Below are 108,334 nucleotides of genomic sequence, written 5' to 3' on the forward strand. Positions count from 1 at the left end.
AGCTTATCTTATCTTATCTACTCCGGTAGTTCTGCAAGTCCAGCTACTTTATTTTAACATGAAACTTCACAGCGTACGAGAAAATGTTTATTTAAGGTGTCACTGCTGTTAATGGGAAGGGTTGAATGTGAATATCCCTTTCATGCACGAATTATGAGAACCATAATCAAATTTTTTTCCTGAGTGTTTTTATTCTTCTTCAGGCATGAAAAAAACAATGCAATTGAAAATTTTCTTTTGAAAAATAAATTAAAAAAAAAAAAAACAACATAAAAATAATTTTTAAAAAAATACATAAAAAAATAATAATGACAAAAAAAAATTCTTATGGACCTATTTTTCATGAAGTTGCAAAAATGTCCATTCAGCTGGACACCACACGTTTAATTTTTGACGTACAGAAACATGTATTTACTGATAAATTGTGTGAAAACTATGGGGAGGGCTTTGTGATTCTGGGGGTTTATGCTCAGAAGAGATCTACATAATGTTACCAATTCATGTCAGAAAAGATATGTGGTGTCTTAAAACTTTAATAAAGATATGTGTGAAAAAACAAAACAAAACAACGAAAACAACAAAATCCATGAATATAGAAGAGAAAAGCTGTAGAATAGCTGTCCACTGTAGTGACCAGTATGTATGAACGGGATGTATTAAAATTACATAGTTGGAACTCTGAAACAGTCTTTAATGATGGGTAATGAAGTGGCTGTGTGCGTATTGATTGTTTCATCAGGCCTTCACCACCGTTGCCATCTTCAGTTCCTTGAAATTTCATTCAGTTTTAATACTATTCGGCACCACTTCCCCATCTGAGGCTTCTATTGCAATAAATCGACTCAAGGTAAACTCATTTTTAAGCATGCATGGCAGCATTTATCTGTTCAAAATGCAACACTGTTCATCACTTTTGCTAGAGGCGATGAAAGAATTCAATTTTAGTCCTTCAATGTCAGAATCATTTGTTCTGACTTAGCTTTCAGGTACAGTTATCGCAACTTTAATGTCAACATTTAGTTTCTTTATCACCAATATGGACTTCACTTGGACAACAATACATTAATTTTCAGGTTTTTCCCCCTCTTTTTCAGACATTATTGATGATCCAGAACTCAGAGCCCTACTTGATACAGACAAAACACAAAGACTGGGCCATAGTCATGGAGAATGCTACATTCTCCTGGGCCAAACCAAACACCTGAGAGGAACCCTCACCCAGCACATCCAACGGGGTGATGGTATACGGAGAGAACATGGAATCCAAGAAAAGGGAGGCTGACACCTTACCAGTTTTGAGAAACATCTCCTCCACATTAGGTAAGGTAGGGTTTTATTCCTGATCAGGCTTTCTGAGATTAAATGATGAGGTACGCTGACAATCTCTGTTTTCTGAAGGGGAACCTCCTTGGTGTTTGTGGAAATATGGGAAGTGGAATCAGTGATTTCCAGCATTTTCATTTTTTGCCACCTCTTTAAGCTCTTGATGATACTGCATTTAATAAGTAAGGGTTAATGTACAGCAATGACATAACTGACTTTAGAGCATAGGCTGAAAAGTCACTACTACTACTCCGATAAATTATATTAAACTTAACATTGTTATTTCTTAACTAGTCGTGTGTATCTGCAATGTTAACCCTATAACGCCAAATGTATCATATTTGATACATGAGTTTTGATCAGTGTGATGTTCTTTTTCTTGAAAAACCTGTTGTAGACAATTAGATACATGCAATACACAAATAATCCACCAGGGGGGAGGAATTCATTCACCAGAGGCCTTTCCAGTGACTACAAGACTGCCATTAATGGGGAAGGAGGCAGAACTTTGCCAGTTTTGAAAAGGAATTACCAATTTGTTAGACATGTTTGTGTTATATTATGTTTTTGTTTGTTCAAAAATAATAATATTTGAGCATTGAGACCTGATGTTTTAAATATGATACAAAATTGAAACTCATACATGGAGACTGATATTTGAAAAAAAAAAAAAAAAAAAAAGAGTTTGGGGTTGTTCAGAAGGACCAATAAAGACTCCAGTTTCAAAGAACTGGAATTTTCTGTCAATGATTTGAGGGTTCAGGCTTTATAGGGTTAATAATAATGTAGCAGCTTTCATTGTGGTAATTTTTTTTTCTCCATACTGCAGGGCCTGGATTCTCCATGGCACTGTATGAGAAAATATCCTGATGGGTCAACCTTTTGACCAAGCCAAGTAAATGGACCTTTTAACCCACAGAAATGAATGAAATCACAAGTCATGTAAATGAACTAGTCAACTAAATAAGGTGCTCATAGGAGTAACCAAAGGGAAATATGTGTATGCAGAAACAAGACTGAGCAGGTCTTCTTGACATTGTATCATGTGTCAAATGTTTAATTGGGAATTTAATTGAGTTCCTCTTGTCTTTGATTTTGCATCTGGTAAGGTAGTTAAACACGAGTTGACATTATCTGTTGTCAGTATTGTCATTTAACAGCTACTCAAACCTGCTAAAGGTGAAAAGAAGTGAGACTGCTGACCTGTGTACAGTATTGTGTTATGTACTCTATAGCTGAGCTGTAACTGACATTGATCGAAATACCTTGAATTGTTTCTTCACAGATATGACAGACTTCTGGATGTCTGTAGCCTCAGAGGTGACCTAGACATCTTTGCATTTTGTGATCAAACAGAGGTAAATGAATACTCCAAACTGACTCAGTTAACATTTATTTGGTGACAAATTCCTTTGAATATGTATGTATTTGAGTGCAGATAATGGCCCTGAAAAGTAGGCTCAATTTGAGTTTGTTAAAAATGAAAATTCATATGTATACTGTTAAAGTATACTTGCATTCAAATTTACCATTTTCATGCATCTGTGGCACATCTCTATAACTAGGTCTGTCATAATTTACTTGGATACAAAGTTGATTAAAAGACTTGTGTGGTTCAAGATCAAATTGCGATCTCACTAACCACATTTTTGGTAATAACTGCTTGTAACTGAGAGAAATGCATGGATGGATTATGATGCAAAAACAGAGGATTCATCTGAAATGTACATGGTCAACAACAACAAAACCCTCAAAATTAACACATCAAGAGTCCTTGCAATCAAAGTCCAAGTTTTCATCTTAAACTGATGCACAATTAATTTCATGCTGCATCAGTCGAGTTTACACACACTCAAACTTTCATCCAGACATTGTTTTTCAAACTGCTGTAATTTTTTCATCAGTGAGAGCTCTGACTTGTAAATTGCACTCAAGTCAAATTGTACCATATTATAAGTCACATAGCCTACCTTCAACTGATCAGTAGTAATATTCAGGTGGATGATGAGGATGATGAACACAGAACAGAGTAACTGAGGACAGCTTTACTACTTCAGGCAGTTTCTCACAATGAAATCTGTGACTGTGCTCTCTTCACAATGTCTTTTCAGTCTAGTCTAATAAATTAGTAAAGTGGGAGAGTGGAGTGTGCCAGACCCTGTGGTGAGTGGACTTTGTACTCTGTTGGCAGATAGGAGAGCGGGGGCTGAATTTGTCAGGGGGGCAGAAGCAGAGGATCAGCCTGGCCAGAGCTGTCTACTCAAATAAAGACATCTTCCTTCTTGATGATCCGCTATCTGCTGTTGACGCCCATGTGGGGAAACAAATCTTTGAAGAATACATCAAGAAAGAGCTCAAGGGCAAATCTGTCAAACTGGTTACACACCAGCTGCAGGTAGGGAAGTTACAGAATGCACACAATACTAAAACCTTTAACAATCAATTAAAACAATGCATTTTTCATTGTTTCTGGGTAACTTTTAACAGACACTGTGTAATGGCTCAAAGTAGCTGATATGCAATCAGTAAATACAGTAAATTAACCCTTTCACCCCTGACATGTCTGTGGTGAGCGTTCTGAATGTATGCTTTATTTTAATTATTCATAAAAATTCAATTGTTTGCTCAATAAGAAAAATTTCAAAATGTGTTGATCGAATAGATCTTGTTCTTTCCATATCCTTCTGACACTCAGAAATAAAAGTTTTGGCTTTTTTTACATTAAATAATTCCCTTGATTAGAAGTGGCATGATGCCACCGATTTTCAAATACATTATTATCATTATTTATTTATTTAAGAAAGGAAAAACAATATATGATGCATTTTAGATACAATGTCTTGAATTGTTTTTCTTAGTTTAACTAATTTATTATTATTATTTTTTTTAATGTTCTTTGCAGTGGACATCTTTTTTTTAAGTAAAGCTGTGAGACTCTTGTTCCCTATAGAGGACAAAAATGCATTGTTGAGTCTCAGGAGAGTATACATCTGAACATGCTCAGTATGCCCCCTGCCTGCCTGTGTAATTGAGGGCAAAACACAGAGGAATGATTAAGACCAGTCTGCTATAAAAAAATAGATGTTTGTTGTTTTTTTTTTTTTTTTTTGCACCATTTTCCTTTATGTTTTTAGGCCTGAGCCGTGTATGGGGGGGGGGGGGGGGGGGGGGGGGGGGCGGCTATTGAATCCGCAGTTGGGGTTGGGTGAGGACCAAAATGCCAGTGACGCAGGAATACTTGTCACCGTTTTTTGTGCAAGGAGGTCACAAAGTTTGCAAAGTTTTTTTTTTTTTTTTAATTTACCTTTACTGAAATTGCTTCAGTTCAGACATACAAACACTGATTTGGCTCTCGCTCTATATTTAACTCTCCAAAGGCCAGTTCATTACTTCAAAATCAAATTTTCTTTGTGTAGCTGTAACACCAATGACATCATTTTGAGTGACTGATATTTATTTGATATTATTAATAATAATTTCTATTTCTTTACCATATCAATGCTGTATTCAGGGTATGCAATGCTATGTAAATGTCAATGTGTTTTAATTCATGAAATAAAAGTCTTTTTAAATGAAAACTATAGGCTTCACTTCCTTGTATGATGAAAGTGACAAGATAATTCCTTGAACTTGGTATTTTAAATAAATTGCCATTTTTTTATACGTACAGTATATACATATATATATATATATATATATATATATATATATATATATATATATATATATATATTTTTTTTTTTTTATTTTTTTTTTTTCTATGTATCATTGCAAAGACAGTCTTAATTTATAAAACATATATAATTAATGTGATTATTAGGTCAACTTTAAAGATTAAAGATTTTGCTGTCTGCTAAAGTGACAGCACTTGCACCGTTTTAGTACAATGACCCACATGTCGTTTCCTACGGTCGTTGTGTCACCGTGTGTCGGATTATTTAGTCTGGGTGGTTGGAGTATCCGGGTCAGTCACTGGTCTTCTCCTCAGATCACCAGCTGTAGATGACCGGGCCGGTGTTCAGGTGCATCTGGAAACCAACGCCTTTTTCCTCAATCTCCTTCTGCCGGAGCCTTTCCTCTTTGCCGGTATGTGGCTTGACCACTTGGGCTTCAACAGTTCAACTCTTCAACACTTCAACAAACCGCCGGCGGATCTACTCCTAGAAATCCAGCCTTTTAACTACTTATTTCTTGCCTTTCAACGCTTACTCACTTGAACCTAACCTCTTAACCGTGTCTTTTTAACTTGACGCCATCAATCCAAACCTTCATCAGGACAGGTTAGTATTGTCAGTGGATCCTTACCTCTGGTTGTCACCCATCGCTTCCCGCGCTCTGCCCGGTATCTCGCTGTTTCCACCATGGCGTCATCCTCATCAGCCGGAGATAGTCCTCTTGTCGAAGCCAACAAAACCCTGGTAAAGGCTTACCAAACTATCGCGGATCTCAAAGAGGAAATACTGCGCCTCTCCGCAGAACTCGAGGAGAAAAATGCCCAGCTCTGTGGTTTCTCCAGCCGCCTTCCCACACTGTCCAGTCTGTTTCTGAAAAGCGCAGAGAAGCCCAAAGCCTCCTGTGATGATACGGTGTTATGGGATCCTTCCTCTGCCTGTTCTCGCCCCCCGTGTTCTACACCCTGGTCTGAAGTGGTGATTCGTGGCCGCAAAAAGAACACCAGCAAAGACTCACCACCGCCGACCATCAGCACATCAAACCGCTTCGGCGTCCTGTCCGTGGAGGACGCTCCGGCTCCTCCCCCCGCGGCTGGTGTGCCCCCCATCCCACCTGGCTCTGTCCCGGAACCGGCTCCTGCTGACTCCGTGGCTGCCACCGAGCTGATTACCGGCGACGGTCCTAAAGCCGGTCCTCCTGTGAAGCCGTCGAACAAGGGTCCCCGCTCCTCGGTCCGCTCCTCTGCCCGGCGCCGCCTCCTCCGAGAGGCCGTCCGCCGTCACTCCGACGGTCCACCCGTGGAATGTCCACCTAGAGAGACCAGGAACCCTTCACCTTCAACACTGTCTCCTCGACCACTTTTCCCTCCGACCACCGCTATCCTCGGGGACTCCATCATCCGTCACGTCCGTTTCTTTAACGCCATAACCAGGTGTTTTCCTGGTTCCACCGTCACCTCCATCCTCCATGAACTCCCTCAGCTGCTGCTCTCACTGCCGTCCACCGTTACCCGGATCATAGTTCACGTGGGCTTCAATGACACTTCTCTTCAACAGTCCGAAGTGACGAAGGTTCATTTTAAAAACCTCTTTGATAAACTGAAAAGATCCGGGAAGGCTGTTTTCATTTCCGGGCCCCTCCCCTCCTTTGCCCGTGGTGTGGGCCGTTTCAGCCGACTCCTCAGCCTGAACACCTGGCTCCAGTCCGCCTCTGCTCTGAACGGCTTCAGTTTTATTGATAACTTTAATCTGTTCTGGAACCGCTCCTCCTTCTACAAGTCCGATGGCGTCCACCCCTCTACACTAGGCAGCAGCGTCCTGGCTCAAAACATTCAACACGCTGTCCTGACTAAAACCACTCCCACACCTATGTGACTACGCTCCCCGTCTTCTGCTGCAGTCACCTGCTCCCCCTGCTGGTCACATCAAACATCACCACGTTCAGAGTCTCCTGTACAGTCTGTAGTCAGACTGAATACCACCCCAACTGATCTCTCCTCCTCTCCCAGCCCCTCACTAATGACAGTTACACCCCTCACTCACACCAGCTCACCTTTGAGGAACAATCTCTCTACTGGTCACCATCCTATTCCTGTTATTTTCGGTTCACGTATGGGGTTTCACACTGCTAAAAGGCATCGTAATATCACCAATCTCCGCCCATTAATATACACCGCAGTCATTGGTGCGTCCTTCTCTATAGGGTTATGGAATTGCCAATCTGCAGTGAACAAAGCAGATTTTATTGCTGCCTATGCCAACCATCACACACTGGACATCCTGGCTCTCACTGAAACCTGGATTACGCCTGAAAACAATGCAACCCCAGCCGCACTTTCTATCAGCCACACATTCTCTCATACCTCTCGTCCATCTGGACGAGGAGGTGGTGTGGGTCTGTTAATTTCCAACAAATGGAAACACAATCAACTCCTACCTTCAGTCAAATACAACTCCTTTGAATACCATGCCATCCTAGTGACAGCACCAGTCAAACTTTACATAATTGTCATTTATCGTCCACCAGGGCAACTGGGTGATTTTCCTGATGAGCTTGACACTCTGCTTTCCTCCATCCCAGAGCATGACTGCCCCATGCTAGTCCTCGGTGACATGAACATCCACTTAGACAATCCCAGCTTCTCAGATTTCATGTCACTAATACTCTCTTTTGAGCTACAGCGGGTTTGCAGTCCTCCAACCCACAAAGCTGGTAAAGAGCTCGATCTCATTTTCACCCGAAACTGCATCACAGATGCCCTCACAGTCACACCTTTACACCTGTCTGACCACTATTTCATTCAGTTCAGTGTGTCTCTCCCTGAAAAACACTCTGCTCCCTCCCCCATGGTCTCTTTCCGCCGCAACCTCCGCAATTTGTCCCCCACCCACTTCTCCACTGTCGTAGCCTCCGCTCTCCCTCCCCCCAGCACTTTTTCCTCCTTAGAGGTTAACGATGCCACTGAGTCTCTGTGCTCTACACTTAGCTCCTGTCTGGATAATCTGTGCCCTCTATCTACTAGACCCGCTCGATCCTCCCAGTCCCACCCATGGCTCAGTGATAACCTCCGGTCGCTGCGTACCAACCTCAGAGCCGCAGAGAGAAAATGGCACAAAACAAAAAGCTCTTCTGACCTGATCACATTCCAGTCACTATTGGTATCCTTCTCATCCAGTGTCACTGCTGCGAAGAAGGCTTACTATAATAACAAAATTCATTCTGCCACCGACACCAAGAAACTATTCTCAACCTTTAAAACACTACTCAACCCTCCACCTCCACCGCCCACTACTAATCTGACAGCAGACAATTTTGCTTCATTTTTCACAAATAAAGTGTCTACTATCAGCAGTCAGTTCACTGATCCACCCATAGACTGCACGCCTCCTTCTTCAACATCATCATCATCACACACTGCTTCCTCTCCCCTGACTATGGCTACTACTAACTCAACTGATAAAAGCCCAACTGCGTCATTCCCCTCATTTACTCCCCTCACAGAGAACGAGGTGTCTAAACTCCTTTCCTCTAGCCGTCCTACAACATGCTTGTTGGACCCTATTCCATCCAACCTCTTACAGTCTGTTGCCCCTACTATCACAGCACCAATCACACATGTGATTAATGCTTCACTGACTTCAGGAACATTTCCTACAGTATTTAAACAAGCGCAGGTGACACCACTACTCAAAAAACCTTCCCTCACCCCCACTCAAGTGGAGAATTATCGACCAGTCTCACTCCTCCCATACCTTTCTAAGATCATCGAAAGGGCTGTTTTCAAACAGGTCACAGAATTCCTCTCCCAAAATAACCTCCTGGACATCAACCAATCTGGCTTCAAAATCGGCCACTCCACTGAAACGGCTCTGTTGTCTGTGACAGAAGCCTTGAAAGAGGCTAGAGCAGCAGCCAAGTCTTCAGTACTCATTCTACTGGACTTATCAGCAGCATTTGACACTGTCAATCATGATATCCTGTTATCCATACTCTGGAACATGGGCATCACAGGCCACGCACACTCCTGGTTTCAATCTTACCTTACTGGTCGGTCCTTCAGTGTGTCCTGGCTAGGGCACACATCAGCAGTTCACCGCCTCACCACGGGGGTCCCCCAAGGCTCTGTGTTGGGCCCCCTCCTTTTTGCCATATACACCACCTCACTCGGTCAGATCATCCACTCACACGGCTTCTCATATCATTGCTATGCTGATGATACCCAGCTCTATCTGTCATTCCCACCTGATGACTCCACAGTCTCAGTGCGGATCTCAGATTGTCTCTCTGACATATCTGCATGGATGAAAGCCCATCACCTTCAGCTGAACCTGTCCAAAACTGAACTGCTGGTCTTCCCAGCTAAGCCAACCATACAGCTGGACATCTCCATCACTATTGACTCCATACCTCTGGCTCCTACCAGTGTAGTACGTAACTTGGGAGTCATGATTGATAATCAGTTGACCTTCACGGATCACGTTGCCTCTGTCACCCGATCATGCCGTTTCACTCTGTTCAACCTAAGAAAGATCAGGCCATACCTAACCGAACAGGCCACCCAGCTCCTGGTGCAGACTATGGTTATCTCCCGTCTTGACTACTGCAATGCTCTTCTAACGGGCCTCCCAGCTCGTGTTGTCAAACCACTACAGATGGTCCAGAATGCAGCAGCGCGTCTGGTCTTCAATCAGCCTAAAAGGGCACATGTCACCCCCTTACTCATTGAGTTACACTGGCTACCCATAGCTGCCCGCATCAAATTCAAATCTTTAATCCTAGCCTACAAAATTCTCCGTGGGTCTGCTCCTGTCTACTTAGGTGCACTAATAAAAGCTTATGTCGCCCCACGACCACTCCGCTCGTCTGGGGAACGTAGTCTGGTGGTCCCCAGACCTTGTACAAGACAATCCAGGCTCTTTTCATGGGTCGTTCCACGTTGGTGGAACGCTCTACCAAGTGCTACAAGAACAGAGTCATCCCTGCCTATCTTCAAGAAGCTCCTGAAGACCCAGCTCTTCGAGAGCACCTCCTGTCCTAGCACTTTCAAACATTCCATTTTAAATATTCTAATAAGGTTTTTCCCAGGACAACCACAGATTCTTTCACGATTATCTCTGGACCTGCTGCGGTGGTCCGGCCTCTTCCCTGCCCTCATCATCACCACTCACTTATCCTCAACCGCCTCCATGTGTCTCCCCCTACTCCCCCCTTCTCCCCCTCTCCCCCAGTCCCTATCTCTATCGCTCTCTCTTTTTCCCCTTCTCTACTCTCTCTCTTTAACCCCAACTGGTCAAGGCAGACGGCCATCCTCCAGGAGTCTGGGTCTGCTCGAGGTTTCTGCCTGTTAAAGGGAAGTTTTTCCTCGCCACTGTCACCAGTCACAAGTGTTTGCTCCTGGAGGATTCTGTTGGGTTTCTGTAAATTGGCTTAGAGTCTGGTTTTGACCAACTCTATATATAAAATGTCAAGAGATAACTTTCTTGTGATCTGGCGCTATATAAATAAAATTTGATTGATTGAGTGATTTAATTGGTTTTCCCCTGTAAGTCGCTTTGGAAAAAAGCGTCTGCCAAATGCGTAAACATAAACATGTGGCTCCTGTAATCCTGCTCAAAGAACACGGCTCTTCCTCTGTACTTTGTGTGTTTTTATTCCAGGCAGATCCAAGCAGAAGCTCTTTGGTCTTAAACTGACCTGTTTGTCTGTCTGTTAGCAAGATAACTCAAAAAGTTATGGACAGATTTTCAGGAAATATTCATACTGGCACAAGGAAGAAATGATTACATTTTGGTGGTGATGGGGGGGGGGGGGCTGATCTGCACTGAGATCTGTGCACTCCGAGTGCTTTTTTACTTTTTCCTATTTTTATTGACCAAAAACGTTGTGTCCTCAGTAAAATGGAATTATCTGTTTGGTTAAAAAAGGCTTAAAATGTTCCATAATAATTTAGTCATAATTCATCTGCCATAATTCATGTTAAAAAATAAATACACATGATAAAATATCCAAGATAAAATATGGTTATTATACAGTCAGTTATGGTTTATATGTATCTTATTTGAAGGTATAGAGGGAATGCTCACACGTCACTTCCCCCCTGGGCCACGCCCCTCTAAGTCAGACAGAGTGGCAAAAACAAACCGGCTCAACATGGTGGAGTATAGCAGTAACTACAGTGAGACCAGGAAAAATGTGGAATATAACATGAAATTAAAGACAATTGGACTCGACATGGATCCATACAAGCTACCAAACAGCAAGTGGTCTACGAACATTGATATGTGGCCGGAAATCACGTATCCTGACATTTATATGAACCTGATTTCAACGCCGGGAAAATACCCAACGCAAAGGCTGAAAGCATCCAAAAGCCAAAGAGTTGTTGACATCCTCGTCATCGTCAACATACTATTGTTTTTGAGGTTTTATGTCAGTGAAGACGTATTTTCTTGGTGGCCAAGGTAAAGGCCCAGCAGTAGTGCTCACAGTTCACTACTGATTTACTGGAGTTGAACCCTTAGTATTGACCCAAGTGAGTGTCTGATCTACTGGTACTTCTGATATTTAGGTATAGTTAACATCAAATACTTGATACAACACAGCTACAACAGCTTTGTGCTAGAGTACCCCCTTATTTGGAAAACTAGGTTAGCCTCAGTTTAAGCTAGTTTACAAATCATGTGTAGTACAAGGTTCAGAATCACACAATTGAAGACAAAAACGTTTCAGTTATCAAATATAGAACTAAATGACAGATGCTAACAGTAAGAGCTTTACTAAGAAGTAACGTTAGCCAAAACGATATGTAATTTAAGGTATGATTTTACACAAGAATACTGCATAAATTAATGTTACCTGACATGAAATGGCAACCACAAATCCAGGTTTCATTGCCTTGATTCCAGTTATTTCTACGAATTGCAGCGATCCATCTGCTTCTTCTGTCTTTGGCTTTAGGTAGCTGCTAAAACGATAGCTCCGAGTGCTTTTTAAACCTATTTATGCAATCAATGGCACAACAGCTCTTCCCCATTTTTTAGATGGTTCTAAAGTTTCGCAGTATTCAAGCCAAAGCCGCTACTCATCTCCCTCTATCTGCCACTCAGTGGACAGAACCGCGGTGACTTCCGCTAGCGGTGACGTCACGTACATACCCTCTATCGTTAGTAGGTGAAATGCATCTTGGGTAACACAAGCTCATTTGGTAAAAACCTGTTTCCAGTAAGTGTGTACACTCATGTCCAATCTGTTCCTGTGTTGTACATCTTACAGTAGTGGCTGTGAGTTTAATGTGTGTTTAGAGGCTAATTCAATCATATTTGTTTACTCTTGTAAGTTTAATAAGCTCCTTAACACATGCTTTTCTGCTAATGTGTATTGCTAGCTTGTTAGCCTATGGAATTCGCTAGCTTAAGTGTGTAATGTAGCCATGTATTAGCACTGTGTATTAGCATGTTAATAACACTACTGATTGGTGTTAACGACGCTAATTTGCATATGAAATTGTAACTACCGAGCCTCTGAACGTCCAAATGGGTAATATCTGATGACCATGACAAGATGAAGAACTGTAGTTAACACCAATTGTTGACAGCAGGTATTAAACAATTTACATCAGCAGATGCTTTTGGCTGGTGATGGATGTTTGGGTCTTTGTGGGTTAGTAACATTCGCTTCAGAGCATCAAACTGTCAAAAACAAGATGTTTGATTCCACTGGAAACGTAAATCTATCAATAAACTAAGTGGTTTAGAAACTGTCAAACATTTTACAACAGTAGGTATTTCTGCCTCTGGGTGTTGCTCAAGGTTTTTTTTTTTAAGTCATTCAGACTATTTTTTTAAGTTATGAGAGACACTGGTCGTTTATACTAATTATATTTTCAGTCATTCTAGGGTGAATTCTTGGATTAATTCTAAATAATAATTTGTGTGTTAGTGGTTACATAAATCCTTTGTGTGCAGGAGTCGATGGACACCTTGAATGCTCCTGCAATGGAGCTCCAGAACATCCACTGTCTGGGGGAGGAGATCCTGGCATCGTGTCACCCCGACTCCATCATCACCCTGAAGTCCTGGATCAGTGTCACCAAGACCCGCTACGAGGAGGTGATTGATATTGTCCCTGTGTCGTAAACTACAACTCAGTCAATTATTTATATTATTATACTGATGTAACTGAGTCGTTTCCATCTCCTCCCTGGTCCTGGTCCTGGTCCAGGTCCAGACATTGGCCCAGCTGCAGGGCCAGAAGATCCAGTCCAGCTTGGCAGCTCTGGAGGCTGAGAAGGAGGAGGTCCAGAGGCTCCTGGACTGGATCGGATCAGCAGAGGAGGCTCTGAACCTGACAGGACAAGAACCTCTGCCCGACAACACCGAGCAGAACCAGGAATTCATCGACCAGCACCAAGTAGGACCCTGGTTTAATTACACATTATAACCACATCGTTTTTTTTTATTTAATTCCACATTATAGCCACATATATAATTTTAATAACACAGTGATTTTTGCATATTTCTTTATGTGTGTTTCTTTTAATTATTATATTGATAATATGTTGCCTAGTATTTACTGTTCTTTTCCTCCTACTTTTTATTATGCCTGAATGGAGCAACTGTAACATACAGTTTCCCCCTGGGACTAATAAAGTATTTTGATTCTGATTCAGATTGATTCACCTTCTCAGGATCTTTTTTTTTTATAGATATCAAATAGAAAATATGAATAAAGTTAAGGTTTAGGTCATTTTTCTGTATTCAGCTTAAAGTCTTACTAACAATGGAATCATTTGCAGAAGAACTTGAACACTTATTAGATGGTCTTACTAAGGCTATGATCTATGCAGGGGTGTCAAACATAAGGTCCACAGGCCAAAACTGGCCTTTGAAAGGGTCCAATCAGAGGGAATAGTGAAATGCAAATACAATTACATTTAAGATATTAAATATCAAGGATGTTCAAATGATTTTAGATCAGGAATCACATACAGACCAATATGATCTAAAGTGGTTTGGATCAGTAAAATAACAGAATAATCACCTATAAATGATGACACCTCCAAATTATTTTCTTTTTTCTAACCAAGTCCAACCTGAAATTTATTAGAAAAAATTAGTGCAGTTTTATCTCAGGATGATCTTTGTCTTCACTAAAACCTGAACACTTACAGAACATCTCATCTCTGCAGGTTTTCACCGAGGAGTTGAATAAAAAGTTCCCAGTGGTTGTGCAAGGTACGAAATCCTGCAAACACAAGAGCATTTCAAAGCAGCAAGTGTCTCCGAGCAAAAGACCTGTCACAAGTAAGAGGTGAATCCTGTAAAACACCTTCACCTTCACTACTCATGAGTCACAGATCTGTGGAACAGGCGCAATTTTATTACATGCAATACACAGATAATCCACCAGGGGGAGGAATTTGTTCACCAGAGGCCTTTCCAGTGTCACTACAAAATTGTCATTAATGAGGAAGGAGGCAGAACTGTGCCAATTTTGAAAAGGAATTACCAATTTGTTGGACATGTTTGTGTTATATTATGTTTTTGTTCGTTCAGAAATAATAATATTTGAGCATTGAGACCCGATGTATCAAATATGATACAAAATTGAAAGTCATACATTGAAATTGATATTTGAAAAAAATGTTTTGGGTTGTTCAGAAGGACCATTAAAGGCTCCAGTTTCAAAGAACTGGGATTTTCTGTCAATGAGTTAAGGGTTCAGGCTTTACAGGGTTAAAGCCACGTGTTGTGTCTGACAGGCAGCAGAGCTTGATGCCCCAGATGTGTTTCGACAAAGACCAGGCGCTCTGTTTTCCTCTCTCCTTGCTGCAGCAAACACTGTGAATGCCTGAAGGTGTTCATTTACTTAAACATGTCATAACCTGCATGTATATGAGTGTGTCAGTTGCTGTTCAACAGCATAAAGGGTCGAAACATTTAGTTTGTCTCCTTCAATGTAAATAGTTGGTTTTAGCTCACCAGTCGATAGGCCAAAGGCAATTTCTTCAAACATCTTCACCCACAAAACTACATGTCAGATTAATTTCAAATTTTTTATGTAGCTTCCTTGGGATAATGTCTACAAAGGTTTTCACAGTTTTGAGAAATTTTGATTTTTGAATTTTTAAAATATTATAAATTAGCTTTTGTCTTAAATTTGCCGTATTTTGATGGCTTATAAAATAGATATGGTTAGAGATATCAGTATAGTTACTATTGAGCACTGACAGGATGTCATATATGGACTGTCATTTAATTAGTTGAGCTATCCTTCAGTGAAAGTACCACCCACTTCTGTTGGGAGATTGATCTCCTGCATCAAGACCACAGGACTGTAAAACAGCGGCAGAACCTGACCATCTCGCAAATTCAACTTATTATGGATTCTTGATTGAACAGGCCAATGAGCTTCAGGGAAATTGGTCCTTTTTGTTGTTACACTGATTTGAAAAGTTGTGTGTAAATCAGCCATATTCTTTTATACACTTTTCTGAGTAATTATGATATGTGATTTACTGAAAATTTAATGTACTGAAAAAGCTTTTTAGTATCTTCTATGTTCCTCTTGGACTTTATTGTCCAAATAAAAAATAATGGTTAGACAAAGAATTGTTTTCTCTACACTCAGTCCTGTTGCACCAGAAACGGACTGACCCACTATGCAGAGTCATGCAAGGCAATTTTATTTGCATAGCACAATTCAGACACAGAGTAATTCAAAGTGCTTTAGGTAATTTATAAATACATAGACAAGAATAAATATTAGGAACAGTAAAGTATAGGATTTTAAATACAATGCAGTCGTGGGTATTCCTATAATAAGTTAAGGGATTGGTATTCTGGTACCACAGTGTATTATGACAAATATCTTATTGTCCTGACCAGGCCTTATTTCACCTGGAAAGAGTTATAATTTAACAACATATCCCGTATAACAAAATCAACAGTACTCTATTGTTTTTGTAATTTTTGTTTTTTTTGTTTGTTTGTTTGTTTTTGTGAGTGTGGTTTTTTATGTGTTTTTGTTTTAGTTGCTGTTTTTTCTTGTTTGTTTTTTTTAACATTTGATTTTCATATTTTTAAGATATATTTTCTTATAATTCTATCCTGATGTATCACTGGGAAATGTTTAATGGGTGAAAAGAAAAAAATAAATTAAAAAAAAGTGAGTTACCAAAAAAAAAAAAAAGTACAATATTAAAAAGCAAAAAGAAAGGTTTTCTTTTTGTAGTGTCCATGGCCCAGCCTGTCATTTTCATGTTGTCTATCTAGTTGCTCTAGCTCTAGGTTCTGCAGGCGCTCCATCTCCCACAATTACCTGGAGTGTGTCTATAAATCCTGGGAGGCTTTTGCACTCTCTCCCTGCTCATTTGGGCTATGTGGCCACATTGCCCGGTCCTATTTTTACTTTGTTCTCCCCATTTGTTTCTCACCTGGCCAGGTATGATGATTAGCTTTGGTTCTCCTCCTCTTGCACACGTTCCATATATAGAGCTCAACTCATGCAACACTTTTTATTCACACTGATGATACAGATGGATCACTCACACCTTTTGTTGATTTGCAGCGTTATTTCAGATTTTGATAATTTAAAATAAAACATGCTTACTCGTTTTTGGTGTGCTTGGTCCTCTTTTGTTATGGTCTTGAGCCAGGCCATGACAGTAGAGAAAGCATCTCTACATTTCTCTACTACTAGTCTGCTTCAATAAGGCTGAGTTCCAGCTGGCCTCCTCCATAATGGATGTTTAGCTGTGAGTTTGGGGACTGATTTGGAGGCAAAACTGCTCTTCGGTTGTGCCATTAATTTCCGTGTTGTAAGCCAAGTGGGAGGGGTCGAACATATAGATCATGACATATCCACATCAGATCTTTTTTCCATGGTGAATTCATGCTCTCCATCTCCACTGATTTGTGTGGGAGCATGATGACATTGTTCTCCACAAAACGAGGAGGGACATTTACCTCTGAACAGGCCAACCTTTGATCTGGATTGACTTGCATAACAAAGATAAATGCTCACGCTGTCAAGTTTGCTGGCAGGCTGCAGTGAGGTGTCCTTGTTGTCCACACAGAGGTATTGATCTGATTTTATTTCACTACTGTAAATTCACTCTTTAATTTGGATGTTTGTTGTAGTAGTTTGTAGGTCATTTTATTTCTGACTAATTTTTTCTAAGTTGAGTGTATGGAGCTGTTTCTGTTGTTTTGCAACTAATTTGTTTTGCAAGACAATTGGATTATTAATATGCAATTGTCTTTAAATGTCTCCTTCGTAGCTGTATTTTTGTTGTACAGTGATTTGAAGTCCTTGACTAACATTTCTTCTGTCTAAATATTCATGATTTTGACATGATGTGATTTATGATAAAATATAAGATGTATGCAGGTGGAATTGGAGTTAAAATATTCAGTTTCTAGAAAGAACAAAACTCAATTTATCAGCTTTAATTAATTTGTTTTTTCTCTGTGCTAAACTGAGTATGTCCTATATGAATGCTATGCTTCTGGGTTTATTTACATGTCCACGTGAGCATGTCAAGTGATAGAGCATGATTCTGCTAAAGAATGTCAGGACGCAAGACAAGAGTTATGTCACTGTCAGTATCCAAGTCATTACTGGTTATCCTGTCTGTTTTATGATGTCAGGTTAATTCAACTCTTTAACTTAAACACAACTCTCAAACCTTTTACCCTTGCACTTATGGTTAGTAACATGCAAGTGCTTCAACTATGTTTCTATTAGTTTGCATAAAACACTCTTAATTATTCTTTTGGCTCATGTTAAAATGTAACACAAAACTCACAAGAAGGTCCTCATGACGCATTATTTTGATTTTACTGAAAGACACTTGGACCCAACTCCTATGTTTATAAAAGACAAGCTGGAAGGAGGATCCTGTCCTTTACTTACACATGTATTTTTAGATGTTCGTGGGGCACTAAATGCTAAGTGCCTTTCAGACTATGCTTATATAAACACTCACTTCAATAATACTTCTGGATGAACAGTTTATATTTCTGCCTAAAAATTTTACTGGCTGGTGAAACTGTGGCTCTGAAAGCTGCTGCCGTTGTTGCAGGACAGAATGAAGAACAAGCATTCTTTGGAGAGAAACGGTGGTTCGGCAGTCTCTTTTGTAAGTACAGAACAAACAATGACTTCCACCCAAACACTGACCTCTCCACATGCTGCATTTCCCACCCAAGATCTTTTCCTCCCCTATTGTTTCTCTTGTGTCCTGTGTTTTGTAGCGAATGTTTCCTTTTAAGAGCCTGTAGCTGGCAGATGAACAAAAACAGTTCCATGAAAATTTCAAATTAAATGCCCATTTTGTTTGCTGCTGGAACTTGTGTGTAACGTGTCTTGTGTTGCTTCTAGACGGAGGATGGAGTCCGGTGGAAGGCTGAATCGGCTGAAGGTGCCGACACGGACCACAATGAAAAAGCACAAACTTCCAGATTCGCAAAATACCACCAGAGTATTCAGACCCTCAAACCCTTCCGCTGGTCCTCATCACAGTCAGTGTATTTAATGATATACTTTGATTATCTGTGTTAACGCACTACAGCATCATGTCACATGATGTATTTACAGTAAATTCAGTACTTGGCTTGCACCGTTGACTGTCCCAGTTTTTTTTATTCCTAGGCCCCATCCTTTGGACAATGCAGGTTTCTTTTCCTTTACAACCTTTGCCTGGATGACTCCAATGATGTGGGCCATTTTCAGGAATAAGCTGGACATAAGTAAAGTTAACCTGTCTACTTTTGATACATCAGAGACCAGTGGAGATAGGTTGGAGTCTTTTCCTCCACATTTTTAGATTATTCAGCAACAACAAATTGACTGGCACTGACCCTCTCTGTGGACGGTGTGTGTTTTGTAGGCTCAATAGACTCTGGCAAGAAGAAGTAGCAAAGGTGGGAATGGAGAAGGCCTCTTTAATCCGAGCGGTCCTACGCTTTCAAAGAACCAGGCTCATTCTGTCTGTTATTGTTGGTGTTGCTGCCATGGTGGCTGTATTTCTGGGGCCGGTGAGCATCCACCTATGTGTTTTATTTAAAGTTTTGATTCCTGTCACAGGTATTCACCTACTTAAGGTCTACATGTCACACTTTAATATTAGACCGCATTGGGTGAAAACTAGATGTGATGATGCAAATGTATGGTGACAGGTATGCACATTAAGGAGAGACTTGTGCATAATACATGTGCAAATTTCTATACAGATAACACCTATGGCACTGCCCTGGAACATCCTTCCTCTGAGATGCTTCCAGAGTTGTGTGTTTTTCCTTAGGGAGTTTTTCCACACTCCAACCAAGGGTTTTACTGTCTGTTCACTGTACAGATTGTAAAACCCACTGACGCACATATGAGATTTATGATAGTACACTCGACTTTACAACGAAACAGAAACCAGCAAACACAAAACAGCAAGCAGTTGATTCTTAAACTCCTTAACTCTACATCAGACTACAGAGTAAAGTAAAAATGAACAAAATAGAATTCATTAATCACTAAAGTGCTGTTCCTGTGTTGTTTTTGGAAAGAAAATGAGGAAATATATTGGAAGTATTTATGGATTATATGACAAAAACTGTAATGTTTGTGATGCATGCTTTCAAATTTACCTTCTGCCAATTGAAGTCCTAATGGGTATAGTAGTGTCACTTTAGATTTTTACTTAATGTAATAGAGTAGCAAAAGACTGTAATTATCAAGCTACCTAATATTGATCTATTGCTGCTCAGTTCTTACTCTTTGCTCTTTTTTTGTCAATTGCCAGGCTGTTTTGGTTTATCAGATCCTGAACTATGTTGATGACCCAAAGAAATCCACTGTGTCTTATGGGATCGGCCTGTCCTTCGGTTTGTTTTTTACTGAGTTCTGCAAAGCCTTCTTGATATCACTGCTGTGGGCATTGAACCTGCGCACAGCAGGCAGACTGAAAGGTGCCTTCTCATCACTGGCTTTCCAGAAAATCACCTCCCTGCGTGTGTACAGTGGCATTTCTATGGGAGAGGTATGCCGTAAACTGATAATTTATGACATTCTGACCACTGACAAGAGAAATGGTATTAATATTGATTATTTCATTACAATGGTACCTTTCAATCGGTTGGATATATCAGTCAGCAAGTGAACATTGAGCCCTCAAAGCTGATGTGTTGGAAGCAGCAAAATGAGCAACACAAAGAGCTGAGTGACTTTGACAAGGACCATATTGTAATGGTGATGACTGGGTCAGAACATCTCCACAACAGCAGGTCTTGTTGGGTGTTTCTGGTCTGCAGTGGTTAGTACCGACCAAAAAATGCACCAAGGAAGGACCTCCCAATATCAGGCCAATGGTGCATCTGTAGGAGGTGTTGAACAAATAAATGTGGTCCATGAAGGCCCCACCTCTCCATTTCCAGGATTTCAGGCATCTACTGCTAACGTCTTGGTCCAAATACCACAGTACACCTTCAGAAGTCTGGTGGAGTCTAGGCCTCAGGTCAGAGCTGTTTTATAAAATGGGGACTTGCACAATGTTAGACAGGTGGTAATAATGTTCTGCTCTCATAGATGCTTTGTTGATTGAGATCCAATTGCTCTTTGGATACTTTTGGTAGGTTCTAACCACTTTACATTTGGAATGAACAAGATCTGGAGATGCTCTCATTTGACCATCACAATTTCTCCCTTGTCGAAGTAGCTCAGATCCATACTCTTGCTCATTTTGCTGTTTTCAACACATCCACTTTGAGGGCCAAATGTTCAGTTGCTGTCTAATATATCCTACCCACTGACAAGTCCCACTGGAATGAGATAATCTGAATTAATTCCTTTTTGCCTGTCAGTGGTCAGCATGTTGTGGCTTGATTGATGTGTTTCATGCTCTTTATTTGTAGATTAGTTGCACTATGTTTTTATCTTAACACTGATTTGAATCCAGTTTTAAAATGGTTGGTTTTCTGCATGACTCAAGAAATGCATTATGCTTGTGGCATACTAGATTTAGTAGTAACACTCCTTCTCTTTTCTTCAGATGATTAACGTTGTGACCAGTGATGGCCATAGGATCTTTGAGGCAGTACTGTTTGGGAGTTTCACACTGGCTTCCCCAGTACTCTTTATTGTGTGTGTCATATATTCTTGCTACGTCTTGGGCTATACTGCATTGACTGGAGTCGGCACCTACCTCATTTTTATCCCCATACAGGTCTGTACATAAGAGGCTACACCTATTGCCACTTGTCTTAGGGTTATGGAAATCAGGGGTCAAGAGTGGTACTGAGAGTTCCAAGCGTACCTAGTATGTCTTAAACAAGAAAAACATCATATTGACAAATATAACAAATGTGATTTGGATTTTTTTCCCCTTCTTTTTGGGTTTTGTTCAGATTCTCTTGGCTAAGCTCATAAATATATTCAAGTTGAAAGCCATAATGTTGACTGACAGCCGTGTTCGCACAGTGAACGAGATTCTCAGCAGCATCAAACTTATCAAGATGTATGCCTGGGAGGAATCTTTTGAGAAGAAGATTGCAGGTATGGCATTTAACAGCTGTGTGTTGGTTTTATCCTTCATATCTAACCAGTTTTTCTTGAAGATACCTGTTTTTCCCATACGCTGGTGGAAAATTAAACACTCCCTGGGCAAAAAGTGTCCTGCAGTGATTAATATGGTTATCTCTCTCTCTCTCTCTCTCTCTCTCTCTCTCTCTCTCTCTCTCTCTCTCTCTCTCTCATATCTATGGATGGAAATAAATTTTGTAACAATGCATAAACTTTTGAAAATTATGCCAACGCTAAGCTAAAGGTGGTCCAACAAAATATTAGCATGTGTGGGATTTTTGCAGTGTAGGTTAAAAATAAAAACCTGTTTAAAATACCTCATGCATCTTTCTTATAGACTTAAGGAAGAAAGAAAAGAAGCAACTGCAAAAGGTCAGTTATGTCCAGAATGGAAACATCAGCATCACCAGTATCATCCCTACCATAGCCACTGTTTTCACCTTCTTGGTGCACACGTTGTTGGGCTTAGAGCTCAACACGCCTGACGTAAGTACCAATACCAACAATACAATGTCTCTAATAACTTAAGCTCACTTACTTAAATACATGCATGTCTCAGAATTTTCAATGTCACATATTCCCTTCTGTTAGTGCAGCTCTTTTTATTTCTGTGATGTGAAATTTCAAAATGCTAGAGTAGATTTTGTTTTCAGCTTCATTTTATCACGGTTTCAGATGATTAAATGCAAGTCTATTGAAATGGCATTGTTGGAATAGTTAAGCTGTCTTTCGGCACGATTATTCAAGATGCTGAATGTCCATTGATTGTTTCATCACCAGGCCTTCACTACCATCGCTGTCTTCAATTCCATGAGGTTCTGTCTGGCTTTAATGCCCCTGTGTGTTAAGGCCTTAGCTGAAGCTGCTGTTGCAATACAACGACTGAAGGTAAACTCTGTTTTAGGAATTATGCCAACATTTGCCATCATAAACGGTAATATTCTTATGTTATGTAGGGGTGTAGAAAAGCTAATTTAATTGAGGTCTTGCCCTTCAATCTTATAATCCACTGTCGTGCTGATGGTGCAGCTTTCAAGGACAGTTGGTATAAGTTTAATACCAACATTTACCTTCTCTCTCACTCCCATGGATGTCATTTGCATAAAATAATAACAGATGAATGGGGTTATTTAAATGTATAGTTTTAAAAATTTGTTACAAGCTTTAAAATGTCTTTTCCTTAGTTAATGATAGGAGAGGAATTGGATTTTCAGCATCTGAGGTGGAGAAATGAATTCAAAGATTTCAGGAATGTGTGTATTTCAATACATAATGTGTGAAAACAGAGGGACCCAGAAGCAAACACAAAAGTGTACAGTTCACAAGAAAAGGTTTTTTGGAGAAAATTACTGAACAAAGAGAAGGCAACAGCTGGCAGTCTTAGTGTTGGTATGAGGTGGCTCATAGTAGAGGGAGGAGATGAACTGGAGAGAAACAGGCTGGTGAGAGCAAAGCCAAGACTGAGCTGAACATGGCAGGATGGACTGGATGACACTGGATAGTTGTACATGAAATGAGATGCAGGGAGGGCTGGTTTTCACAGGCCTTGAAAAAGATCTTTGAATACATACCTCAAAGTAGCTGAGGATTCGTTCACTACAAAGGCTCACACAGTGAACTGGTAAGGAGTCAATTAAAGGCCTGGGTAGGAATCTTGCAGCAGAAGATGAAAAGTTATGATGGCAAAAAGAAGCTTTGTGTTAACTGTGTCCAGGGGGATGATGGTCTTCTCTTGTCTCCTTTGTGTCCATCACTTGGGAATATATGGACTATGGTCTGACCAATTAGTAGAATAATGATGAACAAGATTGTCCAGACTGTTGTCAGCAAACAAGTCCAAAAAAACCCAGGTCTGTTATGGTGTGGGATTGTGTTGGTGCCCTTTACAAAAATCCTTTGGAATTCTGTGCTGCAATTTTTTTGCTAGAAAGTACATTGACATTTTCAAACCACGCATTCTGCCTTCAAGACCACAACATTTCCCAGATCATCAACACATATTTCAACAGGAGAATGCAAAACCACACTGTGCACATGCTACAAAGGCCTGGCTGAGGAAAAAAAGAGTTTGAGTTCTGAACTGACCGGATGCAGTCCAGACCTGTCCCCAGTACGGAATGTGTGGTTTATCTTCAAACAAAACAAATCAACAAAGAACCTCTACTCTTGCACACTTATCTGAAACACTTCAACTAAATACTATACTATTTACTATTCTAACTTTTTCTTGAAAATGTTGCAGCTGGAGAGTGAGGAATGCATATGTAGTATATTTACAGGTTAAATAATTTTGACCAGATCAGACAAGTGAAATATTGTCATGTTCTATCTATAATGAAATACAAGGCACAGCACATTTTAATGTCACTACTTCCTTTTTTAACTTTTGTTTATACAGAAAATATTGATGATTCAGAACCCAGAGCCCTACTTGATACAGAGGAAAGACACAGACTCTGCTATAGTCATGAGGAACGCTACATTCTCCTGGACTAAACCAAACAACGAGCCAGAACCTCAGCTCAGAACATCCAATGGGGTGGTGGAACACAAAGTGGATGTAGAATCCCAGGAAAGCAAGACTGAAACCTTACCAACTTTGAGAAACATCTCCTTCACATTACCTAAGGTAGGATTTTACTACTGATCAGGCTTTCTGGGGCTAAACCGGTGGTTCTCAATCTTTTTCTGTCGGGCCCCCCTTTGGAGGACGAAAAAATCTCCAGGCCCCCCTCTACCCCAACAACATTGTAACAGTGGTGCAATTATAACTTTGGTGAAAGAAACATCAATATTGTAACAATGCTTTTGCTTTTCTTTGAATATTTTTTGTTCACATTAAAAATAACTTAGATTTTTGCTGGAACAGTACAAATAAACTCAACCAGATTGCTCCTTGAGACAATATTTTTCCAAATAAAAATAGGAAATGCGCAATTATTTTACAACTGTAACAATAAAGTTACTTTTTTTTGAACAACAAACAAATTTTGGAAACAAACATGAACAATTTTAACAATATCAGTGGCTGCAATGAGCCTGTTTCCACTGCACATCTCAGAACATTAAAGTGCAAACTGCACAAACTGTGCAAAAACAGAAACATTGTATATTTTTCTATCCCGGTCCAATCCTTGTCCATTCTCCAAACCTAAACTCTTTGTCTAGTCCAGTGACAGATCACCATGGCAGTAGATTTGTTTGTTGTACGTCCCTAAAATGAGTCCAGGGTGCTCCAACGCTAAAACATTAGTTCCACCTGCTACATGTTCTAACCTGAAGAAGAAAAAAAACACACCCAGGAGTAATCCCATGCCCCCCTGAGTGGGCTTGCCCCACAGTTTTTGAGAAGCACTGGTCTAAACGATGAGGTTCACTGACAATCTCTCTGTTCTCTGAAGGGGAACCTCCTTGGTGTTTGTGGAAATGTGGGAAGTGGGAAGACATCACTGATTTCCAGCATTTTGGAGCAGGTTTGTTCTTCTGTTTTTATCATAACTCTTCTGTAATAGAAGTAATACTGTAATAAGTACTGTAGTAAGTTCTGTTATACTGTTAGTATTTTGATCAGGTCAAGGGAACACGCATATCTATGAGAAAAGTCAAAGTTCATCTTATCCTATTCTGTGTGCACTCATTTGTTAGCTTATTACTGTGATTTATAATAAATGCTTGTATTAAGAATATTTGACTTGGTCTCTAGACACACTGGTCCTTACATCATAATAGGATCAAGAATTGAAACCGTGTCACTATGCCCATTGAAACTGTGCTACTTTAAATCTATGTCAATAAGTCCAAAACTTTCCATTATATTTTCCTAAATTTTTACATCAGTATAACTTAATATGTGATTTAACACATCATAGGCAAATGTAAGTGAATTTCCAGAGGGAACCGCATGTTTAACACTTTGGCGTAAACCAGACTGATCTCATGAAATCACATTGTATGTCACGCCAGTTCTTATGGCAGTTGGCGTGCTATACATACGCATTTTCATCCTTTTGCATGTTATTCAAAGCCATTCGATCGCGCGTCAATGTACGCCAAGATCTCCGGTTTATATATCTGTAACCGCTAACCCTAAACCTAACCGCTACCCACTAATCGCGTGGTATTTGACGCGGCGTGAACATACACATTGAAAGCTTATAATGCGTACAGGTAACACGCCAATTACAAGTGGTGTGTTATCTGTACGCAATTCGTGATATCACGTTGCATAAACCTTCTCAAAATCAGTGACATTTTGATGAAACCATGTTACCGAGCACTTTTTAAAATATTTTAGGTCAAACATGTTATTTTATGCAATCATCATCCTTGTTATATTTAAGTACTTGCAAATACCTACTGAAAAAAGTAACACACATTGATATAGATTATATATGTACAAAGTTAGAGCCTATTGAACACGAAACATGTAATCATGTCACCGCTTGACCTGACCCCTTTTTAATACAATAAGGGTTGATGTACAGTAGTCCAGTTATTATGGCAAGATAAGCCTCAAAACCTGATGTTCAAGCTCCAACACTACCTTCTAGAATTTATTGATTCACAAATGATCTCTTAAGTCATATTACTTAGAATGATGATAACGCCACTGTTTATGAGGGTATTTTCTGCCTCTCCTATGTGTACCTATCAACACTATGTTATTTCTACACTAGTAGTGTCTGTCTTAGTAAATGCTTTAAAAAACCTAATGCAGAACTTTGAATTTTGGTCATTTCTGTTTTCATTTTAGATGTACATTCTCCAGGGCTCGACCACAACCGATGGGACATTTGCCTATGTTTCACAACAAGCCTGGATTTTTCATGGAACTGTTCAACAAAATATCCTGATGGGTCAACCTTTTGACCAAGCCAAGTAAATGGACCTTTTTACCCACAGAAATGATTGTCTGAAATCATTAAGTCAATATTCTGAATATATATAAAGAGACCATAGGAGCTCATATTAATCAAGGGGGTACAATGAAAATGTGATGTATACACACAATAGAAAAACAAAACGGAACAGTTCTTCTGGACATTATCACGTGACAAACTTTTATCTGTGGGAGAGTTCTTCTTATCTCTGAGAGTCTACATCTGGCAAAGTAGTTAAACATGAGTAGACTTTATCTCTTGGCAGTATTATCATGTAACAGCTACTCTAACCTGCCAAAGGGGAAATTAAGAAAGACTGCTGACCTGTGTACAGTATTGTGTTGTGTAATCTATAGCTGAACTGTAACTAACACTGATCGGGCTGCTTTGAATTGTTTCTCCACAGATACGACAGAATTTTGGATGTCTGTAGCCTCAGAGCTGACCTGAAAATCCTTCCATATGGTGATCAAACGGAGGTAAATTAACTCTCCAAATTGACTGTTTTAATTAGGATCCAAGCAGCAATGTGGTAGAGATGCAACCAGAATACTAAACATTATCACTATTTTTACACCTATTTTTGCTCTGGGTGCTCTTAAAGGGGTCATATTTTGCTAAACCCACTTTTATTAGTCTTCAGTACATTTATTTGTGTATATGTGGACCCTAATAGTTAAAAAAGTTTGAATTTGAACCCTCCAGGTGTTGCAAAGCTATCTTTATATTCATTTTAGCTAAAATCGAGTGGATTTCTACAACCTTTTTTAATTTTTTTAATTCCTGCTTAATTCGTTATCTCTATAACTAGTTACGTCATAACATTTACATATAAGGTCAAGACCTCCGATGAACATTTCTCCGAATATGCCATAATTGTTTGTCAGCAGCAGTGGTTGTAGTCCATACTCAAAATATGAAAATATGACTGACTAGATTACCTAAAATGTTCAGTTGTTGGTTGAACGGGACAGAGCAGCACAGCCAACAACCTGGAGGGGGTGGGGCGCGAAGAGGCTCATGTGCATTTAAAGGGCCAGCGCTCAAATTGACCTTTCTGGTGTCATTACTCAGAAATAGGGTTGAAGATGGACCTGTGGAGTTGAATTAATGAAGAATTCAGACCCAAGCATAGCATTTACAGTTTATGTAGACCACAGGGAAATGTTTTCAAATGCATAATTCCATTTAAAAAAAGCAAAATACCACTACTTTAAGTATTTAATACAAAATGACTCCACGACTTAGGAACCAGCAGGGGGCGCTATAGTAAATGAGGTTAACATTTGCACTTGTCCTACACAGTTTTTTTTTTTTTTTTTTATCTAACCTTTATTTAACCATGTAAGGATGAACAAGCAGCACACAAACAGGATGAACAAGTTGGAGTTTGGCCTAGAGGAAAAATTTTTGCTTGTGCAATTTTCTCAAATTTCTCAAACCAAAGTTTTTTGACATCTCATTGAAGAGGCTGGGGTGATATCCCAAAATAAAGTGTCAGTGTTGGTGCTGAACATCATAGAATTTATTGGTTTCTTTCATCAAAGTGAAGTCTGATAATTACTTGCTGTTAACTGTACATCCTGTTTTGGAGAGAATGGCGGCAAATCAAACCCGTAGGTCAAACACCGTTGTCTAAAGGTACTGTTTTGCAAATAGGACCACAAGGGTGTGTTTTTTCTTCTTCTTCCTTAATACCTTTTTTTCATGCAATGAAAAAGGTTTCACCCTGTACTATGACATTTAGGCTTTAGTTATGGGATAAGAAGATCCAGGTTGCTTCTGCTGTGTTCTCTGCCCTGGTTGCTGTCTTTCGAACTGTCAGCTGTATCTCTAGTTTGGATCAATCTGTTCATGTTGGTTATTCTCTCTATTCCTGAGGTCTTTTCACACAAAGTCTGTATTTTTGTCAGAAACTGACCAATGTTTCTAATCTATAATCTGAGTAAAATCGGTCTATCAGACACATTACTGAAATTATGTGAAGTTGTGAAAACTTTGCTGTCTTCACCTACATTTTTTGCAGTTATTTGAGTCTAGTAAATTAATAAAGTGAGAAAGTGGAGTGTGCCAGACCCTGTGGTGAGTGGACTTTGTACTCTGTTGGCAGATAGGAGAGCGGGGGCTGAATTTGTCAGGGGGGCAGAAGCAGAGGATCAGCCTGGCCAGAGCTGTCTACTCAAATAAAGACATCTTCCTTCTTGATGATCCGCTATCTGCTGTCGACGCCCATGTGGGGAAACACATCTTTGAAGAATGCATCAAGAAGGAGCTCAGGGGGAAATCTGTCATACTGGTTACACACCAGCTGCAGGTAGGGAAGTTACAGATGTGTACAATACTCTAAATCTCTCTTTAAACCTTTAATAATCAATTAAAATTTTGCATTTTTCATCATTTCTATGTAAGTTTTTAACAGTCACTGTGTAATGGTTCAGAGTTGCAGATATGCAACAGTAATATGGTAGATTAACCCATAAAGACTCCAACATCCACCGTCGACCAAAAGCATCTACTAATATAAAATGTCTGATACCTGTTGATCCACTAATCCTATCAATACATGTAAATAATTGATGGAAAATACAGTTTGTCATCTTTTCGTGGTCATCAGATATGACCCATTTGGACGTTCAGAGGCTTCATAGTGAACGTGGAAACGCCATCGACTTCTACTACTTTGATTCACCAGTAAAACCCACGGAGTTTGATAAATGACAGTAGATGGACACACTTCATTTATGTTCAGTTAATGATATATGTTATTGAAAAAGTCTCTTTTTCTTCAGTTTTCTCTGTTTTTGATATAGATTTACATGATCATGATCCTTAAATATAGGAAAATACATGATTTACAGTGAAAAAAATACAAAATAAAGAGGATAATATTATAATAAGTAATGATAAATCACTTAAGTAAAGAAAACATTTAAGAAAAAAAAATAAAAAATTAAGAGAAAAATGTATTTGGGAGTTGACACAAAAGTAGCATTTGATCTCCATGGGTTAAAAGTGAAAGGGTCTGTGGCTGCCTGTACATCTTGCTGGGTTATCTTAAACCTTTACTGGAGATAATTTTACTAGTAATTACAGATTGGATTGTCTGTCAAATGCCATAAATGACTTGTATTTAGTTTGTGTTGATTACATTACTGGGATCTTTGTGTTGACATGGCTGCCCAACCACTGTATCTCACAGTATCTGGAGTTCTGTGATGACATTTTGCTCCTGGAGGACGGGGAGATCCTAGAAGCAGGAAACCACCAGGACCTGATGACCACCAACAAACGCTATGCTCAGCTCATCAGCAACTACCAGATGGAGCAGTCCAAAGTAAGACTGTCAGCACATAACTCAGATGGAACACCATACTGTACTTATAGTGCTGTATTTATTGTTTTACAGTCAGTAAAACATGTCAGCCTCTTTATTGTTTTACAGTGATGTTAATAACCATGTGCTTCAGACTCAGAAAGAAGAGGAGGAGGAGGAAGCATCACCTGAAGACGAGGTCCAGATGAATGAAGTCAAGCTCAGTCGCTCAGATAGTGGGATAGAAAACCCAGGTAAATGATTTCATTGTGGAGTTAGTCACACTCCAACTCTATTTAAAAATGTTAGGAGCAATAAAGGAGTTATAAAGTAAATAAAGGCCTTTAAAAATACTGCAGTGTCATGCTTAGTTACTGGAAAAGAATTCAGCTTGTAAAAGATTAGTATATGACCAGAGTAGAGTTCTCCAAAGGACAAAAAATGACAAGGGGAAAGGTAAGAGGAAGTGGTTTTGCAATACAGCAGCACAAATGTCAAATAAAACCTGCAATCCTAAAAGTTAATATACAGTTGGATGATACTGTTGTTTGGATGATTTCATGATTGTCCATCTGTAAAACTTATTGGTTATTTGTCAGATAATATACTAAATATTGTTGGATTTAGAGATATAAGATGACAGACATCTAAATGCTTTGTTATATTGTATTTTAGCAAACATGTAAGAGGAGGGAAATGACTGAAGTCTTTCCTTGTTTCAGCGTTCGACATGTCGGATGAAAAGACAGATGGAACAGCTGTACAAAATTGTAAGTTGTAAAAATTAATATAATAACCTCTTTTCTGGATATCTGTGTGATAAGTCTAGTATCTGAGCTGAAGTAAGTGTTGAGTCAATGTTAATTCCAAGGTGCTGTCTGTATGTCTATACAATCAATTATTTGTATTGTTTACTTGGATTATATGAAAAAGTTGATAGTCTGTTAGTATTAGGCGATAAATCTTGGCACTAACTGCTCAAATCATTCCTTTTAAGCTGCTGCTGAGGGCAGTGACCAACTGGTCAGTCAGGAGTCCTCCACAGAGGGCGCCATCTCATGGAGAGTCTACCATCACTATGTGCAGGCAGCTGGAGGTCTGATTAAAAGGGTCCACATAAAAATCCAGACACACATGCATCAACAAACAGCCTGATGGAATTTGGTGCATCTGTTTCTCTGCAGGCTACTTCCTCAGTTCCCTTGTCTTCCTGAACATTGTCTTGATGATTGGATCCACAGCCTTCAGCAACTGGTGGCTGAGCTACTGGCTGGGGCAGGGGAATGGGGTGAGAACTGTTGACTTAATTTATATATGTATCTGTATATTTCTGTTATGCAGGTTTCTACTTCACTACAACACTAGGACAAATATGGATACTGAAAAAATTGATATTGTAACATCATGTTTTTCATTCTCTTCCTGGCCAATGTAGATCTCAACACACTTATAGGCCACACATCTCGAAATTTATTGTACTTAAATATTTGTGACAAACTGAAGCATGAAGTGTTTGTTTATTTGTAAGAATTATGCCTTTTTAAACAACATAAACCCTTGAAAAGTCTTGTTGGATTTGCTGGAAAACTTACTTGTCACACAACAGAAGCAGTGCATTTTTATTTTATTTTCTTCTTTTTTAACTCATGAAATGTTGACATTGTTCTTACAGAACAGCATGCTGCAGACATGTGAATATCTTATTGAATATAATGCTACAATAATGGCCCTAGATCAAAATGCATAAAATTATAGAGTGGTTAAAATGTGTCAACTTTAAATATTGACAGCACTAAAATGCAACATACACATAAATATGCAACAAAATTAATGCAAAAAAACCCTAAAATATAAAATGATGAAAAACTGACAGGGACCGTTTTAATGCACAGTGATTACTTTCACTTTTCATATTTGAAGTATACTTTGCAGATAACATTAACATAGTTTTACACAAGCCAAATTACTCCTGTAGAGGGAGCCATAAACCCACTGATAGACTTCTACTCATTAGAATTAGAGTTACAAGATGTGCAACTCATACACTGATAATGGAGATGGACAGCTCAAGGAGGTTATTGTATTTACTCATTTAGTGTTCTTTATACAGCATCATAATGTGGATTTATATCGCACCTTTGTTTAACTTTATAAATTTCAGAATTCGACAACAAACAATGGCGACATCTCCCAAAACCCAAAACTTTCCTTCTACCAAATGATTTATGGTGTGATGGTGATTGTCATGGTGGGACTTGCCTTCATCAAACTCTTCTTCTACACTCATGTAACCTTGAACGCAGGCTGCAAATTTCATGACACCATGTTCAACAAGGTAATACTGATTGGCTCAACTCCACTTTTGAGATATATCTACCATGATGTTAAAAACGTCTAAATCAGCTGTTTGACTGTAATAAATTATTCTGTTTTACGCTTATCAAGAGTTTAACAAACAAAAATGGTGTTTAATAACTAACAATTTATTACCACATTCCGAACCTACTGTACCAGTACACTGCTGACATTGCAAATATTTTCCTTTTCCTGTTTTAGATCATTACCAGTCCCATGAGTTTTTTTGACACAACACCAACTGGTCGTATTCTCAACCGCTTTGCCAAAGATCAAGAAGAAGTGGACAATGTGCTTCCCATGCACATGGACCCTTTTCTGCAATTTTGTCTAATGGTTGTCTGCACTGTCATCATCATCGCATCAGTCTTCCCCCCCTTGCTTGTGGCTGTGGTTATTATGGGAGCTTTGTTTACTCTCATTCTATTGTAAGTTCACAAATCAATGTATGCCCAAATTTTTCATAAAATTAACCTCTGTACAGAACAATATTTCATATATAGTGTTCTTCAGGATAATTTATACAGTTTGGCATAATAAAAGTCCAACAATATGACATTATGTTGAACCATAATGCTTTGATTACGATTCACCATGGCATTATTTTGATACGCTTATGCAATGTCTCAATATTTATTTCCAGCATGTTTTGTCCTAATGTATACAACAGCTCCACTAAGTGCAACTTGTCTAATCTGTTTTAAGTCATGATGCTCAACAGAAAGTATTTTGTATTCACCATCTTGACCATGTGCTGATGAGATACAATAATGTGACATGTCATACTTACTTTTTTCCTGCAGTGTATTCCAGAAGAGTATTCGACAGATGAAGAAGTTGGAAAACATCAGTCGCTCTCCTTGTATCTCTCTCACCACCTCCACCCTGCAAGGCCTCAGCACTATCCATGCCTACAACATTGGAGATGGGGTTGTTAAAGTGTAGGAAGTGTTTAGTTACAATGCATAATGTGTTTGGTTTTCTCTGTTTATGCGGTTAAGCAGGTGATCTCTGATGTAGTCAGAGACGCTGTTATATTGGTTATTAGGGCGGTTTTCTCACAAACCTTGACCAGGCCATGTCATTTCATAGGTTCAAGACCCTCAATGACATCAACACCAATCACTATCTACTGTTTCACTCTGGGACACGTTGGCTGTCATTCTGGCTTGACTTTATGGCTGCCACCATGACCTTGTTGGTAGCTTTGTTTGTCGTCCTTAGCAGTGACACGCTTAGTTCATCTCTGAAAGGCCTGGCCTTGTCCTACACCATACAGGTAAAACTGGAGTCTAAGGTATTAAATGTTTTGAATGGATAAAGTGTCACAATGTGTGTGTATACTGAATGTATTTGTGTGTTATCCAGCTCACTGGCATGCTTCAGTATGTTGTGAGGCAAGCGACAGAAGTGGAGGCAAGGTTCAGCTCAGTGGAGCGGCTACAAGAATACATCACGGTCAGACTTGCAAAAACTAAAAAAAACTACACACAGTTTTCCGGAAAAAAACACCAATCCATTCACTAAAGTATCTGCTGAAGCTGTGCTTTTTACCACAGATTTCAAAGACTTGTGTTGCCAGTGTGTGTAAAAATGCATGTCATTTACAGAATTGTAAATCTGAGGCTCCCAGACACATAAAGGAAGCTCAAATTCCAGAGGATTGGCCTCAGAGTGGAGCCATCACTTTCCAGGACTATAAGATGAAGTACAGAGAGAACACACCCATTGTTCTTAATGGGCTCGACATGAGCATCCAAGCTAGAGAGAAGCTGGGCATTGTGGGAAGGACAGGCTCAGGTAAGACTTCAGTAGCTGTAAAGAAATTTAAAAAATTAAGTGACTGGATGAGGAGAATGAGTATATCAAGAAAAAACTGTGAAATGGAATAATTAAACATTACTGCCAGCAATGCAAAGTAAGCTCTTACTAAAGCCATATAGGGATAATGGAATAGCCTTCAGTAGCAAGCCACATACTCCTGGAGCATCTACTACATAATACCCTGAAATACATTGTCCAATGCATTATCTATATCAAAATACACATGGGAACTTTGCCAACTCCCATGCACCCTCCAGCACCCTGTTGAGGGTAAAGAGCTGATCCAGAGTTCCTCAACCTGGGTGAAAACCACATGGTTTCTGCTGAATTTGAGGTTCAACCATTGAAAATGTCACATATTTTGTGTTGAAGACTTGGAAAAGGAAATCAGTTTTTCTACAGTATAAAACATTACCTTCTGCTTCATGTCTGTAGGGAAGTCCTCATTGGGTGTTGCTCTGTTCAGACTAGTGGAGCCAGCAGCAGGAACCATCATGATAGATGGAGTGGACATCGCTACCATTGGTCTGAAGGATCTGCGCAGCAAATTATCCATTATCCCCCAGGACCCTGTGCTGTTTATTGGCACAGTCAGGTAAGCTTAGCAATCTGCTGAACTCTTCAACATAATCATACAATCAATTCTCTTTGGAAAACAACTTGTGTTTGCCTAAAGGTACAACTTGGACCCATTTGACAACTACAGTGATGCAGATATTTGGTCAGCACTGGAGAAGACCTACATGAAGGACTCGGTATATTACCAGTAGTATTTCAAGCGCAATAGCAAATGCCATCATCGCAGCATTGCTTTCATGCTTAAGTCTTTATCATTGACTACACCAGATTTTTAGAATTTCAAAGAATTTTATTGTTTTCCTCAGATCCTTAAACTGGAAGAGAAGCTACAAGCACCGGTACTGGAGAATGGAGAGAACTTCTCTGTAGGAGAGAGACAACTCATGTGTATGGCCAGAGCTTTACTGCGCAACTCCAAGGTTTGGGCATTGTCTTTATTTGCCTGTACATTGGCCCTTTGGTTGTTTTGTTTGTGTTGCAGCAAAAGAGGCTGGTTTGGACCATTCAATTAAATTTTGTAAATCAAACCCTACTATTTTGGTCTAACAGATTATTCTGCTGGATGAGGCAACAGCATCCATTGATGCAGAGACCGATGCCCTGATCCAGACCACTATCAGAGAGGCCTTCCAAGACTGTACTATGCTCACCATCGCCCATCGCATCAACACTGTCATGTACTCTGATCGGATTCTGGTTATGGACAATGGAAAGGTACCACACAAACAATCCCAGACATAAAACTGTTTGTAAAGATGAACCCGGCCTTAAAGCCATGTGTTGTGTCTGGCAGGCAGCAGAACTGGACGCCCCAAATGTGCTTCAACAAAGACCAGGCTCTCTGTTCTCTTCTCTCCTCACTGCTGCAAACACTGTGAACACCTGAAGTGAAGTGATAATAATCTTATAAAAGGGATGATGGTTAATGTTGAAACACTTTTTTTTTCACCTTCATTGTAAATAGTTGTTTTTTTTTACTGCACTTATTTACTAAATGTTTTACATCACTGGTGTTCTTTCAAAGACTTTTAATATGAGTAAATGTGATCTGTAAGTACAGTTTTGAAACATTATTTATTGATTTTCTATGTCTTTGTGTAATGCCTCTGTATAAACCACTATTTGTCTAAATGTATTGAAAATGCATTTTAGTATCTTGAAGAACTCTTAATGGAAAACATCGTATGCTTAATGTTAACAGAAGAATAAATCTTTATATTATTGTCAGTTGGACTTTTTTTAAAAATACTGCTTTGTTTTTGTCTGTTTTGCATTGAATTTTCTTCTACATTTATATACATTTTGATTCAATCATCTGAAACTGGGAATTAAATCGGCAATGGATGCTACAACCTCAAGTATCACTTCCTGGAGAAAGTAGGCAGCTACAGCTGAGGCTCTTATGAAGGTGAATTTCACACGTGAGCATCAGATTCAGCCAGTGTCTTATGAGAGGGATGAACCTCTGTGGTGAAATCCTATTAAGAGTAGATGGTCCTTTCTGCTCTGATTATTGTATTTTGCTGGTGAGGCCTTGTCCCCATTCTGCTCTCTCAATCCTTCCTTTATCTCTTCACTCTCATCCCCCCACCTTACACTAATGGTGAAAACAGTGGCCATACACTATATACATCCTAAGCTATATATAATATCTTTATACATAAAAATATAAAAGGGATGACTCACTTCGAAAAGCATGTTAGGAGTTAAGAGGATCTCATGAAGCACACCATGCCCATGCCTGTCTCTGTTTTTGCACAGAGATCCAAAAGAAGGTAGTAAATCTACTGCATGGTTTGCTGATGTATAGCTTCAAATATTTTCACATAAACAGCTGTACTGATTACATAAACACGTGTGAAGACAAATGGGTAATGCGTTATTATTGCATCTAAGAAACTGCATCACAAAAGTTAAAGAATGCATATCTCGGCTTATATTCCATAGAAAATCATGACTTTTGCCTTTGAAGCTCACCCATATTGCATCAAGTTTATTGTATAAATTATTTATGGGGTTGGAGCTGGAATTTGTAGCTATTTCCAAGATTGCCTCTAGATTTCCTGATCTGCTCATCATGAATCATAACATGTCTCATTATGTACTTGTCGTATGTTTAAAACTTATCATAGTTAAAAAAAAGCAATATGAAAAGTTACGGCTTGAAGAATTATTTACCTAGAAAAAGCTGCTACTAGGTAATATGATGGAGATACAAATCAAAAATGCTGGAAGTCTGTCAGACCTTTAACTGTTTAGCGTAATTGACCCAAACCGCCACTAATGCATCGCTGAGTTTTAGAAATATAATCTCTTGTTTATATTTTATCCTTGCCCTATCATTGAGCAAGGATGTCCGCTGCTGTATGGGTGAACCCCCTCCCTCCCTGTGGCTATTTCAGCCCCTGTCTTAGGCCACCTCAGTACTTCAAACGTGCAAGGAGTGACTTCAGATTGAGTCAACTGGGTTGTTTTTAGCCTGGCACCTCTAAAAAGTAACTTGGCAGACCTGTTGCCGTCACTTGATTTTATACAAGGATGCCAGTTAACTCGCCATATATTTTATTAGGAAGTTTTTAGGTTTGTTTGTTTTTTTCAATTACTAGGCTAGAAATTTCAGGTGACCCCATTTGAATTCCAGGCGACCCCATGTGGGGTCCCAACCCCAAGGTTGAAAAACACTGTCATAGCGTCTGTATCAGATCAGAATATTACAGACGGGCAAAGGAAAAACCAAGATAAGGCTTTCAATGGTCAACTTTCACGCTGCTACCCCCCAGTTGAAAGACAGAGAACACATTAAACATAATTAGAATTTACTCTTATTTTCAAGATATAATTCTAATGAAACGAGTAACACTGGGTAAGAGTGATACTCCTTTTGTTACAGTTCTAGAGTAACATTTTTGCTCTAACCTGTCATCTGGAAATAGAACACATGATGGCAGCAGAGTGTTTTTTCCACTCCTCTGTGTCAAATGTACTTGTTTGGGGAGAGAGAACAGTTGTGTCTGTCATCTGGTATGGATTTATCACTCTTCTATCTCGGTGATGATCTGCACAATGACATAATCATCTCCCAATATCTAACGGATAAAACATCAAGTGCATGGGTGGAGTTAAAAAAGCTTTCACAACATTTAAAAACAATAGCTGCAACTTCTGTGATGAAAGCAATGTCATATTTAATGTATTTATACCAGAAACCACATCACTAGCACCGTTATGAGGGAGAAAATGTGGTCATATCATAATATTGCATCACAAATGTAACTTTGAATGCACTGTTGTGAGATTAGGTGACTTTAAATGATGACGGTCAGTTTTTAATCTCAGATGGTATCTTTTAATTGATCATGTGGTTATGTCTGAAAGTACTGTCACCTTTGGGTACTGGTGTGATATTTTTTCACAATAACACATCTAGAGTCGAGCAAAGACATTAAAATGGGGTCAAGGGGGCAATAATCACAGGTGAATTCTTATGATATGAGAATACATTGAAATGTCTGTTGGTTCAGTCTGAAAGAGTAACGGCAGATTGGTATAAATCATGATCTAAGTATAAATAACATTCATTTATAAAATACAGTAGTTCTTGGAAGGTGGGATAAAGATTTACAGGTGTGAAGTATTGTGTTGTATGTGTATTTTGGAGTGTCTTCTGCTTCTTCCTGAAGCATCAGGCTACAGCTTCATCCATTTAGGAGTTCTCAACCTTTTTTGAACATACACCCCCTTATGTCATCATGAGCATCCTGCCCCCCCCCCCCCCCCCCCCCACACACACACCCCTTGAAAAAAAATTTGGCAACTGGGGGGCGTTATAGCGCTCTGTAGGTAACACCCCCCTCACCTCATCATCCCCCTTATCGCATCCTGACATCTAACACCCCTCCAAAACAAGTTGTTGAGCAGGGGGGGATTTTGAGGAGCTGTGTAGTAGGTAAGTACGTAATGTGATGGACATCAATGTGGAAGACCGGGGTGGGTGCAGGAGACGTACATTCTCCATTGAGATAACATGCTGGTAGTGAGAAAGCAGCAGCATAAGCAGTGCTGGAAATAAAGATTTTTCTGATATGGATACTTATACATTATGACGAATAACACTGACTAACGCCCCCCATTAGTGCCACAGCGCCCCCCTCTCAGCTTTCTCCTTCCAAAGGCCCCCCAACACTGTCCCAATGCCCTCTGGGGAGCTGTACCACCCCTGTTGAGAAACATTAATTTAGATCTTATACTTATTTAATTAAAGCCTTGTTTTTTAACTAAACGCATCTCTCTCTATTGTATATAGTTGATGACAAATGACTTTAAACTCGTCTGTAAAAATTTACCTAATTTTGCAATATGGCTCTATCATAGGACTTGCTTAACTCAATGTGATTCATGCTGATATTGTTTCCATATTAGGACAGTAATGTTCCTGCTTGAAGAACATCAAACTGGGAAGAAATATCCATAAAAAGTGATGAATATCTGCCATTGGGGAGTTTTTTCCCTCTTTAACATGGCAGCTCTGACTGGAAAACTGCAGCACCACTGGGAGAAGTATTTGTCCCTTAAAGGAGGATATGTTGAGACTCATAACTCGTACTTGGCTTCAAACCACAAGGGTCAACCTTTATGAACATCTGTGCCTGTCCTTGTAAAATGACAATAGGAAAACACAAACAGTCTTGAACAGGTACAGGGCCGTCTCAGAACATTCTTTATTGAGCGTGTTGTGACGTTCTCTTTGGGGACGATGCATTATTTTACATTACATAATATGTAGATGAATAGCCATGGCATCTCAAAAGGAAGAAGAAAGTAAAAAGAATAAAAATGTCAGTGCACAAAACTTTATGTTTCTTCACTATTCTGCTACTGAATTGGCTTTTTATTCAGAACTCTTGAGACATTTGATTTTGCTTTCGATAGGAGCATCTCCAATGTTAGATATATAGTGTGAATACAAAAGGAGAGTGTGCTTGGCCCCGAGCTTTTCTTCTCATCTGGTTGAGAAACTTGAACCAGTGGCCTCACAGTCACAAGCTTCCTTCCCCCCCCTTCAGGCAATGACTAAATAAAATATCAATGGATCAGTTATTATACTGGGCTTGTGTTTGGGTTGAAGGCTTCTCACATGCTGTGCTGCGTTTTCCAACAGCAGCTGTGGAATAACTTAATCTGAAGTGTTTGTGCACTCTTGCAAAAGATAAAATAAATAGATAAATATAATAAAACACAATTTTAAGATCATTTTTATTAAAAATATGGAGAATGCTTTAAACTGATGCTGTTTGCAGAGTTAGTACACTTGCAATCATTTCAAATTTGTAAAACAATGGCATTTTTCACTTCAACAGACATTTTCTTGACCATTCAAATATGACACTTTTTGGTTTCGAGACCAACATCTGGATCACAATGGGCAGAAAATCACTTCGGAAAAGAATAATTGCAACTGTTGATGCATTTTTCACAGATTTTAGACAACAAATGACAGCACTTGTTTTATTACTAATCTTATCACTTTAATATCATCAGTGTATCCACAGAGGGAACTTGATGACCACCACGCTGCTGTTTATACTTGATATCTGTAAAATCTATCCCACATTTGGAGCAAATGACATAAAAATAGTATTTGGCTACTCTTGATTAATACTATAATTGTACAATATTTTATGATATTAAAATATTATTAAAAAAAAAAAAGTCAATACTGATAATTATCACAGTAAATGTACAATCATCATAATTTCTTCAAAGGCTGATTTTTGTTCAGAGTGAATGTTCAAGAAAGAAGATAGTTATTTGTATGAAACAAAACAATGTAAAAGACACACAACAAGAAGATGAGAGTATCCTAAATGATACAGCAAAGTGAAAACATTGTAAACACTGTAGTGACAAAAATGTCAAAGACAGAACAAGATGAAAATTTTGTAAAAGACACAAAATTAATATTTAAAATGCATGATGTAGTGACAAAAACAAACCTGTAGTCTTTGATGTGGTGATTTACTGCTCATTTTGTTCAGCTGTTTGGATTAAAACTAAATGTTAAAAAAAATGAAAGTATGCATCGTAGAATGAAAAAAGGGAAATCCGAATAAAATAAATCCTAAAGACAAAAGAAAAGTGCATATCACAATAACTATAATCATATCGCAATTTAAAAATAGATCATGATAACAATATTGATTGTTTAATGCCCACACTAAGTTATTACTGTTAAATTTTTTATTGGTAATTGTTTTCATATCTAAAATATTGATCAAGAAAGTACATAATCATCTACTTAACCCATAAAGATCCAGTTCTACTTTTGTGGCAGTTCCCAAATTAATTTTTCTCTCTATTTAACCTTTATTAAGTTATTTATCACCAGTTATTGTAATACTATCCTCTATATTTAGTAGTTTTCAATAAAAATAAGGTTTTTTCTTATATTTAATTCACTGATCATGTAGATTTTCATAAAAGCTCAGATTAAAGTTGATTATCATATCAGAAACAGAGAAAAATGAAGAAAATGTGACTTTTTCAACAAAATGTAACATTAGCTGAACATAAACCAAGTGTTTCCATCCACTGTTATTAATCTAAATCCATGAGTTTTACTGGTGAATCAATGTTGTAGAAGATGACTGTGTTTCCATGTTCACTATGGAGCCTCTGAATGTCCAAATGGGTCATATGTGATGACCATCAAACTACATTTTACACCAATTATTTACATGTGTTGATAGAATTAGTGGATCGACTGGTATTAAACATTTTAGGTCAGTAGATGGTATTGGTCGCCGGTTACTGTTTGGGTCTTTATGGGTTAATGTCCAGTGTGAATACCACCTCATCTCTTCTCTTTTTTTTCACCCACATTTTATTAATTTTTGCAATTATACATGACAACAACAAACACAGATCTAAACCATGACAAAAACCAACAAGCCAAAGACAGAACTTCAATATATTTCATACCAATACCACATAAAAGGACAATAAAAGGACAGTGCAAGTACTCCCAACTTAGATAAATAATCATTTTAGTTATCAAAATACAAAGATCCTATACAAGGCTCACCACCTCATCTCAATAACAACACATCACGCTGAAGGTACAATGTTCCCTTTGATAAACTGATGCAAAAAGGATCCTTTTTGAAGTGAACCGGGATCTTGGAGGTGAGCCTGCATCAGTAAAAGCTCCAAAGCCAATATAACGCTGAATACATTAACTTCAGTCTGATAATGACTGGCAGTGAAGAGCAAAATATTTCTCTTGGACATTAAAGTTGACTGTGGCATATTAGATATTTACTGCACTGTTTCTCCCCCTTGTTTCATGCTTTTCCCCTCACTCATCTTGTAGGAAATTTGGTTCTCACAGATCTGTAACTATCTTTTTTCTGTGTTCTTGCACATGTTGACAATCTTTGCACAGAGCCATTCACATGAACTTCACAGACTCCCACTTTGTTGAAGAAAAAGTAAGTCATTTTAGATATTTTTACTCACAGCTGGAGAGCATGAGAATATAGGTTATATCAGGTTTCAATATACTCTAAACATGAAGAATTCTAGGTTTCAACATTAGAAACTTGTGATGCAGGTCGGCCAATCTGCAGCTTCTGTTGCACTGAAGGAGAAAGTGACAATGGCTTAACTACTACTTACCCAGATAGCAAAATCATTATGGCTTAAATCTGGCCCAAAACTGGCATGCCATTTGGCAAACTACTGGGTGGATGGCCCAAAATAGGCAAGCGAAAAGCAAACCAGAAGGAAGCCAAAATTCACCCAAAACTAATTGCGGACTTCCAAAATATAGCCATAATTGTCCCAGAAAAGCCCCAAATCCCCATAATCAAGCCAAAAAGTAGCCAAAACTGACCCAAAGAGAGGCCAAAAGGAGGCCAAAATTCACCCAAAATTTGTGTAGATCATGCTTTTAAAATGATGTGGGGTTTTCTTCTGGGTAGAAATTTCCACTCTTTGCACAGTGTTTTGGCTTTACAGAAATATGCCAAAACACATCCATATATGGAATAAGATGTTGCTGCTCTTTAGTCAATCTTCTGGTTTGCCATAAACATGCCGTACCATCCCTATAGTGTATATGAATGGTTTTTATGGATGTTTTGTGCTATTGTAAAAAAAAAAAAAATATACAGAGGAAAATGTGTGTTAAAACAAAGGAAGCAGATTTGGTTGGATTATTAGTTTGTAAAAAGGGGGTGGGAATCAACAAGTTATACTTCTTCCCACTCCTTTTCGAGCGCAAAAAAATTGTATATATTTATTTGTTTTGACCATGTTGTGTGATTCTTTGTTATATGATGATTCTTCGTGCTCGAAATAAACTACTACTACTGCAACTACTACTACTATACCTGATTCTGCTCTTTGCCCAGTCTTTTGGTTAACCAGACATATGCCATAACTCAGCCATATATTGCTGGTGCCTCTATATCTATTATGGATAACCTTAGTCATACCACAGTTAAGCCTAAAGGTTTTCACAATGCCAAAAGAAAGCCAAAAATGCCAAATGTATGCCATAATACTACCAAAATATTTGCTATTTGGGTATGGTTAAAAATCTGCATCACGAAACCTCTCTTGAGTTAGATGTTTACATTTTGTGAAGGATGATGCTTGTGGCTGCATTTTGATGCAAGTTGTGCGACTGAGAGCTGTTTAGAAAATGTTTGTGGTCTCCAAAAACACTGCTGTGATAAAATCCCCTGAAAGAAACTGACATATCAAACACTTTGGGGGTGAATACCTCCTAAACGAAACATTTTAAGCCAAAGCACAGAATAGCATTCAGAGACAAAAAAAAAATGTTGTAAAATTGAGTCTGCACTCCTTTGGGAGCATATTTATTTTAATAAAACCACAAAAATATGAATATATAATCAAGAGTAGCATCACTAAGGTGAATAGGACTGCACTTGTAAACACATTAAAGCCCTGCACAACCTCACTCCCAGTTACATTTCTGACCTCCTATAGTTCCCTACTCACCGTCACGACTACTCCGTTCATCAAACATTAATCTCCTATCCATCCTCCGCTCCAACTTCTCAACAAAAGGCGACCGTGCTTTTGCAATTCTGGCCCCAACCCTCTGGAATAGTCTTCCCCATCACATCAGATCATCAGATTCTATAGACACCTTCAAGCGACTCTTAAAAACTCACTTTTATAAACAAGCATTTCATTAAATCTCTTCTGTTTACGCCCCAGTGAATTCAAGTTACTGACTTGACTTCTTCCCTGGAGTCTCTGTGCTTTATCACCTCACAGGTTTTCCCAGGATCATCACCGGTTTTTCCATGGATCTTCACAGGTTTTCTTAAGATCATCTCTGGACCTGCTGCTGTGGTCCTGCCTCTCTCCACCTTTATCGTCATCACTCACTTACCCATATAATTACGATAGTGTTTATTATACTGTTCTATACATGTTCTAGTTCGGTTATCTGTGCATGTGTCTCCCCCTACCTCCCCCCTCTCCCCCAGTCTCTGTCTATCTCTATCGCTCTCTCTTTTCTCCTCCTTTACTTTCTCGCTCTAACCCCAACTGGTCAAGGCAGACGGCCATCCTTCAGGAGTCTGGGTCTGCTCGAGGTTTCTGCTGTTAACCCTTTCATGCATAGTGGTCACCACAGTGGTCAGTTATTCTACAGCTGTTCTCTTGTATATTCATGGATTTGGTTGTTTCAGTTCCATATCAGCCAACACAGTGGACACTTATGCACCATCCCAAACACTACAATTCAGACCATTACTGTAACTTTGCTGTTCTTGATAAACCTGATCTGCAGTGACATGTTTTAGTGTAAATCAATTGTTATGTGTTAGACAAAAAGGTTTTTTTTTTTTTTTTTGTATATTATCTCCATGAAGTGAGTAATAACTAGCATTAGAATATGTTAAAATGTGAGAAAACATCAGATTAGCAGCATTAAAATGTTTTTATTTCATTGTTTTCATCTCACTTTCTGATATCGGGTTGTAAACACGTTTCTTTACTTCAAAAATTAAATGCATGGACATTATGTAACTCCATGAAAAGAAAAAAAAACTCGATCACATTGTTTTTTTCATGCCTAAGGAGGAATAAAAACACTCAAGAAAAAAATTTTGACTAAGGTTTTCATAATTCATGCATGAAAGGGTTAAAGGGAAGTTTTTCCTCGCCACTGTCACCAGTCGTAAGTGTTTGCTCCTGGAGGATTCTGTTGGGTTTCTGTAAATTGGCTTAAAATTTGATTTGATTTGATTTGAATCTATCTCTCCTTTTTGTGAAGCATTTTGTAACATGTTGTTTTAAAAAGTGCTATATAAATAAAGCTTTACTTACATTATGGTAAGCTGTGAGGAAACAGGACCAAAAAAAAATTGGAAAAAGAGCAGAGTGAGGACAATAACAGATACGCGCAAATATAGCTCCATGCGCGCAAAAACACACGGCTGTGCGTAAAGCTTCACATCACACACACACACACACACACACACACACACACACACACACACACACACACACACACACACACAGAGGGAGGGGCTAAAGCTGGCTCTGCTCAGAGTTTGTCAGTTTCCTAAATATAGCGGACGAGGATCTGCTTGTATTTGCCGGAGACGCTTCGATAAAAAAACTACCCACGAACGCATCCGGACGCGAGAGAGGTAAGTGAAGGCAACACGTCTGTTTTTGGATTTATTTGGCGTCTGTTTACTTTCTGTGCGCTTTGCTGAATCCAAGACGGAGGGAAGTCACTTCATATAATGTTGCCGTGTTGTCTCTCTTGTTGTTGTTGTTAAAACACTGTAAATAGGGCGGTTGTGTGTGTGTTAAACTGTATAAATATGACAACGGACAGATCCCACTGTCTCAGATGCTGGACTTTTTGGTTGGGATTGCGTGGATCTGCTGCAGCCCCATCGTCCTTTTACATGTGTGTGCGGTCGCTGACACGGTCCTCTACTTCTAGAAGCTGAAGTGCCCTGATGGAGAGCTTTATAAAACTTTAATGAAGAGAATCAATCTGTTTGTACACACTAGCACGTATGTTTTCAGCTCGAATTCCCTTACATTTCTCCTCGACATTACTTACACTCTGTGGTATTGGTTTGTTTACATTTTACAGAGATATTGTACTAGGAGATCCTTTAGAATAGAACAGAATAGAATAGAATAGAATAGAATAGAATAGAATAGACTTTATTGCCATTTGCACAGATACATTAGGTACAGGTACATTGGAATTCTTGTGCGTTTCCCTGAGTTACGGAATTAAAAAAAAAAAAAAAGACATGAACAAAAACAGAAACAAAACAAACACAGCTAAAACATATAAAACAGTTATTGCACAGACAAACACAAACACACTTGGAAAATAGAATACTGTATCAGAAAAAATAATAATAAAAGTACTGATTGCACATTTGAATTAACCCTTTCATGCATGAATTGTGAGAACCTTAGTCAAGATTTTTTTTCTTCAGTGTTTTTATTCCTCCTCAGGAATGGAAAAAAAAGAATGCGATCGAGTTTTTTTTTTCTATGGAGTTACAAAAATATCCATGCATTTAATTTTTGAAGTAAAGAAACATGTGTTTCAAACCCAATATCAGAAAGTAATATGAAAACAATGAAATAAAAACATTTTTAATGCTGCTAATCTGATGTCTTCTCACATTTTAACATATTCTAATGCTAATAATTACTCACTTCATGGAGATAATGTGCAAAAAATCCTTCTTGTCTAACAAATAACAATTGATTTACACTTAAACATGTTACTGCAGATCAGGTTTATCAAGAACAGCAAAGTTACAGTAATGGTATGAATGTCAGCGTATGGGATGGTGCTTAAGTGTTCACTGTGTTGGCTGATATGGAACTAAAACATCAAAACCCATGAATATACAAGAGAACAGCTGGAGAGTAACTGTCCACTGGAGTGACCTATGCATGAAAGGGTTAAAGTACTGGGAGGCAGAACAGGTTATTGCACATTCAATTAAAATAAAATAGTGGGAGGTAGAGCAGGTAAAGCAACAGCATGGAAGTAATGAAATACACTAAAGATATTACAAACACCTATAAACAGTGTATTTATTTATTTATTTAGTATTCCAGTTGTTTAGCAAAAATAAATACTGTAGGACTTATTAGTTGTAACCCTTTTTGCTTTCCCCCAATATACACAAGAAGCATTTACAGTTGAATAGCCAGTGTTCTTTATTATAAACTTAAATATGTTCATGTGTGCAAGTGGTTTAATACAATATGCACATGTGTATTTTAAAAGCATTCACTCTACTGTGCACAGGGACTGTGGTTCCAGATGCTGGTGATGGCTGTAACATGTCTAAAACATACATAATTAATCAATCAGATACTCACAATGAAAAAAAAGTCTTTTATTGGCATTGTGATTGTTAATTTCATACTAAATATTAGCAAATACTACTTATGTTTTTCACAGCGAATGACGAAAGCAAGGACAAGCTGTTTATTCATCTAAAACAATAAAAAATTAGCTTAAAAATGAGACCAGAATATATGAGTTTCTACTTTACATGAGACTGATTTGCCTTCCAGGACCTAATGTTTTGAGAAAAAAAAAAAGTCCATAGGGTTAAGAATCAGTGTAGCATGATTTATCTGTCCAACACTTCACACATCTTTGGAAATATGACACTGAAGAACCTTTTTCTAACAGCTTCATTTTGTTCTGTGGTCAGAGCTGATGATAATTATTTTTAGTCTGATGTCAGTAAGAAAAAGTATGAATAAGTAGCTTGGTTGTATTATTTGTCCCTCTGGCCACTGGGAATGTAACATGGAGGATGAGTAAAGCTCTTTGATGAAAGTACATGTCAGTACACAATACATGTACAGTGGAAATCCAAAGAACAGTACAGACATTGATAAAACCTTATTTTTGGAACCCAAACACTGGATGATTGAGGGTCCCATTTGTGATAGAGTGAGAGTAGCTATAGAGTACAAAACACTGAGGGGGGTTGGGTGGTGGATGAGTGTTGGCAAAAGATCCATTTTAAGTTGAAAAATACTTTTTAAGACCCCTCATGCCCCCTTGCCACCAACGCTGAACCAGTGCTACTCCTGTTATGCTTGTTCTAGTCTTGGTTTGGAGGTAGTCCAACTTCCAAACATTCAAAGAAGTGGTAGGTCTTATATACAGTATGTCTCTGCTTTCCCAGCAGCACTAGAGCCAAAACCCCCATAACAACAAAGGGAGACAGTATGGTTTTCCTACAGATCGGTCGATAATGGATTTTTAAAGCCTAAGATAGTAATTGTTTGGAGTAGGGTACTTGTGGAGCTAAGTTCTGCTCGTAGTCATGGATAGTAACATGTCCGGTCATGGTGAATTTATCAACTCAGCTCATTAGTTCATCTGTAGCTAGAAGTTGGGTTCGATAATTCTGATTGAGTGTGATTTTTAAAGACATGCACTGATAGGCTAAACGGTTAATCTAAATTGCCCATAGGTGTGAATGTGAGAGTGATTATTTGTGTCTACTAGCGGCATTGTACCCGTGGTGCCATTGTGTGTAAAAAGTACCTATACATGATTGTAAATGAACACAACAAGAGCAGCAGCAGTTATGTAAAAAACTGTCGTGATGTTATTTGTTCACATTATTTGGGAGTGGATATTTTCAAGACACAATTATGCATTTAGGGAGTTTGCTTATTTCAGTATCATCAATTTATAGGACTGGCCTGTCAAGCATGATTAAATTCATACAGTGGTAGTTAACTGCAGCCTTCACATTGTAGCATCGTCTGCTAGCAGTAGAAATTTCATGAACGGCAGCATAAACACTTCCGAAAATGGAGTATGGCGGCAGGGATGAAGAATTCAAAGTAGAGAGAGGCTAAAATCGCCCAGCATACCTCACAACATTTGAATACGAACATAAAATTGTGCCTAGTAAATAGTCAGGTAATGTTTCTATTCATTTGGCGAGTTTGGTGGCAATCAGGCCTTTGAAGGCTGAGGAAAATCCATACAAATGCCCTCCTGTGCTGCAACATCAATGGGACACAGAACTTGTATTATATAGTAGGATGTGTCAGCCCTGTGATGAACTGGTGACATGTCCAGGGTGTACCCCGCCTTCGCCCATAAGTAGCTGGGATAGGCTCCAAGCGACCCCCGTGACCTTAGTGAGGATAAAGCGGGTTCAGAAAATGAATGAATGAATGAATGGATTCATAAAAGTGGTGACTGATAGCTGTAATGACCAGTCACCAGCGTTGGGAGTACTACATTACAGTATCGGATTACTTTGTGTTGTAACACAGTAGTGTAGGGTATTACTAATCAATTTTCAGTTATATTTTACTCGGTACATGTTCAATAGCACTTGCATTACAGCACACTTTTTTAATTTAATTGCTCAAATTAAAAACAAAAAACTAAAAAACAGCAAGTTCGTGAGACCTTAAGGAATCAAAAATGCATCAGGAAAGTTCTATTTCCTGTTGGTGTTCAGCCAATGCATGAAGTTGACAGAAGACAGTCCATTCACAACATGGACGTATGCTCATTGCTAACCCTAACCCTGATTAAAGAATAGTTAGCATGATCCCTGTGATCAGCAACGACAAAGTAAGCTAACGTTCTATGACTAGTTAGAATTGTTTATCAAATCAATTTATCTACTTTTGTCCACACCCGCTGTTTGAACATGTAAAATGTTGAAAAAAATTCAAATGTAACTAACTGTCCACATGTACTTCTGGGTGGAAATTTATGCACCCCAAGGCTCTCCTATCTCTTGTATTGGAGGCGGGGCACATGCCATTTATGACAAGAGTCTGTATGTAACTCAAAAGTAATACAGGAGTCATGTAACTCATTACAATTCTTGGACAGTAATACTGCAAGGTAAAGAATTACTTATAAATAAAAGTAACAAGTAATCTGTAATGGATTACAGTTTGGAAGTAACTTGCACAACATTGTCAGTCACAGTCCAGAATCTATTATATGCACAGCTGCAAACCAATTAGGTGGTTGGTTTTGGGATGGACATAATGTTCTGGCATTTCTACTGCACAGACTAGAAACAGAGTAGACACAACACTAGCTCTCCTTAAAAAAAGTTTCCAAGTCCAACCCCTGAAGTTTTAGTCGAGCAAACCTTTGGGTGCATGCAGGGTCACACTCACTGTTCAGTAACCATCCCTTCGGCTCTGAATGGACCCTTGAAGCTCTTTGACGGAAAAGGGGGTGTCGGTGACTTGTACTTGAGAAGGATCTTGATCGTCATTGGCAGAAGTGTCAATATAGTTTGTACCTACTAATGAAATCTCCTTCTGTTTGGTGGTTGGAATTAAATTAGCATAAATGTAGTCACATTACCTGGTAAAACTAAGGGGGAATTCACAAGTTGAGACTTAATTTGGAGTGAGTTGCACCATTTTTCTGACATGTCATTATCTGATGTTCTCTACATGTGTTTGTTCATTTCAGAAGTGACTCTGATTCTGGCCTTCTGTGTTAACCCATAAAGACCCAGTGCTACTTTTGTGGCAGTTCCCAAAAGATCTTTTCCTCTATTTTTAACTTTTCTTAAGTTAATTTCTTAAGCTTTATCACCATTTGTTCTAATATTATGGTCAGTATTTTGCATTCTTTAGTGAAAATCAGGTATTTTCCTACATTTAATTTATTCATGATTGATGTCCACAAAAGCTCATATTATAGTTGAAGGTTATCATATCAAAAACTGAGAAGACTGAAGAAATAGTGACCTTTTCAGGAAAATATATCAGTAACTGAACATAAACCAAGTTTGTCCATCCACTGTCATTGATCAGACTCCATGGGTTTTACTGGTGAATCAATGTTGTTCACACGTTCACTATGGAGGCTCTGAACATCCAAATGTGTCATATCTGATGACGATGAAAAGATGAAAAACTGCATTTTACAACAATTATTTACATGTATTGATAGGATTAGTGGATCAACATATATTAAACATTTTATGTCAGGAGATGCTGTTGGTCATCAATGGATGTTTGGGTCTTTATGGGTTAATCTGCCAAAAACATCACCATGAATATTTGGTCTGGTATGACTGATATCTCTCCTTGTTGGCTGCTTGGAAATCCAGGGTCTAAAAAGTTTAAGAAAGACCCCTCAGAGCATCACTGTTGATAGATAATGCAGCATCATTGTCAAGTAGCAAGGGCGCTTCGCTGTAGATAAAGTCTCTGCTGAGAACATTCCTCTTATTAAGTTAATACAGGCTTGTTAAAGTCTAATCCACAGATCACCGGTGCACATCATTTGGAGACGAATAGTGTGAACATTTTCTGGGTGGATAAGGAGAAAATTGGCTGGAAAACAGACAGGAAATGTCTTGCTCTGGAGGCCTCCGATGCCCTGCTGCATTGTCTCTCGTCTTTGTTTTCATATTTCATTAGCAGGGCTTGCAGCATGTAGCATCACCTTCAATTATCCTCTCTGTCAGAGGACCAACAGTGGCTGTCTGCTGGCTTTAGTGATTACAGGCTTGAGGGGACAGGTAATCAGGTCATGGTTACACTGTCACCCTGTCACACTGCTGAGACCACAGGGAGCATATGGATGGAAGAACTCGTTCATCTACCGTCAGTTATATCCTAACAGATGGAGATAACCTGCATATTGTCTGGGGTAGATTCAATCTAACATTTCTTTGCTGCAGTATAATGCAATATATTTGTGATTTTGTGATCTTCCAGGGCTGTTTAGTCAAAATATGTCTATGACGGTAATGATAGTAGACCTTAAACACCTCCAAGACTATGGCGTTTATGTACATTTATTCAGCTGTGCCATAGAAGTTTCTGGCTTGTGTCAGCAAAACGGTAAAAACTACAAGAATATAAGCAGTTTAACACATTTTTCATTCCTTTTTAAAGTCTCTTGAACCACTGTCTGAAAAAGAAAAAGGCTCAAGCATGTTGTCATAGCAAAAACTGCAATGACATCTCATAAAATCACTGACATAGATCACATTATCCAAGTATGGACGTAAGTGAAATAAACAAATACTGTGTGTGGTTGTTGAAACACATTCAGAATTAGTTTATTTTGTGGCTGTTTGTCTTTCTTGTGTATTCATGGCAGCTCTGACCCATAATGCCTCATTCAACCCTGGTCATGTGACACCTACATTGAAATAAAACTCACATAAAGAACACTACTACTATAAACCACATATTATTTTAAGGTGGTATGATACATATCTTTAATCAAAATAACCCCTTTAACATTTAATTTCTCTTACATTTTAATTCATTTTTAATGGCTGTGTGAACTCAAATAATTATGAGCTTATGACAGAAACGTATTAAATAAACATCTCAGTGAAACATGTCTCCGAGCCAGTTATAACCGTACTTAATGCTATCATGCAGGGAGTTTGTATAAAGGCCTGTTACCTTGAAGTCAGTAGAGGAAATGAACAAAATTACTTGAATACCAAGGCCTAAAAACAACAGTAGTGCCGAAACAGTTTTTCTAAGAAGTAAAATGTTATTTCTGCATGTCTTTGTTTTGTTGTTATACTCTATCTGTAACTCAGGCGTTTCTGACTTTTTGGCTTTGGCTCCGACACAAAAACCTCCACACCCATTGTTTATGATTCATTGATAAGTTTTAAGGAAACTCCTAATATTTATGTCATTTTCATATAACAAATGATAAATGGTGATGATGGATGACGTTAGTAAGCTCGCTTCATTATACATTTCAACCAAGCCCTCATTGTTTTGTTGTCATCACAGAAATTATCAACTTGTATGTTGTTTAATATAATGATCCATTGAATACTTTCTGTTGTTGATGTGCAGTTTTGTACGGTGATGACCTAATGAGCATGGAAGGAAAGAATTATGAAAGGTCTAATGAATATAAATGAATGTAAAAGTCTAATGAGAGCATATTGTACTTACAAACTGTTCGGGAAAAGGCAAATATGTTTATTTTAGTGCTCATACCTTCTTTGTGCTACCAAAAAATGGCCAGAAAAATCAATTCTTGCAAGTTTAAGAAATGAAAAAGCATCAGATGTTGTAGAATTAAACTCCGCCAACAGCTGATTTACAGAGTTAACCCCTTGTGTATCATGTCACATGTGGCTTTGTGGCTCTGTACGGTGTCCATGTGTTCCCCAGTGGTATTTCCTTTCCCTCCTAGTTTCCCTAATGATAGAATATTTGGGGCCTTGTGGTAAACAGAAATAGCAACACTTCTGTAGGACAGACTTCTCTTTTTGCGCCACACGCAGAAGAAATAGAGGCGTCTGTGTGTGTGTGTGTGTGTGTGTGTGTTAGTGTGTTTTATTAAGAAGCTATTTTGAGCACTCCATGACTGACTGAGAAAGTTTTTTTTTTCTTTCTGGTCAATTACATGGCCTGCTTTAGCCTGTGCTGCTCGTCTGTGGACTAATGCATTTCTTATCCACTTTGATTAGCTGTGGTGATGTCTGGCTAAACCAATGACACACTGTATCACACATAGCAGAGAGGATGAGTGGTTTAGCTGACTCCTCTTGCAGTGAAGGCTTGTTGTGTGCTTGTCACCTGTCTGCTGATGCGAAGATCCAGATTGATGTGATTATAGATGCACATAAATCATCAACTTTAAATTTTTATGGCCCACGTGGAATATCCCCATCTCCCTGTGATGTGATTGTAGGGACACGTATATAAGCAGAAGTGTGCACGTGTGCGTCTGTGTCTCATTTGAAGGGAAAAGCAGTGTGTTATCAATGGGAGAAATGCTCTTAAGAGGTGAATGACTGATCTAATTTAATCTCAGAGATGCAGCATCATTTTCCTTTGTTGCCAACCAAAGCAGTAAACAGTTGCCGATGTCCTAAGATCAGAAACAGAGAGATGTTTTTTTCTTTTGTTTCAGAGTCTCTGCATGAAGCTCATCTCGACCTGTCCTCCAACTTGAAGAGAAGTCATTCCTCCTGTCAGTGTTCCCAGGTAACATTCGACATTTGTTTATTAAATCTTTCATTGTTCTTGCTTTTGTTTTTCTTGTAAGAGCTGCTACAAAAACCAATAGGACAGTCTTGTTTGTCGTTTTACATTTGAACAGTTTTGTTAAAAGAGCTTATCTCGTTGAACAAGGGTGTGGCAAAATATTCTGTTTTGTGGTATGAAATCAATGCTCAAAGGCATGTAGTTATGAAGTATCGTGGCAAAAGGTGTTTTTGCTCTGATTTTATGTCAGTTTACATTTCATAGAGCACTGTAATAAAATGCAACCTTAAATTGTATATTGAAATGGAGAGACAGTCACCTGGTTTACAGCCATGAATCTGATGGATTCTGGACTGTCACTGGTCATTAGAGCTGTCAATCACCTGCTTTATTATAATCAAATGAGTGATTAAAACACACTCATTAGAAAGATGATGAATTGAACACAAATCAAAATAAGTATGTCAGCTCAACATCCCACCAACTAATGGGGGAGGGGCTAATGACTTATACCACAACCTACAGAAATATATTGAATCATGATGCACATTATTCTACCAGATTCTTACCAATGCACAGACTCATTTCTTATTATTATACGTATGTCAAACCTTTTTCCTGTGGCTTTGGACACAACAGTCCAATATCACAGTAATTCATAGTGGTTTTATAATTGAAATTCAACTCTGCTCCTTGTGGTTCACATTACTTTTCAACTGCATTTATACATTTAGGGTTCAGAGAAAATATAAATCTGTTTTTATGTGCATCTTTTGTGCAAGGAAGATTGTAATCATGTTTATTGTGTTGAGCATCAGCATTGCCTTCCAGCAGTGAAAGGCTTTGGTTGATGTTTGATTGATTTGATTGAGATTAGATAAAAAATCCAATGTAAACTCACTGCTTGGAAATCTCTCCTCTCCCCTTTTTTTCCTCTCCTCCCCTCGCTGTGGTTTCTGGAGGAGCTCCTAATCTATTGCACTCGTGAGCTCTTCCTGCAGGGTCACCCAATAATCAGGCCTATGCCGGTCGTTCCAAACCAGTCAAACCTCTGGCTGCCTGCCGTCTGACCACTGGGCCACACACCCGCACGTTTGATGCTAAAAATGCCACAGAGGAGCACAAAAATTACACACAGTAAATACAGAAATCAAATAAAACAATTTCCAAATATTAGCCCTGCAATCCACTTTCCTGCAGTCACATAAAACGGCCTTTGTTACTCCGAGTAAATAGGTTTCCCCCTGCTGTGCCAACTTAAACAGTATGTTGGGTCAATGGCAGCATGGCTTGGCTTAATTAAACTCAATGTTGATTTGCAGAGACGGGGTCCAGACCAGAAAGTGGTTTGGATCGGCTCGGAGCTGTGACACTTGTCCTTAATGGTGCCAACATTTTACTGATGCTGGCTGTACACGCAGACACTTCATGCTGAGCTGAGGAACACATTATATGACCAACTTCCACACGCTAACATTAGTAGCATGTTGAGCAAAGAGCCTGTTGTTTCAGTAATAAATAATCTACATCTGCTCCTTATCAATCATACATTAAAGTAAACAAAGGAAATCAATCTCTGAAATTAGGGAGACTCTATGTTTGTACTAGGCCTGTAACGGTACACGTACTGAACCGAACCGTTTCGGTACACACCTGTTCGGTTCGGTGCACAGCTGTACCGAAACGGCACAGTATGTTTAGAAAAAGAAAAAGAAACGAAAGACGTTGTTTGATGCAGAACTTTTAATCCATGCAAGTTCCACACGGACATATTGAAGGACGCACACATTGACCCGAAATACCAAATAGCAGCTCATATAAGGTAAAAAAACAACAACAACAAATATGATGTGAACCTGGAAGGAAGAGACTGAAGACCCTCCACCATCATTACAGTCCCATCTGGGATCAGTTCAGGTCCTGGTGAAAGACAACAACGAGGAAAGAGATGTTAATAAGACGGACGTTGTTTGCTGCCTATGAACTACGGTAGTTCTAAAACACTGACACTAGCTCTGTCTCTCTCTCTCTCTCTCTCACACACACACACACACACACTGTATAACAGAGGAATAGAACCCGGAGTTGGACATTGAAAGAATATAAAGTTTCCCTTTCGTTTCACGCCAGCGTTAGTTACATTAGTTATGGACCCCCCCACCCCCACCCCCACCCCCCTGGCTCTGACCAAAAAAAAAAAAAAAAAAAAAATTCCCCCGACAAATCGCACCCTGCACGCGCGCGCGTGTACACAAAGTGGCATAACCAGTTTGTTCTCTTTCCTAAAATAAATAATTTGGTTAATTTTTTGTCGTCAAAGTTTCTCTTCAGTTTGTTTAAACAGAATACCAGTTTGTCCTCTTGTTAATGGTGCACTTCATGTGGAATTTTTTTGGTATTTTTATGCAGAATGTGAAGTGATAGAACTGTGATTAGATTTTTAATGTTTGTTCAAAACTACCTGTCAGAGAAAAGTGCAATACTAATGTTTAAAATACATTTAATCATATTAATTCATTTTATTTTCTATTTGATTTATAGCAGCATAATTATATTATTCCTGTTTTTCTATATTCTATTGTGTCCAAAAATTGGGGGAAAATTTTTCAAAAATTCATAAATGTATTAAAGACATTTTGAGGGGTTTTCTTTCTTCCCGCACTGAACCGAAAAAAACGAACCGTGGCTTTCAAAACCGAAAACGTACCGAACCGAAAATTTTTTGTTTTGTTACAGGCCTAGTATGTACCCTCATATGCATATCACCAGAAATATATGCACCTCCTGCAGTAGACTGTTTGTCCCAAATAATGACACAGATTAAAGATTATGGATCTAATATTGAGTCACATTTAGTGTTTAGTATACAGTTTCCAAATTTCCAAAAATCTGCATAGTCATCAAGATTGCAAAATGTACGCTTCTATTCTACTCACGTGCCAGGATGTTTCAGTGTTTTTGGATCCCTACTAGAGCTGCACAATATATCGTTTGAGCATTGTCATCGCAATGTACGTGTGTGCAATAGTCACATTGCAGGCCCTGCAATGTAGGAGGCAAATGAACTCAACGTGATCTCATCTAATTTTAATCTCAGTACCTGACACACACTGCACGCAGCGATCCACCAATCACAACTGTCCGTAATCAGTTTGTCGAAGCAGACCACACCCCTGCACATGGAGTGAGTTGCTAGTAACAACATTGAAAAAGAGCAACGAACAAGGGAAAATCACAAAAAAAAACAAAGACTTGGTGCCAAAAAGAAAGGCAAAGTCAGTTATCTGGAATTATTTTGGCTACAAGAAGGATGATATTGAAACACGTGTTCTGTGTTGACAGTGCCCTCCACCTGTTGCCACAACGACAGGAAACACAACTAATTAGTTTGACCATTTACGTCAGCGCCACACAGCTATTATATCCTCCTGAGTATTATCCCCGGGGTAAAAAAAAATTGCAATGTCAGTTTTTTCCAATATCGTGCAGCCGTAATCCCTACATAATTCTTACTTTAATTAATAGTGTGTTTACTATTTGTACCCTTAAAAGCCATTATAATTGAATTCTGAAACAAAATTCTCAAAAGCTGCTTCATAGTGATAAACTGAAACACATTTCACTGTACATTTGTCAACTCATTTGCATTCTTTTAGCTTTGAGGAGTAGCAAGACTGGCATAGACATAATAAACCAGATATTTATTGTGACCAGTCTAAAGCTGACTTTAAAGGTGGGGTCTGAGATCTTGGAACAACGGTTTGAGCTAGCTACATTTTGAAAATACTCAGTTCAAAAGTCCAAACCCCTTTCTTCAGATGTCCCTCTGAAGCCACGCCTCCAGAGTGGTGGCACGCGCAATGCTTGTTCCCGAGGGTTCACAAGCACTGCACACCAACAATTCGCCGGCTCTGCTCTGCTCCGTACCCGGGTTGGGCTCCGACGCCGTCTACAGTCCGGTCCGGCTGAACCATCTCCGACACTGGCTGAGGCTCCATTCCCTGCTCCGGTCCCGTATGCCTCGGGCTCCTACCCCGACTACGGCCCCAGCTGAGCCTCCGGCTGACGTATCCATGCAGACCTCATTCAGTTTCCTCTAACACCCCCACTCTTCCAGAACAGCCCCAGTTCAGACCTATGTGACTAATGTTACATTTCCTCGTGGTTTATGTTAGTGACAAAACAGTTTGCTGGTGAACTCTCCATCCTATTATAACTAATATAGCCAAGCTCTGGCTACGCTTCCTGTACAAGGCTCCAGCCTCTGGGAAGGAGAAGAGGGGTTATGCGCAGAGGGGGGAAGGGGTGAATGGCAGTTGAGTTTGATAGACATATCACCATTCAATCATTTCGAGTGGGCGCTCAAAATGATTGGATGGTGTTTTTTCAGTCCTGCCCGTTCCACAGGTGACTGATTTTTAAAATTTTTTTGTTAGAGCATTTAATTAGTTAGTTGTAATCAGGGTGTGAAGGGGATTTTAAGGAATATAATAAAAAATACTCCAGAAAAACATCTCAGACCCCACCTTTAACTGTGTGACCTTTAAAAGAATGAACTTATTGCTCTTTATTCATATCATTGGCATAACGCTCTGGACATGTCATAGCATAAGTTACCACAGCAGTGTTAGAGAACACATGTAGCCTCTTCTGAAAATATTCTGCCATCTCACAGCTAGCTATATAGCTAATGCCAAATCAAGCAGCAGCGGGGATGGATTAATGATAGAAATGACTGATTCATGACCGACTGATGTGATACATTATTTCAGATCAGTCATATCAGAGTTTCTATTCGCCCAAAGCTAACATGGATGGGATTCATGGACACATTGTGCTTATTGGTGTAAATGGTCCTCATCTGTAGATGTCCACTTTTAATGATACTGGGTGAAATTCTTCTCACCCTACGAGCCACATTGAGAACAACTGTAACATGCATTTTTTTCTCTTTTTTTATTTAAAGAGAAATAACAGTGAGCAGACACATATAAAACTATAAAATTATGCTGGAGAACTTGTGGATTATTACATGAAATTATACTTTATTATGATAATATTATATACTTTTTTTTTTTACTGAGGACCTTCTGGTTGGGATATGAACAGTTTCATTCTTTCCAAACATGGCAGCGGTGCTACCGTGGCCAATAACAAGCAATAATTTTCATTACTTTTGAACAAAGACAGATTGAGAGTGGTAAATCATGCTTGTATAGAGCCTCTCACTGAACTCCTCTGTCCTTTACATGCACCAACCTGAAAAAGACTCTGCAGAATTTGTCTATTTAGCCAGTAATCTGTATGTGTGTGCAGATGTGAAATGGGAGGTGGGGGGGCATGAGATTGCCTGGAGGACCCCCAGGATAGAGGCCTCAGATCTACTTACCATCGCTCCACAACATAAAAAGGAAGAAATCACTTTGCTGAAAGCACAGAATTTTGATGAGAGCAGGAACAAACAAAATAGTTAAAGAATTCATTATAATATCATTTAGTAGATCAAAAGATTGGGCTGAGGCTACAGATATTTCCCAGTGATGGAGTTCTGTGGCTCTGCAAGCTCATCTGCACTGAGCACAAGAGGGGCAAAGAAAACTTCAGAGAGTTCATTAAATGTACACCTAAATCTGTGCAGTTTTACTGCTGTGACACTTTAATAAAGCGTACATCCCCCTGTGGAGTTTTAAAGAATAGCAGGGTGAAACTAATGTAGACATTTGGGTAATATATTATTTAAAGGTGTGCTATTTTTTTTAAGCTTTTTGTTTAAATTTGTTCATGAAGCACAGTTACACACCTCCTGACTAAACCCAAATTATGTTAATGACACATTTTTAACAACATGAAAATATTATGGAATATAGGCAATATACAGTCTAGACTGGTTCTTCTGCCACTTTGACTTGGTCTGATGGCACATACATATATGAAGGTTTGTCACTGTGTCTGAGTTACTAAACAAAGACTCCATTTTCACGTGGTTTCACAATGTCATCTGCATCCACTGGTATGCAGAATGCAAGGTGTAAATACGTTGTAATCAAATTTTAATTGGATCTGCATCACAGCTGGAGATAGTCTAGTCTTACATTCATGGTGCATTTATTAAGGTGTAAATGTAATTTGTACAGTCAGCTCACATCTATACCATAATGTTTGCATATAAATAACTTAAATTGATTTGCTTCTTTACAAGATCATTATTCTTCATGGACTTAGGACTTGGAACTTTGACCTGCTTAATATATGTATGTGTTGATGTTGTGGTCGAGGCCAAATTGGACGTTTTTTACAGAAACAGATTCCTTTATGGAGACATTTCATAACAAATATGAGAGCAAATAAACCTGGCTGCAATGCAAATAGGAAACAAGAAAAACATCCAAAGATTGTACATCATGATCTTAAAGATAATAAATCCAAAAGCAAGTGATGAAGAAAAACGGATCCATTTTTCAGGGAGCAGAGCCAGACACCAACAGAGATAATAACTCAAGAGAGTAAATGAATTGAGTAATTTGGCTAATGTTGACCTTACAATGGACTTTTGTTATAAACAGATTATGTTGCTAACAATGTCATGTTATAATTTATTTTTTGACAGAGATTTGATCTCAATGACTATAGCAAAAAACATTAAAAATACCAGGTGTGAATGCAAAAATAAGGCACAACCATTTGTTATCTGTATAACGTGTATGAATCCAGATGGGGTTTTTAATTCCAAGTGTAAATGAGGTCTTAGACTTTTCTTACATGTATGGATTTCACTTGCCACATTCAACAAAACTAACATTGCATTATTAGTTTACATAATTACTGTATTTTATTACCACCATTATTGTGCATTGCCATATCTTATCATCAGTTACTTTATTATTACAACACCACTGATGTGATTGCACATTGAGTTGTGTTGCTTTTAATGGAGTTACCACCTTTGAAAATTACCTTTCATTATTTGGCCTCATGCAAGAACATCTTTGTATTTTAACTTTTTTTTAAATTTTCATTTTAGTGTAATGTGCTCAAATGTGCTTAAAGATGATGAATTCAGCCTGTGTTATCAGGTATGTCAAACACAATATTAAAATCAAAATGCTTAATAAACGGTGAATGCAGTCACTCGTACGTGGCATTTCGGAACAAATTTGTTAGAATGAATGGTTCTTGTATAAAGCTCATTGACTTCACTCTTTGGGACTGATAACGGGACTGATCCTGCCAGGACTTCAGTGTCCTTGAAATGAACTGTTTGGGTGCAGTTGAGACTTGGAATATACCATTTTAACTTTAGTAGCCCAGCAAATCTGCGGTCTCATTTTCCTGTTATAAATATCATCCTGCACACGCTGCATGATTATAGTTTGGAAACGGGTCATTTAGAAATGTCACTACACTGGAGTCCAATAGCCTTTGACAGTTTTTTCACCGATAGATATCTAGGGAATCATAACAAGAGAAAAGAGAGAAAAAAGTCAGTTGTTCAGCTGAAGACCAATTAGAGTTTTTTTATGAAAAGAACAGAGAGCATAGAAGGGGAACCGTATTTTACAGGGCAGCTTGTGTTTCAATCTGTGTTGCAGGCATGACATCAGTGTCTCTGTGTTGAGACAGGAAAATCTTATCCCACTGCCACTGTCATAAAAGCAACACAATAATGAATTGACATCACAGTGAGCCAGTAATTAAATGAGCAGACTGCTGTCCTGGAGTTTTTACTAGCTGCGTATGAAGGCTGGAAGATTGTGAGTAACAGTGCAGAGGAAACTGTGCCAGTAAGTGAAGTCCTGAAGTTCTGAGCTCGTCCATAGTGTCAAATAAGTATGATGTTACACTTTTGTTGTCATGGTTTTGTTTTCCCATGACATATGTTAGACCTGTTCAGTATCAATAGCAACTTTGATTAATATAGTTTGTGCTGTACTCTGAAATATGACAAAATACATGTAAGAATCACTTTGCATGAAACATTACAGAATGGAAACTTGTTCAGTGTAGATATGATTAATACACATCAATAATCATATCTTGTAATTAATAACACTGGGTTACAAAAAAATGTTTTTTGCAAGTTGTCTAGGTTTTTTCAACTGAATTAGGACCATTTTGCACCTCTAAATCCAAAAATGACAACTGTTTTTCTCAATCAGGTCAGGTTTTTTTTTGCTAATTTGATTTTGAATAATTTGATCTTCTCACAAAATTGATTACATTTTTGTGACTTTATCAGCTGATTTTATATATATATATATATATATATAGTTCTCACCCAAAATAGGTTTTAAGAGAAAAACAATCATTTTCTAACAGGATGTATTTATTATTTATTATGTATTCACCGCAGATGTAGCAGAATACATCAGGCTTGTTTTTGCAAGATCTTCTAGTCGAAGCCATTTCATTCACCTGTAATATTAAAAAAAACATTAATCATAAATTGGCAGAAGTAAAATCTTCAGAACTCGTTTAATGCAAGAAATATGAAAGAATTTTGTATCATATGATGTGAAAATGCCCATAAATGTAAGCAAAAATGTTAAAAAGCCAATATGTAGCATAGTTCAGAAAGTTGACCTGATTGAGCAAAATTAATGTGATTTTTGGATTCAGCACACCAAAATTATCCTTAATCAGCTCAAAAAACTTAAACAATAAATTTGTTGTTGACCAGTGTAATTAAAAGATATGATGAATGATAAATAGTACCGACAAATTAACATTGTTTTGTTTCAAAATATTAATTAGGTTACTGATTGTGTTATGCAGCTATGAAGTTTATTTAGAAGGATGTGCATGGTTAGTAGGGGTCCCATCTAAATACACTCTGTGCAGCACGTGCAATAGTCTGTTTGAAAATTGTTAATTTTTCTTGAAATATTAATGTCATTTTCCAGTGGAGTGTTTCTGCTTAGAACTAGAAACTACATGAGTATGCAAATCTCCACCAAGGAAGCTAAATCCTCTGCAATCACATTATATGTATGCCACCATGATGTAAAACACTTAACACCAGTTAAAATCTGAAAGGAAAAAAAACTGCACATCTTGAGACATAATGAATTTTAGAAACTTGTATATCAATCAGTCAATCAATCAGATGAACTGGCTGAGATACAAATATAAATCTGTTTTTCCCCATGCTTAAAAACAAACATTTTTGGAATTATGCTTTTTTTTTCTCCGACCCTTGACCTAGAATGACTGCAGTAATAACTTAAGGTCTTTATAACTGGTTTTAATATGCCAAATATGAAATCAGGAGCACGCTGTGACCACTTTTCTGCAGTGATTTTGGATGGATATAAGCTTGTGTAATTTATTGTTCCTGCACTATAATGGTACTGTGGATGAAATGGCAGTTTTTGGTCTTCATTTTCCTTTTTGGAACCTTACCTTGATTACTGTATGATGTAACTGTCACACATGTAAACCTTTCATTCACGCAGCTCAAATGATATACAGGGTGTCCACAAAGTCTCTTTACAATTTAAAACATTTATTGCAAAAGCAAATGATGAGATATGTTGTATCAGATCTGTTCTATTTACTCAGTGGTTATCACAGTTTTTAATCACATTGTGGGATCATGTGCAATCGAATCATTGGTCCATTTTTCTTCAATGAGAGATCAGTTACCGCAAACGTTCACCTTGAGCTTTTGACTGAATATGTGGCACCATAACTGGATGACCTTCAGCCAACCATCACTTTCCAGGTAGATGGTGCACCACCACATTGGGGACTACATGTTGGTGGGTTTCTTAATCAAACATTTCCAGACCGGTGGATCGGAAGAGATGGTCCAATTCTCTGTTCACTTCGTTCACCACATACCACTGCCCTGGACTTCTTTCTGTGGGGTTATGTTAAAGATATCATGTATTGAACAAAGATACGGGACATCGACGACCTGAAGCAAAAGATCACTGACGCCATTGACACCATTGATGAGGCTATGATACAGCCAACATGGAAACAGATTCAGTATCGTCTTGATGTGCTTCATGCAACTAATGGTGTCCATATAGAGGTGTATTAAATGAGGCAAAAAAACTTCAGTATCTGTTTTCTATGTTGTAATAATTTCTACAGATTTTTCTATTCTTTTGCTTTTGTAATAAATTTTTTAAGCGGTAAAGAGACCTTAGCTGTTGTTTGAGTTGGGTTTTGGCTTGGTTGTATATGAGCAAACTCTTACGTACAGCAAATTAAACTGTCAATAATATACAAACACACTCATGCACCATATAGCCCTTACAACACCATTTCTCTGTGTTAGTACCTCATAAACAGTTACAGAACGTCTTAGTCCTCTGACTGACTGGGGGTCGAATGGTATGGCAGATGACAGTTTAAGCCATCTAATCTGGTCGGCCTTCAGCCTGGCATTAAATGACTGTGCTGCTGGCCGAGTAAGATGAGTTTAATTATTACATTTCAGGCAAGAACTCATTAGCTCATTGACCTGAAAAGCAGCAGAGGCCAGCGTCGATACTCAGGCAGCGTGATTCCAGGGGCTAGCCTGCCCGAGTCGGTGAAGAATTAATCACAGTCCATGCTCCTGCTGTGCCTGGCAGCAGACACCAACCACACTTAGTTTTCCTTGCTCCTGTCTTGCTATGAAACCCGTGTTCCTGTCATAAAAAAACCCCAAAAGACGCTGAAGTGGAACATTTGAAGATTTATTTTACTGAATCTCAGGTTTTGTCATTGGGCAGATTTACAAGGAGACTCATTGCAGCTGTTGTTGTTGACTATGACGTGTGATTTAACTTCTGCTTATATAAAGACTGCGCATTGTTCAGAGCATTATTTGCATAAGAAAATGCTAATTTCACCGCTGCTTCTTTTAACTCTCTTCAACTCCATTATGTTTTTACATAAATTGTCACTCGCTTTCCTCACTTCAAAGAAAACTCACATTCAGAGCAGGGTGTGTGGGGAGGGTCGGCACATTGAGTGCTACAGTAAACAGCGAAGTGTTAAACACTACAGCCAGTAAACAAGCCTGATCTCACTCCGCCTCCCCCGGGGGAGCAGGTCCACCACGAAGCATGCCTGTTTACCATGTATAAGTTCCCTTAAGAACTTTTATAACAACTCCATTTATGAGAACTTCAAAGAATGTCTGGGCTTGCTCTGGGGGAAGAAGAATCTTCTATCAGTCTGCCTCGTTATGCCGTGGGCAAGAAAACCTCTCTCTCTTTCCCTCTCTCTCTTTCTCTATGCTGATGGATATGATGCAAATAAGGTGGTAGAGGAAGAACGACAGGATTGAGCAAAGAGGAAAGCAGAAGAGAGCAAAGAAATGAGCAAAGCTGCAGGGAATGTAAAGATACAAATAAGACGTGTAATATGTGCCATTGGTCTTTAACACTTTTGCAAACAGGGGTGAAACAGAGACTCTTTCATCTTCCAGCAAAGGCCAAATTTCATCATGGCTGTTTCTGCACTCAACTCTGTAATCTGAACAAAAATGATCTTTACTCATGCATGGGCAGTGGACAGTGGTTTCTTTATTCTGCTGGTAGCAGGTAACTCCCTCCCTACTAGTGGTGCATGCTGGGTAGCATCAGCTTGACGCCTCATTGATCCAGTGTTGGACTGAGTGGAGCAGAGGTTATGTTGGGGTCAACACAATTAGAGATGAAACCATGGTCATTAATGAGGAGGAGGGATGAAAGGATTCCCAATTACTCTTTGCTGCTTTGTACAGAAAACAACCTGGTGCTGTTAAGACTCAGCGTGATTAACCTTCAGCAGCTGTAACTTTGTTTAGTCTTTACATGAGAAGAAGGAGGTGGCTAATTAGTGCTCAGGAGGTTAGAACCGTTATTTTTGACACTTATCGTTGACCCTATTTATTGGGGTTTATTACAGTCAAGAGGCCATTGTTAGAGCGACTCTGTCATGCATGTTTGCGGATGGAATCACAAAGAAGCTGTCACTGTAAGATCAAAGTGTGAGGAGAGTGAATTTAAGCTCAGCTGATTGAAAAGCATGTGTGTGAAAGGAGTGGTGGTCATGGTTGTGAAGGTTAGGAGGAGGGGATTTTTACTGATGCTCTCTCTTTCACTGCCAGCAGGAAGGTCATAATGCAGGAAGTGCTGATTATTAGCTGTGACAACTAAAAGGAAGTTGACTGTATGGAGCAGTTTGCCTCTGCTGTTTGTCCCTACAATGATTCTATACATCAGTAAAATGCTTTTAAACTCCTTTAAGTCTTACATACCAGAATTAGGGATGCACCGATACCACTTTTTTCCAGACCGAGTATGAGTACTTACATCTGAGTACTTGCCGATACCGAGTACCGATATGAGTACTTAATAATACCATTACAGTTCTTAGTTACTTTTGAAAATGTGCTTAATTGTCATTGTTATTGGTCTGACTGTAACAAAGTGCTGCTACTGACATTTAATGTGTTGGAATGAGTGTTTCTCAATCAATGCACCAGGGGGCGCCGCTCTTAATTAACCATACTGACCGAATACCATGAAGGAAGGTAAAGTTTTTTGAGAAGAAGAAACCCAGTAATAATAAACATGGAGATGACAGAGGTAACACTAATGTGGATACTAATGTTGATATTTATGAGGGTAGTTGTCATAAATATGTCAGTAGTTTTTCACTAACTCACACAGTAAAGATCGATTGAAAAGATTCGCTATCTCCATGGTTCCCGGTGGTATTCTCCGTCTCGGTTCACATCCATATCCGTCTGTGTCTTTAATGTTACTTGCAGTCAGCATTACTTTTATCAGTCATTTATTTTGAAAATTGTCCTCACTGCTGACATTACTCCTCCGCTGCGTACCTGCTGCACTTAACAGCAAATGTCACGCTGCCGTAAGTGGTATCGGTGCGTTTGTACACACACTGAGTATTGGACCCGATACCCGATACTGGTATCGGTATTGGTGCATCCCTAACCAGAACAGAAACAGCTGACATGACCAATCATCTACTATGTTCAGTATTAAGCATTATTTTTGTTTTCAGTATTTATAACATAGCCTTTTTATTAAGACAAACACTCCAATGCTGCCTCTTGAAAAATGAAGCCAGAATCCTGCAGTTACAGCCATGTTCCTTTTTTGATGCATAAGGGAAGAGTCTTGAAGGAACTGGTCATTGCAGCTGTCAGTCACCATTATAATAATACATAAACAGACCGAGTAGGAAAATGACAACCACAACACAAAGCAATCTATTAGAATCTAAAAATGCAGTCCTCACTTTTGGACATTTATTCGACATGCACTTAGAATTTTTAGCTGAGATGGATTTTATGATCAATGTACTATATTTTGGATTTTCTGGATGTATTGAAAACATTCTGCGGGATTCTAGGAAACAGACTAATCCATATCTGTATTAGTATTTGCATCAGCCAGTATTTATGTATTGTATTGTATCTGGGAAGTTTGTAGTCAGCAATTATCTGTTAAAAACTCTCTTTTTTCTCCATTTCCTATGAACTGTCTTTACAGTCATTATTCGGTCTTCTGTCAATGAGTGACCATTACATTCCTTATATTTAAATATACCAGTGATTATTTAGTGATGATGTAATATATACGATCTCTTTAATCTTTGAAATCTTTTCATGTTTCTAAGGATATGAGGCAAGATATATATATATATATATATATATATATATATTTTATTGTCTATTCACTAGATCTACTGGACATACAGAGAATTGAAATACTGTTTCTCTCTCACCTTGTTGTTAAATGCCAAGTATTTTTTTTTTAAATGGTACTGTAAAGGATAAAACATAACAGAATATAAAGGGTATATATCAAATCTACTTTCAATAGCAGAGGTAGTGCAATACAGTAATGGTTATGAGGTGAGGAGGCGCATAACGGAGCAAAACAGCAGCAGATTTGACAATAACAGCAGCAGATTTCCATGACAAAAACTGCATTGGTAGATCTTATTGACAACTATTTTGACTACCACGAAACACTTTTCAGCAAGGAGTGTGATCATTTTTCTGTGTATTAGTCATGTGCAACTTTCGATATGCTTTATGTACAGAGAATTGTTGGAAACCCTAAGGCTCCTTTACCCAAAACACAATAAGTGACATTCTACTATTGTATATGCATAAAAGACATACCATTCTGTGCAATCAAACCTTGGAAAAGTGTGTTTCACACCCTCACAAAGCATGGTCACGCATTCAGAGATCCACAGGAATTGGATTTCATGGGTGAGATAAAGAGGAGAGCATTTGGCTGTGAGGTTCGCTCTGGGGGCTTAACACTTCTTGTTAAGGAGACATCCAGAAGAAGGGGGGTTGTATAGTGAAGTTAAAGAGCGGCACTGAGAAGGTCAAAGCAAGTGTGAAGTAGAAACCTACTGATCTGCAGATGTTCAGTAACATATGGACCCTGGAAAATAAATGAAATAAGATTATATTATTAATTTTCAAACCAATATACTGAATCCAGAAGAAAATAAATGATTTTATAGTGTTGCCCAAAACTAAGCTACAGGAGGTGCGACTTTTGTCAAAATGTTTTTATCTGTGGAATGAAGTTTCTTTATGTAACAGTGTGATGTCGATCTTTATGTGAGTGTTGGCTGCTGCAGCCTGTTAGCTCGTCCTGTGGGTTATATTGATTTTCACGTCACCCAGATAGAGTTTCTGCCATAGTAGCGTACAGTATTACATCTGCATTGATCAGGACAACTTGTCTAGGGAAGCATGCGTACCAGAGATGTCGAGTAGACCGTGTTTTAGACCGACGCATGTGTTCTGTGCCATATACTGTACACAATTAGTGTTGGAGTTTTAGTGATATGCACTCACTGTTTGTATTGTTTGGTATTAAATAAGAAAACTGGACAAATAAAAAACAGATATTTTCTTAAAAAGAGTGTGCCAAACTGGAAGGACTTTGGAAATTGGGAATCAAATCTTCACAGAACAAAAATGCAAACCTATCAAATGAAAGACTTTCACATTTTACAGATAGTTAGAGTTGATAGTAGTGGTATCATTAGCAGAAAATGGTGTAAAATTAAATACAACCAGAAGCAGGAGTGAAAATGTTGCATCAGTTTCATTTTGGGGTTTTCAGTCTTGGCAGAGGAAGAGGTTTCTGTTTAATTTATTCTTTGCCATTCAGAGCGTTTCACATCGACTACTACTGAAGCCAGAACAGATCAGTTGTTTATTTAATCAGATTCATCTGTTGTAATCAATGCATTATTGCAACACTGTTATGCAGCTACTATGTGTGTCCATCCGTTCTAACAAACTCTGTAGATTGCCTTTTCACTGCTGCCAGTAATTTGAACAGCGAAGCCAAATTATTATTCAAGAACATAGATTGAGGGAATTTAACAGCACGGAGGAGTGAGGGCAAGACAGTTTCTCTCTCTCGCTGTATTTTTTTATTTTTTTATTTTTTTTTAATATTTGTGTCTTGACATCAAATCATCCAGATTGGCAAACAGATAAATCCCTGTGACCTTTAAATCCCAAATATGCAAGGAGTCTTTGTCTGTTTTTCTGCGAATCCTGAAGTGACTTCATGGGGTCAGATGGGCAACATCCTTTAAATCAATTACATTTCCTGCAGCTGAGCTTATCATGGAAAATAAAAAGCTAAATATTGAAATATGAGGAGACAGTATATTTTCATTATGAATTAAACATTTGAATGGGATGAGAACAGTGGTAAAAAGAAGGGTTTTGGAAATGGCACATTTGTTCAGACATGTATGATTTTTTTTTTTTTTAATTCAACACATTGTGTATTTATTTGTATTTTTAAGTATAGATGTGTTTATATAGCTAAATTTTAATAATACTCAAATATAAAGTAAGTTTTTAAATATAGGGTTCATTTAGACCATAAACATAGATGTAATAATATTCCCTGAAAGACAAATGTATTTGTCCCATCAGCTAGTGAACTGGGTCTGCAGTGGGGGTTTGGTGGCTCAGCTCTGGGCTCCACATGCTGCAGTAATCCAGGGAGGGTTAGGATAAAGCCTGGCTTCGCCTCACTCGCTGCCTCCCAGATCAGATGAGATTAGGAAGGAGCTAAGGAGCTCTGGGGGAAGGCAGGACTCAGAAACACTGAGGCAGGGAGAGAGGAGGGACACGGTGAGGCAGGTGGGTACTCCTGCAGGAGGACGAGCACAAGAGCTGAGGAGGGTTTTAACTGCAGGGCTGAAAACCCACACTGGTGCTCATGAGTGGGAGATGCTGCAGAAAAAAACCATGAGAACCCGACCAGATGAGGTGCTTGAAAAAGTAGATGCAGGCATTTAAACCGAAGTAAGTCTCTTGGCTTCTCAGTTATTGCGTTTTTATGCCCTACGTGATGTGTTTGGTTCAATATCCGAGACAATTCTGTATCTACAAATAATTTGGAAGACAATTACACTGTCAAGAAGGAATGGGGTAATGACATCCTTTCCGCAACAAAAGATATTGGCTTAATATGAAGGTTGAGTGTTGTATCAAATGTCTTTGGGCCGGAAGCCAGTGAGAGCTCACATCCTAGTTGGTGTACCAGTAGATCCGTCTTACAAATCAGAGCATGCACGAAAGAAGTGGGTTGAAAGTGAATCTTGGGGCATGTTGTGCAGTTCTGGGGAAGTTTTCATGTGAAGAAGCAGCTGGTGTGCTTATCTTTCCCAGAATGAAAGTGGAAACTTAAACTCAACAGAGGTGGCAACACCAAATAGGGAAGAAAAAGAGCAAAAAAGGGGAAGCCTGAAGATTCATTGCAAGAGTTACTTGTTAAGTGCCAGCTGAATAATCTGTCAAAGATCAAGATAAACAGTTTTACAGCCTGTAGTCTTTGGTGCATGACTGTTTCCAAATGCCTGGGAAAGGTTTCAGCAGCTTTACTTCTCCAGAAAGCTGCATCACGTTTCTTTACTCTGAACTAAAATGTAATTAATTCATTATGTGTCATTTTTTATTGTGTTTGGAATTCATGGTATTGTCCTCTGTCTTGTAATTAAGGGTAAACACCAGTAATCTATACATTCTGATAAGTAATAGCCTACTACTGGTAGTTTAACCATGCACTAAAATATGCCTGAATGTGAATGCAGTTAGTATCTGTTACTGAATGTTGTGGGAGCTGAGTGTCTTTGTCTGGTTCTCTTCCAGTAAACCATGCCAGGCTGATGCTGGACTAACAGAGCTGACACTGGGACTATGCATTAAAGACGTTCTCTTGAACCTTTGCTACTTGGAGCCCTCTGCTATTCTTCTGTGAGTTGTATTGGAAGTCAATTTTGCAATGGGGAGGAAAAAGATTCAGATCACCCGGATTGTAGATGAGAGAAACAGACAGGTAAGTGAATGTCTCCTTTCAGTGCAGTATTAATGTCACATACAATCACAAAAAAATATATTAGACCATCAAAAGTCATCACAAATATCAAGTACTAACTCCTTTGTGTATCATGTGACTAAACAGACAAAGAAGAAAACATGGAATGCTTAAAAGCTCTAGTTTTGACAGTTCAATATCAAAGCTATTGATGTAAAACTGAAGTCATTTTGGTTATTATCAAGAAAACATGGAAAATGGTTAGATATCAGCTCTGGAATTAAACTCTTATGAGCTATTTTTGTTGTTATCAATATATTTGTCTAAACAAATATACCTTTAGTTGTACCAGGCATTAAAATGAACAAGAAGTTGAAGGAAACAAGGGTAGTCTAATAATTTTTTCCGCGACTGTATGCAGCATTAGTGACTCTTGTTCAAGTGTGTTCATAATCGTTGTCATTAGAATTCATTGTTAGCTTAGTCAAACAAACACATTATGTAGAAAAGACTACATGGTGATTTGACTGAAAAGTTGCTATTTTACATTAAACCAAACCATGTATATGAATATTCCCTTAATTTGTACATATGTGCATAAAATTTGATTTAGTTTTTTAACTGCTCATGCCATTTTGTGATTATGTTCATCTGTAAAGTAAGTATTTAACCCATAAAGACCCAAACATCCACTGGCAACCAAAACTATCTATCATGTAAAATGTTTAATACCTGTTGATCCACTAATCCTATCAATCCATGTAAATAATGTGTGTAAATTGCCGTTTATCATCTTTTCATGGTCATCATATATGACTCATTTGGACATCCAGAGGCTCTATAGTGAACATGGAAACACTGTCATCTTCTACAAAATTAATTCACCAGTAAAACCCATGGAGTTTGACAAATGACAGTGGATGGAGACACTTGTTTTATGTTCAGTTAATATATTTTACAGAAAAAAGTCACTTTTTCTACAGTTTTGTCTGTTTCTGATTTTATGACCCTCTATTCTAATCTGAGCTTTAACACTTTCAGTGCCATGGGCCGATTAAATCGGCTTTACGAAAACAACCTGTAAAGTGCCACGGGCCGATCAGATCGGCTTTGGAGAACACGCCATATTTGTGTACAAACAAACCATCCACCCCCATTTCTTTCTCACATTTCGATGACGTTCTTTCTGTGTCCCCCTTTTATTATTTTATTACTATTATTATTATTATTATTATTATTATTATTATTATTATTATGAATTATGCAAATTACGATCAATAATGAATCGGCTGCGTCCGGTGCGTTTTGAATCTAATTAGCAATCGGTCGGATGTTACCGAGCGGTTTCCTGCAGGATTCTTCAAATATTATAAAAACAACGCGAAATACTGAAAAACGGCCAAATTCTGTGGCACTTTTAAGGCTTATTAGCCCCTTAACTGTATGGCACTTAAAGAGTTAATCAACAATTACATGATCAGTGAATTAAATGTAGGAAATAAACTGATATTCACTGAAAAAGAAACAAAATACAGAGGATAATATTACAACAAATGGTAATAAATCGCTTAAGAAAGATTCAATACAGAGAAAAATTCATTTGGGAACTGCCACAAACGTAATACTGGGTCTTTATGGGTTAATGATTTCTGTAGTTAGATTAATGCAGTAACAGCGCTCAATTAAGGAAATCAGGACTTTATTGAAAAACTCTCAGATTTTATTTGTATGAAGTAAACTTAAACCAAACTGGGATCTTTTCCCAACCCTAACCAATGCACTTTTACTTCCTAAACCTAAACGTCTGCAGAGGGTGTTATGCATATTACACTATCTGATGGTAAAGTCCTGGATTTTGTAGATCTGCCATCCACCCCAACCAACTCCTGTCCATTTAGGGACGTTCAAAAAGTTCTTGTGACCAGAAACATCACAACAAATGTTCAAAAACATGTAACTATTATGTAGAAATGGCTTGTAGAAACATACAATGGCAAATTTATTTTTTGATGACCTTGTTGCAGAGGAAGTTCGACTTGTTTGTGGTAAAAGAATACAGACAACACACATGCATCAAAATATACTGTGTAACTTACTGTGGAAAGCAACACCTAACTGTAGGGTCCGATCAAGTGGTAACACGTGGATACATTTTGTGTTCAACAGTCTCTGTCATGTAATCAGAGTAACTTATATGCATGTATTATACATATTTGAGTAGATATTTATAAACACTTAAACATTATGTGTGACAAAATTTGGGAAGATAACATTTTTGGTGAAAAATGTCAAATAACGTGGACTTAAAATGGACATACATTTTTTAAGCTTTATGCAAACTTTCAAAACATACAGTTCTCGACAGAAATTGATACCAAGTAGGACAAAACCTTCTACAGTAGATATTATGTTCAACTCTGCTGAAAAAAAATGTCGGAGTAAAATATTGAAAAGTCTGTGTTTTATTGACATGAGAATGTGGTAACACGTGGGCAGGTTGCCATAGTAACATGTGGACAACTCTTTACCATTGTATGCATCAGCCAAAATGTATCAAAAGATCATTACCTTCTGAAAGTTTCACTCATATCTGAATTATAAGTAACTTGAAAATTAGAAATTTGTATTTTTGTTGTAACATGTGGACAGAGCCATTTAAGTAACTCACAAATGTTCAAACTCATAAATATCAACAATATTAACAAAATAATGATACTTGAAAGTTTACAATCATCTATATAATCAGATTTTTTAGATATGATTTTTAGCATCAAATTCTTATAAAATTATAAAATTGGTTGTAACTTTTTTTCTACAAGTGGTATTTTAAAAAGGATAACAGTTCCATAAAATAGAGATCTTTAGCTAAAAAATCTGCCCACTTAATAAATGATGTGTACAAATTTACTTTTTCATGTTGATGTTCACTTTTGCTTGATCGGACCCTGTAATCTTTGTATTTTCGGCTGTTGACATCTGAAATACTCAATTCAACCAACAACAATAGCTTAAGCTATAGATGATGACCAAAAAAAAAAAAAAAAAATCAAATAAGACTCAATATTTCAATATTTTGGTGCATTCATGAACATTTGGGGGCCAGATCCATTAAAGGAACCTGCTGTGGATCTGTTTTGTTCACAGACACTCCTCAAGATTCTTGTAAGCCTTCGAACTTTTGAGAGCGCAGCGGTCACAGCTGGTGGCGAGGGCAGTAATTTGGGGTTAGCCGGGTCCGGACGGCACCCTGTCATTAGCAGGGTGGGTCAGTGTTAGGGACACACAGTGGCCTTCTCTCCTCACCGTCTCCTTGCACCACCACACTGCTGCCCACTGGAATCCCTCTCTGTCTGTCTCCTCTATATATATCAGCCCCAACAGCACAACAAATACCAGCCTGTCTGGAAGGAAGGAGCAGGCTCTGGAAATAGGGATGTGGCTGGAAAATAAATATCTAGGATGATGTTTATATTTGATGTTTGGTTGTCTTGGCCATTTTTAGATAGACACTGCTTTGGCTGTCGGGTGTGCTATCACTGGAGCCTGCTGTATATTTAGGTTCTTCTGCTCTATTTTAGGAAGTTGGTTTATGCATGTGCTTTATCTGTCAAGTGGCATCAAGTGCTGAAGTGGTATTCCTCTTTTTCAAGCTATCGTAGCATTACACACTACGCAGGCTATAGAGCAAAGACATAACTGGAGACAAAGATGCGCCAGTGATGAATCAGCAGCCACATATTTTCAGAGAGGAACAAGATAAGTCTCTGTTATCTGTGTTTGCAGATATATATTTACAAGTCATGATTAAGAAATGGCTTTAATTACTAACATCAACTGTAATAAAAAAAAAACATTTCTGAAATCATTTTCACAGCACTCGGGTTAAAATTGGTGCTAAAATTTGAAGAATATGATCTGTGTCTAACTTGTGAATAAATGACATCTTAACAGCTCTAATTATAAAAAAAAAGGTACAGTATTATCACAAATGTAAAGTACAGTGTACCAGGTAAAAGCAGAGCCAAAGTGGGCCCTGAAAGAGGAATGAGACTGTTGGTCGTTCAACATGTTTTGCCCAAAATCCTTTAGGTTTTTTAAGCTAAACAATGATACAGTGTATTCTCTCAGGACTGCATGTGTGTCAGAAATCTGCAGGAAAGTGCAAGAGTGAAGACAAGTAATGTAATATGGCTGATTTATGAATTATGATTAAGTAATTGCAATTAATTTTTCCCTTGATGCATTTTATTTCCCTAGTGTAGTATAAACCTAGCAGTACCGTGATTATTTACACATAATGCATATAATGAAGACTAAATTGGCATTTATTGACACGGCAAAATTACATTTCTGTTTACCTTTTAGGCTTTGTCACATTACATTTGACATGAAGAACAACTTACATAGAACATGCTGCTACTGAAATACAGAAGGAAATTGCTGGTATCCTGTGATAATAGAAGTAAAATACCTCCATATAGACATTTGATGACACTAATGCTGCACTTCAGATGAAGGAGACGCAATGAGATGATGTCATTAAAAGACCACCCATGCAGTGCTAGGTGGTATTACAAGATCATTTTGTCATAAAACATGTTTTTTTTTTTTCCGGTGTTGTGTTACTTAATTTTAAGTTTTTCTGAAATGTTAAGATGTTTAGATTTCCCTTCACAACATAAACACTCTTCTTTGGATAACATTTTTGCCCATATCACCGAGCCCTATGCCTGTAAAACCATAACCAGTGGAAAATAGTGAGGAAATGAGGAAGAAATATAACATTTGTGTAAATTTCATTCAGCTGTTTTTTATACAAATTTGTGCATTTAAAAGGATGTATAAATCCACTATAATAACAAAATATGGAGCATTATCTGAATAAGTGAATATCTAGTTATAGTATAGAATTATGCATAAAATAAGATATTATTGTAATTAATTAATTATCATGATAAGAAGATATTATCACATTTATTGATCATTGTATTTGTAGTAAATATTTAAAGCGCATTTAAATATGATAGTTTATATTAAGAACGGTTGATTATGCTAAACTGATTGTGTGTGAGGTGACCAAAAAAGTGTATGTGAATGGTTTGTATGGATGTTTTGTGTTATTGTAAAAATATACAGAAGAAAAGGCGTGTTAACAAAGCAAAGGAAGTGGATTTAATTTAATTATTAGTTTGTAAAAAGGGGTGGGAGTCAATAAGTTATACTTCTTCCCACTCCTTTTCGAGCGCAGAAAAATTTTGTTCGATCATTTTGTATGGTTCTTTGTTTCTGATGATTCCATGTGCTCAAAATTAAACTACACTATTACTACTGCTACTACTAACACTACTACTACTACAGATGAATGGAAAGTGAAAATGATCTATTGTGCAAAAAAAAATGTGGTCATCTAAATAATATGATAATCTTACAAAAGGGTAATGTGAGTGGCCTACATGGATAAGATCAACAACAACCTCTTTAATCTCTTTTTGAATTGTTTTTTAGCACCAGCTGCTCCAATAAGAGTTGAAGCAAAGTTCAAATCTAAAACAGGACTTAGCAGAAAACATTATCCTTGCCATTGTAGTTTTTTTCTTTCTGCCACTTCCCTTTTGTCTTTCTCTGTGTCATATGAGTCTTCATGTTAATCACTGATGTTGCGCTATAAAAAACAGTAACTGTAGAAGATGGTGCTCGAACAGCTAAGATAACTGTGAGTGTGTGGTAATGTAAGAACATGAAGCAGGCAGGCCAGAGCTACAAGAAATACACCTGATACTCAGCATTGCTGGAAATCTTGGAGGTGTGAGAGTCAAAGGCGACTTGTAGATCCAGTACGTGATAATATGAGTCAGGATCCCAGAAGGATAGAAGGAACATGAATGCAGTTGACTCACTGCAAGGGTGTTACTGTAGCTGCACCATGAAGAAGGGATAAGAGAGCATGATCGCTGTGTCATCTGTGGGATGTGTGTGAGTTTAACATGAGCTGTAAATGGCCCCTTCCAAGAATTCAGCTGTATCTCTGTGGTAAAGGTGCACTGGGATATGACAACACTCCCGTCTTCATGTTCTGATGTCTGATGTCACTGCATGTTAGAGAGTGTTAATATTTCCGCGGATGGTTTATTGATAAGGCGCTGACTTTCTAGGAATATGTCTCCTATCAGAGTAAACGCACAGATAGGACTCATTAAAGGAGTGAAGGGATTAGTCACTTACTCCACCCATTCTCATTGATGTAACCAGTCAAATTCCACTAGAAGCAAATTTCTAGATGATTACTACCATTTTACAGGAGTTAACATCCAGACCAATCCCCGCAGCATTTTATTTCCTTACATTAGTTTACTGCAAATACAATTTTGTCATTTAAAGGAAGGCTTTGCCTAAGCTTCACTTGACTTTCATCCTCCTCTGCAAATATCCATTTAGCTTTATGTCTTCACCATGACAGGCACATAAACAGGAAGGGCCTTTTCCAAGATGGTAAACACAGTCGAGTCGCTGAATATGGAAAACTGGATGGAAAAGTACATACATTTATACATTAGAAAAATAATGAGCTTGCTGTGTTGTTTTCCTTGCATATATGTTTCTTTTTGGATTTAAATGGGGCCTGATAGCTGAATTAGTAAATCAAAATCCCTTCAAAGTTGGTCAGTCATTGGTTGGAAATGAAACGAAATGTGATAAAATGTAAAGGTCAATTGATTGAACTGACAAAGAGAGAGAGATTGGTAGTGCATTGAAACATTTAAGTGAAAACATGGATAATAGCCAGCGTGGCTATACACCCACAGTAAATCTACGCACACAGATACATATATATGTATAGATGTAAGGCTCAGAAGTTAAAATAAATTATGTTGAAGAAATGTAAGGTTTAACAGTGGAATTACAGGGAATAAGTTAATTCATGTATTTGTTAAAAATATATTGACAGTGTTTACCCAAATAACTATTTACATTTATGTTTGCAGAATTATTATTTACACATTTACACATTTAATTATTTTCATTTGTTGTATATAAGCAGCTAAAATAATCTGTTGAGTGTGCCTTTCTAAATCACTTATATTTACCGATCTAAGTCCTGTTAGCTCCTGATTGGTTTGTTCGGTCATGTGAGATGATGTTCCAGGAAATGAAGAAGCAGTAGTTATGGTATGTGAGAATTAAACCACTGTTTAAGAAGAATCTGTCTCCATCTCCATTTCTGCTGTCTCATTTTATAAAGAATGAACCATTAACCACCAACGAACCCTCATGTTACACACCCACACACACACACACACACACACCCTCTCACACACACACACACACACACACACACACACACACACACACACACACACACACACACACACATATATATGTATATATATATATATATATATATATATATATATATATATATATATATATATAGGGCTATACTCTTTAATTCAGTTTTCTGTACCTGTTTTTTTTCTCCCTGACTTGGATTGAATTCAGTCTTATGATCTGTCCTTGCATCTGTCTCTCCAGGTGACTTTCATGAAAAGGAAGTTTGGTCTGATGAAAAAAGCCTATGAGCTGAGTGTCCTGTGTGACTGTGAAATTGCCCTCATCATCTTCAACAGCTCCAACAAGCTGTTTCAGTACGCCAGCACCGACATGGACAAAGTCCTCCTGAAGTACACCGAGTACAATGAACCCCACGAGAGCAGAACCAACTCGGACATTGTGGAGGTCAGTGGCAAAAATGTGTTGGATGTAGGTTAATTTTTCCATCCTTCCTTGAATGTCAATGTTTTCATCAGGGAGCTTTGACCTGACAAAATATCCTATAGAGTATAATGTTTTGTGCACTTTCCAAAGTTTTTTATTCCTTCTTACTTTTGGTCATCTACTTTTTCTAACTTTCGCTTATTTTATTGTAAGTCGAAAACCAAAAATGTCACCTAAATTTAAGGATAACATTTACTCAATGGTAATGGTCTTTTGCATCCAGTGTATTTCCAGAATCCAAACAAAGATTGTAAATCAGTTTTTCTTCAGTTATTTTCACATAACAATTAATTTAATTTCTGGAGTGTGATGAGCCAGCGATAGTGAAAGAGAAAACAGAGATGGAGAAAGGAACATAATGTGGAAATATATTCCTTAGTCATCTGGCATCAAGTGTTTCAGAGTTATGAGACCTATAATGGGGCTGGCTAAGAACAATATTCCAACTTACTTTTACTTTCATTCTTTTTTATTTGTACATCTTTGTCCTATAACTTTCAGTTCATTTATGACAATCAGCCTTTACATTGAAATGTTTACGTTTGTGTTCAGATGTAGATTGCAGACCCAGCACTCTAGAATTAATGTATTTGCCTTGAGAGACTTTCAGTGTTGCATTTTCATGGTGTTTTGTTTACTCAGGAAAAGACAGACGGTGGTGTTTTGTGATCATAAAATTAGCCGCATTAATGATAAAGGCAAAGCTTTCTTCTTCCAGTCATGAATTTATAGGAAATAGTAAAAAATCATGGAAGCAAGTACTGTCAGGGGGATTTTTATATTTGTATACATGAGTGCCATTTTGCTTTTCTTGCTTCTAAGTGTTGGTTGTTTCAGGCGAGATAGCCATTATTGCAGTCTCATTTTGTAGCACTAGATAATAAAATATTTATATATTAATACATTTTAGCTGAATGGGAATACACTTTATATTTTCTGAGTTTGACTAAATGTTCAGTTGTAAATGATACAAGATGTTAAAACTCAGGCTCACTTACTTTTACAGTGTCAGTAAAACATGCAGCACAAACTCCTGCAGGTGAAAGTGGGCAAAATGAGGTCAGACTTTGCTAGCATTGCAACATTAAGGCCACACCCAACCAGTGATGCATAAGTTCTGTGAAATGTTAAGTAAAATACAAATTTAAGAGTTATGTTGCTGACTTAAACAAATTGTCACATTTTTTACTCCATGTCCATGATATAGTCATTTACTACATCCCTCAGAGAGCAAGTTGCAATCACTCAAGAGTATCAAATAATAGGCCCCAGCGCTTGTGCTACCCTCGTGAGTTCTATGTAGCTCAGAAAATGGATGGATGGATGGATGGACCAACAATGTTATTATTAAATTAGTAGCACCAAGGCTAAGGATGGCTATGCTGCAGCTTCCTCTGGGTCTTGTTTACTCTCCACTATGTGGCCAAAATAGTGGCCACTGGGGGTGTGAAGTGTCCTGTTCTGCTTTAAACTTTTGGGCTGTAATGAGTGCAACACCTGGGTACTGGCATTTGTCATTGGCATTATGGGCTCAAAATAGCAAGTGTAAGTACACACATATATGCCAGTTAAGCCCCAGCATTTGTCTCACATTTGAGACATCCACCCTTTCTGTTAGCTCCTGCCGTGTCATCAGTTTGGTGACGCTGGTACAGTTGCATCATGGTCCCAGAGCAGCACTGTCCTGGCCTCTCGCAGCACGTACTCATTGCTGCTGCCATTAAAAATGAATGGTCATCGTGACTCACGTTCTGGCTGTTTATGTAAGCTTCTAACGTGTGTGTGTGTCTTGCAGAGAACTGAATTTACTGCCCCCACCCTCGCTGCTCAGCACGCACATACACACACAGACGGCTCTGCTGAGTGCAAGCTGTGAAAGGAAGCAAAACTTCCTAAACTAACTCTAGTGTTTATTTTCAAAATGCTTCTTCCCCCTTCCTGAAAAAGAGAGGACCTTCAGTTTGTAACTTTGTTTTCAGGGGAGTCCAGGCGTGTTTTCTAGCTGTTTTCTTTCTTCACTCACTGTCCTTTAGTGTATAAAGTAGATCACAAAATCATAACCTCCTCATGTGAAAAGAGCTGGACCAAAAACTGAAAATGCATAGGAGCTAAAACAGTAAAAATCAGTCCAGACAACAGCATGATTTTCCTCAAGTGCATTTCCATTCACTGAGCTGTGAGCCAAAGACCTCTAACTTAGGCCTGGTCATTGTGCTTTGACTGTTTAACTTTGTTTTAAAGAGATCCCAGAAATGTTTTCCAGCTGCTTTCTTTCTTTGGTCCCTGTCTTCCACCATAAAATCATAACCTTTTCATGTAAAAAGAATCGCATCAGCAAGTAAAAACACAACATGTAAACGAGTCCACAACTTTAACGTTGATTTAATCCTCTTCATTGTGGTAGTAGCAGTGGTTGAGATTAGAATAGACGTCACAGATATTGCCCATACTGATCCTAAACAACATAATCGTGTCTATAATCCGTCTGTAAACCACATGCAGACACCTGTGTTAGCTCTGTTGGCTATTAGCCTCACTTGATTTGCCTTCTTAAAGCCTGTATTTGTTTTTTCCCCACAAATGTCATGTAGACTGACAAGCCAGTTAAAACAAAGCCTGGAAAGTAAGAGGTTACTCTTTTACATATCGGTCAGTCCATTTGCAACATTAAGGCTAAACATTTGACTATGTGTAAAGCGACATCCCACTGGCTGCAACAGACTTGCTATGTCATGTATCCAGGGCAGAAAGCTTCTTTGGATTCATTGTTGTTGTGTGATAGAACATGATGTTGATGATTATCTCTGTGGCACAAACACACAAATGACTGACAAATTTCTTTGTCACACACACGTTCAAGTGCCACACCCGGTATGCTCTCTGTTTGTTGGCTTAGTTTGGTAATAGATTGTATTTTTAAGCAAAAACTGTACATATAGAGAAGAGAAAGTTGTGAAGTCAACCTGATCCCCCCCTCCCCCTCCCCCTTTTTTTTTTTTTTTTAACTATGCCATGATATCTATAAGAGTCTGCCAGTGAAAACAAGAACAAAGCGCTGGTCAGCTATCCTCACTGACAGATTACTTTTGTCATAATAATGAGACAGGTTTGTGTGCAGCAGAGTTAAGTTTCAATAACAACAGAGCAGCCGTCCAAGGTATGCAGTGGAGTCATTTCAGCCTGCAGAGCCCAGAGATGAATTAGAACCATAAGAGAAACTGAAAACTACAATACACTGAAACCTGATACTGTGGTGTACAGAACAGCGGTTGATATTGTTTAGTTTCAAGTCTAGTATGATAGGATGCTTTGTAGAAAAACGCTGTGTGGAAACTGTTTGTAGACTGGCCTTTGACAGAGCATGAGCTGAGCTTATCTTTGCCAGAGATGTGTCGAATCACATCTCAACTACTATTCTTAGCCCATGGGGCAAACACCCACTGGAAAAGACTCACTCAGGGGGAACAAGTGGGCTTTATTTTGTCTTTGATGCAGTCCCAACAGCAACAAGACATCACCCCCTCATGTTAAGATGCTTAGCGTTGCAGCCCGTGCCTCATGGTGGCTGTGATCCAGATGCCTTTGGAGATCCACTAAAGCCGACTTTGACATTTGAGATGATAAGGAGGCACACACTCTCAGATCCCCCAACAGACACTTTAAGATAGTCGTCAGTGCCCAGACATGATGTAGTGGTTTAAAACAGCGTCTGCGGAGCCACATATAGCCTGCAGAACTTGGATCAAATCCCACTAGACCCTCGACTCTTGTGTCCCTCTCTGAACTCATACCAGCCCAATATGACAAATGTTGAAGGAAAGAGTCTGTTCAGTCTCTGGGTTTATCTGAGCTGAAACTCCATGGTGTTTAAAGAAAAAACATACCTGAGGAAGAAACTGGAGAGATCACACATGATTGGTAACAGCTGTCCTTAAACTTTTTGTTTGTAGGGTCATGTACCGTTCACACCTCAGCGAGTCCATGAGATGAACAAACTGAGCAAAAACACATTTCTCACATGAGTAATGATTGCTGAGTCATTGAATGCTACATAATAGTGCTGTCATGCTGCTATTTGCTTTGTAGTTGTGTCATCTTACTGTAATATTTATTATGCTTTTGTAGGTTTTACGTGCAGTAGGGCTGCAATGAACGATGATTTTAATAACTGAGTAATTTGTAGATTATTTTAATAACTAATCGATTCGTCGCATAAACACAAAAGACTCAGTTCTCAAAGACTGGTATTTAACCCAAAGCAATATAGGCTGCAGGCAAGTCACTAATGATTACATTCCTGCAATGGCTTTAGGTATGCAGGGTGTCCCATAAGTCTTCATACATAGGAGACATAGGAGACATAATACATTCCATACATATATGGTTCTAACATGTATTTCTTTATATTTCTTCTTTATAGTTCTTCAGCAGTGGAGGACACGCATTGAAATGTGTTCCTGACAAAATGGCAGTCATATAGAGCATATTATATAAATAAAGATGGTTTATGTCAAGAAACGTTTATTTTTCCTGTGTATGGAGACTTATGGGACACCCTGTAGTTAGAGCACTAGCCCACTACTTAGACTTATTATAGCTAGAGACTAGTAAGATATAGTCTTCAACCAGCTCCGGTTATAGGCTGTGAAACTAGTGTTGTATGTATTAGTTCCAGTCAACAATAAGATTAGTCTGGTGGCCTGATAAACAAATGAAAACGTTATAATTACAACAATAGTGTCTAACTAGCTAGTGGGTTAAAGTAATCACGACACATAGGCTATCTTAAAATGGGTTTACATTATGTTCCCGGTGGCCACAAAAGCTCTGTTTGCCCAAAACGTACTGCACTGTGGGATTTTGGCCATTTTTTTCTCCATATTCAAGTTTTGTTACATAAACGCCGCACTACATTTGTGCCAAACAGGGCTGCCCGGCATCCGAAGCCTCAGCCATGCTGCTCTGTGGTTTCCCCTGTTGCACTACACAGTGTGCGGGCATGCCTCAATACTAATGTGCTCAAGACCCAACAAATTGACTGCTGAATTCATTGCCAACTCTTAAGAATCAACTTGGATCGATTTAATCAGTTCGTTGTTGCATCACTAATGTGCAGTATGCCTTTATTTAACTGTAAAATATATTTATCACTTGTGCTGTGATTCTAGAAATTCAGATCCTACACTGTAAAAAATTACTTTCTCACTTGCTATTTTGAGTGCATTTCTAAAAAAAAATTACAATGAAAAACATGTTTTTCATCAGGAAAGTATATGCAACTTTGCTTTATTGAATTTTAACAATCAGAATACTTGCACAACTTTTCAAGTGAGAAAATTAATCTTTTTTTAATTACTGTTTTTACATTTCGACATTTCCTTCCTGTCAGGTATTTCAGTGTCTAGACTTGTATCATATTAGGAAAAAATTGTAGTAGATGCTCCACTGGGTCTCAAAGCACAAAAAGTAAATGTATATAAAGGAACCAGATGTTACTTCAGGACAGAGGAGGAATGTGTGAAATGAAAAACAGAAGGGCAAAATGGCAATTTTGTAAAAACCTGATTATCAGTGTTCAAAAAATAGGTAGTAATTAGTAGTAAAGGATGTAAAAATACAACAGCCAGAAACAAGTTTGAAGTAATCTGACACAAAGTAAGTCCTTTATAACTGATAGTAACATCACTGTCAATGCATTTTGATGACTATTTGAGACTTTGGTTATAGAATGAAGAAATAGCTGAGCAAAATTTGTTGAATTAACTTGCAGATTTTTCCTGCATAACCCTAAAGACCTAGAACAAATTTTTTTTTTGTGACTTCCAAATAAATTTCCTCTACCATTTCCTCTACCTGTTTAACCTTTCTTAACTGATTTATCACCATTTTGTATAATATTATTCTTGGAAAATCTAGTATTTTCCTATATTTTATTTACTGATCATGCAGATGTTCATAAAAGCTCAGGATAAATTCAAAGCTTATTATATCAGAACAGAGAAAACTTAGGTAAAGGTGACTTTTTCCAGCAAAATATATCATTAACTGAGCATAGAAACAACTGTCTACAACCACTGTCATTTGTCAAATTACATTGGTTTTATTGGTGAATCAATGTTGCTGAAGATGACAGTGTTTTGACATCCATTATGGAGCCAAATGGGTCATATCTGTGGACCATGAAAATGTGATGAGAAGCAGACTTTTACCTGAATTATTTCCATGTATTGGTAAGATTTATAGTTGAAAAGTTATTAATCATTTCAGATCATATTGGTTGCTGGTAAGTGTTAAGGACTTGAAGGGTTTATACAAGATAATTTGGTAATATTTAACAATTTTTGTCTGCTCTCTTGTCCGTGTTTTTTCTTTTGTTGGAGGTGTGACCGTTGAACCATCAGTGGCTTCATTGTGCCAAATTAGCTGCTATCATGAATTGCTGTGACTCACTTTGTTTTCACATGACATGCATAGATTGTGCCTCTTGAAAGCAGAGATGAATATTTCAGCAGCACTACAGCGACCCTTGTTTACACAGACACCGTCCCAGTGTTAGCAGACTTTTATGTGATATCTATACACCAGGTCATGTATCATTGTACTTCCTTATTGAAAGCTTTGGCTGAAACAGAAACTTGACACTTGTGGGCTTCTTTGTAACAGAAGCCTGGCAGTGAACGTTTAGCGGAATAATAGTCTCATATGTTTTTGCTTAATAATTACCACTGGTGGTGTTTGATGGTAAATTATGGATCTGAGAATGAACTGGAGAATATGTAGTGTAATGTAATAGTTTTTAGTGTCACTGGGCAAAAATTCCATAATTACCCTTCAACATATTGTAATCCAAGTGGTCTGTGAGGACAGGAGACTTCTGCATTTGTGTTTCCAGGCTGTCGAAAATCCCCTGTGTGACGCAGATTTCTGACTGATCACAGATGTTTTTAGTCAGGTACAGAGGTTAAAGCTGTGACAGGCTGCTGTTATTACTGATCGCTGACCTGACATGATCTGGATGTGATTCTAATGCTAATCAGAAGATCGGAAAAGTGGCTTCACTTGTTCTGTAACAGCATTAAAACATGTCAGGTTATCTGTATTTATATTCAGTCCGTTGATTTGGACTGAGAGGAGAAACCTGCAGAGAGAAAGTGTGTATTTCCAAATTTTACTACTCTGGCTCCTGCAGCTTTAAATAAATGTATTATCACAATCTGGAAATACTTCACTACAAATGAAAAATTTCATTCAAAATCTGACTTAAACTATGTAAATACAACCAAACTTTAAAGACCCAATTAATTTAGATTTCATTTAACCTTTTCTAAGTGATTTATAAATTTGTTACATATTAAAATCTGCATTTTGCATTTTTCAGTGACAATTGATTATTTTCTTATGTTTGATTTACTAATCATGTAGCTGTTCATAAAAGCTCGGAGTAAATTCAGAGGTTATTATATTAAAATAGAGAAAACTGAAAAAAATATATCATCAACTGAACATAAAACCACTACAACCCCTGTCAAAATGCATGTTTTTTTTGTTTTGTTTTGTTTTTTTACTTTTTATTTTAATTTTTTAAAAACACTTTTACAGTACAGTAACAACAAAAAAAGCACAAAACAACAAAGGGGGGAAGCTGTTCCTTATGCACTCGTCTTCTTTTCCGTATCAGATCTGGTAACAAGAATTAGTGTCCTTGAATATGCTCCATTTCTCCCATCTTTGATTAAAGTTCCCACCTTAGTCCTCAGATGAAATGTTAATTTTTCCATGGTATAATGCTATAATGTCCAGCCATAAAATGCATGGGTTTTATTGGTGAATCAATGTTGAATAAGATGGCGGTGTTTCCACGTTCACCACGGAGCCTCTGAACGTCCTAAAGGTTCAAATCTGATGACAACGAGAAACTGAAATTTACCTGAATTATTTCAGTCTAGGCGACACAGCGGTGCAGTGGATAGCACTCGTGCCTCACAGTAAGAGGTCCTGGGTTCAAATCCAACACCAGTCGACCTTTCTGTGTGGAGTTTGCATGTTCTCCCCGTGTCTGCTCTGTTCTCTCCAGGTGCTCTGGCTTCCTCCCACCATCCAAAGACATGCACTGATAGGTTAACTGGTTAATCTAAATTGCCCATAGGTGTGAATGTGAGAGTGATTGTTTGTCTCTATATGTTCAGCCCTGTGATGAACTGGCGACATGTCCAGGGTGTACCCGGCCTTCGCCCGTAAGTAGCTGGGATAGGCTCCAAGTGACCCCCGTGACCCTAGTGAGGATAAAGCGGGTTCAGATAATGAATGAATGAATATTTCAGTGTATTGATACAATTATTGGTTCAAAAGTTATTAAACATTTTAGACAAGTAGATGCTTTTGGTCAGCAGCTGTATAGGGTTTCTCTAAACAGTCAACTTTATACAAGATCTGAAACACTGTCCTGTTTTCAGCTTTGTGACAATGTATTTTCTAGCAAATTTAATAGTTTACTCAACTTAACCCTTTATAGATCAATCATTGAAATACTCTGAAATTTAAAATTTCAACCTAAGTGTGTTGCTGGACATCATCATCTACCTCCTCTTGCCTTAAAACATCTGAGCAGACACTTGCTAAAGCATAAACGAATGCAATAAAACAAGTGTTTTAAGGTCATAAACCGACAAAAATCCCTCATATTCACTATTTACAGCTTTAAAAGTTCTATAAAATGTCTCTGAATCACTGTATTATAAAAACCAACATGCCTCTTGACTTCACTGAGGCAGGAGTTTGGCCCCGTATTTAATGTTTGTGGAAATTACCAAAAATAGTCACTTGCCTGGTAAAGGGTTAAGGAATAGACACAACACATTTGGAGATTTATATGTATTGGAGTACAAATACAGCAAAGCATAAAAGTGAAACAGTTGTATAAAGTACAAGTACAATACCTTCAAATACAGTACTTGACAACAGTACTGTATTCCATTCCACCACTGGAAGCACAGATGGATCATTCATGTAACCATCTATCATGACTAATAACAAATAACTGCTGGCACATTTACACGGTTACTCATAAAATGCCATAATACACTTTCACACATTTTGATAGAATAAAACAACTGTCATCAGGATCTAACAAACATGAAGACTGACACATTATGACAAAAAAAAAACAAAAAAACACACTGATTGCCTGACAGCCAAACATTGCGTGCATCCTTTAGGAATTTTAACTTGATGTTTACTAAAGAAGGGAAATGTGCAACTGTCAGAGTGAACAGGAACTGAGCGTGACACTTCTTAAGTGGTCAGCAGTTGTTAAAGTGACATTTCGGGTCTGTGGTGTTAATAGATGTGTGTGTGTGTGTGTGTTCTAAGCTTCTAATAACTACTAGTGTCTGGGAATGCAAGGACATGTGGTGGACAGACAGTCAGCTGGCTGGCGTGTCGGTCCGTCAGTCTATCTGCTTCGCGCTGTGACGTGTAACGTAATAAACAGCAGAGATGAGATGATGGATACCAGAGAAGTGATGTCATGATCCACATGATGTTAGTATGATTTGATTTTTTTTTCCTCCACCAAGGTTCAGGTGCTTTAGATTAACATCCATCAATCTGTCCAAATAGTTTTCTAAACCGCTCGAACTTTTTCTTTCTATAAAACAAAAAAGAAAAAAATCAAGCTTGGTATGACATGAACCAATTCTTGCTTGGCTTCATTTTTATTTACACTGTGATTACATGAAATATCTCTCACTCTAGACACTTAAAATGGAATGTTTGATGGGGAGCCAACCCAGAATGCTTTGTAAAATCAATAGATGCACATTCTAATTTCTTTTGGGTATAAATATTCTTTATGGGCAGTAAATGATGATTGCTTTTTATTGTTTTTCACGAGGTTTCGATATACAAACAGCCAACATTTATTTATTTAATATACCACTTAACCCTTTTTACCTAACGTAGTTCACTTCTCTTAATGTCACTACTAATAAAGCCTGATGATGTTATCCCAAAACACTATAAATATACTGTATTCATAATTAAATAAGCTTTCTACCCTTAAAACAACATGGATATAATGTGTAATATACCTGATGTTGGAGCAGGGGACGGATTTATTAAATGAGGACTTTTTATTGTTTGCTCGATCAGTTATACACCTCCTTTTGTTTTAGGTTGAGAATTATTGTGAGCATGTGAAAGTAGAAAAAAATAACGAACAAAAAAACATAAACAGAACATAATGAATGCACAATATTATAACAATATATCTGTTATTAAATCCAGTTTGGTTTGAGGTTCCACTTCTAAAGTCAGAGCTGTAACTTCCGGTTATTAAACATCAGGGATTCCATTTTAATTTCTTATATTTTGTCTGTTTGGAATAATTTTTATTGTAAAGCTTTAATGAGTGAATATTGCAGTGTTTTAATATCCCATGTATTTTTTCTAACCCTGTTCTGTCCCCCTCTGTTTTATGCTCTCTGTGTGTTTTTGTTTGTCTTATATTGGTGTTTTTAATTTTATTTCTTGTGGTTAAGCTCTTTGTAACTTGAGAAAAGTGCTTATTAAGTTGCCACTGTATTTTTCTTAACAGCAACTACTTTGGGTAACTTAACTTTTTAATTGATACATTTAATTCACATTTTTATTTTATTTAATTTTTTTGTCAGTTCTTGCAACTAAGGACTTTCTTTAGGAAAAATGCTGTATAAATAGGATTTAGTTTCATTATTTTATAATCATTTATTTATCTTCAATTCCTCTTAATAAAAGGAGCATTTTTGCCACGACCAGAATAAATGGATTTTCATCGACAGATCTTTGGAAATGAAATAGCTCCTTACTGTTGGGGAAGTATATACTGTATATTGTAAACCTCTGAGGAATTAGATCTGCTTTGTAGTTTTGTCAGTGGTCGATTGTCCTTCCTGTGCCGCAACCACATATTAGATATTAGGAAGCAACCAGAGCCATACACCGTGCTCTGCAATCCCTCAGCCAGTGACATGGCCAGATGTTACTTAATGAATTATTAATATACGTTTCTTGTTTGAGCTGTTTAGTCTCAGCTTTAATATTTAGACTTTAATGAAGTGCCTGTTCTTTTTAGTTGTTATTCGTATATTAGATTGTTTCCTTCATAACACATTTTGGAAAGTATACTGTTTCAAAGCTGTGCATCATCTGTGTTTTATACATTGTGGTTTGAAGTGGATGACTTTTCCATCGGGGAGAATTCACATTAAGTCTAAGAAAATCACAGGATTTGTGAATAACTTTAAACAAACTTGTTTAAGTGGGATTTATGAAGTGGTTTACAAGAAAACAAAATCTAGTTAAAATGACATTTGTGTTGGATGTTTGCTCTGTTTAAGGGGGAAATGTGGCTTTATTATAAATGTTAACGAGACCTGCTGATGTTTTGTTATTTCTGATTTTCCCCAGTGCTTTTGAATCTGTCCAAACATAATGCGTCTTGTTTTTTTTTACCCACAGGCCCTGAACAAGAAGGAGCACAGAGGCTGCGACAGCCCCGACGCTGATACCTCCTACGTCCTCACCCCAAATACTGAGGAAAAATACAAGAAGATCAACGAGGAGTTCGACAACATGATGAGGAGTCATAAAATTGTAAGTTGCATGAGATTATCAAAGTAAGTAGTTATATATTCTAGTTAAGCTGACGTGGACATACTGTTTTCCAGACCACAGGCCATCCACAACAGAATTTCATGCATGTACCGCCGGGCAGCATGGCGTACAGCCCTGGAGGAGGAGGTGGAGGAGGAGGGGGAGGTGCGACCTCCCAGGCTTTAGCTGCAGCCACAGCAGCTCTGGCGGACAGTGGGATCCTCTCCTCACCTCACACACACCTCCACAGAAACAGCTCCCCACAAAGACCCCCCAGCGCTGGAAACACAGGTGCATAATGCTGTGCTACACAATACACATGGACTTTGTGCTAATCAGTGGGTGAATGTTTTAACTTAAATACAGATTTGAGGTAGTTGTACTCTAATTTTTCCATTTTATGTAAATTCATGTTTCCATTAACACAATATCTCAGAAGCAAATATTATACATGCCACTCTACTACATGTGTTAGACCAGTGTTTTTCAACCTTGGGTCGCAACCTCACGTGGGGTCACCTGAAATTTCTAGTAAATGATGAAAAAAAAAAATACTAATAAATATTTTTTAATGATTCAATATATATTTCATTATAATTAAAACACCACACACTTTACCTATAAAAATCAAGTTCAGATAAAGTGCAGAATATAATATCCGAGTGGGCATATCTTGATTGACCTGATCATGTGACCACATGCATTACTACACTTCAAACTGCTTGGACACAGTCGCAGTCAGAAAACTGGGCCAAAAAGAGAATGGAAAGATTTCTTCGCCCACCTGGCCTTGCTAAGACATCTCCAAGAGAAACTGAGAAGCAGACACCAAAAAAGTGTGTTATATACATTATAGAACCTAAATATCCATGTCCCAAGAGCTAAACTCTGTGTCTGGAGATTGGGTCGTCGAGCCCCCTGCCGTCGACTGCCACCCAATCCACATTGCGCCCGGCCCCTACAGCTCCCTCGGTGGGCGGTTGGTCTTTGCCCCAAGTGGAGGAGTTTAAGTATCTTGGGGTCTTGTTCACGAGTGAGGGAAGGATGGATGTCAGATTGACAGACGGATCGGTGCAGCGTCTGCAGTGATGCAGTCGTTGTGTCAGTCGGTTGTGGTAAAGAAGGAGCTGAGAGGCGAAGCTCATGATTTACCAGTCAATCTACGTTCCTACCCTCACCTATGGTCATGAGCTTTGGGTTATGACTGAAAGGACAAGATCCCGGATACAAGCGGTCGAAATGAGTTTCCTCCGTCGGGTGGCTGGGCACACCCTTAGGGATAGGGTGAGGAGCTCAGTCACCAGGGAGGAGCTCGGAGTAAAGCTGCTGCTCCTCCACATCGAGAGGGGCCAGCTGAGGTGGCTTGGGCATCTGTTTCGGATGCCTCCTGGACTTCTCCCTGGGGAGGTGTTCCGGGCATGTCCTGCCAGGAGTAGACCTTGGGGAAGACCTAGGACATGTTGGAGAGACTATGTCTCTCGGCTGGCTTGGGAATGCCTCGGGGTCCCCCTGGAAGAGCTGGAGGTGGTGTCTGGGGAGAGGGAAGTCTGGGCATCCCTGCTTAGACTGTTGCCCCTGCAACCCAGCCCCAGATAAGCTGTAATGGTGCGAGTACAAACAGAATCCAAATGCAGAACTCAGACGCCAAAAATATAATTCAAAAGGTTTATTTATCACACACAGGTGAAAAATAATGATCAGTGACAGAATCTTGAGGATAATGGTTGGTGATATCCTCCTCTGATTCGTTCTCTGGATCGGGGGCGACAGCCCGTCTCCCCGTACGGTGTTTGGGGTGTTTTTCCCGACTAGGGAAAAGCAAAGGGAGGTCAGGGACGGAAACAGGTCATACACAGGCAGGCAAATTCTCAGGCAACAGGACATAAGGACAAGACAAAACTCACGTACCGGTAGTCAGGGCGAGAAGGTCAAAACCAGGTATCAGGAGAGGCAGACAAAACCAGACAGGGAGCAGGGAGCAGGCAGCAGACGAGAAACCGAGGAATCCAAAAACAGGTCAAAAACAGGCAGACAAACGAGGTCAAGAACACTGGTCTGAACTACTAGAGTTACAAACTGGCGACTGACATAGGGAAGAGACAGGGTTTAAATACACAAAAGGGAGGGAAGACAACTAGACACAGGTGGAGCAAATCAGGGCGGAGACAGGTAATCAGGTCAGAGGTGAGGATGATCAGGGAACAGGAAGTAAAGATGACAGACAAGACACATGAGGGAAAACTTAACAAAATAAAACAGGAAGTGACAAACAAAACATAAAGGACAGACAAAACCAGACTAACGTCTGGCTGCAGGTGTGACATAAGCGGCAGATAATGGATGGATAATGGATGGATGGATGGAACCTAAATATCTTCTAAAATTAACATTTATTTGCAACTTTGTATTTCAAGATCAAAACCAAATTAATTTTAGCAAAAAAATGTCTGGGGTCACCAGAAATTTGTGATGTTAAAATGGGGTCTCAAGCCAAAAAAGGTTGAGAACCACTGTGTTAGACGGTTGTAGTTACTTTTCATAGTACAAATTTTTCATCCCCTTCTTGTTCAGTGAAAATGACACATTCAGTAAGAAGTGTTTTTTATTGGTTGATAAAATTCCCCTTCTTCCTTGGTAAATAAATGCTTACAGTAAATGCTTACCCTGTTACATTTACTGGAAAATGTGTTGTTGTCACAAAGCTGAATGTTTCCAGTGTTTCTGAGGGCATGAATAGTCTTGAGATATGTGGTTCTCACAGGACAACATTGCTACAAACATATGATGTTGTTACTGAATATGATGGATTTCTGTACTGAATTGATTGAACTACCAGCAGTATATTAAGGACACACACATGAATGCAGTGGTAAAATAACCCCAAACATCAGATATATATAATACTAAAGCACTGGGACCATTTTACAGCACAGAAGTACTTCAGTTACATAAAATAGTTTAGTTCAATTTATTGATAATACTCAATTTTAGTATTATCCGTATTATCATTTGTACTTTAGGTTTTGAATGATGGTTGGAATGGAGTAATTTCACAATGTGATTATAATACTTTTACTTAAAGATCCAGAGTGCAACATTCAGAGGGATCTGACTGTACAAATTGAGAGTAATATTCATAATTATGTTTTTGCATGTGTATAATCATAGGAAAATTGAACTGTTATTCTTTATATTTCTATACACTGGGCTGTGTATGTCTGCAGAGGGAACAACTTGCCTCCATCAGTTCCACAGTAGCTCCAAACAGACTTCTTCTTCTTTGGTTTTATGGCAGGTGGCATCCAATTTTATGGTGCATTACTGTCAACGACTATAGTTTTGAGTGTGGACCAGAGTTATTTAAACTAAAAAGCCAAAAACACTGACTCTAATTAAGGACTAATTAGGTTTTTTGGAGCTGCCAAAGTGGAGGGCAAGGGTATTTGGTTGGTCACAAACTACAAATTTACTAGATGTTGCTAAATATTTTACACTGAACCTGAATCATTCTCTACAACTGATTGTTTTAGACTAAACACTACCTGGGATAAAACAAATGAAATCCACTGCAGGCTGTGTTTGCTTGTGTATTTACTGTATGTATGTGTGTTTGTGTATTCCCAGGTGGCCTGCAGGGCAGTTCTGATCTGGTTCTGCAAAATGGATCTGGACCAGTTGGTATGTAGTGTCTTAGGCTACATTCAGACAGCAGGTCTTAATGCACAATTCTGATTTTTGGTGAAATCTGATTTTTTTTGTGTGCTCGTTCATATTACACATTAAATGCGACTTTTATCAGTTTTGAATATGAACTGAATGTGACCCTGAAGTGACCCACATGTACAAAAAAGGTCCGAAGCATGACCACACAGGCACGCATTGTGTTTACGGAAGCAAATATGTTTTTCCCACTGCTCCTCCTCCTGGGACGCAGAATTGTGATGTCGGATAAATTCGACCCGGCTGTTCAGACGTAAGTCGCATTGCAAAATATCAGATTCGTATTGGATTTAGGACTACATTTGAAAGTGGCCTGGGTCGGATTTGAAAAAATCAGATTTGTGCTGTTCAAACTGTCTTTAACAGATCGGATACAGGTCACATATGGACAAAAAAATTGGATTTAGGCCACATTTGCCTGCAGTGTGAACATAGCCCTAGAGGAGTTGTCCAAACACACTCTGACACACAATTTCATTATAAAGTGTGATTATCTGTCTGTTCTCTCATACAGCAGACACAGAGATGAACCATCAATATGCCTTATATTAAAAAATGATATAGTCTATTGAGGGAGAAATCCATCTATCAAATTAAAAAGATTAAATCTATGGGTTTATCCAGTTTTTTAATTTAGCTGTAGAAAATCACTCAAAATCAGTGAAAGTTGTATTCATTTGAGAGTTTATTGATGTAAACTAACGATCTTTCCATCTTTTATCTTAAAGACATTAAAGTTTCTGTTAGAGATTATGGATTTTTCATCATAAAATCAGCATTACTACTTTAGACTACATGCATTTCCAGTTGCAGTTTAAAGGCCATCTATGAACGTCCATGCTGCTCTAGAAGCAGAGGAACAATCCAGTGCCTGTGAATGCACCACAGTGTCACTTCTACTGGTTTCTGTCAACTCCATCTTGTCTTTTACTCTTGGGTCTTCGACCCTCGCTGCTAACTGTCGTCTTCACAGTCTTTCCTCCCCGTCATTTTCGTGCTCTCCCTCCCAGAACAACATGTCTCATATGAACACTACCATTATGTAATGTCAAGAGTAAGAAAAGATCAATTATTCATTTTTTCTCTTGTATAATATATAGCAGCACTTTCTCCATTCTCTATTCAGACCCTGTGGTGAACAGGTTTATTTAATGGGTTTGTAACATTCACTGTTTTGAAAGCACTTTCCAAATCTTTAAATATGTCTGTATTTGGGCCAGATAAAGAAACTAGAAAGCTTACTTATCTCTTGCTAAATCCAAATATGGAGTTGACCTTTATTTTACTCATCATTTTAAAGATTTGCAGAACTCCTCAGAGTCTCTGTGGGTCTTTAAAAATGGTTAAATTCACTCTTAGAAATACTAGGACTCAGTGATAATTAAATAGTTTGGTTTAGAATTTGTGAGGCTGTAAATGTATCTATTTTATTTTTACGTCTTTTAATTTAAGTGAAAAATCCATATTTTCTGATTGTGCAAAGCTTAAAACTAGCACTGATCCTTATACTGACTTTTAACATTCCACTGTATTTACATAAAACGATGTATATTCTAAATAAATTTGAGTCAAGAAATGCAGTCACAAGTCATTTTCAACACTTTTCATTGGTTAAATATTTCTAAAACCATCAGGCCAACGTAAAGACTGACCAATAGAATCATTTTATTGCAGAAAAAGAAAAAGACCAAAAATGGACTTATGAGGTTTCTGCCTGACAGTGACGATATGGTATATACACTGTTGCCCATAAAAGTGCAATAATTTTGTTTTCAGACTCGTTTCTCATTTTATTCTTTCTTATACCCATTAGTAATCACCATGTGCAATGATTACATATGATTAAGTTACAGTTACACTTTATTCATCAAAACTAAAGAACATTAAGAACATTGTCACAATTATTTCATGAGAAGAGGTATAAATATTTTATTTAAACTTTATTTATTTCTTATTATATATACAAATTTTACAGTATATAGAACAAACAAATAAACAACAACAACAAAAACCAGACCACAATAGTTAGAGCATCTAGGTTCAACCTTTAGACAAATAAAATACAGTCAGGTTCAGGACAAATTAAGCAAAAAAGTCAAACTAAGCATACTTAAGTATAAGATTATAAGGGTTTCTTTGATTAATCTAAACATCCCATTCATTTGTCAGCAGTGAGTCTTAATGAGAAAGTCAGCCTTTCCATATCATAAATTTCATTCGCAACAGTTGTCCAGCTCAGAAGTGATGGGGGGGGTCTTCGTACAACCATTGCAAGTTATGTTTTTTTTTTTGCCCCTGCTAATAGTATTAATAAAAGGTATGTCAGATTTTGTCATCTCATGTGGTAGGTTACCCAGATAACTCACAGTAAAATCCAATGGCAAGTCCATTCCTACTATATTGTTTGTTTCCTTTATCACCAACGACCAGTAGTTTATTACAACTTTATGGGCAAGAGTGTGTTACTAGCTATAAATATTTAGAAAAAGGTGACTTAGCCAAAAATCATCAGTCTTAAAGTTGGTAAAAATGTTCTTTCGAAGGTCATTCAAAGCTTTAAATTTAACTTGATTCCTGTAGACACCCTGAATTCCTTGCACAGCTGTCATTAAGTAACAGAACATATACTATAGGAGGAGGTTTGGCCGTGTGTTTAAGTGTTTTTGCATTCTCTTTTTCCTTCTCAGTGAATGGATTTGTTGGTTCACCTGGAGGAAACACCATGGGGAAGATCATACCTCCCAAATCTCCTCCTCTTCTGCCTTCTGGGACGAACCGCAAGTCTGACCTCCGAGTGGTGATCCCTCAGTCCAAAGGCATGATGCAGACTGTGGTAAGTGCATCTGTACGACCCGCCATTTGTTTCATTCTCACTGAAGAAATGCTAGGAGGAATTTGGACGAATTAGGAGTCATCGATACACGCTGACAGATGCACAGCTATCACCTTAACTCCAGCTCATTAAGTTTTCATGTTAAGCAATTGTGCATTTCAGAGTAGATATAAAGAAGCACTTAAACAAGGGCGCCTTAAATCAAGACTTGTTTAAGCTGAGTAGAGCCTTGTTTTCACTTCTCTTGAGAGATGCTGGGGTCTGACTAGAACAGGATAAGAAAATGACTTGCAGATTACTAGAGAGTTTGGTCAGCAAGTTTTCAGAACAAGTGGTTTAGATACCATCTGGAGCAGATGGTTAGTGGGTTTGCAAATTAAATCATTGTTCCTATAAACAGAAGAGGATCTTTCTGTTCTGGTCTGAGAAGTCCTGCAAATCAGTATTGACAAGTATCATGACTTCCTTTACTCACCGCAGTCCTTTACAGTAAACTTAGCTGTTTTTCAGTTTGGATTGTGAAATGTGCTTATTCAGTGGGTTTTAGCAAAACAGCCACACAAGTGCATCCTCACAACTTTTACAGTCAAGGAACATTTAATCAGAACATCACATGAAGCATTTAACAGAGGACTGGTAAAAAAAAAAAAAAAAAAAACAACTTTGAATTTAACCCATAAAGACCCAAACATCCATCACTGACCAAAGGCATCTACTGATCTAAAATGTTTAATACCTGTTGATCCACTAATCCTATCAATACATGTTAATAATTGGTGTAAAATACAGTTATTCATTTTTCATGATCATCAGATATGACCCATTTGGACGTTCAGCTACTCTGTAGTGAATGTGAAAACACCGTCATCTTCTACATTGATTCACCAGTAAAACCCATGGAGTTGGATCAATGACAGTGGATGGAGACACTTGGTTTATGTTCAGTTAATGATATATTTAATTGAAAAAGTCACTCTTTCTTCAGTTTTCTCTGTTTTTTATATAATAACCCTCAAATTTGATCTGAGCTTTTTGGAACATCTACATGATCAGTTAATTAAATACAGGAAAATATTGTATTTATACTGATAAAATACAAAATACAGAGGATACCATTATAAATAAATGGTGATAAATCACTTAAGAAAGGTTAGATAAAAAGAAAACTGACATAAAATTAGCGCTGGGTCTTTATGGGTTAAGGGAGTGTATTCACAAGGGTCAGGCTACATTTGTTTAAACAATGGCAAAAGACCAAAGCACTCAATTCAGCATTTGTAGTTTTTGTCTGTTTGTATTAGATTACTGCTCTGTTTTAGCCTCCATTCTATGAAACCATAACACTGAAATTATGTATTTTAACAGGAAAAAACAATGGGTTGACTTTAAGCCTTAGAAGAAGATGGGTTACACAAAAACATTTTCCAGTGGACTGTTGGATCAACTACTTTGTCAAATCAGATCCGATTTTTTTCTTTTCTAAATTCAACTCACATTTATATGAATCCTCTCAGCAGTTAAACACAGAACCCGTAGCACCAAACCTACAGCACAAATTGTACATTACAGATTTTTGGATACAATTTCTGCTAATTAAATGCATGCAATCTAGCAGAGTTCTGAGTTGTGAGAATTGATTCCCTGTTCTGAGGAGTGCAAAAGGCATCTTCAGTGCTGGAGAGCTTTCGCCTCTTCCTTGAGGTCCTACTTTCAGCAGCTGTGGTGGTTTATTGAAGGTATTGATTTGACCTTAAGTCCCTTACTGTTGCTTTCACTCCCACACTATGCTCAAACATGATGTAACGATTTGCAAACAAGGGATTTTTTTTTTTTTTTTAAGGCTTTTTTCCCTTCTTTTTCATAGTGACCAGGCAGCTCCATTGTTTTATCAACTCATGGAGGAATTTAGAGCTGGAGATGATGGGACTTTTACAGATGACAACATGCCCATATTTGTTTCTGCTTTCCATTTGTTGCTGTAAATGATGCTAGGTTGTGGTCACACAGCAGTTCTTCTGTTTGATCATTTTGAAACTGACTGTCACTTCCTCTTTTATGCATAAGTGTGTCTGCATGCGAGCATCTACATAGTGTTAAATACTGTGCAAAAACAATCAAGAATAGCTATTTTCCATTGCAAAACAGGTTTTCAAAATCATTTCAACAGAATGAACCAAGCTGTAATGGCTTACTCTGTATACCGAGAGGAAAGAGTCCCTATAGTCCTGCAAACTTCAGGGATAGGTTAGTTTAACAGACATACTGGTTAGAGTTACTCCTGTGTGTTTGTGTTCAGCAACAATGATCTCATCCAGGGTGATGTCATTTCTGACATTATCACACAGGGGAACAAGTAGAACAACACAAAACTAGTAATTACTGTTAGAAATATGTCATACATGTCCTTGTCTTTATGATTAACAGAATATGGGACATATACTTGTTTTGTAAATATATAGGTGTCATCTCTGATGTCCACAGAAATGTAGATATTGGTAAATAAAACATAAGTAAAACCAATTTCAAGGTTATTTTTCACAGTGTCACACTACCTTCACAGTGTTCTTAGTATTCTTATTCTTCCATGCAAATATTTCTCTTGATATAGAAAGAATAGTAGGTTTAGAGGTTTACTCTTATACTGCCATCATGTGGTTGAATGTTGAACTTTGGCAATGGAAGAGGAGCTGTACAAATATTTTTCGGTTTTAAGAGGTTGTATAAGGAAAGAATAGAGAAGCTTTATAAAAGCATGTAATGAAATAATTTTACTTATGGATTTTGGATTTGTTTTATTTGCATTGACTATCATGCAAACTGTCTACTGTAATTGCTGTAATGGCAACATATCTGATGTAAGCAGATGTTTCGAGAAAAGGGCAGGTATTATACGTTTTCTTCATCCTGCTCCTTTCCAATCATTTAGATTGGAATGAATAAATAAAATTAAATGGAATGAAATGAAATGTGGTATCACACCCTAAACTCTGCCCCCATAGATCAGCTATAGTGTAAGAACTGTACAAAGAGTCTGAATGTAATAAACCATTTGACTGTCTGTGCTTCTGTTTTGTCATGTTTTCAGAGTCACCAGAGGCTGAGCAGCAGTCAGCCCAACCAGCCTCTGTCTACCCCAGTGGTGTCCATCACTACACCCAGTCTGCCTCACCAGAGCCTGGTCTACACTGGCATCAGCTCTGCATACAACACTGGTACAACAGGACAACAATGTGTTTGCAGAGATGAAGAAATTGAATATGATTGATATTAAGATGACTATTTTAAATTGACCTTTTTTAGCTCCTCATACAAGTGTGAGCTGTCATTCACTGTAGGTTTTAGACACAGACACTTAACCTTTACCATGGACATTATGAACCTAAATTGATGATGTTAAGGATAATCTTTACCTGCTCAGAATCTTTTATATGAGACATGCAGGTCAGTGCACCTTATAAAAAGGAAAATGTATGAAACAGACTTACAATGAAATAAAATTAAAAAAACCAGAACCAAAATGTCATAATTAATTGAACATATAGTGAGATTCAAGATAAAACTCACTGAATATAATAAACTGAAAAGAACAAAATACATAGAATGCATTACTCATGTACACAAGTCCTTTGTAGCCTTTTCTCACCTACTCATCTATAGTCGCTATTCCACTGACCCTCAAATTGTGCGAATATAACTTGAGCATAAGAATTTGTCTAATGGAAAAATGACAATTTCACCAAAATTCAAATTTTGGATGAAAAATTTTTGCTCAGGCAAAAAGTGGTTTTCAGACGTAGTGAAATTGGTATATCACGCAAAACTGCAATGGAAAGACCTTTTTCCGCAACTAGAATTATGTGAACAAACAAAACAAAAAAAAAAGATGTTGATGAATTTTACAAAAAGCAAAGAAAAAGAGTTTAAAAGAAACATGGCGCAGTATGTGTGAACACACCAGGAAACCGAATAATTTTTGAATTTAGTACAGGATAGAGGGGTAATATATACTAATAATAATAATAAACATATCTGTAAATCAATGTGATATTTATGTTCATCTCCATGTTTATGGAATGACTTCTCATGTCATCTCACAATAATAAATAAACAAATCATCACATTTGTGATTTAATTTAAAAAAACACATTATGCACTTCTGTTTATTTGACATTTAGTAAATATCGGTAAAGTTTTTCACAGATGTCCAACGGAAAATTCACTATTGATCTCCACTACACTGACATTTACATTTTATAGGTTTGTCATACTTTACCACGTGCAGTCTCGCTGTGGTTGTTACACTGTGGGCTCAACTGTTTTTTTCTATTCTATTCTATTTCTCTATGTATATGTAAAATCTGCATTTTTAAAGATGTGCAACAGTGCATAACCCAAATACCAAAAAGAAAGTCATAGCAAGTAAATGGCTAAACTGAAGAACATTTTTGTGTTGTTATGGACAAATATTCAGTGAATTAAAGTCATAATGGTTCATCATATATTTCCTGTGTCTTTACATGTCGTCTCTATCTTTGTCAGATTACTCTCTGAACAGCGCTGAGTTGTCCGGCTTCGGCTCTCCTTCAGGCCCGTCTCTGGGCTCCATGGCAACGTGGCAGCAACATCAGCTCAACTCTCTGGGGTAAGGAGCTAAAAGCACATCTGATGATAGGTTTTGTGATGACGCAGTTTGCTGTAGTTTATGTAGTCAAGCCAACACAGGAAAAAAACAAATCACCTGAAGTGCGATAAAGATACAGTAATATGAAAGGAAAAAAGGCTCTCCTCTTAAATAATGCCAAATAACTTTTTTCTTAATTATCCAGGAAGTGTGTTGTTATCATTTAATTAAACATTTAAGTCTAATTTTGACAACCTCAGACCACACAAAGCTTGTGGGGCATCCCTCTGGTTTTTGCTGCCTCACTGAGGGGGTCTCAACTGCAGGTTGTGAACCATAGATTTACAGGACACATGATTTATATGCTATTGTCAACAAACCCTCTGGAAAGACAGTATTGTTGGTGTATCTGTAACTGATTTGATGACACGGCTGTTACATAAAGCTTCATTGTTTTCCAGAAATCATTAAAAACACATTACTGAGCCTCATTGAATTCATCCTTTCAGATATAAAACAGACCTGCGTAGTTTCTTGGCAAAGTTCAGCATCAGCCATACAAAGAAAAGTTGTATTTTTTCATCCCAAACCAGTGTCTAACAGATTATTTTCAGGGAAACCACTTTTATAACCATCATGACCCAGTTCACAGTCGACCTTGTCTATAAATCCTTTTTTTTTTTTGCGATCAAATTTTTATTTTCATTTTCTTTTCCATTTAACAAATTAAGTCCAACAGAGGTATTTCAGGGGATACAATATTACTGGAATGAGTAAGAATACCAACAGTGGGCCCAAGACATAAGAACATGTCATGAGTAACCATAGAACACAGTGATAGTATGATGATAATAAAAAGAATGAGAAGTAAGAATAATTGCACACACAAAAAAATTGCATACATAATCTTATCTATAATTCCTGAGAAGAATGTACGTATTTCTGCATCAGCTTTTTCTGACCTTTTTTACTTTCACATTTTTTACTGTTAACATTCCACTTTGTAACATTTCTTTGAATACGTGAACCAGGTGATTGTGCAGAAGCCTGTAAATCAGGATTGTACACATGTGTTCTTTGAAATATTGTATATAAATCAAATACTTTATTAACTAGATGAAATAAGGCCATGTCATTGTGTTTGTTTTGTCTAAATAACAGATGTTGGGAGTAAAAAAACAAAAATACTGTTTATATACTCAAGAAAGTTTTCAAGTATATGTACTTTATATGAATATTTATTTTACCTTTACTTCAATTACTGACATTTTATCTGTACTTTTTATTTTTTACATTTTAAACAGACTTGTTAATTTAGGTTAACTGCATTTGGGGAATTATCGATTATTTTTTATTTTGCATCATTTAGTCCCTTCCCCACATTACAACTGTTTCAACCCAAGTGGACTGGATAATAAAACATACAAAAAGGACATGTGTGGATATAACACCTGTCAAATGTGTAAAATGCGGTAAAAGACACGACAGTAAGGCTTGACCATATTTAAAGTTCTGTTGCTGACACTGAAAACTGGATCTGACTCAAAATGTAAGTTATAACGGTTTAAGAGTCTTTATATTCTGTCATTATGGTGTCAGCTACAGCCCACTGTGCACAGAAACAGTCACTAGTTGTGTTATTCAAACATTACATTTTACTTTGATAGCTTAAATACATTTCGGAGCCTGTTTTGTGTTTTTATTGGTGGAAAAAATTAATCAGTACTTCTGCTGCTAAGTATCTGTAAATCAGTAACACAAACAGAATATATCTGAGCCTATAGATCAGTGTTTTTAAACCTTGGCGTGGGGTCATGACCTGGAATTCAAATGGGGTCACCTGAAACTTCTAGTAATTGATAAAAATAAAAAAATTTAAAAAACTTACTAATAAAAAATACATAGTGAGTTGAGAGAGGCAATCAAAACACATCAAAGACATGACAAACTGAAGCTGAAACTGAAGCGCAGTGGTTCTTTTTATCTTTCAAATGTTCATTGTGGTCAGTTTCAGATGCTGCAGCTCTTTCATAATTCATAGTTTGAGTTAGTGTTTGTTCAGTGTTAATTGTCAGCCTTTTAAATACAAGCTGGACTGACTGTACATATCCTGACCAAGGAAAATAAAATTCTCACTTTGTGCAGTAATCTACACCTGGCTTTTCTGCCTCCGTCCATAATAATATACATTATATAGACTAAATGTCATCTAAAATTAACAGTTATTTGCAACATAATATAACAAACTATTACATGATCAAAAACAAATTAATTTTAGCAAAAAAAAGTCTCTGTTTTGAATATCTGGGGTCGCCAGAAATTTGTGATGTTAAAATGGGGTCACGAGGCAAAAACGGTTGAGAACTACTGCTTTAAATAATAATAGTAACACTCATCTCTGGAAACAATAATATTAAAAATCTGTTAGATCACCACTGTCTGAGGATATATAGGAACTATGTATAGGTTAATGCAGGATTAAGTTATGAGGAGGCTTCAAAGTAATTAATACAATGTTAAGATCACGTGAAACAAACAACATACCAACATAAAGAAGCTAAAAGAGGTAAAACAAGTTCATAACCCATAGTCCTGGTTAAAAGTCTAGCTTGGAGCTGAATTCTAGCACCAGCTCTATCAAAAACATGGCTCAAAACTGGCTCATAACCAGGTCTTTTGGAATGGGTTGTCCAGGAATCATCAAGTTTAATTATTAGGTCAAAGCCTGAAACCATCTTTGTCTCTCTGTCCGTTTGTGTTTAGATCAGCCAACTCCGGTCTCTCCATCAACACCAACCACAACATCAATATCAAAGCTGAGCCAATCTCCCCACCCCGCGACCACCTCAGCCAACCCAGTTACATCTCCCAGCCTCACGCCGTGGCTCTTCCTCCTCATCCTCACTCCTCTACCTCTTCGTCCACTCGGGTAGAGATGGGGAGGTCTCCCACCGACAGCGTCAGCTCATCCTGCAGCTCCCACGGCAGTGACCGGGACGAGCATCAGCGGCCAGACTTCCACTCGCTTCCTGTCGGGGTGATGAGTCGGTCAGAGGGCAGGGAGAGCCCGACAGTCAAACGAATGCGAATGGACAGCTGGGTGACATAGGCCCCGAGGCCACACCATGACAGACACACGACCAGAGCAACACAGGATGTGGACACTGTTATGCAAATGAAATGTGGATTTTACTCATGTGTTTTTCTTTAAATTATCTTTGTCTATTTTTTGAGAAGGATTTGCGTTTGACTCTTTCAGCATCATCTTGTAACCTGTCAGAAAATCTCCAGTGGTACTTCAAACAGTATGTACATTAGATCCACCTCTGAAAAATCATTTAAGTATCACAGACTGATAATAAAGTTCCAGTTATAACATAATGAGCCATTTCCTAATCAAGTGGGATGCAGTACCTTCAACAATTTAACCCATAAAGACCCAAACAGCTGTCAGTGACCAAAAGCATCTACTGATCTGAAATGTTTAATACCTGTTGATCCACTAATCGTGTCAATACATGTAAATAATTGGTGTAAGTACAGTTTGTCATCTTTTCGTGGTCATCAGATATGACCTATTTGGACGTTCAGTGGCTCCGTAGTTACTGTGGAAACACCGTCATCTTCTACAACATTGATTCACCAGTAAAACTCATGGAGTTTGATAAATGACAGAAGTTGTAGAGGCTTGTTTTTATGTTCAGTCATTGATATTCTTGCTGAAAAAAGCCACCTTTCCTTCAGCTTTCTCTGCAGTAAAATAATGGCCTTTGAATTTTTCAGGATCATCTACATGATCAGTAAATTAAATATCAGGAAAAATACCTGATTCACACAAAAAATGCAACATACAGAGGATAATATTATAATAAATGGTGACAAATAACTTAAGAAAGGTTAAATAAAGAGAACAAATAAGTTGGGAACAGCCATAAAAGTAGTACTGGGTCTTTATGGGTTGAAAGGTTAGATTCATCCAACAGGCTTCATGAGTGGGACGGTAACGCAGTGATGTACTTACAGATGTCTCCCACTGGGTGTCACCAATTCACTGCTGATCTTCTCAGGGTTTGAAACTTCAAATAAAAGCAATACTCCCTCATCATCTTGGTTACTCCTCTGCAAACAGTTATTTATATCAGCCAAAGCAGTATGCTTTTTTATGTTGTTGGTGTGTGTTTTTATATTGTGCACAGAATAAGACAATGTTTATTTCAGATATTGATTTAAATCAAAAAGCCATGAACACTTGTTCTGTATCAAAATATGTCTTTATTGTTTTGTACATAGTATCTTTAATATATATCACTTTGGATGTAACTACATATTGTTAATCTGTGTGTTGTACCAGCCTGGGTGAACCGTGACACAACCACAAAACCACCACCATTTGACAAAAGTATATTTTTGTGGATGATTGCCATATTTATTAGGCGCTGTCATTTCTTTTTCATGAAGCATCTGATAAATCTGTTTTGTCACGTGTGTCAAGCTGCACTCTCTTGACCTAAATGCACTCTAGAAAAGAAAAAACATTGTGAGTATATTCATGTAGTACTGTCTAGTATGCATTTAAAGGTAGGAGTTTAATGTATGTGTGTGACTATAGCATGTGGCGTTTATTAATACAGACATTTCATCTAAAGCAGGGGTGTCAAACATGCAGCCTGGGGGCCAAAACCGGACACCCAAAGGGTCCAGTGGGATTAAAGAATGAATCTGCAAAATGCAAAAATTACACTGGAGATATTAACAATCAAGGGTGTCACACTCATTTTGCTCATAATAACCTATAAATAATAATTTAAAAAAAAAAGAACTACATTTTTCTTGGTAGTTATAGGTTCAACTGGACTAGTTTAGCTTCAAAAGAGCAAAACTAGACCTGTTGAACCAAGAAGAACTACCAAGAAGAATAATGGCCAGAGCAAATGAGAAATTGTTCTTATTTTAGTTCCAAACTCCAAATTTTGAACAATATTATACCTGTTACCAAATATTTGTAATGCGCATCTAAGTTGAGGCATAATAATGTTAAAATTGCACATTATTGTTACAAAATTTCAGTTTTTTCAGGTTATTCAGATGTTTTTTGTGAAAGGGTAGTTTGTAAATGTAAAGTTAATAATTTATTGTTTTTTGTTGCACTAAAACAAAAAGAAAAAGTTGTCATTATTTATAGGTTATTCTGCTATTATTTTACTAGTCTGGCCTGCTTGAGATCAAATTGGGCAAAATGTGGCCCCTGAAAGAAAATGAGTTTGACATTCCTGATCTAAAGAATCAGACTGCAGAGAAACCGTGAAAGATTTGAGGGACATTCATGAACTTGCTCAATGGTAGTGTGACAAGTGATAACAGAAAATGGAACTTATGGGAAATAAGTAGGTGGAACGTGTGGTATGAGTGCAAAAGCAGTAAACAGAAAACCACAGAGGTTCAACTGAATGAAAGTGGATGGAAGACAGATTCAGACAGTTAGAGAAGAGGAAAAGAAATGGCAGTTAAAAAGGAGAAGATAAATAACATCAGTAGAAAATGAATAATGGGGATGACAACTGTACCACAGTTAATTACTGTAAAACAGGTTATTTCCCTCAATAAGGAACCATGTTGCCTTTGTTTGTAAACAGATAAAAATAATATCTAGCATACAGTCACATCCACGGCACGAGACACATTCATACTATAGTACAGTATAAAACTCTAAGGACACCATTAAGTTTGTTGTTTTACCAAGTTATAATGGCTGTGCATATACATCTCTGTATCAAGATACAACTGTAATATATAGAAAATATGTCTTAAAAAATAATGTGTACAAACCAAAGTGTCAAGTACAAAGTGTGACCTACATTTCTTTTGCTGTTTTACACCAGGTTTGATTCAATACATGTCAAATGTTTCTTATTGTTGAGGTCATATGAACAGAGGTCACACTAAAAACTGACTCATACCTGTAGAAGCCATTTAGTTTAATTCTCTGTATGCTGTCATATATTTGTGCACACATTTCCTCTATTTTGTAGGACTTAAACCATAAAGAGACTGGAATGTAAATATATATCATATTTTAAACTATGGATAAACAACAAAGCTGAACTGGCCTAAGGATTTGGCACATTAATGCACATATAGAAACATTTTACACACCAATAATAGACTTATCTCACCACCTATATGTATAAGGATATTATGGGTAATTGGGGATGAATTTAGTTTAGTCTGACGTTGCCTGTAGCTTAACACTCTGAATCACTCTGACACATTGTGAGTTAAAGTAAGAATAAAGAGCAGGAAATTGAGCCTTAGAACAAAAGTTTCTCATGCAGTTGACATAAAAGACAGATGTTTGCACCGTCTGAGGTGGTTAAAAGATGTGTGAAGTTTAGAGGAAAAAAAGCCATGATTTTTTTCTGAATGAATTATGAACCAGGTGCGAACTGAGATTACTAACAGTTTCATTTCTGATGTACAGTATCAAGTATCAAGTAAACAGACTTTAATGAGACTTACTGTGTGATTTAAATAAATTTGCCCTTTAGCTAATATTTTTTAACAGGTTATAAGACATTCAGCCAATATTTAAGCAAATTGTACCTGGAGCATCAGGACATACAAACAGATCACAGTGATATTAACTGCACAGTATGTGGCATGAGGAGGAAGTTTATGTAAGTAAAAGATAACTAGTCAGGGTGACTGGCACTTTATTTCTTTCATAATTCTTGTTTAAAAACAGTCAACCTGGTACCATGTTAAACTGTCCAACATGTGGGTATGCATTAGGACAGCTTTAATAACTTTAAATGATTTAAAAAACAAAACAAAACAAAACAAAAAAAAACAAAAAACAAACAAAAAAACAAAAAA

At 37.9% G+C, this 108,334-nt stretch overlaps 2 protein-coding genes and 1 long non-coding RNA gene across 7 annotated transcripts; all 3 read left to right on the top strand.

Moving 5' to 3' along the window:
* The first annotated feature begins 1,238 nt into the window (after positions 1-1,238).
* Positions 1,239-35,690, top strand: abcc12 (ATP-binding cassette, sub-family C (CFTR/MRP), member 12). Its single transcript, XM_030131192.1, has 34 exons — positions 1,239-1,325; positions 3,515-3,718; positions 12,960-13,103; positions 13,216-13,404; positions 18,080-18,136; positions 18,379-18,518; positions 18,649-18,795; positions 18,887-19,034; positions 19,790-20,026; positions 21,035-21,208; positions 21,390-21,537; positions 21,902-22,050; positions 22,345-22,452; positions 23,963-24,193; positions 24,966-25,037; positions 26,318-26,442; positions 26,851-26,923; positions 28,555-28,758; positions 29,644-29,778; positions 29,912-30,011; positions 30,480-30,527; positions 30,755-30,853; positions 30,942-31,045; positions 31,919-32,092; positions 32,314-32,540; positions 32,916-33,053; positions 33,205-33,391; positions 33,481-33,570; positions 33,723-33,912; positions 34,372-34,531; positions 34,613-34,691; positions 34,821-34,934; positions 35,065-35,229; positions 35,309-35,690. The coding sequence occupies exons 1-34, from the start codon at positions 1,239-1,241 to the stop codon at positions 35,399-35,401; spliced, it is 4,740 nt and encodes a 1,579-aa protein (XP_029987052.1). The 3' UTR covers positions 35,402-35,690.
* A 9,389-nt stretch (positions 35,691-45,079) lies between these two features.
* On the top strand, positions 45,080-104,839 carry LOC115412165 (myocyte-specific enhancer factor 2A-like). 5 transcript variants are annotated; one of them, XM_030124505.1, is made up of 11 exons: positions 45,080-45,209; positions 53,483-53,556; positions 70,718-70,904; positions 78,414-78,617; positions 90,153-90,287; positions 90,362-90,578; positions 93,912-93,965; positions 96,695-96,840; positions 99,926-100,052; positions 101,380-101,482; positions 104,225-104,839. In XM_030124505.1, exons 3-11 carry the CDS (start codon positions 70,851-70,853, stop codon positions 104,568-104,570), a joined length of 1,386 nt encoding a protein of 461 aa, XP_029980365.1. In that variant the 5' UTR covers positions 45,080-45,209; positions 53,483-53,556; positions 70,718-70,850; the 3' UTR covers positions 104,571-104,839. The 5 variants fall into 5 exon arrangements, with proteins under 5 accessions (XP_029980365.1, XP_029980380.1, XP_029980389.1 ...); XM_030124520.1 differs by lacking the exon at positions 45,080-45,209 and adding an exon at positions 51,311-51,329; XM_030124529.1 differs by lacking the exons at positions 45,080-45,209; positions 53,483-53,556 and adding an exon at positions 69,634-69,706.
* Positions 73,679-77,656, top strand: LOC115412194 (uncharacterized). Its single transcript, XR_003934308.1, has 3 exons — positions 73,679-73,830; positions 74,640-74,643; positions 77,646-77,656. It is a non-coding gene; the product is annotated as an uncharacterized LOC115412194 (long non-coding RNA).
* Positions 104,840-108,334: the final 3,495 nt, after the last annotated feature.

Source organism: Sphaeramia orbicularis, chromosome 3, assembly GCF_902148855.1.
Source record: "Sphaeramia orbicularis chromosome 3, fSphaOr1.1, whole genome shotgun sequence".
NCBI lineage: Eukaryota > Metazoa > Chordata > Actinopteri > Kurtiformes > Apogonidae > Sphaeramia > Sphaeramia orbicularis.

Bases quoted from the DNA above. Each gene is read 5' to 3' on its own strand.
- LOC115412165 (XM_030124505.1), top strand. From the start codon at position 70,851: ATGGGGAGGAAAAAGATTCAGATCACCCGGATTGTAGATGAGAGAAAC. The intron at 78,618-90,152 runs GTCAGTGGCAAA...TTTTACCCACAG, and splicing joins CCAACTCGGACATTGTGGAG to GCCCTGAACAAGAAGGAGCA. The intron at 90,579-93,911 runs GTGCATAATGCT...GTGTATTCCCAG, and splicing joins CCCCAGCGCTGGAAACACAG to GTGGCCTGCAGGGCAGTTCT.
- abcc12 (XM_030131192.1), top strand. From the start codon at position 1,239: ATGGTATACGGAGAGAACATGGAATCCAAGAAAAGGGAGGCTGACACC. The intron at 26,924-28,554 runs GTAAATTAACTC...CTCTGTTGGCAG, and splicing joins CATATGGTGATCAAACGGAG to ATAGGAGAGCGGGGGCTGAA. The intron at 30,854-30,941 runs GTCTGATTAAAA...GTTTCTCTGCAG, and splicing joins CTATGTGCAGGCAGCTGGAG to GCTACTTCCTCAGTTCCCTT.